Genomic DNA, 144,179 nt, shown 5'->3' on the forward strand with positions numbered 1-144,179 from the left:
ATCCACAGGACAGAGTTCCTGATGTATACATTTCATGGAACATTTCTGCTTATTAAAAACAGGTCAGATGGCAGGTATGCTTGACAGAAGGTAAAGCAGAAAGAGGATTGGGACAGGTGCCTGTTGAAAAAAGCCTGTGAGGCTTTCGTGGAAATGTTTAAACCACCGCATGGAAACTTCATATTGACAGTTCACCCCTACCCAGAATTTTGAAAGCCCTCTCCTGTGTACCTAACTAGCATACAAGAAGCACATATATCTTCTCCCTTTTACAATATTCACACATAAAAGAATACTCACATTTTGTAATAAAGGTGCCTGCCCACACATAACATAGACACATATGCATACACTCACACGCATGCACAAACACACACTTATCCACACTGATATACAGAAAAAAACATACACATTCATACATTCATGTAAAAAGGGTTTATATTCATGAACAGAAATATTTTTGAGGCATTGCCTATCAATTAATAGGTATTCAAACAAAAATGTCACTCATACATACATTCAAGAGTGCAGAAATATGCAAATACTCATTCCCTAAATAGAATACATATTGATATATATGCATGAAATCACATGAAAAGACATGTGGGAGCAAAAACACCCGTATGTGCACATATATTGTTATCATATATACACTCATCTCCACAAATTTTGAGTGGCAAATTCTTGTAACCAATCTTTTGTCACCTCACACAATCACAGTTCAAAGATTCAATCATTTTTCCAAAACACGTAAATGCAACCAATGATTAACTCTTGTCCCTTCATATACACACATATTCATCAGATGTTCACAAACATCCCCTCAATATGCAGCACATGTACATACATCTACATACATCAGAAAGGCAGGAGGTCATAAATATCACCTGATAATCACATCTCACATTGCTCAGGCCACTCTTATTTACATCAAATATCCAACAGGTTGCTACAAAAACAAGTAAGCTCACTTTTTCTCAAACTGAAATCTTGCTTTCTATTGATTCAATTCTATGATTCAAAACTGAAAGTGAGGACGTTGTCACCAAAAGACATTTATAAATACTGAAGGACTTTTTCTAGGAGAGGACAAAAGTTTCATCCATTACCAGATTAGTTCCCTGCCGTCTGAAAGACCAATGGCTGAGCTTACTAAAGGGGTGAAACATAGGATATTTGATTATCGGGGAGAGTTGCTGCTGGTGCTGCAGAGAGATCTGAGCAGCCACATACAGATGGCAGAATATAATGAACAAATTTGCTCACTTTACACTTGTATCCAGACCTAGTCTTGGCTGTTTGGGCCTTCACCACAATTATCCTTGCTACTTACTAGACTAGCATCAAAGAGTGCGTGTCAGACAGGGTCTTTGATGGCAGATGAATGCTGCAGGATTAGAATGGCTTCAAGAAGTGGCCAATGAGAGAGAATTTATAGCATTGACTCCTGTGGAGTTGCGCCACTGTGGGTTAACCAGAGTAGGAAGAAATGGCTAAGAGAGCGGACTTATCTCCAAGGCGATGATTACCCCTTCATATCCTAAGAGACCCCTTTTTGTCTGCACATTAACCCTGACTGTGCTGAAAGAGATATTTTCAGTACTGAGAACCAAGCAATGTGCTAGAGGCAGGTGATGCATCCTGTGGATAACTACCCAACAAAGTAAGAGACCAAAGAAGGTGCATTATGAAATATGGATGTGGTAAGAGACCTACACACACAGAGAGCAGAAAAAAAAAAAAAAAAAGCAGAGCATGTGGGGTTGAGGAATAAAACAACCTAAAGAAAAGAAACGATAAGGTAAGTTATAAAATCTAAATTTAAATTATAACCTCTCATATTCTTAGTCTCAAATCTTTGTGGTTAGTTGGAATAGGAGGCAATGATCAGCGTCTTCTGCTCTCTATATTCAGATTATTTCTTATGCTCTGTCTTCACTGGGGATACCTACGGAATTTAGCTTTGCCCTGAAGAAGGTGGAGACAATGACCCCAGCAGACTATTATTAGGACAAGGTAGGCAGAAAGCCAGCCCATATATAAAGGATAGAAGATACCACCACTGAATTTTTAAGGTTCCCGAGTTCCACTATCCAGAGGTTGTGGCCACCAGTAAACTTAGAACTGTACTGTACAACTTTAAGACATCCCTCAGCAATATGCTTGGTTAGCAAAGTCTGTTCCCAGTGAATTCCTAGCTCTAAAGTATGATGTTAAATGTTAAGAGTAGTTGTCTAAGACTTTCACCCAATTCCAAATACTGTGTGCTTGGTCATCTTCCTTGCCTTCGCACCTGCAGTTCCTTCTACCTCTTCTTCATTTTCCATCTCAGGAAACAATTTATCCTTACTAGAAGTCAGATGCCACCAGCTCCCATAGGCTTTCTAATAAATTAGCCCCTCCAGATGAATCACTTCTCCTTCTCCTACCTTTATGGATCCCTCTAGCATAGACTCATGCACTATGTAACTCTTCCAGGGCTTTCCTACTACTCCGTGAGCTATTTGAAGACAAAGACTATCTTTTATATTTTTCATTCCTATAATAACAGCATCTTTCCATTATATATAAAACATGTTTGTTGAATTCCATGAGCTGTTTTAAATTGTCTGCTTAGACAAAAATTTCTCTCACTGTCCAGATTCTGAACTTCATACATAGCTCCCAATATATGAAGGGCTCTGTGCTTTTCTGATTTCTCCACTTGCCCCATCCCAATTTCCCAACCCAATCTACCATTCAACTGTTCAAAAATTGAAGTAACCTTTTGAGAATGGTCAAATTTTTGGCTCCATCCCCTTTCTGTCCTTCCTGGCTCAGGAACAGTACCTCCACACCTATTTCCCCCTCCTCTTTCCTTTCTTTCTTGTTTCATCTCTCTACTTACTAGCCTCTCCCCATTTATTTATCATTCTCACCTTGAATCTTGTTGTCCTTTCCCACATCTGCTTCTCCCTTTGTGCAACTCACTCTCCACACTTGGTTCTCCCAGCCACCCTAATACACTTTGATGTTCTAGTGAACTGCCTCAGGTGTATTCTTTATGCTACTCCTGTTGTACCCCATCTGGGGGAGTGGGTGGATTGTGGGATACAGGAAAGGTGAGAACAGATGTCCAGCATCTTGTTACCAGAGCCCCATGGGGAGCCTCAATGAGAATGCTGTGGTTAGTTAAGGGCCTGATGTCCTGCCCAGAGGAAGCACCATGATGACCTTTGAACCATAGCAGGAATGGAAGAACCCTTCCATCCCTAGTGCCCGGTCCTGCTCTCATAGCCTGTGAAGACGTCCTCCTCCACCCCACACTAGTCCTACACTTATAGGCTCTAAAGGTCACAAAGTCCTGTCTCATCCTGGCCTGTCTGCTCTTAGGCCGTTACCACAAACTCTCCCCAGCCTTTTTTTCAGAGAGGAGATAATGAGCCCCAGCGAGTGCCCCAGGCTCAGTCCACAGGGACACCTTCTGGTTTTGTTGCTTGTCTTTGTTTTGACTAATTGCCATTAGTTCAGTTGAGTACCATATGTTGCTAATGGCTCTAAGGTCACAGGTTCCATCTCTGCAGAGATCACTTAGTCACTTTTCTTTGCATCCTCAGGCTAAGGCCTGAATCAATTCAAAGACTACCTGTGCTATAGAATGATCTCTTGTCTTTCTTATGGTTTGATCTCCATCCCTCACTACAAGCCCACTGCTATACACAAAGTCAGATCTCTCTGAAATACAGCAGCTAGTTTGACTAGACCCCCTCACTCCTCTGGCCCAGTCATTTTCTCACTCTTTTTCTCTGTCTTCCCATATTTTGCACTTTCTCATTCTCCCTGCCATTTCTTGTTCTTTATAGATGCCCTGTTTTCTGATGGATCAAGTATCATCAGACATCCCCCTGCTCATGAGAGCTTGTGGCTTTTATTTCACATTCTGGACATAATCAGCCCAAATCTCCATAAACAGCATGGGCGCTCATTGTGTTCCACTTGCCATCCACTGCTTCTCCCCTCCCTGAGACCTTTCAGGGGTGCTTTTGTTCCTGTAATCCCTGCAGCAGACCTGGGTAACCAGATCCCAGCTTGTGGGTTTATCCTGGCTCATCCCTGTCACTTCTACTCATTTTCAGGAGATGGGGTGTTAATCTCTCTATCCCCAGGGTACAGCTAACCCTCTCCTGGACTCAGGTTACTGCATCCCTCCTCTTACTTCCTTCCAGACAATTCCAGCAGGTATGATCTATTGGACTGAAGGCTGCCCTCAAACTCTCCAACTGAAATTTAACCCCGTGGTGAATGGAGCTGAGTACACTGACTAAGTTCATCTTAGCTTCTCAGAATACCACAGCCTCATATCCAGGTCCTGTTTTAGGCTCCCTGTTCAGTTCAATGTACCATTCCTTATCCTTTCATCACCCTGGGATGCAGGGCTGTCTCTCCTTTGATCTATAAACCACAGAAAGTACCCTATATCTATCTTTACTCTGGTCTCCTTGATGTTCAGGGTAGTCATTTAAATTTTTTTTTGAGGAAGATTAGCTCTGAGATAAAGTCCGCTGCCAATCCTCTTTTTCTTTCTTTTTTCTTTCTTTCTTTTTTTTTTTGCTGAAGAAGATTGGCCCTCAGCTAACATCCGTGACCATCTTCCTTTATTTTATATGTGGGGCACCTGCAGCAGCATGGCTTGGTAAGCTGTTTGTAGGTCTACACCTAGGATCCAAACTGGCGAACCCTGGACCACCAAAGTGGAGTGCTGTAAATTTAACTTCTGTGCCACCAGGTGGCCCCAGGATAGTCATTTATTAACGTAATAAACAAATCTGGCCTAATAGGTTGGAGGGAGTGATAGAATTAAGCCATCCCTGGGTCCCTCCTTTTCTTAGATCAACATGTATGTCATTTGATATTATGTTTCAGGAACCCACAGTATGGTGCTGTGGCTTTCAGATTTAGATTATCTAGGTAAAAATTCTCACTTTGCCACTTTCTAGCTATAAGACTGTGGACAAACTACTTCACATCTCTAAGCTTCAATTTTCTCATCAGTAAAAAGAGTTCAGATGTAATGTTAGTGAAGTGTTCAGAACAATGCCTAACTCCTACTATTTACTATATGTGCACATCAATCTCAGTTTTCTAATCTCCCTTCTTTGTTGTCTAAAATGGCTTTCACTCAATACTTAATTTTTGAGCACCTGATATATGCCAGGTATTATTCCATGCTATAGCAGTAAATAACGGTGATAGGTTCCCTTCTTTTATCAATCTTACCTTCTAGTAGGGAGTGATAGACTATAAATGATTAAACAATTATGATAATTCCAGATGGCTCTAAGGTCTATGAAACAAACAGAAAAGGATTGTGGGATAATAAATGGAGAATGGCTGAATACTATAAAAAGGGTGACATTTCTGAAGGTGATATTTTAAGCTGAGACCTAAATACTGAGAGTGAACTAGCAATGTAGAATTATTGAGGAAATGTGTTCCAGGCAAGTAATTCAGGCAGTGAGGCCAGACTAAGTTTGGCATTGCTTAGGAACAAGGTGGCCAGTATACTTGGAGTAGAAGGAATAAGGAGGCAATTAAAACAAGAAGAGGTCAGAGATGCTTACAGGGCTATGCTATATAGCGAAAGATCAGACATGGTTGGGAGTTTTTATTCTAAGTGCAAGGAAAGACCCTAGAGTGTTTTAAAAGAAGAGAAATGTGAAGATGTGATTGGTGATTTTAAAAAGTTACTTCCACCCACCATGTAGCGTAAGAAGGGACTTTCGTAGACAAAAAATGGAAGCGGGAAGACCACTTAAGTGAAACCTTTCAAAGCAGTTGAGAATAGAGGAAAAGTGACTCATTATGCTTCTCAAAATAACTATGTTTGTACATTTGTATGTAGAACTATACAGTTAAAAATGCATAAGATTCTTCTCTTCAGTCAGGAAAGAAATTACAAAATAATATTTTATTTCCTGCCCAATCACTGAACATTTATCAAGTTCTACTGTTTCTATTATGCTATACATATTGTAGCTTGTTCTTGTACCCTGTTCTCACCACTCTCATTAATGCCGCACCGCCTCTCATCTCCTGTCCCCCATTGTCTCCTCCTCCTGAAAATGATGTGATCTCTAGTCATGTCATTTTCTACTGGAGAATTTTTCCATTTTTTTCTCCACCCCTTGGATAAATTTCAAAGTTTTAAGGTATTCAAGGCCCCTAATAGTCTATTTCCAACATTTTCCACTCTTATCACTCTCGTCCCTCATCCAGCTCGCCTCCAGGTGGGGCTACTGCACTGTCTCCTGAAAATGCCTTGAACCTGCTCGCCTACAGGCTTTCGCATGTGCACTCCCTCTGTCTGAAGTATTCTCCCTAATAGCTCCTCAATCTAAAATCCTGATGCATCTCTAAGACCTAATTTAAATGTAACTTCATACACTACATTTCCTCAGTCTCGCCTGCCTCTCCACTGGCTAACATTGATCCTTATAATGTTAAACACCTGATCTCGGTCTGACCTTCTCAAACAGCCCATAAACACTTAACATTTCTTGTAGTTATTTTAATATTTGTTTTATTTTTCCCAAATCTTTCTATTATTGTGATAAGAAAACACATAACAAATAACCATTTTTAAGTGCACAGTTCAGAGGTGTTAAGTATATTTACATTGTGAAATGGATCTCCAAAACTTTTTCATCTTACAAATCTGAAACTCTGTACTCGTTAAACAACAACTGTCCTTTTCTCTGTTCTCACAGTCCTTGGTAGGCACTATCTAGGATTTGTCTCTATGATTTAGAGTACTTCAGAGACCTCATGAAAGGGGAATCTTACAGTATTAAAAGGGCATCACTCATACTGTTGACACTCTAATAGCAAATACTTTTTAGTAACCTTCATTTATTAACAATATATTGAAATGCTTCATTTTTTCTGCAAGATGAAAATTTGCAAACTCCCTCTGGTGATACTTGATACTATCCAGATATTGTTGAAGTTGATATTTGAATTTTAGCCACTAATTCAAGAAGAATTTTGTGACATATTCCATACAGAGACTCAAAGATAAAGTTTTTGTCATTAAGGAGATCAGCAGTTACTCTTTTTCAGCTTTTTTTCTATATATATATATGTTTTAAAAAAAGTCTTAATGAACAATTTGATGGATGAAGGGTTTTATTACACATGGTTATATAAACAGCTTTGAAAACAAAGTCCAACTCAATGTAATAAAAATATTGCCCATATATGTTAAATTAAAACCAAACTAAACAAACAAAAAGAACATGTGATACAGTGTCAAAAGACACAAATCTCTGTTCTTATTTCATTGGTGCCTACACAGTGGAGATGGTGTTAAGGAAAGAAAAAACATACTACAGTATATTCATACAGAGGATTATTATTTTTAATTGCTCAGTGCAATGAGACAGAGACTAGAGGCAAAAATAACTAGAGAACTTAAAGGTTTAATACATTTTATTGTTCACTGTATACTATATAGACCTGATTATGTAATGCAGCTAAGAAATCACTGATAAAAAGATTTACAAATATATAGCTAAAATTTATCATATGCATATTTTAAGCAAAATCCCTGCAAGTCATAAGAAAATCAATTTAATAACGAAGTATTCATAGAAGATCAAGTAGCTTAATATTTACTTTCTGAGAATGCATGCTCCTTTTTACTACAAAATAGCTCCTTTACAAACAACAAAGGCCAATCCAATTATGGAATTTGGCAAGGTCATTAAATATTTCCAGGTGAAAAAGCAGAAGAAAGGACATAAAGTACATTTCTGCTTTCTTGTTCTAGAATATTTAGCTCACCTTTTCTTTCAACTCTGTTTTTTGCTTTCTGGGAGGTATTAGGTGGCAAAGCAAGTCATGCTGTGGTTGGCATCAGGACCATGTTGGTCATATCACGTGGTCAGAAAAGAAAGTTGTGAACTGTAACAGAAGTTACAGTAAATGACACACTTTGCTTGTGAATGGTGACATACAGAACAAAACAGTTGAAAATTACTTTGTAAGAGCATTCATAGCTAGTTAACAAGTAAAGCTTATACCTTGTGTGTGCTAGGAGTGAAATACCCTCAAAAACAGGAAGAGGAGCCAAACTCAAAAGGAAAGGAGATGAAAAGCAAAGTTACAGTGACCATTCCTGGGAATTTACTCAGAGTCTGGCACGAGTATGTGTTCTCACTACTCTTATACAACATTTTACTGGAAGTCCTAGTCAGTGTAGTGAAGGAAAAAAAAATAGAAGACACACAGCTATAGATTGGAAAGGAAGAAAGAAAACTGTCTATTTAAAGATAACATGATAGTTTATAAAAGTTCCAAGAAATACACAAAAAAATTCCTAGAACTTAAAGGTAAGTTTGGCCAGATCACAGGATACAAGGTCAATATACAAAAATCAATGATATTTCCACCTCCTAGCAATGGATAATTAGAGATGGATTTTGTTTTAAAGTACCATTTGTAATAGCACCAAAATGACACACTTGGATATATAGCTAAGAAAATTTGTGCAGGATTATTATATTGAAAACTATAAAGCATTACTAAAAGAAATAACAAATGACCTAAATAAATGAAGAGTATGAGTTACAAGACTTATCCTTGTTTAAGATATCAGTTTTACCCCAATTTTTCTATAGATTTAATAAAATTCAGTGAAATCACAGCAATGTTTTTTGCAGATATAGACAAGCTGATTCTAAAACATATGAAAAGTCTAATATAGAAGAAACCAATATAGATAAAACAATTTTGAAAAAGAGGAGCAAAATTTGAAGGCCCACAATACTTGAATTCTAGACTTCCTGTAAAGCTACAGCAATCAGGGGAATAACGTCTTGGCAAAGGAATAGATACATAAATCAGTAAAATAGTATAGGGAATCTAGAAATAGACCTGTGGAAATATGGTCAGTTGATTTTTGAACAAAAAATAATAAATCTAAATGTAAATAATAATACTATGAAACTTCTATAAGAGAACATATGAGAAAAATCTTTGAAACTTTTTGTCACAAAAAAGAAAAAAGGATAAATTATATTTCATCAAAATTTTTGCAAAAGTGCTCAATGAAAGACACTGTTAAGAGAATGAAAAGGCAAGACACAAACTAGGGGGAAATATTCACAAATAACATAAACAACAAAGGCTTTTTATCCAGAATGTATATTAAAATAAAAACTCTATAAATCCAACAATAAGAAAGAAAAAAGTAACCCAATAAGAAACAATGTGCAAAAGATTGGAACAGCCACTTCACCAAAGAAGATATATGTACAACAAATAGATAAAAAGAGACTCAACATTACTAGTCATTAAAGAAATAGAAATTAAAATCGTCTTGATGAGATGCCACAATACACCTATTATGACAAAAAGGAGATAGTTTAAGGTTCTGGTTGGAACGTAAAGCAACTAGGACTCTCATACAATGGTGATGGAGTGCAAATGGATATCTGCATAATGGCACAACCACTTTGAAAAACAATTTGATATTTTCTTATAAAGTTAAATATATACTTAACATATGACTGGGGAATCCACTTCCAGGTATTTAACCAAGACAAATGAATATAGAAACCTACACTTGAATGCTTACAGCAGCTTTACTCATAACTAAAGTTCCCTCAACTGCTGGAAAGATAAACAGACTATCCCCTATATCCACATAGCAGATATCCATACAAAGGAACACAGTTCAGCAATAACCTGTATAAATCTCAAATTATGCTATGTTAAGTGGAACAACTCAAGTTTGAAAGATTACATACCACATAATGAACCAAAGTGTTAGGGTCAGACAGCAGATCAGTAGCTGCCAAGGGCTTGTGGTGGGTTGAAGGGTGGACCACGAAAGGGTATCGCAAGGGAATGTTTTGGATTGATGGAACTCTCCTGAATCTGGATTAGAATGGTGGTTACATGACTTTATGCATTTGTCAAAACTCATTGAATTGTACAACAGAAAGTAAATTTCAGTGGATATAAATTTTAAAAATATTTTAAAAATGTAAACTCTCATAAGAGCATTTGGCAGTTTCAGTTCTTTAAAATTTACCTTTCAAGGTTCAGCCATCTTTTTTTATGCCCTCCCTCTCTCTCTCCAATTTTCTCATTCCTTGCTTGGTTTCCAGCTTCTTTCCTCCCTCCCTTTCTTCTGTACTTCCATCCTGCCATTTTCTTATACAACAAATATTTTTTGGTCACTTTGATTGTATAATATATAGTAGATCTGGATTATGAATTGAAGCATCTATGTTTGACAAATTTTAGTAATCCAGTTTTTTAATGCCTCAGAAATGTATTAAGAATGAGTCAATAAGAAAGAATATGATTGGGGAGAAAAATATACTTTCATGAATGTTAAAAATTATCTTGATGTTATGAAAACTGCTTAAGGGTAGACAAGATATATTATATAGGCTTACAAATTATTTATAAATGCACTTTCAACTTCTCATAGTTATGATTTTACATGAGGCCTTCATAAAAATCAAATTTATGTGGCAATGAAATCCTTTAACTAGAAATGATAAGACATCTGTCTAATTCAAATTTAGTTAGTGCCTAATATTATTAGAGTAATATTTCTTAAAGAAATTGACAAGAAATAAAAGAAACCTCATTTCTCACTCATAAATAGGAGAAAGAAGACACAGGAAAAAACAAGAATAAGCAAAGCAATTTATTTTTGTATAAATAAAATGTTAGGATATTATTTAAGAAGTTCACATAGGAGTAAAAGAGGCTCTGAAATTGTATAACATTGTTAGATATACAATGAAAGGAACACCTTCAGATATATTTAAGAGATAAAATTGTCAGGATGCTATGTATTGAATGACTTATATATCTATTTTACAGGACGAGATGGGTTGAACTATCAACTAAGATATAAAATTTAAAGAAATAGCCAATTAAGGAATAGGGGGAAAAGCATAAAGTTGCTTTTCAAAGTTATGGACTTGTTGATTTTGATAAATATGTGTGACACAGAGCTGAAGATGACCATCAGGTAGATAAATATAACTCTGAAACTCAATACAGGATCAGTATCAGAGATCTAGATTTAGAAGCAATCTGCTTGTATGTGGAGTTGAATATATATATAATATATAAAATATATTAATAATTTATTTAATATATATTATGTTATATAAATGTATATATTATGTTATATTATATAAATATACATATATATATTATACAACAGGGGAAGAAGAAATATTCCTCTACTCTTTAGGTTCTTCTGGCTGGTCCGAGAATTAAATTGACAAGAGGCAGAATTACAAGAGAAAATCAAACGTATTAAATAACACGTATACATGGAAGGAATCCAGAAAGACTGAGTAACTCGCCTAAATGGTTTAAGCCACCACCTTAAATATCATCTTCAGCTAAAGATAAAGGAGGATATTGGGGGTAGTGATTTGTGACTTCAAAGAGGAGGAAGGCAATTCACCCAGAGATGGAAAAGCAAATGTTTGGTAAACAAGTATTTGCCATACATTGCAAAGACAATGAGAGATGGAGGGAAACTTGGTCAAATGGGCCTTGCTAGGTTCCTCCCTGTCTACCACACCTAGTTCGTATTATACTATGGTTATCTTATGTTATTAGTTCCTTCCTGGAATAGCCCTTCTATCTTAAATTATATTAGTCTGTTAGTGGGGATAGGTCAAAGTTTCTTTTTGAAACTTTGTTTGTTCTTAAAACAAACTTTGTTTGTTTGTTCTTAAAAATAATCAATCCAAAAAGACACATTTTGGGATGGTAAAATCTGATCTCCCAAAATACATACATATATAAATATGTAAATTCAGTTGCCAAGGGGGAAGGTGAAATGAGGAAAGCAAGTGGGCAAGGAGGAAACAGAGTCCAAGGTACTGGGAGTGGAGTGGGGTTACTATTGAAACTTCTCCTCAAGCAATCAATTCTCAAGAGCATTCTTGAGAATACTCTTTTGAAGAGGAAATTTACTTAAATTCTGGGAAGGAAAGAGTGGGTGTAAATGAATTTCAAGAAGTAGCTAAGAGAAGAGGGATATTGGGAAAGATTGGATCAAATCATCTCAACTTTTTTGAATGAGAAGGGGAAAAGTTGGAAATATGATGGATATTTTAAATTGCTTTTGATAAGAATGAGGTTAGTATCCAATCAAAGAAAAGTAAAATAATTAACTAAAGGTAGGTTCTCTAAATTTTCAGGGCCAGACAATCTGACCTGTTTCACAGTCTCCTCTGTCCATTTTCAGCTTTGAAGATGTTAAAATAAAAAGAGAGATGGTAACTTTTGCTTACGTTTTTATTTGTACTGGCAGTATGTGACAGAAAGTTAAGATAAAAGAAATCAGAATACATGTGAGGTACAAATGATCAAACTGTATAAGTAAAGATCAAAACAAAAGAAACCAACGTTGGCTGAGAGATTGGAATAAAATTGTAATAATTCAATTATTCAAAAATCCTAATTGTCAGTACAGAAGAAAAATATAATTAAGAGCATGACTGAGCTGAGAGATGACACATTTATAATAAGCAGTGGAATACAGAGTTTAGGATATTGCAATAGAGCAAGTCCACGTTTTAATTACTGCAAGCAATATTAAAGGAATGATTATATGATGTAGACATGGATTTTATTTGTGTTGAGGAACACAATGCTTTGAGAGACTATGGTATTGAGAAAGTAATCTGCATTAATATTAAATTACTCTAGGATTATCAAGGAGATAAATGGTCAATAAATAAGAGAACCTAGTATACGAGCCTCATTCTATATGAGCATTTCTTCCTTACCTAGTCATGGTGACCTTCAAGATCCAGGAAGCCCAGAACACACTTGGGGCAGGGAGGAGACCATGCTCTATTATTTCTATCCTAAGTAATTTCTGCAGTTAAATTCTTTCAATTACATCCAGAATCTAGGCCAATTCCCAATGTGATCCTCTTTTATCTTTGGAACAATGAAGATGATTATACTCACCATATCCACTTCATTGGACTATTAAAGTTATGAGGATTTAACTGATGAAAGTATAAAGTAAATGTGATAAATCACATAACTGATAAAGCTCAGAATTAATATTAGATATTATTATTGTTATTTTTAATGCTGCCACTGGTGGTATTATTATTCAGAGGGCAGGTAGGGTCAGTAGCATTATCTGAAGGTGATAATTGGATATTGTGGAATATTCCTTGTCCCTTGATTGATTGGTGCATTGATTAATGCCTCCCTGAAGGGCCTCTTGCTTTCTTTCTGCACAGAGCATGATTACACTTATTATCTTGACATTGAAAAACTGAAAAATGCAGGTGAAATGTCAGGAAAAATTCATTCATTAGGAATCATTTAAACTTTAGAATCCCTTTTGAATGGGAAAATCATAGTCACATGTGCTCAGGATATTTTTGTTAGATTTGTCGCATTTGGAGAAAAATAAAGGCAACCATAATTCATTTCAGGGCATGGAAAGCATAAGGTAGCTAAGATGGCCCTGAGAGACTGTGAATGAGCAGTAACCAGCCTCTGAAATTCCCAAACAACCCAAACACGCGCACACACACACATGCAAGGACACACGTGCACAAATGCCTTTTCTTAATTCCCTCATCAATATTATCTCATTTCCAAGACAAGAGAATCTAGCGGGTAATTTTACAGCCCTGGAGAGACCTCCTCAATCTTAGAAGCTCCAGGGAATAACCGTGTTCATTGATCTGTGAAACCCTCCATGGTATAGTATAGGGAGGAGTTTTGGAGTAGCTCAGGAAATAAAAGTCTTCAGATGGATAGAGGCATTGATTTGCCAAGCAAGTCTCAGGCTGCCTAAGAATCCTCTTCCAGCTAGGGATACACTCAGCAACAAGGTAAGTTTTAGGGCAAAATCAGAGGATAAAGTTGGCCTATCACAGACTATTTTAAGATGTCATCACTGAAGTTTCTAATTGCCCCCCAACTACTTCTTTCTGTGCCCCATCTCTCTTTCGTCCATCATTCTCCACTCAAGCACTCCATGTTCTTGCCAGATTTCTCATTTATATCTGCTTTAAGGGAAATATAGAGAGAGAACTTATTTAACCTCATGGTGAATAGGTCACCTTTTTCTAAGAGGCGAATAGAAATCTGATCCTCTATAGTGAATGCATTGCCTTAGAAAATAGGGAACTCTCAGTTGCTGGAACTAATGTAGGCAGAAGATAAGTATTCCCTGTAGAATATTGCATGAGTGTTTCTATATTGGTTAGATATTGGGCTTTTAAAATTCCTTTTATCTACAGCCCTAGAATGATTGAAGTTTGGGAAATTTCCCCTTGAGAAGGGAATCTGTGACTCTACCACCAGGTGAGGGCTGGTTAAAGTTAATCTCTAGACAGGAGGACTTTTCTTTGTTTCCTCAGGTCCTCCCTGCCTATCATGCATCTTGGTCTAGTGAAGAGTAAAGTTCTCCTTTTAAGGCCAGTCCCAATCTTATTCTATCATCCACAAATATCCTAGAATGCCTGGAAACCTGGAAGTTTCCCTGGTACTTAAAGCAAATGGAAGTGTGTTTTTAGTTTGTGTTTTTGTTGGCTGCTATTCACGTAATAGAGAAATTTTGTAATCTTATTTTGTTGTTCACCTTCTCCTTTAGTCTAGGATCTATAATGAGGCCACATAGCTTGTGGTATCCTAGGGTGCAGATAAAAAACACTTACAAAGTCTGTTTTTCCATAAATGTGGCAGTATGGACAGCAGAGTTTTAGGGCTAGATGAAAATTTCAAAGGAGGAAGTTGGGATCTATGACCCTAACCTTCAGGGGATTCAAGGGACTTGAATTCCACCTATTTTCTAGATACTGGGCAATGTAGATAAAGACCAAAATCTAAAGAATAAGCATCTTGGCCAAGAGATTCAATTTTGATTTGGTTTTCTCTAGTTGAACCCTCAAGCTCCCATTGCACTTAGTAGTAATTTTCCTCAACAAGGCTGTGCCTTCCCCCCACCTCCTTCTTATCTCTTTCACAGCTAACTAGGTGTTTGACTCAGGGAAGTTATTTTCTTTGACAGGTCTTCGATTTCTTTATTAGTAAAAGGTGAAGTAGATTAACTTTCACTTCTACTATTCTTTGCATCTCTGTTTTTCTCTTTTTATTCATTTTCTTTTCTCTCCTTCACTCCTCCCACCTTATCTTCTCTCCTTTCTCTCATTCATTTACCTCTTAAACTTTTCTTTTATTTCTACTCCTTATAACAATTATTTGAAAAAATTAATAAATTTTTGTCTCTCAAAAATCACTAAAACACACTAAAAACTAAAACAACAGTTTATTGGAAGGACAGAAATGTATACTGGCAATCTAATAGGCTATATATCTGAGCAAACAGCTAGCTATCTTTCTTAAGAGCAATAGGCAGAAATGGACATTTTATAGAAAAAGAGAAAATACCCTGGCTCAGGTTGGGGAAATCTGAATCAGAAATCTTTCTAAGAGGATCTTTTGGGATATTTCAAAAACAGTTATAATATTTTTTTTGATTCATCATGAGCATGGGTCAGCTAGAGATGTATACATAGCCTGGGGATGAGGTATTCAATATTTGCAGAGCTGGGGGTAAATTAGTCAAAAATTACAAGAGATACAAAAGTAAATATGATTCCTTGCTGACAGAGGAGAACCTATCAGTCTTCTCTTCCACCAACTGCAAAAAACTCTGTCCAAAAAATCCAAAACAAACAAACAAAAGAAAAATGAGAAAGAAAAAATGAAAAATTCAAGATCAATACCTAGAACATACGAAGAGAAGAACTTTTTATTCCAGGTGATCATAATAGAAAGCACAAATTTTGCTCTCTAAGGGCTTTATATTTTTAATCCTCACACTGCCCCTATGGAGTAGGTATTATCATTGTCTGTGTATTACATATGTAGGGCTATACTGAGGGGCAGGAGGAACTGGAATCTGATTACAAGATGTGTGGACCTAGAGTCTATGTTCTTAACACTGCATTGTTTCTTAATCAACTTGATTCCAATCAATTGATGAAGGCAACTAATGAGTGCCTTAAAGGTGAAAAGTTCTCAAAGAGAATATACTCTATCTCTGAGTGGCATTCATGTCTAAGGTTGAATGACCCCCATTAGGGGCACTTTGAAATAAATGTAGTTACCAATTGTGTCAATGACTTCTAAATCTCTACTAAGGTGTCTATACTGACTTTCAATCAGAGTGTAACATGCAATTATGAATGGCCACTATTCCTTTATAACAGGAGACTAACAGATAATCCTGATCCTGAAAAAGCTTCAGATGAGCACTGGGGGTCTCACTTACTTTTGGATAATAGGAGTTATTCTAAAAAACAAATTACTGTTGTTGCTTTCCTAAATGTACTCCCATTTCTACTAAGATTTCAGTAGATTAGAGATGACAAATCCATTTTATTTTCTATGATTAGAAGTGGCTGTCTGAGGTTCCAGGGTTGAGAATGATTTTGAGGCCACATTCAGAGAAAATGATGGCAGGTCATGCTCAAACAGAAGCATGGGCATGTACACGGGGCATTTCCATCTGTATCCTACATATAAGATCTATTTCCTTCATAAGAGTTTTGAGCATGAGGAGTGTGATGGGTGGGAAGGGTATCCTTTGTTGGAAATCAAATAATTCATATTTTGTATAGGTTCTCTGTTAGTTATTATGGCCTCAGCCTCTGACTCAACAGCTTAAAGATATTGATTAGAAAGAGGGAAGAATGGAGAGACAGAACATTTTACCTAATGCCTTGGCATTACAGTGTGTGCTTTAAACTGAATATGACTGATTAGTACTTGGCTGAGCCTTTTTTCCTTGGGCCAGTACAAGCTTCCTCAACAGGATACACCTTGGAGTAGTAATTTCAGGGATTTAGTCCTCTCTTACACTCTCCCCCACTCATGTGAAAATAAAATGGTTCCACTCCCAGGGAATTCAGATTCTGCTATCTTATTAATCTCTGTCAATATGTTTTTAGGAAGTCACCCATCAGGATCACACAAGCTCTCTTCCCATGCCTATGTCACATTGGCTTCATGGCAGATAATAACCACTCCCATTTCCAACACCTTTACTTTGTCTTAACTGGAATTCCAGGGCTTGAGCAAAAGTATTACTGGATGGCATTCCCCCTGGGTGCTATATATGCCATTGCCCTCTTTGGCAATGGTGTCATCATCTCTACCATCAAGTCTGAATTGTCCCTGCATATCCCTATGTACTACTTTCTGTGTATGCTGGCATTGGCAGACATGGGACTTTCCCTCTGTACTGCGCCCTCGATGCTAGGCATATTCTGGTTTAACTACAAGTTCATCACCTTTGATGCCTGCCTTGTTCAGATGTACTTCATCCACACCTTTTCAGCCATTGAGTCTGGCGTGCTGGTGGCCATGGCCTTTGATCGGGTTGTGGCAATCTGGAATCCCCTCAGGTACAGCACCATCCTAACCAATGGTGTGGTCTGCAGAACAGGGGCAGTCATCTTGATAAGGGCAGTCTGTGTGGTCTTCCCTGTACCTTTCCTCATCAAGCGGCTCCCCTTCTATGGCTCCAACATCCTCTCCCACTCCTTCTGCCTCCACCAAGATGTCATGCACCTTGCCTGTGCCAGCACCCGTGTCAACAGTCTCTATGGCCTCATTGCTGTCATCTTCACCAAGGGTTCTGATTCTCTCTCCATCCTCCTCTCCTATGTGTTCATACTCCGAACAGTAATGGCCATTGCCTCAAGGGAGGGCCGGCTGAAGGCACTCAACACCTGCGTTTCACACATTTGTGCTGTACTCATCTTCTATGTGCCACTCATTGGGGTGTCTGTCATTCATCGTTTTGGAAAGCACCTTTCACCATTGACTCGTGTTCTCATGGCTAATGCCTACCTTCTTGTACCCCCCGTGCTAAACCCCATAGTATATACTGCGAAGACCAAGGAGATACGAAGGAAGATCATCCAGATATTTGTTCAAACCAAGATCACTGCAGAGGGTTAGGGTCTGCCAGTTTGAGACAGACAGAATCTACTTTTCCAAAGCTCAATTGTGACTATGAGAAATAAAGGTTTATATTTTTGACATTTTCTGTGTGATTTGAATTGGTCAAAGAGATTTCTGTGTTCTCAGAGCACACTTTCCTATTCCTGTGCCAAACCATCTTTTGCCTAGAAAGAGTGGTATCTATAGGAACTGTTCAATGTATGGTTGTGTAGCCATAGCATTTATGAGTTGGAATATAACAGCTGAAGGCAGGAAATATTACTAATTCCATTTTGTAATAACTCTTTTTAACAGAAATAGGCCACAAGTTTGATGCCTTTTAAATTGATTTAATTTAACATTCTAGCTCAAAAGTTAGGAATGGCTTTCATTAGCTTAATAGGGGAGAAGTGAACTATGCTCATTAAATAATAAGAGAACACCTGGGGATACTACATTATTAAATAAAATATGAATCAGAAAAATGATCAAATTTTAGAATTAAGAATATAAAAGTATACAATGGAGCAGGGGTCCACTGTGTTGCATAACTTGGCATCAAAAGATTAAGGATGAGTTTCAGCTCTTCCATGTGTGACACTGGGTATTCTTTTAACTTCCCCTAACTGCGATGTCTTCATTTTGAAAATAGAAATAATATTACTCAGCATCCAGTGTTTTTATGAAATTAAATTTAACCACATAAGTGCAATTATTTATAAACTATGAAGTACTGTGCAACTATAAGAAGTGTTCAGGATACCTAATGCAAGAGGATAAGAGAACTTGTATTTATATACTATCCATCAAGTACAAGACACAGTACCAGAGCCTTTTACATCTTCTCTTATTTGATAATACAACATCTCTCCGAGGGAGAGTGTGATGCACTATTTTTACATGAAGATATCAAGTCAAAAAACAGTTCGTTTGTTGGCCAAGGTTCAGCCAGGCGGATTTCCTGGGGAATGTTGGACACAATCTGTATCTTGGGAGAGAGAGAGAAAATGAGTTAGACAGAGTGGGGAAGACACTCATAATAGAAGTATAAAGAATAACTATGGATTTTATTTGAAGACAAACTAAGTTTAGGAAGTAGAAAGAACAAAGATGTCTGTATACAGTGAGCTATCTGTATCCCTTTACATGGTTCAAATGACTTTTTCTAAAGTATTTACTGTTTGATTGTTAAAATCTAACACAAAAGATTCTTTGTGACTTGAGTGGTATCATTACCTATCACTCAAATCAGTAGCTCTTTTAGAAGTTTATTAGGGTAGATCCTGGCCTAGCTAAGATTAATTCAGTAAGACTGTATGTATAAGAAAAAAGTCTTTCCATTTAAATTCTGCTTTCAGTTTCACAGGGCCTTAGTGAATTAATGTTATACAGGTTCATAAAAAATACACTTTTTAAAAAAATTTTTTATAAGAAACACAAGCAAATTGCAGATACTTAATAAAATAATTTAAATATAAAATATTATAAATCTTCTGGATTTGTAGGGAGAGTTGAGCTCTATGATCCCAGGAAGGACTTGTTAAGAGTTCGCCACCCCATCACAGTCCTGAGTCCTGAGCAGAGAGCAGAGAATGCAGCCTGAGAGCTATTCATGTTGTCGTTAAGAGGTTGAGCCTCCATCTGGAACTCACCAACATGAGGGAAAGGTCCTGGAAGCAGAGTAAAGTGACTAATAACCTCAGGGGATGAACAAGTCTCTCTGAAGACTTTTAGGTCTTGAGTGTTTTCACATATGTGATACTTGAAATTTAGTGCACGGCAAAAAATTCTAAATTACACTCTACATTTTAGAGACAAATACAAATGCTCTCATAGCCATTGTCTTTGGTGTCTTAAGTAGCTAAATGCTGGCCTCTGAAACAAGGAGAGTGGTAAAGGAGTTTTTGGGTGTCCCTGTATCCTCTTTCTGTCTCCTTCACTTTTCTTCTTTCAAGGGTGACGATGATGAGAGCCGTAGTGGTGGCAGCATCGGCAGTGGTAGGTAATACTGCAATATCATCTACTAATTACTAACTGTAATAACTGGTGTTTTAGATACTGTCTCATTACAGAATTAACTCTGTGAGTGAATATATTGAAAGCAAGGGCTTAGGTGTCATACACCCCTGGTTTAAGTCCTGGCTGTGCCACTTAACCATCAGCGTAATCTGGGCAAGAAACCTAATTTCTTTAATGCTAATTGTTCTAACCTACAAAACCTGGATAGGAGTATTACTTATTTTATAGAGTTATAGAGATTAAGAGAATTAATACATGTAAGGTTTAGCCCAGGGCCTGAAAATAATAAGCATTCAATGAAAGTCAGTTGGTATTATTTTTATTATTCTCAATTGAAAAGAAACACACTGAGACACAGAGGGTTTATATAACTTGATCAAGTTCACACAGCAAGTAAGTGGGCACAGACACAATTTGAAACCACAGCATCACTCTCACCCTGAAGCCCATGCTGATCCCCACTGTGTCTCTTTTGCACTCGCTCCCTCTAGTAGCTTTCCTACCCTCTACCTGCTGTCATGAGCAAAGAACTGAGCAATCTTGTTAAAATGAGGAAGTATAATCTAGTCCATATCAATGGTGAAATTTTAATTCCAAAAGATCAATTTGGGAGAGAAAGCAAAGAAAGGAATGATTTAGTTCAGTGCTATTGAAAGTGAGGTCCACGTACCATTGCTGGTCTGGGAACTGTCCTTACCTATCTGTGATGGGGCAAGTACAGAAAGGAAGACTGTTTGAAAATTTTTGTAGCAATTTGACTTTGCCGTGACTCTAAAGCACACAATTTTGTATACAAACCAAATCTAGGGATTGACGGAGAAATGTGTGTAGAGGAAGCTTTCGGATCTCCTAGATTTGTCAATGTAAAAAGACCTACTGCAAGGCACATAGTAGTACAATTAGCAAGAAGGAAAGATAAAGAAAGAATACTCACAATCCACAGACTAAGGAGACCGATGGATAGAACCAGAACAGGATAGCAAATATTCAACTGTAGCATTAGGGTAAAGGTAAGGAAACTACCAAAAGCAAGGACGATCTTATAACTCTAACTACAAATTCATAACACGAGTTGCAATAAGAAATGAAAATAATTATTTAGGAGGGGAAGAGCAAAGGATCTAAATCAGTATTGGTCGAGTAAGTAAGAGACCACCAGAGAATAGACTATATTATACATGAGATTCTAAATACAAACTTCAGGGTAGACACTAAAATAAAATACAGAACAGAGTCACAAATAATAAATAAGGAAAAATCTAAGGAACCCAGCATAAGAAATTGCAGTATTAAATGGGTAGGCTAAAGCACACAGGAAAAGAAACGCAGGAAAACAAGATAATGAGCAACAGATTGACAGCATTAAGTCCACATGCATCAATAATCACTCTCATTTAAACTGATTGAACTCTCCAATAAAAAGACACAGAGTGACAAAATGGATTAGAGAACAACATCCAACATTTTGTTGCCTCCAAGAAACACACCTCAGCCCCAAGGACAAACACAGGCTCAGGGTGAAGGGGTGGAGGACAATTCAAGCTAATAGCAAGAAAAAAAAGGCAGATGTTGCAATTCTTTTTTTTCTGCTTTATTTCCCAAACCACCCCCCCCCCCCCATACATAGTTGTGTATCTTAGTTGCAGCTCCTTCTAGTTGTGGGATGTGGGATGCCACCTCAATGTGGCCTGACGAGCGGTGCCATGTCCGCGTCCAGGATCCAAACCCTGGGCCGCCGCAGCGGAGCACGCAAACTTAACCATGGGCCACAGAGCCGGCCCCAGGTGTTGCAATTCTCATATCAGACAAAGTGGATTTCAAAATAAGACAGGTAAAGAGGGACAATATATAATGATCAAAGGGACACTTCATCAAGAAGAAATAACACTTATAAATATCTATGCACCCAACACAGGAGCACCAAGATTCATAAAGCAACTATTAACAGACCTAAAGGAAGATGTTAAAAACAACACAATCATAATAGGGGACCTCAACACCCCACTCACATCAATTGACAGATCATCCAGACAGAAAATCAACAAGGAAATAGTGGAGCTAAATGAAAAACTAAAACAATTGGACTTAATAGACATATATAGATCACTTTACCCTAAAACAGCTGAATACACATTCTTCTCAAGTGCACATGGAACATTCTCAAGGATAGACCATATGCTGGGAAACAAGGCAAGCCTGATTGCTCTGGCCAGGACCTCCAGTACTATGTTGAATAAGAGTGGTGATAGAGGGCATCCTTGTCTCATTCCTGTTTTCAGGGGGATGGCATTCAGGTTTTGCCCATTGAGTATGATGTTGGCTGTGGGTTTGTCATATATGGCCTTTATTTTGTTGAGGTAGTTTCCTTCTATGCCCATTTTGTTCAGAGTTTTTATCATAAATGGCTGTTGGATCTTGTCAAATGCCTTCTCTGCATCTGTTGAGATGATCATGTGGTTTTTATTCCTCATTTTGTTAATGTGGTGTATCACATTGATTGATTTGCAGATGTTCAACCATCCCTGTGTCCCTGGTATGAATCCCACTTGACCATGATGTATTGTCTTTCTGATGTATTGCTGTATTCAGGTTGCCAATATTTTGTTGAAGATTTTTTGCATCTATATTCATCAGCGATATTGGCCTGTAGTTCTCCTTTTTTGTGTTGTCCTTGTCAGGCTTTGGTATCAGAGTGATATTGTCCTCGTAGAATGTGTTATGAAGTCTTTCATCTTCCCTAATGCTTTGGAATAGCTTGAGAAGGATAGGTATTAAATCCTCTCTGAAAGTTTGGTAGAATTCCCCAGGGAAACCACCTGGTCCTGGGCATTTATTCCCTGGGATGCTTTTGATTATTATTTCAATCTCTTTACTTGTGATTGTTCTATTCAGGTTATCTGTTTCTTCTTGATTCAGCTTTGGGAGGTGGTAAGAGTCTAGGAAGTTACCCATTTCCTCTAGATTGTCCATTTTATTGGCATATAATTTTTCATAGTATTCTCTAATAATCCATTGTATTTCTGTGATATCCATTGTTATTTCTCCTCTTTCATTTCTAATTTTATTTATCTGAGGTTTCTCTCTTTTTTTTCATTGTAAGTCTGGCTACAGGTTTGTAAATTTTATCTTCTCAAAGAAACAGCTGTTTGTTTCACTGATCCTTTCTACTGCCTTTTTTGTTTCAATAGCATTTATTTCTGGTTTGATTTTTATTATTTCTGCTTTGATTTTTATTATTTTTCTCCTTCTGCTGACTTTGGGCTTTGTTTGTTCTTCTTTTTCTAATTCAATCAGGTGTAGTTTGAGAGTGCTTATTTGAGATTTTTCTTGTTTGTGAAGGTGAGCCTGTATTGCAATGAATTTCCCTCTTAATACAGCTTTTGCTATATCCTGTATGAGATGGTATGGTATGTTTTCATTTTCATTTGTCTCCAGATATTTTTTGATTTCTCCTTTAATTTCTTCAATGATCCATTGCTTGTTCAACAGCATGTTATTTAGTCTCCACATCTTTGTCCCTTTTTCAGCTCTTTTCTTGTAATTAATTTCTAGCTTTATAGCATTGTGATCAGAAAAGATGCTTGTTATTATTTCAATCTTCTTAATTTTATTGAGGCTTCCCTTGTTTCCCAACATATGGTCTATCCTTGACAATGTTCCATGCACACTTGAGAAGAATGTTTATTCTGCTGTTTTTGGATGGAGTTTTTTATATATGTTTATTAAGTCCAATTGGTCTAGCTTTTCATTTAATTCCACTGTTTCTTTGTTAATTTTCTGTCTGGATGATCTATCCATCGATGGTTGTGGAGACGCCCCCTATTATTATTGTGTTATTATTAATACCTTCTTTCAGGTTTGTTAATAGTTGCTTTATGTACTTTGATGCTCCTGTGTTGGGTGCATAAATATTTATAAATGTTATTTCTTCTTGATGGAGTGTCCCTTTGAGCATTTTACACTGCCCCTTTATGTCTCTCTTTAGACCTGTCTTATCTTGAAGTCTACTTTGTCTGATGTAAGTATTGTGACACCTTTCTCTCTTTTTTGCCATTAGCTTGGAGTATCATCTTCCATCCCTTCACTCTGAGCCGGTGATTTTCATTGGAGCTCAGATGTGTCTCCTGGAGACAGCATATTGTTGGGTCTTGTTCTTTAATCCATCTCGCCACTCTGTGTCTTTTTATTGGAGAATTCAATCCATTTACATTTATGGTGATTATTGATATACGAGGGCTTAATGTTGCCTTTTTATCCCTCATTTTCCAGTTTTCTTGCGTTTCTTTTCTCCATCCTGTGTATTTTGGTTTACCAATCGAGTTATGTAGTTTTTGATGTTGTGTTTCTTTGTTTTCTTCTTATTTATTATTTGTGTCTCTGTTCTGCTTTTTTGTTTAGTGGTTACCATGAGGTTTGTATTAAAAATCTCTTGTATAAGACAGTCAATTTTCTGATGGCTTCTTATTTCCTTAGACTAAACCAATTCAGTCCCTTTCCTCTTCCCCTAATAAGTGATTTTTCTCATATCTTATTCAATCTTCTTTTGGGAGTTTGTGGTTAAAATGACGAGACTATATCTGTTTTTGTTGTTTTCCTTCCCTTTGTCTTTAATGCTATACTCCAGTGTTTCCTATCTTGCTCTGATTCTGTCTACCTATTTACTGTCTTACTCCATGCTTTGTAACACTTTCTCCCTCTTTTTTTTCAGGTTTGAGGGCCTTCTTGAGGATTTCTTGTGGGGGAGCGGTCTCATGACTTTGAACTCCCTTAGCGTATGTTTGTCTGGGAAAGTTTTATTTCTCCATCAGATCTGAAGGATATTTTCACTGGATAGCGTATTCTTGGCTGAACGTTTTTATTCTTCAAAGACTTGAATATGTCATTCCAGTCTCTCCTAGCATGTAAGGTTTCTGCAGAGAAATCTGCTGAAAGCCTGATAGGGTTCCTTTGTAGATTACTTTCTTCTGCCTTGCTGGCCTTAGTATTCTTTCTTTGTCATTCAGTTTTGTCAGTTTCACTACTATTTGCCTTGCAGTAGTTCTTTTTACATTGACATATTTAGGACCTCTGATAGGCTCTTCCACATGGATTTCCATTTCCTTCCCTAAGATTGGGAAGTTCTATGCTATTATTCCTTTGATCAGGCTTTCTGCTCCATTCTCCTTCTCTTCTCCTTCTCGAATACCTATACTTCTTATGTTGCATTTCCTAACTGAGTCAGATATTTCTGAGACTGTCTTCATTTCTTTTTAGTCTTACATCTCTCTCCTCCTCTATCTGGAGCATTTCAACATGTCTATCTTTGATTATGCTGATACGCTCCTCTGTGAAGTCTGCCCAAGTGTTCAGGCCATCCATATTTTGCTTTATTTCTTCCATTGTGTCTTTCATCTCTAATATTTCTGATTGATTCTTCTTTGTAGTTTCAATCTCTTTTGTGAAGTAGCTCCTGAACTTGTTGAATTGTTTCTCTACATTCTCTTTTAATTCATATAGTTTTTTGATGATAGCTATTTTGAATTCTTTGTCATTTGGATTACATATTTCTGTGTCCTCAGGACTGATTTCTGGGTCCGTGTCATTTTCTCTCTGGTCTGGAGATCTAATATAATGTTTGATATCGCCAGAGTGTGTGGCTCTGTTTTTTCACTCCCTGATGTTATTTGGTTGCAGTTAGTGCCTATTGCCACTCAGTGGGGTTCAGGAGCCATGTATTCTGAGCCCTCTGCCTTCAGTGGGGATCCCAGGTACTGGAGCTGGCACTGGGTGGGTGGGAGGAGGGGCACTTTCTCCTGTGTACTCTTGGGCTTTTCTCCCTCTGCTCTTGCTCTCTGCTCTCCTAGGGTATTGGCTTGATAAGGTCACCCCTGTTAAAGCTTTCGTGCCAGTAGAGGACTTCCCTCTAGGCTGCAAGTGTCCTCCAGGGTCCTTGTTATTCCAGTGAGCAAATGTCCCCTTCCCTGTTCCTTCTCTCTTGGAGGCTGCCCATGGTCCCAGATTGCAGTCTTTAGGCAAGGGAGCAACATTTTATTTTATCCTGTTCCACCTCCTCCAAATGGGGCTCCAGCCTCCCTGCCCTCCATTGCATGGCTGCATGGGTCTCTCCAACATTTTTTGTGTTGTGTTTGGATGTCCTCTGCTGGAGTATGAATATCTTTTTCATTGTAGGGTGGAGAAGAGAGATTACTGGGAAAGCTCACTCCACCATGATGCTGATGTCATTCCCAAGTAATCTGGGATACCAAGATTGATTTTTTACCATACATAGAAGGGAATATTTTCGGAGAAAGGAGGAAGAGGCAGCCCAATTTCTTATAAAGATATTTTCAGGCACAGACTAGCAGAAATCTCACATCCATTAATAAAACTGGGCTCTGAGACACTGGAAACAGATGAATTATGGACTTCTTGGTCTATCACTTTTCTTGTTATTTTTTTCATAGTTAATTTAAAAAGATCTATTGTATGTGTGTTTGAATTAGGCACACAACTACATAATAATGATGATGAAACTCACGAAGTCCAAGATTTCAAATAAAAAAGATGGTCTAATGGTGGAGACTGTTAACTAAACAGCAGGAATTCTTTCTAGGTGCCTATAATGTCACCTGGAAAGTAAGACATGCCATCTGCTTTCCCAGGTAAGGATGGCCCAAGGTCAGTATGCCTTTGGTAGTTTGCTGATGTGTGAACTTAATCCTTTTAGTGCCATGACTAGATCCTATAATCAGTCTGGAGGCTTCATTCATTGGGCCATGATGTAATTCCAATTTCTTTCTGTATACCCATCTCAGGAATCTAGATAGACTATGACTCTTATTTACAATATTCAACAACTTGAGTTTTGCTCTTTGAAATATTGGAAAACATCAGGGAGTAGCTCCAACATCATCTGAAGTCTTTCAACCTGGCTACTACCCTAGCTTCCTGATGCACACATTCTTCTCTTGAAGTCAAGGACTGTGGTAGACAGAATAATGGCTTCCCCCAAATTTCCACGACCAAATCCCTGGAACCTGGGAATATGTTATGTTACATGGCAATGGAGATTTAAGGTTGCAGATGGAATTGTTTGCTAATAAAATGACTTTAAGATAAGGTGGTTATCCTGGATTACTCTGGTGGCCACAGTGTAATCACAAGGGTCCTTTAAATGTGGAAGAGGGAGGCAGAGCATCAGTATAAGAGTGGCATAATGTAAGGATAACTTTACTTGCTGTTGTTAGCTTTGAAAGAAGCCACAAGTCAAAGAATGAGGCTGACCTCTAGAAACTGGAAAATTAAGAAAATGACTTTTCTCTAGAGCCTTCAAAAACACAGCCCTATAAACACCTTGATTTTAGCCCGGTGAAACCCATTTTAAACTTCTGACTTCCAGAAAGGTAAGATAATTTTTTGTGTTGTTTTAGGCCACTAAGTTTGTGGTAATTTGTTACAACAGCAATAGGAAACTAGTATAGTGGCTGACGATAAAGATGAAGAAATAAAGGTGGGATTTTGTGTACTGAAAGGCACGCTTCAAGTTCATCTCCTAATTCTTTGTATTTGAACTCATGCTTAGACTCTATACAGTAACTGCTGCAACAACACTATGCTTTTCAAAAAGCAGTGTCCACTGTCCTATTAAAAAGAGGCATAATTTTAGAAAACAGCTCTTAAGTAATCATTACTTAGAGGTAGAAAAAACTACATTCAATCCATCATAGCAGATGGTTCCAAATGTATTGCAACAGGCTTTGGGACATGATGTCATTGCATTTATTATCTCCATAATTTCATACATAAGTACCATACATCAGTGGGCATTTAAAAAATGCACACATAGAGATATGAACAAGAATGTGCATCCACTTTCAAGCGTGTGTGTATTTTCACATAACCATATACAAATAGACGTGTACCCACACAGACATGCACACACCCACACCTCTACACATCAATGGAAATAGAGTGACATATCTCTAAACACATGTACACACGTACTTTATTGCTCAAATATTGACACTTTTACTTATACAACTGGCATAAAACCAAGATGATTTTAAACACAGTTGAAACCTCATAGACGTACACATTCTTAAATCCACATAACTCCATCCACATATATGTATGTATATACACACACACACACGTAAGTACATATAGCGGCATATAAGCACCAATCATTCTTGGTTCATTCCACACCAGGGGTGATTCCTGGGCTGAGGCAAGGTTGCAAACTTGTTCTTCTAAAATGTAAGTGGGGTTACACTTACCTGTATCTATCCTCATCAGTGTCAGAGGTTTTTTTTGCCTAGATTGAGAGTAACCCTGAGAGAGTGTGAACCTTATTACTAAGCTTGGGGTATATACAGCTGTCTAGTTAATTTTGAGAATGAACAGCTTAGTAGAAAAGCTAGTTGATTAAAATTTGAAACTAGATATAATCCTTATTATCTTTTCTTAACAGTTGCAGTTTTAGGAACTGAGGGAAGACCTATATGTGAAAATGACAATAAACTTGCATCATTTCTTCTGTTCTTGGACAGTAACAACAAAAATAACAATAGGACTGATTGACATAATGCAAATCCTCATGTGATTCTCAAGCTAGTGAGTTTTGCTACCATGAGATGGATGGTGGCTCAGGTCCAAGAGCAAGCATCTCTAGGGACAGAACTTAGAAGCTTCTAGTTTCTTAAGGTTGAAGTCTAGAAACTTGCATGATATCACTTCTGCCATCTTCTGCAGGTCAAGCAGTTAGAGAACCCAGATTCAAGAGGAGCACACATAGACTTCATCTTTCAATAGGAGGCATGTCCAAAACTTTAGTGGCCATGTTTTACATCAGCACCATCTGCCTTCTAGTCAAAAATGATACACATTTTCCCAAATGCAAAATACATTCACCCCTTCTCGAGACCCCAAAAAAGTTTTCACACCATTTCAGCATCAGACTTGGGCTCCAGGCCAAGGAGTACATCTACATCAGGCACAGGTGTGATGAGTTTCCTCAGGTGTGCTTCCTCAGCTATAACTCCTCAAGTAGGATTCTTAAAGTGAACACCTATGTATTTGATAGGAAAATTACGAGCTGCACACGTGATCAACACAATGGCAGGATCACAAAACATTTGCTGTGGATACTCTTCTTCAAACAAGGCAAAGCGTTATGAGCCCATAGCAACTCTGAAATCCAGCAGAGTACATGTTGCTAGTTCCTCGAGACTAATTCTCCAGTGATTTTGGCTCTGCCATCCAGGTTCTTGTTTCCACCCTGTACATCAACTTTCCTATTTGTAAAAAGTTGTCTGTGCCTGCTTCTTCCCCAAAGACATTTGATGTTCCAAAGTCCTCTTTTTGTTTTTTAATGTCTCCGCCTCCTTCAGTATAACCTGAAAATATCCTTTAATAACTTTACGTGTTTCTTTGAATAATTTTGTAATCCTTTCCACTAGCCAAAAGCCACAATCACAATGCTTTTTGAAATCAGTCTTTCTCTGCCTTGAACTCCCAGTAAAACTGCTTTGGGACAATGTCGTTAAAATCCTTAGAGGTCCTACTGTTTAACAGTGGACATTTGTAACACATAACTTAAGATACATAGAGGGGTTTTATCTGTCTTAAAAAGTTCAATTAGGTGCCCTCTTATTCTCTCTAACAGTTAGCTAAAGGGTCTTTAAGTCCCATCCCAGAATTGATCTTTGCCTGGAAGCCGTTTTTTAAATTTGAGTATAGTTTACTAACTGGAGGGCTGAAAAAACAGATAGTTGTGCTGTCAAATCTACTACATTCTGGCTCATTTATATTTCCTCTAAATTTTCTTAAAAATTAATTTTTTTTTGTTTTTTAAGATCATCTTTTTCCTTTCACATTTTACTATAGGCAACTAGAAGAAGTCAGAAAATATCTTCAACATCTTCTCAGTCAAATCATCTATTCTGTTAGATGCATTTCCTATTTTCCACATAATTGCAGGTGATAATGTTACCAAATTTTCCACCACAGCATAACAAGAGTCTCCTTTTCTCCAAATTTCATGAACACTTTTCTTCTTTTTCTTTAAACTGTCACTGCCAGCCTCCTTGAGGTCCTTTAGACTTCTGTTAACACTGTCCTAAAATGACTTCAGTCTCACCAACACTCTTCCCCAGACCCTTAAAGCCTTTTATAACAATCTAACAATCTCATTGATGCCCTCCTATCTTTCATTCATTTTCTCCCCCAGAGCAGCACCCCACTTCTGGTTGCCACATCTGCTTCAGTTACCTATTACTGCATAACAAGTCACCCCAAAGTTATTGGCTTAAAAGAACAACACTCATTTATTTTGCTTACTAATCTACAATTTGGATAGGAAATAGCTCATCTCTGCTCCACGAGGCTTCAGCTGGGGCAGTTCAAATGCTGAACGTGGCCTGACTTCTGAGGGGTACAATCATCTGAAGAATTGCTCATGGACATGTTGGTTTTGTGGAAGATGTTGAGTTCAATGTTAGAGAAACTAAATTTGAGGAGTTCATGAGAGGTTCAAAGGCAGTTGAACTCATTGACTTGAATCTCAAGAGAGGAATCTAGACTGGGTATAATGATCTGAGAGTCAATGAAATATGGATGACCATTTAACCAGTGAAAGTGGATAAGGAGAACAGCGACAGAATTAAAAGAAATGTGTGGAGAGAACCTTAAAAATATTGACGTTTATGGGATTAAAAATAGAAAGAACTAAGTAGGAGGATGAAGGTAAGAAGAGAATTTGGATTGGTGACATTTCAGTGCCAAAAAGAGAAGAACAGTTAAGGAAGAGAGGGAACTTAACAGGGGCAGACAGGACATAAGGGCCCCTCAAAATTATACACAAATTGATGTCTTGGGGTATGTTAGTCAGAGAATGGTTAATGTTTTGATGAGGGTAGAAACTTGATACCAGCTAATAAAAATAGAAAGCTAATGAGTCAACAAACATACATTAAGTAACAAATATGTCCAGTACTGTTCTGAGTGCAGAGTGTTTGAGAGGTGGTAAAGTTGACGCTAAAAGTCCAGATGTTAAAAGAAGCTTGAGGATGAAGGAGATAGGTAATGAATAAAGAGGATTTGCTTATCTGTTTTATTTTAAGATTGTTTTGAAATGCTAATGTTTTTAAAGTGAGAAAAGGAAATCTTGAAGAGAAAAGATCTGGGTGAAAGGCTATGTTTTATTATCTTTACATATGAGGGATGTCTTTTGCCCAGACTCCACAGTGCTATGCATTCAGTGAGCTAGATCCCTAGCTCACATTACTGAAGAATAATTTAGGTGTTTACTGTAGTACATTACTCTTTCTTTAAAAGCGTGATGGAGGGGTTTTACATAGCAAAATACCTAACAATACTTCATAATAGTCTCTTTGAGCATTTTTTTCTGTGTTTATAGTTTTCTTCCCACGGCAGCTGCTAATAGTTTTCTTTTTTCTATCTTCTCTCTCCCCACAGTTCTCTCATCAAACCCAGCTCCCCTGTTCATTTCCTGCTTCCCAGCCAGATGCAGCTGTGCTAAGTGTAAGTGTATGAGGAAGAAAAATTTTGTCCCCAAACTGCAAATTAAACAAATTGTGTTCAGAGCACTTGCATGACAGAGAAACTTAAGAGTAAATGTCCGTGTTTCTGTCAATATGTCTATGTGCAACATGTTTTGTGAGTGTGTGTATGTGTGTGGATACAATCTTGTGGTTTTGTATGTTTGGTCAGTAGCCACAGATTAATTTGGTCATCATTTGATTTTCGAATTTATAGCATGTTATTTCTGTTTAACGGTTCATGTCTGAAGTTAGATTTAAATTGTGCCCTAAATGTTAACTGGTATGGCTGATGAACACATGGCAGTTTATGGCTATGACAAATTTACAGCTCTATGAAATAAACCAGGATATGAACCCAGAAGCTTAGGTGTTCATGTAAACATTCCCACATCTAGGATATATAAATCTATTCTTTCCAAACATTTTTGAACAGGCATGCTGCATCTGATAGATCCTTTATTAGTAAGTAATAAACTTAGTCATGTATGCAAGATAAATATTCCTAAGACATCCTGTTTTAAGATGCAGTTAAACCTGTAGTTTGACATCAAATATTGTCTCCTGTGCTGTTTTCTTCCCCCTCAGCAAGGTTCTCTCCTCATTCTATATCACTTCCATAATTCTGATACAAAAATGTATCTTATGTTTTCAAGAGGACCAAACTATAGAGTGATCACCATGGACATGTATGACAGAGGCAAATCCAGGGAAGAATCAAGGACTTAGTTTCTAGATATGTGTCAGGTTTTTGAATGCTGTGTGAGTGGAGAATGTTTATGCCTTTAAACAAAGATGTACAAAGTGATTACTGTGGGGAAAATCAAGAGTTAAATATGGATTGTGTGGTAACTGAGGTATATAAAAAACTCCACATAGAGATTATGCAAAGGCAACTAAAAATGAAGAATTAGGTCTTGAGAGAGACAAGAATGAGAGGGAGATCCGTATGGGATATACTTTAAAGCCATTAGCGTGAATGGCATCTTGGGGGAAGAAATTTACTAAGGTAACAGAGTGACAATGGGGAATCTTTGAGAAATATCCACATCATGTGTGAGAGGACGAAGTGAAGGCAGGTGAGAAAACAGAGAAGGAACAAGTAGGAGATGTGGTAGGGTGCCATGAAATCAGCTAGCAGATTAAAAAGCAGGCGACTGAAAATATTTGTAATTTGTCCAAATAAATCAAGCTGAAGGAAGATAATGGAAAAATATTTCATTTGTTAGTTAGAAAGAGATCTGAGTCATGGAAAACGCAGCCTTCACACAGCAATGGAGACAAGTCTGTTATCATCGTATGTGAATATTGTAAATATATTCCATGGTGGTTGTCTTTTATCCATAGTCTAGAGTGGTGGTTTTAAAGTTTTTGGTTATGCATCTGCACAAGGAAAAAATAAAAAAAGGACACTCCCTAATATATTTATATTTTATATTCATTCATTCAGAAATTGTATACAGACACTACTCTACTCATATGTATGTGGTAACACATTAAGAAAAATAAACATTTTTGAAGAATGAAATAAACTTCAATATAAATAAAAGTTTGATTATTTTCTCCTCGTAGGCCAATGTGTCCTGTTTGGGATTCATGTTTTCCATTTAGAAAGCATCAATATTGAGGCCGTAGCTGATATTTGCATTTTGCACAAACCAACAATTTTCAAGTAATTTCCACTGAAAATGTATCAGTCTTGCAAATTTAGTCTTAATCTGCCTCTCTGTCTAGTTTCATCTTGGCGAGCTGAACCTCTTACTGAAGGTTTCAACAATATTGATTCCTAGCCTATCTCCCATGCATCACTGGTTCCTTCTCTCTCCCTGGAATTTGCTTGCAAGGTTAGAAACGACTGAGGCACGGGTCAAGTCTCAATTCACAGGCTGTAGAACCAACAGATCTAAATTTGAATCCATTTCTGCCACTTAGAAACTGTATGACTTTCGGCAAGTTACTTAAGTGCTCTAAATCTCATTTCCTACGTCTGAAAAATGTTGATAACACCTAATCTCAAAGATTTTTGAGAGAATATTAATTGAGACATATAAACATAGATAGCTATTAATATTAACAAATTGTGTGATATTACAATATAATACGTACTTGACTTATAATCGTATACATCTTTCCTTACAGAGAAATATGCCAGGCATTGAACAGAAAATTGGTGCATTTTTCTCTGTATCTACAGGGTCTAGCATCATGACTGGCATTTCCTTAGTGTTAAACACATATTGATTGAATGAATAAATAACTCCCCTAGCAACTTGATTGTGTACTAATTAGAAAAATACTTAAAGTAGGTATTAGCATCAATGCAAAGGCACATTACATTTGACATCCTCATCCCCATACATATTCACTGCTTTCTTAAATCTTTTCCCAGTGCTGAAAGTTTTCACTTGTCCTCATACAAAGCCCAGCAGTAGTTTTTCTTTGGAAGTTTTGTTGACTCCACTAATATACAACAAAATAGTCTTCACCCATGCTGTGTCAAAAGAGCGAAGACAAAACACCTATTAGTCTACTATGTGGCAGGAAACTAAAACTATTATACGTGTAAAGAAGTGGTATCCCTTAAAAAGAGATATAAATTAAGTAACCACAGATGCATCTTTTAATTTTATTATAGGCATTCTTCACCCAATAACAATGAAACACAAAGATAAATGCTATTTGATTTTGTAACAGTTTTCTTTGCTCTGTTTTAAGGAACAAATAATATCTCAGAGACCCAAACCTTCAGCAGTGCTGCAGTGCTTCTAGAATCCTTCTTGATGTAATTATTATTTAATTGACAGTTAAAGAAAGAATATTACTTAACAGCATATGAATAAACACTCAAGCATTATCTGGATAAAAAGATAATTTATGTCATCATTGGTGTTCATCTCCAGTTTCAAAGAAGAAACATTATGTTAATGAAATTAGATTTTAAATGTGACACCAGATATCAAAATATATACATTCCAAAATGGAGTCTATATGAACAAGAAAGACCTGTGTTGCATCTTCACCCACAAGCCTTGCCCACCGTTGCATTTTACTAGATGTATATAATTTGACTGCATTTCAACTGTTGGAAATGTTACTTCTTCTGTATCTTACATTTGATTCCATTTCCCTAGGCCCTGTTCTTTCTTCTCTGAAAGACCTGGATGATCTGCCTTCATATCTGCTTTGTCTTCATGCTATAAACAACGGGGTTTACTACAGGGGTGAGAAACAAATAGATATTCGCCAGAAGCACGTGCATTACTGGTGATAAATGCTTCCCAAATCTGTGGATCATGGTGATGCCAATGAGAGGAACATAGAAAAGGAGCACAGAGCAGATGTGAGAGAGGCAGATGTTGAGGGCTTTGAGTCTTTCAGCTCTGGAAGCAATGCCCAGCACAGTCTTCAGGATGAGCACATAAAAGAGAATTATAAGGGCTTCCAGCCGCAATGTGAAGATGACGTGATGAAGCCATAGAGGTTGTTGATGCTGGTACTGGCACAGGCTAGTCGCATTGCATCTTGATGGAGACAGTATGAACGAGACAAGACATTGGAAAGGCAGAAGGATAGCTGCTTTATAAGGAAGGGCACAGGGAAGACCAAACAGACTTCCCCAGTGAGGAAAGCTATTCCAATCTTGCCAATGGTGCCATGAGTGAGGATGGAAGCATAGCATAGTAGGTCTTGTATGGCCACAAATGTGTTGAAGGCCATGGACACTAATACTCTTGATTCTACCCCTTCAAATCCATGGATGAAGAACATCTGTGTGATACATGCATCAAAGGGAATCTCAGGGGTATTAAACCAGAAAATGCTGAGCATGGAGGGCAATGAGAACATGGAGAGAGTAACATCTGACAGAGTCAAGATAGAGAGGAAGTAGTACATAGGCTCACGGAGACTTTGATCTAGCTTGATGACAGCTAAGATGGTACCATTTCCCAGGAGAGTCAGTGTGTAGAGAAACCCCAGGGGAAAGGCCATCCATGGACTTTTATCTGGCATCCCCGGGTTACCTGTCAAAATGAAACTATTCTGGTTGGCATGTGATGCATTAGAGTTCAGCATGGTGTTCTCACGATTGGGTAAGGCTGGACTCTCCCACGTAGCTCACAGCTCCTAAATTGAAAATACATTTTCATATAAGACAAGTAAATGGCTTTATGAATAGATAAGTGGAAGAGCAGAGGGGAGAATTATGTTAAAAACAGCACCTAAGAAGTTTTTGTATCACTTTGTCTTTTTGCTTCCTAGACAATCACTTGGGATGACCTCCTTTCCCCTGAATTTAATTTGCTCATCTGAACAATGGACATAAGATGTAAAACCTGTTGTTTAGACAATAGAAAACTTGGATCTCTCCTTCTTTAACATCTCTCAAGGTTTAGTAGAAAAGAAGCAGTAACACCCAAAGACTTAATAGAATAAACCATTTTGCTAAATAATCAAAAAACACTAAGCTCACAATACCATTACCACACACGTAGCTACGCACACATTTCCACTCCATGTCACCATACAAAGTTATGTGTGTGTGTGAATATATGTGTGTGGGTATATATGTATATTCTCATACACACACATATACATGCGTGTATATATTCTTTCACATGCCTAGATATCTATTTGACTGTAATTTGTAATGGCTTACATTACACTAGTGGATAAAACTGTTCAAATTAATATTTAATCTTCACAAATTTTAACAATTTATAATTTTCCATAACCTCATTTCAAAGTAGTGAAGGACAGAGAATAAAGGTTATTGGCACAGGAACAACCACACATAAGATATGAGAGTAGCCACTCATAGGATTTTCATTTGAGAGTCGCCTAAACACCTTGGGGCCATTCTTGAAATCTCTTCTTTGATCAAACCAGTAATTAATCAATTTTAAAACATGCCTCCAAAGCATACGAAATAATTATCCTCTTTCTTCCTTTTGTATAGCCAATAAATAGTATAGCCCATTTCTTTGAGGTTTCCTAACTTCCTCAATCCACTAGTGCCCTCTTCAATAATTCTTCATTCTGCAGTCAGAATAAGCTTTTAAATTTGGAATATGATTTATTCATCACAAGCAAACAAACATTCCTTTAAGGGATTCTGTTGTACTTAAAACAGAGTCCCAAATCCTTATCTTAGCCTTCAAGATAGAGCATGGTTCAGTCCTATTTACCTCTCTAGCACCAACTCACACCATTTACACTTCCCCTCGGTCTCTTCAATACAGCCAAATTTGCAGTGTTTAAATTCCTGGATCTCACTAAGATACTTCCTGATATAGGATTTCCACATGTGTTCTTCCCTGTTCTTTATGCATTTCTCCAATTCCTGTAAAATTCCTCTTTGCTGAATCTATCCTCCCCAAGTAAGCCTTTTTCAAATGTCTGTAATAGTTTGACTTGTTAGTATGCTGGTTTCACATTCTGGGCTTTTCTTTCTTATAGGTGAGTACAGTTAATTAAACATTTCACAAATATTTATTTAATGTCTATCTTTCCTACTAGAATTAAACTCTCTGATGGAAAGGAATATTTATCTTGGTAATCACGTAATAGACCACATGCTAAGCATATATTAGCTTTTCCATTTGTGATGAATGAAGGAATGAAATTATGAACAAATTAATATGGATGATTAAACCTCATTCTTCTTTCCAGAAGTCTTGCAAATCCTCAGATTCTCCCTGATCTTTTGCGTGGGTTGAAAGTCATTAACCAAGAGAAAACTTCTCTTTCTGAGAAGGACAGACGGAAAAACTTAAATGAGGAGTCTTCGTTCTAACCTAGGGACCTGTTGTGAGGAGGGGGAAAGGAGGGTCTCGAGAGCTGTTCTGGGAACTCTGAGTGTAGGTGGGGCAGGAGTGGTGGGGGTATGTGGTCAGGCGCACAAGAGACGTGGGCTTCCCTGTTTATTCTGTCTCCTGCTTCTCTCCTGGGAGATGAGGATTGGCTGTTTGGAGACCACACTACAAAGAAGTTATTTTGCAGATTCTGATCTTTTAGACGTGGGGGAATCCTTGAAAGATAGTATAGTTCAATTAGTAACGTTGTGCTGTGTCCTTGCAAACAGAATCCAGGTCTCTCTCCAAATAAATCACAATGCTCAGATCTAAACAAAGCACTTTGCGGTGCCTGGCTAACCCTCTGGAGCGCTTTGAGGACGGGCCTTTTTTACACTTTACGTGTTGAGTGAGAGACCTTCATTTGTTTGGGTCTGCTGATCCCTCATCTCCAACAATTCTGCTGGCTTTCACTTGGGAAAAAGCAGTTAGTTCATCCCTACTGGATGTTTTTCTTGGAAAGACTTGAAAAATCTCTGATATTCTCTGATGAAGTTCCCAGAGCCTGCTGAAGCATGGTTGTTCTATGGAAATAGTTGATTCTTATTTTCTCCTTCCTTTCTCATTGCTTTGACTTAGTTTTTCTTTATCCAAATATGTTTTACTCCATCCTCTCCTTTTTTCCTTCCATTCCTAGCTCTATACTCCATTTTTCTTTTCTTTTCCATTCTCCCTAAATTTTAAGCCCCCTCTTTCCTCTAGCTCCCAATTCAACTCTCGTTTACTCTTCCATTCAAGTCTTATTTCATTCTTCTCCATGGGCTTGATCCTCCCCCAGTATATGTCTCCTTTTATACCTAATCACAACATCTATGTTTTAGTTTTTTCCATCTTTTCTTTACTTTCCACTGCCCTATGACACCCTATAGACTCTTCTCATCTGTCCCCATCATTTCCCTCACTAGAATTTCTATGAGGATTTAATGAAATAATGTACGTAAATAGTACTACATAGAGTTTGCTATGTGGAGGGCATGTAAAAAAACCTTAAGATTAATTTATTACCTGTATCCATCTCTATGCTCCAGTTCAGAATTAATTTGGCTTCTTTGCTTCCCTGAAGCTAGCAAACAGAGCACTTATGAAGACTTCTCAAACCTTTAGTGGTGTATGGAGCCAACATGATTCTACATTTCACAACTCCTCTGGAGAAATCCCTTGAGGCGTGTTATGTCACGCCACCTGGGCCATTCCATCCGGATTTCCCTAAAAATGCCAAACCCTTCCTTTGCCTGTCAGACTGTCCTTTCTTTTGCCAACACTTACCTGAAATTTTCCTTCATTGTGATTTTCTTTGCATTCTCTCAGCCTAGTTGGAAACAGGAAGGATCTGCTTCTTCTCCCAGACACACACACATGTGCACATAGCACACATTTTACTATGTATATGTAGTGATTTGCCTCATGTTAAATCACTAAAAAAGTTTTGGGCTGCCAGCTCAATTTTGGCCCGAGTCTTCTGATTCCAAAGCCATTCTCAGTGTCAATGCTGACATAGTGTTATAATTTACCCTGAAATAGCACTGGGATCCACTGTTTTTTTGGATAGAGAGAAGGATTGTCTAAAATCTCTATCAGGGACACAGAGAACAAAGTTCTTTAAATTTGTTGGACTTCTTTGCTTTCCTGGGTTGTTATTCAAATATATCAAATATAATTTCTTTCATTCATTTTAATACATCCTTCCATAACAATATATATATTTTTTTACCAATGAGGTAATTCTTAAGACTATAGAAACTGCTGGTTACACTATCAGTGTGTGCCTTTGTGTGATCAGTCCTTAAATTGTCCATGGACCCTATCCACCACTTCTTCACACCCCTTTGGAGTCCATCTATAGGCATATTCACATTATAAACAGCAGAAAACAAAAGCCAGATATAAACAATTCTTATGATGATACTTCTTTTATCAGGCTTAATAGAGAATGTACGGCAGAAGTTTATTTATTTTTAATTTCTAAGCCCATTTCTTTCCAAGTATGTTTTACAACCCTACAGGAGACAACTTGAACCATAAACAGTAAGAGCTAGTACTTTATGATAAGTGTTTCTTTATATTTTTAACAAGAATTTGTTACCATGTCTAGAAATCTATGATTTTCTGTATATTTATGGTTTTACATGATCCTCTATAGAATATGTGTGTGTGTGTGTATATATATATATATATACACACACACACTGCATGCAATATATATTTAAAGACAAAGTCTTTGCCTTCAAGGCAAGTGCTCCCAATCTTTGAAATACTGTTAGAGACAGAAATAGACACACAATATGTTTGATGCAAACCTGTGAGTGCTTAACTGGTGGCTTGGACTCCTCTGAAGACATCAGGACTTGCTTCATCCTACAGAAACTGATGTCACCTTTAGCATAACCTCTTCCAGGAAGACTTCCAGATTATTCTAAAAATAAGAATTTCCTGTTATTTGGAGTGCTACTTCATCAACGATCTGCCTCTCCATATCCAAAATGACAAAGTTTAACAGAAAACATAAAGTCAGTGAAGTCTGATGGACTTTTCTTGAAATCACTGTTTTGATTTTTCAGCTGTTTGATTTTAGAGAAAATCATTAAACTTCTTATTTAACATTTCTTTGTTAGCTACTATTAAATGACAGCTATTCCCTCTTCTTTCCGTGTATGTTTATACAGCCCAATATACATACAACCATGTTGACTATTCTCACTTTAAATTTATTACCAAAGACCCCCTCAATGCTTCCAAACAATCACACTTTGTGACTCTTCTCCTACTATCTTACATCTTACCTAAATCCATATTCCTTGTTGATGACCTTGCTTCTTACTTCTCTAAAAAATTGAAAAAAATCAGAAAAAACAATACCTAGTGCCCCAGAACAGATTTACTCATCTACTAACACTGTCAAATATATGCTAATTTTTCTGTTTCATTATATAAATTAAGTGAAATATCCATGCTCCTTTCTAAAACAAATCATTCCATTTTTGCATTAGATCCTTTTCCTATTGTCTACTCAGGAACATTGTTTCAGCAATTCTTTCTTACCACTCTTTCTTATCGTGAAGTTTTTACCCTCTACTTCATTAGCATCAAACATGATGTCATGTTTTTCATCAAAAAGAAAGTTTTCTTCCAGTATTTCTCTCATTTCTTTGTTCCCTGTTAATGTAAACACCTTAAAGTAGAAAAAAATTGTTAGGAAAAGAGAGACTTCTCCCTACTTCAGATGAAGAGGTTGGTGAATACTCTCTGCAAAAGAAAAAAAAAACAAAAGAAAGAAAAGTAGAAACCTGAATTGAATAAATTACTTAAAGAATATAAGAACAGCAAAATATTCTAAGACTCTGGAAGTTGACCAAAGTAAGACAAAAGATTGATAAATATCTATTCTTGAAAAGCTTTTACAGGTTCAGGTAAGAACACCATTCTCTCACCACTCATTTAAAATTTTAAAAAATTAGTTTTACCATGCTGAGGCTGGCTCAAAGATCAGCAGCTTTGCTGCCAATGAAGCTGATTCAACTTGAGATGGAGGAGAAAAAAAAAATAAGATTCTGTTAGCTAAAATAGGCAACCTTTGTAGGAAATAAACAAAGTTTTGGTAGTCTGGGTTTGAAAGCAGAGCATCAGTGAGAAATTTAATATGGAGAATCTGGAAATTAGAGTCATAGAATGCCTACAAAAGCTCTCCATGCATACCTGACTTTCTGAGAAACTATACAAATGTGAGAGAAACCCAAGAAATCCTGGTGGACAGTGAAAGCAAAAGCAGATTTGAGCTCTTGTTGAATATTAAATATATTCCTCAAATAACACACAGATAAATCAGTAGTAGTGTTTTTGGCCTCCGGTTTATTGGTGTGTTACCAAGATGTGCAGACACATGGGCAACCCCTAGCAAGGCAGGCTAAAACATGAAATAAAAATAAAACTAGTCCAAGAAGACACATCAGTGACTGCACTTAGCAGGAGAGATTTATTATGGGAATATAGATCTCACAGTTTAAATTCAGGCAAGTTACTAAAAATAAACAAGAAAAGAAAAATAACAAAAACACAGCAACCCTTTGAAAAACAATTAAGAATCTAAGGTGTTTAGTCAGTTTTCAAAAAAAAAATACTGAGACTTTCAAAGAAATAGGAAAGCATCTACCATAATCAAGAAAAATAGTAATCAATAGACTCCAACTCTTAAAGGGCCCATGTATTGATGTTAGCAGATCAATGATTCAAAGAATCTGTTGTAAATGTGTTCAAAGCAGAAAACAAAACTATGCACAAGTATTTAAAGGAAATATGATGATAATGATTGAACAAATAGGTAACTCCATAAGAAATAGAAATTATAAAAAAGAACCAACTGGAAATTTAAGAATCAAAAATTAAAATATACTGAAGTAAAAAATAAATTATACGTGGCCTCACAACAGATATAAGATAGGATAAAGAAGAATCTGTGAACTTGAACATAGATGATAAAGTGTCAAATCCAAATAATATAGAGAAAAATATTGAAGAAAAATGAACAAAGTTTCATATATTTGTGGGACATCAAGATACAAACATATATGTAATGATAGATTCAGAAGGAGAGAGGAAAGTAGAAGAACTGATATTTGAAGATATAATGTTATAAGCTTTGTAAATTTAAAAACAAGAAACATTAGTCTGCATATCCAAGAAGCTCAAGAAAACTAAATGAGAATAAGTACAAAGATGTTAACACACAGAAACATCATAATCAAACTGCCAAAATGCCAACACTAATAACAGCAAAAGAAAAATGACTCATCAAGTGCAGGATAAAAAAGATTGAATTAATTCCTGACATTTCATCAAGAAGAAAACTGAAAGCTTCAGATCAATGGGATGACACATTCAAAGTTCTAAACAAAAAAGCAATCAAACAAGACTTTTATATCCAATGAAACTATCCTTCAAAGACAAAGTAAATTTATGCATATGATATACCAAGCAAAAAGAAATTTACGCCATAAACAGGTAAGGTTTATCCCAGCAATGTGAAGTTGGTTTCACATAAAAAATAATGTATCATAAAATATTAATAGAATACAGAAAAGCAAGTGAACAAAGTGATGATCTTATAAATAAAGACAGAAAAATCATTTCAAAATTCAATAGCCAATCATACTAAAAAGCAAAACAAAACAAAGACCTCCCAAGAAATCAGGAATAGAAGTGAAATTCTTCAACCCAATAAATCGCATTGTGTAAAACTTATTAACATTATACTTTATGGTGAAAAATGAAATGATTTTTTTCTAAGATGAGGAACAATATTAGAATGCCTGCTCTCAATACTTCTATAAAATAATGGTCTTGAGGCCCTAGTCAATGTAATAGTGCAAGAAAAACAAGTTAAAAGGAAAACTTTGGCAAATAAGAAGTAAAAGTGTTTTCAATCAGAGATGATATGGTATATGGAGAAAATCTTAAGGAACACACAAAAACCTACTTAATTAACAAGCAAGTTTAGCAAATTTAGTAAGGCCATAGGAAACAAGATGAGTAAGTAAAATCTATTAACTTCTATATTCTAGAAATGGTCTAGCAATTTGAAAATGAAATGAAGAAAACAATCCCTTAACAACAACAAAAATAATAAAATAGGAGGAAAAAATTAATGAAAGCAGTGCAAGATCTATGTATTCAATAATACAAAACATTGCTGAGAGAAATTAAATAAGATCTAAATATATGGAGTGATTTACCCATGTTCATAGATTTGAAGACAATATTGTTAAGATGGCATTTTTCCCAAGCTGACCTACAAATTTAATGCAACCTCTGTTAAAAACTTAGCAGATATTTTTGTCGATATTGACAAGCTGCTTCTAAAATTTATGTAGGAATGTAGAGGAATAAGAATACTCAAACAACCTTTGAAAAATAATGGAATTGGAGGATGGATAATCTCTAATTTCAAAATTTCCTATAAAGTTACAATAATCAAGACAATGCAGTGATGGCATAAAAAAATACAAATAGTTCAATGTAGACGTAAACCCTCATATTTATTTTCAGAAAAGATACCAAGACAATCCAAAAGGAGGAAGGAGAGTCTTCCAAAAATAATGCTGGAAAATATTGAATAAAAATATGCAATAATAAAGTCACTTTGCTTTTCAATTCTCATGATACACAATATTAACACAAAATTAACCATAGTCTTAAAACATAAAACTCAAAATCATAAAACATGATGATAAACATCTGATACGTTTATCATAAAACATAAAACAAAGGGCTGGGCTGGTGGCATAGTGGTTAAGTTTGCAGGCTCCACTTTGGCAGCCCAGGGTTCATGGGTTCATATCCCAGGCAAGGACCTATACACTGCTCATCAAGCCATGCTGTGGTGGCATCCCACGTGCAAAATGGAGGAAGGTTGGACAGATGTTAGTTCAGGGACAATCTTCCTCAAGCAAAAAGAGGAAGGTTGGCAATAGGTGTCAGTTTAGGGCCAATATTCCTCACCAAAAAAAAGGAAAAAAGAGAGATTTCATTTATAAAAAATTTAAAAACCCTACAAAATATAGAAAAAACACAGGAGAAAATCTTTTTGAACTTAGATTAGGCAATGATTTCTTAAATATGACACTAAACACACAATCCTTAAGATAATAAAATAAATTTGATTTTGTAGAAATTTTAAAAACTGGACTTATTAAAAAAACACCATGAAAATGTTTATGATTTTATGCCTGAGAATGGTTCAGCTATGTTGGTAAACAGTTTGACATTTTCTTCAGTTAGACAAACACCTATCACACTGCCCAGTAGTTCCCCTCCTGCATATTTTCCCAAACATGTCTGTTCAAAGACTATACACTAATGCTGGTAGCAGCATTATGCATAATTGTCAAAAGCTGCAAACTATCCAAATATATATAAACTAGTGAATGGATAAATCAGTGTGTTCTATCCATACAATAACATAATACTCAGCAAGGAAAAGGAACAGACTAGAAATACATTCAGCAACATGGATAAAACTCAAACCGTTATGGTAAATGAAAGACGTCAGACAAAAAAGACAATACATTGTACAATTTCATTTATATGAAATTACTAGTAAAGGTACACTATAAAACTAGAAAGCATATCAGCAGCTTCCTGGAGCAGGGGACAGGCACAGGGCTTACCTCCAACCACCATCAGGGAATCCTTGTATGTGATGGAAGTTTTAAAACTGGTTTGGGGTAGTAGTTTCACAATTGTATAAATTTACTAAAACTCTTTGAATTGTACACTTAAAATGGATAAATTTTATGATTTGTAAATTATACTATGACAAAATAAATAGCAAATTAAAAAAAATGAATAGGAGACTATTGCTACAGTCTAGCTGAGCAGTCAAGGTAAGTTTGCTAGTGTAGTAGAAGTGAAGATGAAGGTTTTTGAAGTAGGTGGAACGTATTTTGGTTTGGACTCAATAGGCCTTGGTAATGGATTGGATATAAGGAAGAGTGAAAGAAAAGTCTGGAATTTTGTTTTTTGTTTTACTTTTGAGGAATATTAGCCCTGAGCCAACATCTGCTGCCAATCCTCCTCTTTTTGCTGAGGAAGACTGGCCCTGAGCTCACAGGTGTGCCCATCTTCTTCCACTTTATATGTGGGATGCCTACCACAGCATGGCTTGTGAAGCAGTGCCATGTCTGCACTGGGGATCTGAACTGGGAAACCCTGGGAGGCCAAAGCGGAACGGGCCAGCCCCTGGAATTTTGGTTTTAGCAGCTGGGTGAATTGTGGTACTGTTAGTGTGATTTATTAAAGTTAACCATAAAGAGATAGGAAAAAAAAATTTGTGTTTGTTTTATTGTACTCATCATGCTAATTTTGAATTTCCTGTTTGATACCCAAGTAGAATTATCAAATAGGATGTTGATCTGAAGATGAAGGCAGAATTCAGGCCACAATATATACTTTTGGGGGTAATCAACATATAAATGATATTTAAAACAATGGGATTTGATACTATCACTCAGTGAAACAGTGAAATTAAATTATTGGGCAAAAGACCAAATAAGAGACACCCTAACGCTTAGTGATGTAGGAGAGAGATAAGTCATCAAAAGATATTGAGGAGTGGGAACTAAAGCAGAAAGAAAATATGGTATCACAAAAAAAAGAAAAAGCAAAGAAAAAACACAGAAGAAAGTAACTTAACGTTGAGGCAATTTTCCATTGTATTGAATCCAGCTGATAAGGAGAGTAAGATGAAGAATGTTCACTGGGTTTAGCAATAAGCAGGCATTGGTGACATAGGCAAAGACAGTTTCAGTGGAGTAGGAAAGAACTCTTAGTGAAGTGAATGCAAGAGGGGATAGGAAGTAAGTGGAACCAGAGATTACAGATCCCCAGTGTTGAAGGGCATTGCTGTGAAGCAGAGAAAAGGGTGAGAGAGTAACTAGAAGACTTGTGGAAACGAGTGAGCTTTTATTTTACTTTTTTCCTTCCTTCCTTCCTTCTTTTGTTTAGAGAGAATTATAAAGATTAGGCAGTAAAGTATATTTATATTTTGATGTGGCTAGTGAGGCACCATTCATATAGGACTGAGGTTGATTCTGCTTTATTTGGATGGTTGCCATCACAGTTTTGCATCAGGGAAAGCTAGGTCCTCTGAGATCAAGGCAAAGACGACCGATGTGCCCAGAAGCCTGAGTCTACAAAGACTTTGGCAATGGGGCATCTCCAGGAAGACTGATGCTTTTGTCCCCAGAGGATCACTCCAGTGGGAATTCTGGACTAGGGTGTGACTGGTTTTAAATTCCTGGCTGTACTGCTGTGGTTGTCAGCGTCAGAAATGACTCTCACCTCCTACACTAGGCTTTGGGTGAGATGGGGAACAACCTGAGATCTGGGTAGTACTTTCTCTGAGGATGCTGTCACAGAATGGAGGGGATTTTAGTGTGGACAGTGCATGGAAAAATCTTTAGACATCAGGATTGAGCGGTTGGAGTGAAGGAGGTCAGGTCTATTGAGCTCAGGCTACTGTTTGGTCTGGAATTTGAATTTGATGGCAGAAGTTGTCCCTGTGGCTAAAAGTTAATCCTCTCCTGTAGGGCTAAGGAGAACTTCAAAGCATAATCATCAGCACACCTGGATTTAAGTTTTAGTTTGGGATTTGGGTCAAGTTAATTAACTTCCCTGACCCTTGTTTTACTTGTGCATACCATGGCAACAATAAACATTACTTTTCTCATAAAGTTTTGTGATCATTAAATGAGATAGCATATGTAAAGGGCTGCAAACAGAATCTAGAGCATAAATAAGCACTCAATAAATATTTGACATTTTTATTATTAAAGGATTAAAATAATTTAAAAATGTCTGCCCATTGTCCTTTCCCTTGTCCATATTGGACATCTTATAAAGCTATTGCTTGTGACTTCTACATATCTATAACAGCTTAGAATCACCGAAGTCTCAGCCAGAATTATTTCTCCATTTCCTTCATTTTTTTCATTAAAATAGAAAAATAGTCTAATTGTAGATGTGAGAATTAAGTGCTAATTAGAGAAACAAGAGCCTTGCAAATTTTTGCCCTTCCCTCCTAAGTCCCAGTTCAAGGCAAAGAGCAAATATATTCCTTCCTCAGGTGAAAGACTAGTTCATGTCTCCTACAGAGGACCAATGCAAGGGGTCAGAACTATGTTGCAGTCTGTAGTTCAGATACTTTAAGAGTATAGTTTTCTCAGTCCTGTCCTTTAGGGAATAGCTCTTCCACCTGGCTGCCTGGGTGGAAAAGAGCATTGAATTCTAGTTCCATGGTAGATAGAAGAGAAAAACTCTCATTGCCACTTCTCCTCCACCTCCGTCCCCATAAACCTTTCTTAAGCCACAGAAGCTCCTGCCCTTCTGCTGTGAGGGAAGTCCAGGTTTGATCCTCTCCATAGTCTGCCACTAGTATAGCTGGAGAAAGAATTAAGCTGAGTCCACCTGATGATACAAGCTGGACATATTGGCCCATCTGTAAAGCATGTCTTTGTTCAAGCCCAGCCACACATTCCACTCCTGTATCTGATCTTGATTTTATGTGTTCTTTGCTAAGGGTCTTAGAAGGATAAAAGTTGCTCCTTTTGATCCTCTGATTATCATAACATGTCTAGTACTTAGCAGGCATTCAACAAATTTGTTAGTGCCTTCGAGTTGATTCTGACTCTTAGCAATCGCCAGGGCTGACTATTCAACACATAGGAAGTCATTAATCAATAAATTAATTAAACATGGAAAGATTTTCCTGCGTTCATGAGATCTTAAAGAATCAAGAGCCTCATTTGCCATCCTTATCTTGAATTCTGGAAGGGCTGTGCTGGTCTTTGGGATTAAGCTCCTCAGATGGTGAGTACGATGTTTCTTTTGTGGTCCTAGTCCTTCAGAATCAGTTTCCTTTACTCTTCTCTTCCTCTAACTGATTTTCACTACCCGTGACTCTTACTGGTACATTATTCTTTCATCTTTGATTTCTCTAGGACCCACTACCCCCTTCCAATAAATCCTTTCCAGCACGCATTCACAGTTAAGTGCAGAGTCACTGAGCTCAGATCCTAAGAATCCACCATCTTAAGCACTCAATGGCCACCACCTGCAAGCCACTGATATTTAGTGTTGGACTAAATTGGCTGAGGATGGAGACATTTAGGTAATATAGAATTTGATCAAAATATATAAATAATATGTGGATAGGTAGATACATCTAGCAGCATACAAGTAGATTTTATGGTTTATGAATATTTTGAGAGATCATTTTCACAGTTAACCAAACATTACAAAGTTTATAGATAATAGATGAACTTTGGTTATAGCTAAACTTTGTTGAGTGTTTATTATTTGCCTGGTGCTTATCTAAATTCCCTATCAATATTCCAAATGTTTACTTTTAACCATCCCATGGTAGGTGTATATTATTCTGACTTTAATTTTAAAGAAATAAGGAATGAAGCACAGAGATTATTAAGTAACTTGTCTGACATATTAGAGCCGGATGCAAACCCAGGTGGTCTCTCTCCAGTCTTTAGTTTTAAAGCATTTTCCCATTCAAAATTCCAGAAAAGAAACAAAGACAGGGAGACACATGTGAAGACAGACATGTTATGCAGTATATAAGTGAAAGACCCTCAAATCCAATTGTATCTAAGATTTGTCAAGAGATCAGCTAGAATGTTGGTATCCTTTAAATCTGCAGTCTGTAGGACCAGTTTTGCAAATTTCAATAGAGTTCTCTGCAATGATGGAAATGTTCTAAATCTATACTATCCAGTACAGTTGAGTTTTCAGTTCCAGGGAAACTGACAACCAATCTGAACAATGTTTGAACTTGTCTTTTGGGAGATTCTCCATGGATGGATTTCATCTGACCGAATCAACTGTTAGTTGTAAAACTCTTTGCAAGTACTAGAGGGAATTCTATTCCCTCAGGAGTAACACAGAGATGGATCTCACAATTCCTTTGCACATGCACCTTAGGACAGAGAAGTCTAATTGCAATGAAGAATATACTGCAGAAAAAGACAGGGCTTGAGTAAATAAGACTGGATGGGAAGACTTGGAATGTTTCTGAAAAGGGACTACAGCCACTCCTCTCTCACTCCTCTGAGTTTAGTTTTCTACTTCTGCCATAATAAATTACCACAAATGCAGCGGCTTAAAATATTTGTATTTATTATCTTACAATTCTGTAGGTCAGAAATCCAACATGTCTCTCTCATGGCTAAAATCAAGGTGGCAGCAAGTCTGCCTCCCTTTCTGAAGACTCTAGGGAAAATTCTGTTCCCTTTTCTTTTCCAACTTCTAGAGGCTACTCACATTTCCTGGCTCCTGGTCCCCTTCCTTCATCTTCATAAGTCATGTCGAGTCCTTCTCATACTGCTTTCTCTCTAGTTCTCTGCAGCTGGGAAAGTTTCCTCACTTTTAAGGACTCATATGATTGATTGGACCTACCTGGGTAATCCAGGGTAAACTCACAATCTTAAGATCCTTAAATGACATCTGCAGTCTTTCTTGCCATGCAAGCTAACATAGGCACAGGTTTCAAGAATTAGGATGTAAACGTCCTTGAAGACCATTATTCTGCCTGCATTGTGGTTCCTTCTAAAGGCTGCCTTGGGAGCCAAAGTAACTTTTCCCTCCATCACCTGCTGCAAACGCAGGTCCTGTTAGTGTCCATACACTCCTAGGAATGTAGGTGGTCAGAGCTTTAAAGTCCTTAAAGAGTTTCCGTTTTCCTCTGTCCCACATCATGCAGGTGGAGAAATTGAGCCCCCAAGGGGATCATGTCTAAATCACAACAATTTCAGATCGCAATCAAGATACACACACATACACAAATATCTGCATATCTGTGTTTATGGACAGTCATTATGTCATGTTTCTGCTTGCTAATATTTCCATTCTGGTTACTGGCATCGGTGTTCATCACCCACATAAATGTACCAGACCAAATTCTTCCTTAGCAAGGAAGCAAGTTAGCTAAGTCCTTGATGTTTCCAGATGAATTCTATCCCTACTGAGTGCAGGGGTTGATGGAGGGATTTTTTTTTCTTTCTCTGAGTTATTTTAGCATATAGTCAGTAATGGAATTATTGCCTCATCGGGCAAGGCCATCAGTATCAGTTTCTGTATCAGACTGTAAACAAAAGTGTGTTAAAATATTTGTCATTCCCTCTTATGGCTACCTTCTCAATACTTATTGCCACTGATTCTAATTGAAGCGGTTTGACTTAATGAGTTCTCTTTTTGTCTAGTCAAACATCCATTCCAGTATGTCACCATTCAATCAAACTACTCATAAACACAAGACTTCCACCCTGACTGAGATTCCAGAGAAAGACTTTTGGATAGTCTCGCTTGTCTGTTTTCTTTACAGTAACATATTCCTGGGTAATATCCTCACCCTTGTTGTCATCAAATTTGAGCAGTCTCCGTGAGGCCATGCATTATTCTCAGGCTATGCTAGCTGCCACGGACCTCAGCCTTTCACTATCTTCCATGCCCACCATGATCGGTGTTCACTGTTTCAACTGGCATTCAGTAACCTTTGACTCCTGAATCACTCAGCTGTTCTTTATCTATACCTTTGGGGAAGTGGAATCAGGTGTTCTGGTGGCTGTCGCCTTTGATCACTTTGTGGCTATTCACTTCCCTTTGCACAGTGCTAGCATTCTCACTCATGGAGCCATTGGCAAGATTGGAGCTGTAGTCCTGCTGCAGAGTGTGGGGGCTGTGCTCCCTGTGACATTCGTCACCGAAAGTCTAACTTTCTGCCACTCCAACATCCTCTCCCATGTATACTGCCTCCACCAGGATGCCGTGAAGCTTGCCTGCACTGATACCCGTGTCAATAGCATCTATGGCCTGCTGGCTGTGATCCTCATTATTGTACTAGATGCCTTGATCCTTTTGGTTTCTTACTTTCTAATCCTCTAGGCAGTGCTGGGCAATGCTCCCCAGGAAGAGAGACTCAAAGATCTCAACACCTGCCTCTCTCATATCTGTGCAGTGCTGCTCTTCTATGTGCCTCTCATTCGCATGGCTGTGATTCACCACTTTGGGAAGCATTTGTCACCAGTAATACACATGCCTATGGCCAATATCTACCTACTGCTCCCTCCTGTGCTCAGTCCTGTTGTGTAGAGTGTCAGGACCAAGCAGATCTGGCAGCGGCTTGTCTGAGTGTTCTCTGGGGGCAAGATTGGCCCTTAATGTTGTCCATGACTTCTGTGCAAATGCAATCCAGTCAGAGAAGAATATCAAATGCAACACGGTCCAGTAGAAATTCCTGCAGTGAGGAAAACGTTCTAAATCTCTGTTGTTTAACACAAAAACCGCTAGCCACATGTAGCTATTGAGCATTTGAAACTTTGTTAGTGCAACCAACGAACTGGATTTTTAAATTTTGTTTAATTTTAATTAATTGGAACATAAATGTAAATAGTCACATGTAGCTAGTAGCTACTGTATTGAGCTGTATAAAGCTAGTGGGTTTGATGTGCCGTTGCATAGTGATTTTGATGAAAGCAAGAATTTATCACAGATAACTTAAGTAAAAATGTGAACTTTTCTTTCTTGAAATGGTGTATAACAACTTTTCAACATTTATATACAATAACATTTACTCTTTTTGGTATATAGTTCTATTAAGTTTTGACAAATGCATAGAATCATGTAACCACCACTGACACAAAGATGCAGACAAATCACGTCACTCCCTGAAATTCCCTCATGGTGCCTGTTTATAGTGAACCCCTCCCTCCCTACCCAATCCCTGACAGGAACTGATTTGTTCTCCATGCCTGTAACTCTTCATAGTAGTCTTCCACGTCTGGCTTCTTAGCATAATGCATTTGAGATTCACTCACACTGTTTTGTGTTTTGTATTTTGTTCCTTTTTGTTGCTGAGTAGTATTTCTTTGTATGCCATTCTTTAACAACATTTTCAAGAAAAATTCTCAGACTGTTTGTGCTCCATGATAATCACTCCAATATTCAATGCTGAACATTTATTTTCTTTTGTTTTTTGTCCTACTTTCATGTTCTTAGAGTATTTTTTATAAAAATAAGTTATGTGTGTGCAATTGGTTGGAAGCAGGAGAGAAAAATATTAAAAAGAAAATAGCAGGTGAAAAGTATGAGAGCACAGTGCATTCAGTGAGCTGGAAGAATAGGGAACTCTATATACACTTTAGATTTTAATTTTCAACCTCGTTTCTGTCCAGAAGCTTTTCTGACATGACTTTTATTATGTTAGAGTTTCTCACACTGTACTATTATTACCTAACAGCATATCTTCCCTGCTATTCTACAGACTTCAGAAGAATAGGAACGCTTTTTATTTCACTTAAGTCTATCTCAAGTACTTAATGTAGCTCACCATATGGTGAACACTCAATATGTGTTTTTTAAATTAATAAATGAATTAAAACTATGCTTTATCAAGAGCTATTTCAGGGCCGGCCCCATGGCCAAGTGATTAAGTTCGTGCGCTCAGCTTCAGCAGCCCAGGGTTTCTCCAGTTCGGATTCTGGGCGCGGACATGGCACTGCTCATCAAGCCATGCTGAGGCAGCATCCCACATGCCACAACTAGAAGGACCCACAACTAAAAATATACTACTATGTACCAGGCGGCTTTGGGGAGAAAAAGGAAAAATAATAAAATCTTAATTAAAAAAATGAGAGTTATTTCATGCTTCCTAACCTCTCTGTCTCATTTAATATTAGTAAGTCTAATTTGAAATTTCCAGAGTCACTCATTTTTGCTGATGAGAACCAATGTACAGGGGTGATGTTTACATGTGAGTCTGAACATTACTTGCTGCATAACTTTATGGAGTTACTTAATCTCTCTAGATAATTACTGGGATAGACATTTTTGCTCAGTGTGCCTGATAAAGATATAATAAGAATGTAGATGGGAAAATGTTTCAAGGAGGATAAAAAGTTGGGGATTATTAGATATGATTAGAATTATTAATTCATTGCATACTATGGAGAAGTGAATTCTGGTCTAAATGAGGCTTAAACTAGATGTGGGCATGCAGTTTGGAATCAAGCAATCTACAGGATGGACAGATTGAGGACCATGTATTACAACCACAGTTTCTGAAGAGATGAATGGAAGCTGTTGACCACAGAAGGCAGTATAGCATATTGGTTAAAATTAAGAGATTTGATGTAAGATAGACATAGGCTTAAATACCAGCTCTGTAACTTCCTAACTTTTAGGTGGGTAAAGTTATTTAAAACCTCTCTGAGTTTCAATCTTCTCATCTATAAAATAATGGAGAATAATACTTAATTCTTAATGAATTTTGTAACTTACTGATAATGAATAAATATGACACGTTTAAAGGGTATAGTGCAATTTTTGACGTCTTATGAGTTCATCAAATGCTAGGTTAATTATGCTTAGAAAAGTAGATGGGCTACAGATGTGACTCAGTTAATAGGATGACTTCTTAGGAGGGGTTCTTGGGTAGAAGAGGAACCTGGGAAAGGCCAGGGGGACAACAAGACCAGTTAGGAAGAGTACATATTGGAGCAGAGAACAGACCGATGACTTTGCACTCTCCTGATCCTACTCTGGCTCCCTGGCTGAGAATCTGTAGCCTAAGGCGGGGTGAAGAAGAATGGTTATAGTTATCTGACCCAGGCAGGAAGATTTTGAAGACACCCATTATTGTCAGCCCCCAGGGCTAGGGCTCTGCTTACAGCCCCTGATGTATGGCGTTTGCTTGGGGCTGGGAGCAGGGTTTGAAGCTGTGTCAGGGAGATGTGTCTGTGCTGCTACAGAGGAATATGTTCCTATGGGTCCCATAACTCTTGCTTCAACAAGTTCGCTCACTAATGAAGATAGCTCTCTGTTTCCTGGTGACTCTACTGAGCTTCCTATAAAGCCCTCACCCTTGGGAGCTGGTTTAGTTCCTGCTTTGTGAGGAGATTGAAGAGAAGTTGATGGTGTCTCTTGCTGATGTAAGCAGGTAAGAAGAGTGCATGGATGGATGGAAGGGGAAGAGATTAAAGAGTGAGGAACCCTAGGAGAAGGAGGAAAGGGAGAAGAGCAATTAAATGATGGGAGCTACAAGGAATGTGGGATGAAGAAATGGAGGGGTGTAATGGAGCCTAGAACAAACTGAGAAATGGAGATGGAGGATAAGAAGGAACAGAAAGAGAAATAAAAAAGGAGATATGACTTTGAACTCTCTCCTCATGGCCATGACCTTTCAGCAATAGTCAGAATTACTTATTGAAGCTTTCTGTTATTCCAGATCCTACTTCAGCAGCTAGCATTGAGAGAAGAAAAGCAGGTATCCACCACAAACTTTTAAGGAACTCACACTCCAGGCAGATAAGAGATGACACTTGCATATACGAACTACCAATATCAGTCATACTTCATTATTAACAGTCAAATGAAAAGTCCAAGCATGAAGAGGTGTAGAGATTTAGAAGCAGGGCTGGGGGTTTAGGGTAACATGGCCTGGAGCTGTCAGGGTAGGTTCCACATTATGGAGAGAATAGATTTCAGTGTTGAGAAATGAATGGAAGGTGGGGATTGGTAAGTGAAGAGGATGGGTCTACACCATTGTTGATACCAGAAAGCAGGGAGGTTGACCTTTGGATCACCAACTTACTGAATTAGGTAGATCTTATCCAAGTGATTTAATCTAGCCTTCTGTATATAAATTGGTAGATGTGAGTTTCTTTCTGGCTAGTCATATGGAGAACTGAAGATAGAAAGCACTAGCATATTCTTTTGTTTAGTGAACAGTGCAGAGAAAATCTTAATAAGTTGAGGCACTGAATTTTGTCCTACAGCTGGTTCCAGAGTGTATCAGCTTACTGGATTTGGAGAGAAAGCTCTCAGCTTTCTCAACTTTTCTCTCATCCTTCTCCTGTCAACATATTTGCATTCCCTAGGAAACAAGTTCTTCAGCAGCAAGATGAGCCATTGTCTCCTTTCCTCCTACCCCTTTAAATCATCCAGTGTCATATTTTTGTCCTTTATGAGATACAGTTCAAAAAAGAAAAGATAACTGGTGTCTGCTTTATAGTTATCTTATCTCTTGATTACTCTTCCATTCCTAAACTCCTCTCTAGATACATCTGTATATACAATACAAACGTATGTGAGCATTCACATGCATCTTTAAAACACATGGACTGACTTCACAAATATTCTTCCTTAAATAATCCAGGAGTACAATGTTCTCTCCGTTATTTATTTCTTATCCTTATCCCTCCACTAAATTATATAGATATACAATAGAATATAAACAATTCTTGTATTTTAAAAGAAGAAAATTAGACTGTCCTAATGTTCAACTTCTCTCATAAGCCTGGCTTCTCTAATGGCCTATAGGTTAACGGCATATAGTAGACTATGGAGTTGGTGAATCTGGTTTTGAATTTTGAATCTGTATCTATTTTACCTTTGATATACTATTTTTACCTTGCCGGGTCCATTTCCTTTCTTTAAAATAGGAGAGAAACATCTATATCATTTTTTCCTGGGATTATATAAAATTTTATGTAAGATGGCAAGCAAATATGGACATATACAAGAAATCTTAATTCTTTTCTTTTTCCCTTAACCTACCCTCCTTCTTCCCCTAATCTGCGAGGGGAGGTTTACTCTCCTTAGGTCCCCTGGTGTCTAGGGAAATGATTTCCCTCTGACTTATCCTTCCTCCAAAACTTCCAGGCTCTATTTATATTTCTCATCTAGTCTTTATCCATCTCTCTATCACCTATCATTTATTTCTCCATCCATCAATACATCTAATGTAAATTAGATTTTTGAGTTTTTAAGGTACCAATCACTTGTGCTTGTCTCTGGAGAAAATAAAAGGTGAACACATATATTTTATATTCCCAGGGAGCCAGTAATCTAGAGGGAGAAAGAAACGTGATCAAGCAAGAGAATTTTAGTGCTATAAAAAGCATTTTACTAAAGCACTGTTGAAGGAGAGTCAATAGATTGATTTCCTGCTGAAGAGAGATTTTTGGATGGTTATCACAGAGAAGGAGATTCACTCCCTAATATTCATGTTTGTCAGATTGAGAAGAAGAAGAATGAATCAGAAATCTCAACAGCTTTTGGTTTTCTTATCTGGCTAGTCTTCCCTCATTTCCCCATAGTATAATACCCTTTCATTAGTATTTTGCCTTGGCTTTTCACATTATTCGTTCCACTAGGCTGAGAGAGTTTTGAATGCAGAAACTGTTCTTTACTCATTTCTTTCTCTGTGGATGTCATCACAGTAAATGGCACTAAAATAGTCCTTCAGAGTCTGAGTAGTTGATTTAACTCAGCATGTTCATAATCCGTATTTCATTTGGCACTAGTTTTCCTGATTCTTAGTGTTCTTTCTCAACCACATATAATAATATTAATTATTATAGCAGAAAAATCAACTAGCTTTTTTTTTCCCCTTTGGAGTAACAAGTGATTATTTCTATCCCTATCCTCAGTAGACTAGAGAAGGGGGAGACAATAACTAACAACTCTTCATGTTTATCCTTATATAGCAACTGCAGAGTCTGGTACTGGAAAATCCTTTGTATCCACTCTGTCACCAGTGCAGAAAGGCTAGATTACTAAAAAATAAGAATACTCATGGCTGATCATATACACATGACAACTGGGATAGGTATATCATCCCTCATTAGTTCTTTTGATGACTAAATGTCCTAAGTAAAAATTTAAAAATCAACAATGATGACATCAGCACTCAGTGAAAAAGTCCTGAATAGAATTGTAATGGTCCTTTTAAATTTAGATTCCAGATTCTGCCTCCCATATGACACCATCTCTGTTTTCTTTGCAGTGCCATTCTATGGACTTTCTCACGCAGTGAAGTACCTGATATTCCAATTTGTGATGTCACCTCAATGTGCCTGTCCCTGAGTGATTCTCTTTTAGCTGTTAGTCTCTATTTCTATCTTGTTCATGCTTTTTACAAAAATGATTTATCAAATGCCGCTGACTGCTTCCCAAGCCTTTCACATGGCTGTTTTGTCAAGTCTTATCTACTATGCCTAGATTAGGATGCCTAACATCCTGAATTTCAGAATATTGTTTGGATTTTTTTCATAAGATTCATTAGGGCACTCTACTCACAGTGAGTTAGTTCAAAGTCACATGCAAGATATCCATGGGAAGGACGAGAAACAAGTACCCCAACGTGTAAGATGGAGAAAAGGAGAACAAGACCCAGTTATTTCAGTAGACCTGGAAAAGTACACAGAGAAATAGAATTAGAGCACAAGATGAATCTAAGTCCCATACACATGTGGAGTGGGGAATGGAGGAATTATAGGAACTATTCCCTTATAGAAAAAGGAATAAAGAAACCCTGATACCAAAAGGAGACTCCTAACAATCTGCTAGAAGAGGGTGGCTAATGATTTGGGTACAAGAATAACTCTGAATACGATATCCCAGACCAACTTCTAGAAAGGACATCATGGAGTATGCCACCACAGGTGCCCAGTGGCTCTCAGATGTGTCTCCATTATTTCTGGAGAAACTTATATAGCTTGGAGACTTAATACAAAGACTCATTGGTTGTAATTATGATTGCTGTTGTTTTGTTGGTGTGGGTGCATGCATGTGACATAAGTCTATAAGCATTTCCTACTTCAAATCAGGATGAATCTGGGCAATAGGGTGGGGATGAGCCTAGAGAGATTGATGGTTATAATAGAGAGAGGGAGAAAAATGGGGCCAGATTCTGACAAGAAAAATTCAAGATCCTGTAGAATTATGTGATAGGTACTATAATTACATTGGGGGTTTGGAATACAGAGAAAGAATTGTGTACTTTGGGAAGAGTTTATAAAAGAATTACGGCTTGAAAACAGGATCAAAATGACAATCACTATCGTTATTGTTTCTCTTTTCAGGGCTTGTCCCCAACCGACCATGGTAATTTACAATAACACCACCTCCTCCTCCTCAAACTTCCTCCTCACTGCGTTCCCTGGGCTGGAACTTGCTCATGTCTGGATCTCCATCCCTGTCTGCTGTCTCTACACTGTCGCCCTCTTGGGAAACAGCATGATCCTGTTTGTCATCATTGTTGAGCGGAGTCTCCACAAGCCCATGTACTATTTCCTCTCCATGCTGTCAGCTGTTGATCTATGTCTGACCGTCTCGACCCTCCCCACTGTGCTTGGGGTTCTCTGGTTTCATGCCAGGGAGATCAGTTTTAAAGCTTGCCTCATTCAAATGTTTTTTGTACATAGCTTCTCCTTCCTGGAGTCCTCAGTGCTGGTAGCCATGGCCTTTGACCGTTTCATGGCTATTTGTAACCCACTGAAGTATGCCACTGTCCTCACAGATAAGATAATCATGATGATTGGATTGGTCATCTGCATGCGACAAGTAATTTTCATCTTTCCCATGACTCTAGCCTTGAAGAGTGTATCGTTTCATGGAGGCCAGGAACTTTCCCACCCATTTTGCTACCATTCAGATGTGATCAAATACACATATTCCAACCCCTGGATCAGTAGCTTTTTAGGCATGTTTCTTCAGCTCTACCTGACTGGCACTGACTTATTGTTCATTCTTTTTTCCTATGTCCTGATTCTGCGTACTGTCCTGAGCATTGTGGCCCCTAAGAAGCAACAAAAAGCTCTCAATACTTGTGTGTGTCATATCTGTGCTGTCACTGTTTTCTACGTGCCGATGATCAGCCTGTCCTTTACACACCGCCTCCTCAGCTCCACCCCAAGGGTGATCTGTAGTGTTTTGGCCAATATTTATTTGCTCTTACCGCCTGTACTGAACCCTATCATTTATAGTTTGAAGACCAGGACAATCCGCCGGGCTGTGCTCCGGCTGTTCCAGTCTAAGTGTTCACGGGGCCCCAATGTGAAGAGATCTCAGAGGAGAGTGGGATGGAAGTGGAGAACTTGCTAGTACATAAATTGTATTTGAGTAGGAAAGGGATTTGAGTCCATGTCATCCTTAGGCATTTTGGTTACTGAGGCAATTTCCATTAAATTGTAGGACAGGAAGAAGAGATTAATTTTTCCCCTAAGCTTGCCAAAGAATTTAAAAGAAACCCTACAATTCAAAACCAAATTAATTGTGTATATGTCCCTCAAAAATTTAAAACAATTACATGGACTTCTGCATGTACTGAAAGCACAATAAGATCATTTTATTCCAATTTAATCATCTGCTTAAAAACAATAATTCTTAGACCAAAAATAAATGACAATAATTTTGTTTTTGCATTCAGCTGAACAAAATCATTTGTTTCTGTGGTCAAATTTCCCAGGGTGCAATGAAGATTTTTCCTTGAGCTGGTAAATGGAAAAGTTGCACGTGTACGTAAAGGCATGCACATAGAAATTTGTAATTTAAACCGGGAAATTCTTGCACACTGGTTTCAGTTCCTATAGTCACCTCTAGAGAGCCCCGTGTCCTTACAGATGCACTCTCAGAACCTCTATCTTTTCTTTAATCCCTTTTCTCCTTAGCAAAAGTGAAACTTTCACAATTCCAATTGTGAATTTCACAATTCTATTAGTTATACCTCCAATGAGTCCAATATACAAATTCACATGCCACCTTTCATTATTTTTCCCATTTCCTAGATATTCTAATACAGTTCTGATTCTCATTCCATAGCCCCTCTTTAGTGTCTGCTCTGTCTTAGGACTGCACCTTTTTTCTTTTTGCCCTCTTTTCTTGGATTGTTAATTTTCTACCTAGCTGTTAGGCAACACAACCTTTTGGTATACTTCTCACTGTAGAAATGCACAGTGACTTTGACACTTTTTAATAAGGAACCTTTGGATTACCTTGATTAACAATATTAGTTTTGTGAAGTAACCTCAGTATAAGGTTGATAGGATGTTGGGAGAATTCTCCTAACTTTTTTTTCACACGCAGAGTTATGAAACTTTTCTTCCACTTAGGATAATTGTTGTCCGAGTACAGTGGACCAGGAAGATATTCTGACCTGAGCCACATGTCTCCTCCCTCTACATCGACTTTCTACTGCTGGCAGACAAGGAATACCGCTCCCAAACTCTGGTTTGTTTGCCTCAGCTTTCTGTTCAGCTCAAGCACTGACAACTTTATGACTCTGCTTTACCTGAAACCCATCCCATTTTCTCTAATCATTAACACTGATTTCCATTTATCATCTATAGTTACAATTATTTGTACAACTTCTTTTTTATGCAGGATATTCAAGTGCTTTTGATATCTCCCTCGTGTTGCTTAAACATCACGCAAGAGGGTGTCGAAATCAGTATTTTAAGAGGTAAAAAACCAGTGTGGGACTATCCAGAAAATAGTGCAATTGGAAATAAAGTTCAGTTTTTCAGACTCGGAGGCCAGTGTTAAAGCAAGAACCTCTCTTGGCCTTATGCATTTTGTGGGAAGTCTTTGTATTCCATTATACCACCGTTCAGTATTTCAAATTTCAATTGTCCATCCTCATGTTGCTACCAAATAAATGTCCCTTTGATTCTATCCTTTTCAACGGGACAAAATATGGCTAACATACAAAAGTTTGAGTCCCAAGTGCACCTAGTTTCTAGATATCTTGTTTCAGAACAAGGATTAAGAATAGAAGACTTTTTCTTAGACAGACAGCATCTTAGTAAACCCAGAATAAAACAACCTTAAGGAAAGAGACTTAAGTAAGAGAATTTGTGAATTTAGGCAAAGATTTTAGATATCTTAATTTAGATAAGAATTGGAGGAATAGGAGTGGGGCAGAGAAAATTGTCAGACTTGAGTATATTAGAAGTGCCCGGTAAGGTTACATGGTAATCTCTGGTGACTATGGGGAATGATATAAAATGCCAAACAATATTTTTCAATATTTATGTTTTTGAGCCCAGACGTTGCTGTGCCTAGTGATGGAAGAGAGCTTGTAGACAGCTAAGAAAGGCCAGTGGGGATGAAGAACCATAAAATAGGAGAAAGAAAAGGGAATTTTCCTTAGAGAGCGTCACACTACAACAGAGACTCTGACCCCGAAATCAACCTGTGGCAGAGTAGACATCCCAGACCACGTCCTAATCTGGCCATTCAAACTTTTCCTCGTTAGCTTTTACCAATATCAATGGCTCTTTCGTTGCTTCATTGGAAGATCTTTCTAAAAGTTTTCCTTTGCAGCTCCACAACTCTATGCATAATCCATGAATTTAAAAACATCTGGAAACAGAGTTTTTTGTTTCTTTTTTTTAATTTGATAAGTTCATTGCCAAAACTTATTGGCAACAAAAGCTAACCTGAACTAACGTGAATATATTTATGGTCGTTATTTATCGCACACTGAATGAATATTCACACATTTCACTTCAGAAATATAACTTTACTTGAAGACAGTGTAATGCCTCAAGGGTTGTGGGGCTTTTATAAAGTATTAAAAATTTTCAATTCTAAAGATTTTAGATGAACAATTGTAGAAATGTGCAATCATTCTTCCAGTTTTATGATCATCAGTATCTAAAGCAGTCAGCCATATGTGCATTAATCTTTTATTACTCCAAACGTACTTTTCATATCTGGTTTAAAATGCCACTTGCCTTCTCAATACCAAACACATTTTCATCAGTGTACCTCATCCCTATGGTAATTGTTAATAGGACGTGAATTTCTGTTTTGTTGTTATTTCAAGGAATGTATTTAATTATAATTACATAATTAATTATAAATGTCACACATGTATATATACTATATATAATTACAATTTTTCAAATATATTGAGACATTTGGAAAGTATTAAAAGGATAACAAAAATCATTCACAATCCTACTAATGAGAGATTTTATGATATATGACCTAGTCTTTTTTAATAAGCTAACTTGCACGCACACACACATATATTTGTGAACTAAGATAATAATGTACACTCTATTATCATATATACTATTATTACAATTTGTTTGATATTATTCATTATTTTCTATTAAATTATATTTTATACTATAATTTACTTCCTCTAGGAAGCTCACCTTTGATTCGTTGCTAAAATGGGCAAGCTGCCATTCTTTTGTTTGTCCTTTCTCACACTCAAGCTTAAACTTACCACACTTTACTCAGTGGATTTAATTATTCATTTACTTGTTCTTCCATCAGCAGCCTGTAAGCTCCTTGTTTTATGTTTCATTTAATCCTTAACACCTAATACAGCACTTAGCAAATATCACCAAGTTGTTGATGCTGTGTTGCATAGGTGAATAATATTTAATAATATTTGTATATCACGGTTTATGTTACCATTTCCTGTTACTTGACATTTCAGTAGTTTCCAGTATTTTTATCATAGAAAATAACTCTTGATATGTAGTTTGATAAGGACGTACTTGATCACAACTCTGATTATGTTCTTAGTTTCCTAGAATATGAGTTATTAAATTTAGAAGGAAGCAAAATTATAGTCTAGTGTAGTGGATGGGGCTGTAGGCCCTGGAAACATATCGCCCAGATTTAGATTAAAGCTTGTAACACCTTATAGTTCTGTGTCCTTGAAAAAGTGGTTTAACTTCTAAAAGCTTTAACTTAATTCACAAAACAGAGGCATGTAATAAAATCTACCTTCCCATGTTCTTGCAAAAGTTAGTGAAGTTAGTATAGATAAATATCTAGCCCGATATCTGGTACCCGGTAAGCACTGAATATACCTTATTGTTATTATCTTCTAAATTATAACTATTTAAATATTATTCGTATACCTAATAGCTTTTTAGTAAAACAATGTAACACTTTTCCTTTCTGTTTTTAATATTTGTTATTTTCCTTGAAAATTGTTCCCATCTAGTGATGATTTAATTTATTTACTTATATTTAAATAGAATTTTAACTTATCTTTGAACTTAGTTCTTATTTTAGTTTATTTTTGTGTCTGATAACACATGATACACAAACATGGTTTTCTAAATAGGTAGTAATTTTTTCTACTAGTATTATTTATGTAATCTATTTTCAAAAATTTTGTAACCATGTATGATGACAGATGTTAACTAGACTTACCGTGGTAATCATTTTGCAATATATACACATATGGAATCATCATGCTGTAAAACTGAAATTAATATAACATTATATGTAGGTTGTACCTCAATAAAAGAAAGCAAAATAAAAAATGATATTTTAATGTTCCTTCATTATATATTGTTTTATGCAATATACCATGGATGGTATATTGCAGTATGTTTATTATTTCTTCATTCTTCCCATTGATTTGTTGACCAGACTATACACAATTTTATAGCTATTTAATAAAAGTCAGTATCACATGGAGCTCATTATAGTTTCTATATATTTTTATCTTATATTTTCCAGTTTACTCTCATAAATCTATTTTTAGAATTATTTCAGTAAATTCTCAAAGAAATATTACTGGAAGCTTAATCGGCAATGCATTAAACCTGTATGATAATTGAGGAAAACAGAAAACTTTTAGCCTAGTCACTCTTATGATCCAGAAATGACATTTATTGACATCTTAGACCTTGAACAGCTTCTTTCTGTGAAAGATTTAAATTTCTAAGTTGAGGGCAAATACTAAAAGGAGGATGAGTGTTTTTCTTGGTTCTTTCTTGACAACCTGTTTGCTTTTTTTTGTTAAATAAGATATGAGCTGTTTTCTCAGGACAGGTTCTTTGACTTAAAATTTCTGTTAATCCTTACCGATTTGGGCAATAGATTTTCTTTCATTCTAGATGTGTTGTGTGCTTGTAGTTTATCTTCATATCCTGAGTTATGAAAGGATTTTTTATTGTTGTTATGATTGTTTGTTTATTTTTCAAAATGAGTTAAGAAAGGTGTCAGATTACTATCAAGATGTCATTTATATGCATTGTGTAAGTACTGGAGATATGCCAATAAATTTGATGGATGCAATTATTTTAAGGAAACAAAATATAAGCAAGAGAGACAGACATGTGAACTCATAATTATAATATAATTGGAAACAACCTGGGAAGAGTCATGAAAGGTTGTTCCCCCCTCCCTGATGAAGCTATGGCAGATAAATGGGGTCAGCCATTGAACAACAAAAACTCAGTTCAATTCACCTGGGGACAGAATATCTATAAGAATATTTAATATTCAGAGAATAACTCCTTCAAAATGGCTTTTTGAAACAGAAATAATAGTAATTATCTGTGAGTTCAACTCAGGCAGGATAACATTGAAGTTTATTAATAATAGTTTTCTCCCAATTCATAGTAAAAAATTGTTAAAGTTTGGTTGACTTATTCTAAATTTTATGTTTTATACCTTTGCTGCTAAGTACTCACAGATAAAAAATGAACATGAAACAAATGAATTTTACAGAAAATAATTTAAGATAGCCAATCATCTTTAGTTGCCTATTTATGTTTTCTAAACTTTTAGCTGAACTACATACACACGAATATGATTTTATGTTGCTTAATATATGGTCATTTTTCTGCTACTTTAAAATTATCTCTAGGTTATTTAGTGCAATTGAACATATCATAGTTCAAAATACTAAGCACCTATACAAGCAGGAGAGCCATTATTTTAGAACCAATATTTTAGAACAGTTAATCAAGAATATCAGTGCTTTAAAAATTACTGTACTACTAGCTTTCCTATTTCTTACCAATAGCAGAATTGTCCCTCTGTTCTCCTTTTATTAACTATGACTTCTTGGAACCCTGTTGTAACATAAAGAGAAAATTTGGTCGGTCTAAAGAACATTATGTGAGAGTTTATTGTCATGATTCAAAGCTATGAGAGCTCTAAGGTAAGCAAAAATCACTGGCTGTCCTTATTTGATTGTTAAGGAAAGAGCAAACAGAGAAAATCTTTAACCAATTCACACTTGACAATAGACTCCTTTCACCTAAATTGAAAATCAAGAATTTGCATTAAATAGACTGAAGGCCCCTCAACAAATACAACATGTCTGAAGGCTGCCTGAAAGAAAATCAATAACTGCATTGGGGTAACATCCTTTAACCTCCAGCTTCTTTAGTATGCATTCTCTATAAGGGGGCACAATCTCTACATTCATGTGTATTTATTTGTATGCTATAAACAGTGTAACTAGAATTGCGTATTAGCATATTGATTCATGATTTTAGTAATGCAAAATTGTCCCATACACACCTCTCAATGCCCCTGTCTGTCCTAAGTTCATAGACCTCAGTGTCCAGCCCATACGTTGTACTAATTATAAGGATGATTAAGAAATATAATAATGAAAATTCCCTAACACTTTGCTTAGAAAGATATTATTTTATTCTCTGATCCTGGCTGATACTGCCTCACTTTTTCCAAAATATTTATTTTAGACCCGGTTTCCCCAGAACCTTCTCACGGATTTGTCACGTCTTCACATAGTACACAATGGGGTTCATCAGAGGTGGCACTAGCAAGAAAATGTCAGCAATGAGAATCATGGCCATTGGGGACTTGTGCTTGCCAAAGCGATGCATGGAGGCCAAAGCAATAATGGGCACATAGAAGATGAGCACAGCACAGATGTGTGAGACACAGGTATTGAGACCTTTGAGCCTCTCCTTATTGGATCCAATTCCCATCACAGTCTTCAGGATGAATACATAGGACACAGCAATGAATCCACTGTCTGACATCATACAGAGGGCAACAAAGAAACCATAGAAAAAGTTCACTGTGTTGTCAGAGCAGGCCAGCTTCATGACATCCTGATGGAGACAATAGGAGTGAGAAAGTAGGCTTTTCCTACAATACGTCAATCTTTTGAGGGTGAAAGGAAATGGGAGCACTAAAAGCACACTTTTAATGAGAAACACCAGGCCCATTTTGGCAACTCTGACATTGGTGAGGATAGAGCTGTACCTCAGAGGGTTGCGTATGGCCAAAAAGCGGTCAAAAGACATGACCAGGAGCACTGAGGACTCCCTATCTGTGAAGCCATGGATAAAGAATTCTTGAGCAAAACAGGCATTTGGGGAAATTCCTGTAGCATTGAAAATAAAGATCCTCAGCATAGTGGGGAGGGATGAGAAGGACAGGCCCACGTCAGAGACAGCCAACATGCAAAGAAAATAGTACATAGGTGCATGGAGTGAGGGCTCCACCCTGATCACAAAGAGGATGGTGCAATTGCCGAGGATGGCCACTAAATACATGAGACAGATGGGGACAGAGATCCATATGTGAACATGCTCCAGTCCTGGGATTTCAATCAGGAAGAAGGTGGTGATTTCAATTTTAGAGGAATTGAGAGTGTGCATGATAAATCAGTTGGAAAGTATTTACTCCCAGACCTGAAATGACATTTTCAACATAGGTCTATTATTCTCATCTCCCTCCTTTTAACAATTTTGTCTGAGACATAAACAAAGAAAATACAACTCTGAAAAACTTCTTATATCAAGGAATAAAAGAATGAGGAATTTGTTCCAAACAGACTATTGATAATAGAGTCAGATGTATTAATTGACAAGGAGAACTAGGAATATAGGTACTATCTTCACAATCCCATTACTCCATAAGGTCCCCAGGAAAAAGTACCCACATAAAGAGCAGTGACCTGCAAATAAATTCCCCTTTTACTATCAGGCTTTGCCCCTTTCCATCCCTAGTCCAGTGAAAACCTTTGTACAGTCAGGCTGAACTACAAGATAACTCTTTTTGCGTGGTCCAGAGTGAACCCAGAACTAAAAGAAAAAGAAACAAAGAAAAAGGCAGGATTTAGATTTTGAGAGAGCAGATAAGTAGTTTCTCCAATTTCTAGTCTTTTACTTCAAACATTTTCAGACCAGGCCTTGAGCTTCTAAAGCTGATTCTACTCACAAGTTCTCTACAGGAAGCAATATGAAAAAAGGACAGAAAATAAGTCATATGTGCTTGACTGTTAACCCTCTCTTATAGTTCAGTGAAAAATCCTATCTTGTATGGAAGCAGAAAAATGCAATCTTCTTGTACAGAGCATACTATGTCTGTAACTTTGCCACCTGCCATGGCTGGCCCGTAGTCCAGTTGACTAGGCCATTTTATATCTATGAGAGTCTGTGTTGGCATGTATAGGAAGTGCAAGAATCCTTTCTCTCTTACCATGCTGAAATATGGAGAGCACTCCTATGGATTATTCATTTTTAAGGTGTTGGTGTTGTCTGGATCCATTTTTTTTCTGATACTGTAAGATAAACAGCTGTCCTACGAATATAGAATTTTTTCACAGACAACTGAGTTAACTTGGTACATTTGAGAGTTTTCTCTTTCTTTATGGAATTAAGTTCATCAGTGGCAATGCAGTTCCAAGATTCATAGAGCAAATCAATTTCTCCTCTTTTTGCTTAGAGAAATTTAGGGAGAAGCTTGGGCTTTGTCAGAAGACTCTCTAGACTATTAGGAATCAGAAACACAAACTTTCCAACTAGTCCATCCTCCAGAATGACACACTAATGTGTTGTCATTAAGGACAAATCCTCTTCTAGGAGACCTGAGCTGCCTTCCTAAAAGGATAAAGCATTGGTTATGTCATGATCTGGGTATTGGCCACTCTCTCACTTCCAAAATCCCTAGGGTGACAGTATGCAAGGGTTCTTTAAGACAGTATTATTAGCTCTTTGTCAACTCTAATTAGGTCATCTCATGAGCATCTTCTCCTTGAAGTCTTCCCTCCTGATGACTTCAAGCAGAGTCTATGTTCCTCTACTATAACTTGCATTATAATTCTGTGATAGTACCGCAATGGTCCTATGATTTGTTGTTTACTTGTCTGCCTTCCACAGTAGGCAGTAAGTTCATTAAGATCACAGATCACGTCTCATGATCTTGACATTGTCAGCACCACACATAGTTCCCGGCAAATAGTACACATCCAAACATTATTAATCAGATCTCATTAAACTGAATTGATTTCCATTTAACTGAACTGATCTTGGGAATTATTTCCTCCCTCTGAGTAGGTATTTGAAGATTCTCTCCTTCTTTCAGAGCAGGCATTATCCATAAATTCTATGTGAAGATTTTCTCTGATTTGAGGATGTGGAAAGGTAAGTTTTTCACTTTGGCTGTCTCTGTCATTTCCCTGTAATCTAAGGATCACAATTAATTGTATATTTGCATTCTTACCGATATTAAAAACTATAACGAATACATAGTTACTCCACAGTTTTGATCCATTTCAATGTGAATCTTATGTTTATTAGTTGTTGATATAATTTTAGAAACTATTTCAATACATTATGACTAAAAGAGTTCTGAGACTCAGTTGCAACATGTGTATGTGGGGGCTTCCCGCACAACACCAAGCAATTTTCAGGACACTAGCAGGGTGTCCTAAAATTATCCAGCTCAATTCTGATACTATCTAACCAGAGATAGCATCAGATCCCTCAGGTTAAGGGCTCGGTCCTGAGACTGCCACTGCCCCTTCTTCAGATGCCAATCACAAGTCCAGGATGTCTCTTGTGTTTCTGACCAACTAGCCACAGATGGGAGGGCCCCACAACCCCCTCCTTGGACTTTGGGAGCCAGTCACTAATCTGGGTTGTTACCTGTACTTCTGACTTCTGGCCATATATCAGAAGTTCCCACAACCCGCTCTGTGAGTTTGATGAATTTGCTACAGTGGCTCACAGAACCATATGATCGTGCTATTCCACTTCTGGGTATTTATTCACGGAACACAAAAACACTAAATCAATGAGATTTATGCATCCCTATGTTCTTTGCAGCATTATTCACAATAGCCAAGACTTGGAAACAGCCTAAGTGCCCATGAATGGATGAAAGAATAAAAAAGATGTAGTATGTATGTATATATATATATATATATATATGTATATATATATATACACAATGGAATACTACTCAGCTGTAAAAAAGTATGAAATCTTGTCATTTACAACAATGTGGATGGCATTATGCTAAGTGAAATAAGTCAGACAGAGAAAGTCAAATAATGCATGATTTCACTTGTATGTAGGAAATAAAAATAGCAACAACAAATAAACGCATATACACAAGGAATAAATTGGTGGTTACAAAAGGGGAAGGTAGAGGGGGAGGGAAAAAGGGGTAAAATAGCACTTTTATGGTGATGGATGGCAATTAGACTTTGAGTGGTGAGCACAATGTAGTCATCACAGAAATCAAAATATAACGATATACACCTGAAATTTATATAATGTTGTAAACCAATGTTATCTCTATAAAAAATAAATAAAGTCTCAGTAAGCAAAAAAAAAAAGAAAATGAAAAAAGATGGTGCTTAAGCTGAGAGGAGAAAAAAAGGAGGGGTAGACATTTAAAAAAAGGGATAAAAGAGAACATTGGGAACTATTACTAAGTGATAGACATTGTGTCAGACAAGTTTTACATGCAGATAGCTTTGCCTTAAAAATGTTTGCTCCAATTTTTTGTGAACTTCAAGATAAATATTTATCTGTGAAGTCTCATAGCATTACTGATGGACAGGAGACACTAAAATAATAGACTTACTCTGAGGATAAGAGACATAGTTGACAAAGCCCTGATCAGTCTGAAACATAATAATCCTCCTACTAGCAACAGTTATCCTCAAGAACCTCCCAATGCATTTGTTTCCCAAGTATAGTGGCTTATGTAGAGAAATCGCTCAAATATTTCTGAAGTAAATTGTCTTCAGAGAAAGTCCTAAATTTGATTACTAATAAGAACTAAGGGGGCCAGCCCGGCGGCCCAGCAGTTAAGTTCGCACATTCTGCTTCTCGGCTGCCTGGGGTTCGCCGTTTTGGATCCTGGGCGCAGACATGGCATCGCTTGGCAAAAGCCATGCTGTGGTAGGCGTCCCATGTATAAAGGAGAGGAAGATGGGCATGGATGTTAGCTCAGGGCCAGTCTTCCTCAGCAAAAAGAGGAGGATTGGCAGCAGTTAGCTCAGGGCTAATCTTCCTCAAAGAAAAAAAAAAAGAACTAAAATGCAGGGATACTTTCTTTTCAGATGAATGATATTTTAAAATCTTTTTTTTTTTTTTGTGGGAGGGGGTTGGTGAGGAATACCACCCCTGAGCTAACATCTGTGCCAGTCTGCCTCTATTTTATATGTGGGACACTGCCACATCATGGCTTGATGAGCAGTGTGCAAGTCCATGTCCAGCATCTGAACCTGCAAACCCCGGGTTGCCAAAGCCGAGTGCACAAGCTTAACCGTTATGCCACTGGGTCAGCTCCTTAAAATCTTTATACATATCATTATATTTAATTATTAGAGCAACTCTATGAAGCAGGTACTATTATTCTTTCTGTTTTATAAATTAGGAAAGAAAGAAACAGCTAGTAAGAGATAGCAGTGGAATTCAAACTTCCATGTGTCTTATCCTCCTGCTGAATGCCAAGCATTACCTTACGCTCTTCTGTTTGTCACTTCCTTTCCAATCGCATATGATGCATTCGTCATAACTACATAGTTCTCTGATCTCTGTTCCAATGTTCTTCCGATAACTCAAGACCATAATTCATCTTCCAAGGCTCTTTCTTCCAAGGCTAAAGCCCTCTCCTGATTCTGGTCTACTGGCTAAGACTGTGATATCCATGAGCTGACTTTTGGACCTGGGGTGTCTGCCTTCCTGTTCTTTGCTTAGACAGAGAGGTTTTACCATTTCATCAGACTCGTTTTCCTATTTCTCAGTCTCTGTCTCACATAGAGTTCTGACTCTATCTAGCAATTTGTCTAACTGTGGGTTAACAACTGCATGCTTTCTGAGATGAACCATAGGCAGGTGAAGTGAACAGTGCTAATGGATGACTAAAAGGGGATTTAGTGCATTTTTAATTTTCATAGCTTCTCCAAATTTGTTAAACTCTCTTCTTGTCAGACAAACATAGGTCGAATAAAAACTCCTTCCATTCCTCATTCCTCCATTGCAATCTTTTTTTTTTTTTACCTCTAAGCCTCTCCTACATCAAAATTCCGGAGCTTCTCTACAGTCACCCTCATTCATAGTTCTCTCTAAGTCCTAATTCTTAGAGTATTCATGTTTCAAACACACTTCAGGATACAAAGCCACGTTATTGCACAATATTATGTTAGGGCCCTATTGCACTTACCATTTAACCACAGCCTTGTCAGACTCAGTGTACCATCTGTTGACCAAGACCTTTACCTATAGATCACAGACTCTTTGAGCTGTCTTCTGAGTTTTTCACTCATGGGACATCAATTCTTCCAGCTCTGCTACCCTCTGTAAACAAATGATTTCCCTGAGAAAGTTTTAAAAAATTCTCAGAGGAGGGCCTGGTTCAGGACCATGGTTTTAACTCATTGGTTTCCACAAGGCCATGAAAAGTTCAGTCTGGAATGTTCCATAGATTTTAGAGACCCAATTATATCAAGAGAGCCTGCCCTGGGGATTAGAGAAAGCAGTTGAGGCTACCAAGCAATCATTTAATTCCAAATTAGTTGATATATTGTTCTAGGTTCACCTTTTCTTTGTTTCCTCTTTTTTTCTGATAGTCAATGAAGGTGTTTTCCCTTTCTTTATTATCGAAATGTAATTTACATGTAGTAAGATGCAGAAATCTGAAATGTACGACTATCTCCACGTACACCCAAGTAACACTCAGAGAAGTGCTAAAATTCCCAGATCTGATTGTGAATTTATTTTTCTTTTGAGTTTCTTTGTGTACTTTGAAGCTTTTCTATCACATGTATAAATATTAAGGTTGTTATGACTTCTTGATGAATTGACCCTTTTATCATTGCAAAATATCTTCTTCTTTCTTAGTTATAACTTGTTTTAAAGTACATGTGCTCTGATAATAATAATAATATGGCCTCATTCACCTATATTGGTATACATAACATATCTTTTCTATCTTTTTATTCTTAAGCTATCTGTGTCTTTATATTTCAAGTTCAACTCTTGTAATTAGCATATTTTTTAATCCAGGGTGACAATTGCTGTTTTGTAATTGGGGCCTTTAAGCAATTATATTTAATGTAATTATTAATACATTTATCTATAATTGTTTTATTTGTTCCCTCAATGTCCCGTCTGCTTTCTCTTCTCTATTTTACAGTTACTTACTTATTTGAATCTTTAAATCAAATCAATTCAAATATGTTTCAGTATTCCATTTTATTTCTTCAACTGGCTCTTTGGCTAAACCTTTAGGTTTTGCTTTTTGTAGTCACTCCTTGAATGATGGCATACAACTTTAACTTATCAGAGTCCACCATAAATTAATATTATACTTTTGCATAGGTAACATAAGAAACTTTAACAGTATATTTCCATTTATCTCTTTCTTAATCTGTATGCAATTATTGCCAAGTACATATTTCTACCTATGTTATGAATCTCTCAATTGTAATGCTTTTAAAAGTAAATTATCCTTTCCAGCAATTAAGAAAAAATAAAAAATACTTTGCATTTACTCACATGTTCACCCATTTTAGCATTCTTCATTCTTTTTTTTTTATCTGAGTTCACCTTGTATTATTTTACATTAGTCCAGAAAACTTCCTTTAGCAGGTCTCATGGTTATGAATTTTTTAAGATTTTGTGTATCTGTAAATGTACATATTTTTCTTCTGTTTTGAAACATAATTTTGGCAAATACTGAATGCTAGGTTGACAAATTTTCTTTTCAGTACTTTTAAAATGTAATTCCATAGTCTTCAGTCTTACCACTGTTCACCATTTTCCTCTATATGTATTGCCTTTTGTTCTCTGTCTGCCTTTAACGGATCTCTCATTTTCTTCAGGACTTGATCATGATACATCTGAGTTTGATTTTCTTTGTATTTATTCTGCTTTGTATTTGCTGCTGTGGGTCTCATCTCAAAGATGAAGGGCCCATTCCTCTCAGGATTTCAGGTTATTACGACTCTTTTGCACCTACTCTTTTATTACCATTGGAAAATTATGACTTTTATTACGTCCAGGACTTCCTCTTTTTCATGGAAATTAATGTATTTCATATTTTTCCACATTCTAGTTAGGGAGAGAAGTCTTTGAATTGTATTATTAAAAATAAAGAGAAAATAGATATTTCTGTTATTATTACTATTCGTTATTTATCTGCCTCAAAAATGTCTATGGGCGTGTTCTCTAACATATAAAAGACACTTGCTTATCTCTTCTATAAAGAAGAAACTCCAAAACCTATCTCTCCCAGACATTATTAGTTTGAATCTGCTATTTAAGGAAAGATTTATTAAAGGATGGACTTTAGATGAAGATCCGCCTGAAAGATGTCTTTTTTTGTTCTTTCTGTGTGTGTGTGTGTGTGTGTACACTTTCAGTAAAAACACCTGTAAAGGTGTGGAGGAATCTTGGTTGCTTAGAAGGATAGTTTGACATTCAAAGCAGTTGCAATGGAGGCCTCTGTTAATCCTACAGAAAACTCTGACATTAGAATAGCCCTTCAGAGTTATCTCAAACTGAGTCAAAGAGGCAAATTCCATGTACCCCTGCATCAGCCAGTCACTAAATGAGGTCCCCCCACCAACCAGGGGCATAACTTGAGTGAGGCAGCTTCATTTGGATCAGAAAAATTCCAGAAGGACTCAGCTATATTCCAATAGCATCCAACGCTCCTGGAAGCACGGGAATGACTATCTCAGCTCTGAAATAGGGCTGGGGAGATTCACTGCAGCACTTATGATAGCCCACCCTAGCTCCACTCATATCAAGTGTTACAAGTAGAAAATTCACCCAATCTGGGAATAACTCCTCCAGTGTTTGGTGTGATTCATTTGCCTGAGGAAACATGTATATAGAAAGTTAGTGAATAAACGACAACAGACGCTACTCACTGCAGGTGTTCTTGAAGCCTCAACTGTTCTTATCATCTCCTACCTCTACCACCCATTCTAAATTCCCCTCCCTCCCAGCTAGCACCTTTACTGTCTAAGTGTATTTCATGATAGGGTGACCCAGATTCTTATTTCTAAAGGGTATGAACCTGTGGACACCATTCCCTTCTCAGCATAAGGCTGCTACACTTTTTCATTTATCACCAAAATTTGGCAGGGCAGTACCAAGAGACAACCAGTCAACCACTTGGGTACTGAACATTTTCTTCCATCCCCCCATTGTTTGGTAACATCTTTATTTTTCCCTGATAACCAGGGGTTGATTACCCTGGCAGTTTAGTGACTTCTTTCCTTACCTGCCAGTCTTTGGGCTTGAGGAGATCAAAGTTACTTGGCAGACGCTATAACTTAATTTTTTTTTTTTTTTTAGGAAGATTAGCCCTGAGCTAACATCTGCTGCCAATCCTCCTGTTTTTGCTGAGGATGACTGGCCCTAAGCTAACATCCATGCCCATCTTCCTCTACTTTGTATGTGGGACACCTACCACAGCATGGCTTGCCAAGTGGTGCCCTGTCCACACCTGGGATCCAAACCCGCAAACCCCAGGCCGCAGAAGCAGAACGTGCGCACTTAACTGCTGCGCCACCATGCCAGCCCTTATCACTTAAATTTTAATTGGACCCTTACTATATCCCTTACCCTGGCAATAAGGACCTGTAGCTCAACAAAACCTAAATTATAAGACTGGAAGAAAAGTTTCCAAGTAGGTCACTGGAAGTGATGGTAAGTGGGTCCACTCTGGTTTTTCACATCTTTGTTCCCAGATACATGTATGCTAATTATAGGGGCACAGCTCCGTATAATGATTGTTGATGTAGTGTGTAAACTACATCTGGAATATGTTGTCCTATTCTCACAGAAGATCATCTATAAGGTGGTGACTCAGCGGCACCTGTTCTATTTCTGTACCAGCTTGAAAGCTTTTGGATGGTGTAGTATGTATTAGGATCATGGTCATGTGTCTACTTTTATAATCATTTGCTCTAAAAATGTATCTCTTTGTATGAAGTAATGTTATATGAGACCCTGTGCTGGTGGTTCAAACACTGCAAGCCATAGGATACTAGGCTGGCCATAGTCTTGCAAGAAAAAGGGCAAATTCATACCCATTATATGTATCAATTCCTGTCAAGTTGATTTGCTGCCCCTTCCAGGGTATCACGTTCCATCATTGGCTTATTTCTATTCAAGGGATGATGCTACATTAAGTGCTTAACATTGTGCTTTATGACTGCCAGGTTTATATTTAATAGAAACTGAAGTTTGATCAGCCTTGTAGAGTAGAAGCCTATGCTGTGCATCCATGAACAGTATCTAATTCTGACACTATAGCTACCTCATTTAGGATCCCATTGTTCCAACACTGGGGTTGCTTATGTTAGAAGCTAGCTGCTATTACTTGTCAGATCCATTCTGTGTACTTGGTTGTTTAGGTCACCTTCCATGATGTAAAGACCCAGATGAGCATTGATCTGTAGCATTTAGAGATACAGAACATTTTCATCATGACAAAATCTTCTTCATCACAGTTGCAGTTAATCACTGATTTACTTTCTGTCATTATAGATTATATTTGAGATTTCGAAAGTTCATACAAATTGAGTTATACACTGTGTAATCTTCGGTGTCTGACTACTTCCACTCAGCATCAGATTTTGACAATTCATCCATGTTGCTGCGTGCATTAGCAAGTCATTCTTCTATGTTATTGCATAATATTTCATTATATTGTATATACTAACTTTTTCACAAATAAGACTTTTTATTTGTCACCTTTGAAAGTATGAATTTTAAACAAAGTTTTGGATCGGTGAGTAATATCCATCAGCTCATTCAACTTTAGCTCTTGTCTCCTTCCCTATGGCTTTTCCAGAACTATTAGCTTCACCGTGAAGCTCCATGAGTTTTCCCATTCAAATTTGGGTTTCTTCAGCACTTTACTTTTCTAATGAATATATCATAAAAAGATAAATAGATTGACAAGTCTTTTCTCTGTCCTTCCTGGTTTTATCTGAAATAAATTTCTTTCAAGTAATTTGTCTTTACCTCTTGGGTCATGATTTCCATCATCTACTTCTAGATTTGGTGGATCTGTTAGTGCTGAAAGTAAGTCTTGAATCAGATTGTTACATTTTTTGGTAAAATCAACACAGAACAGATTAGCAAATAACTATCAGTAGACTTGACATGAGCATCAGCTTCAATCAACGTCTGTTATTTTTGTCTAGAGAGCACATTTTGTCACAGGTAAGATCTACGCCATGGAAGCTAGTCAGGAAATTTTTTCCCTGAACATCCTCATAATTAGCTTTATATTTCTTAGAAAATGGGTTAACTGATTTCTTCTTGGCTCCTTTTTTGACATATTTTGTAAGGTGCTTGTTCTTGCCAACTGCCATGATACTGCTCAGGAGGCCTGTCACATTTTTTATATTCGCCAATTAAAGGACTTGAGTAGTTTCAAGTTTTTTGCTATTATTCCTAGAGTTGCTATGAATGTTCATGCAGAAATAATTGTGTACACAGTAGTTGCGTTTTCTTTTGACTAAATACCTCAAAATTGTATTTTGAGTCTAAATGCTGGGTAAAATAGTAAGTTGATATTTACTTGATACATTTCGTGGTTCTACATTTAGGTTTATATAACAGAAGAGAAAAATTATTTTTCTAGTTTTCCTTTACTAGCATCTATTGTCATTATCTGTCAGTTATTATGTATTTTGTGTTAAATGTCTTTTGTATGATATTAAGATGATTTCTCCTTTGATTTTATTTTTGCCTCATAAATCATTTTTCTTCCTTTTTTTCCATTTTTTCCATATATTTTTGTTTTAATGTATCTTTTGCAAGCAGCATGTTACCAGGTTTTTTTAAAGTCCAGTACCTACCTCTCTGTCTCTTAATTGTGAAGTTTAATCCATTTTAACTTATTGTAGTTACTTCCTTATTTAGAATTCTTTTTGCCATTTTGTTTCATATCTTCTATTTTATTGTACTTTCTTCTATTTTCCCCTCTTTACTTGTTTTCATTTGAGTAGATCAAATCATGCTCTGCTCTTTAAAAAATTGTCTATTTTTTATTCTTGTAGACATTCCACTAAATTCAGATCCAAATTCAAGTTAATTTTTCCTCATTAATTTGTTGTTACTATTTACATTTTCCCTAACAAGTCCTGTAAGATGCCAATAGAGAATTAGGTTTTCATTTTAGTTCAGAGTTTCTTCTTGGTGCTGTTGTTGAGATTTACTGATTGTCACAAATCTAGACAGTAACCATCTTGTGGCTTGGTTCAAGTTCAGGAAACAAATTTGTTTATTTTATTAACCAGTTAAAGTTGGTAGGGTCTGTAAGCAACATGATGACTCATTTTTCAGCCTTCTTTTTTGAACTGGTTGCCTATAATTTTGAATCCTCTGAAAGCAGAAACTGTGAAAAGAATTTGAGAACAAGTTGGTTATTTAGTAGCTGAGCCCCCAAAACCAGGGGAGTGGAATAGTTATTTGGTGAAAGGAAAGTGGCCAATAAATGTTATTTTATCAAGCAAGAGACCACTGTGTCTTACTCCTTCTGGGTGACTCTAGGAGCCAGTTCAGAACATGTGCCTCAAAGATAACCCTTTTAAGGGGTAAGGAAGTTGGGATATTTATAGATTTGCATGTGTTATTAGTGGTTTAAAGCTGTTTCAGGTGCATTTCAGTTCTGAAGCACTTTTGAAATGTTGTGTATAGGTAGAGACTACCATGAAGGCCTAACTTAAAGAGATGCAGATATTGACTGTCGGAAGTCAGGCTGCCTTGTAATAAAATGTTAAGTCACAAGAAGGTAGGATGGGCACCAAAAATATCCTCTAGAATGGCCCATTTTGATATGTAGGAAGTCAGTTTGGTTCAGATGCCGTCATCTCACACTGAGAATGTTTACTCTCATTTATCAGATGGTAGTTGATGATCTTCCCCAAACATGGAACCCAGCAATGAGTGGACTTATCCCTGCTCATTGTTTTGAATTTCTGTTCCTCTTCTTATTCACAGAGATGTGTTTCTTGTATTTGAGACTGGTTGCATCTTTTTTTGTTATATTTCTTTTGAATTGTATCAATTATCATTCTGTTTGTTATTAACGGACAACCTGACTGCATTATTTAGATCAAACTCTGTCTAAAGCAAATATATGTGTATTATATTACGTAATTATATTATATATCTTCTTTTTCTTAAATTATCATCAAATTTTCATATTGCTTCATAGCCTTGAATAACTATTATTTAATTTAGGAATTAAACCACTATAGGACTTACATAAAAATTAGAAATATATAAGTGAAATGCAAAAGCTAACATTCAAAAAGCTTCCAATGAATGCAACATATAATGTAGAGAGTGTGTAATTTTGGACTATCTGGTTGGAAATCTAACAGGGAGTTGCAGGATATGTCTATTTTGATGTTCATCTAATGACATTTGCCAAAATGGATCAAAGAAATAAATGGAATAACTCACAAAACAACTAATAATTTGTAAAGTACTCTCATAAATATTTGATATTTGTGTATTATTATCTCCATTTTTTGGATGATTAAACTGAGGTGATAAAAGTAAAGTGGTGTAGTCTCAGATTGGAACTAACATGTTTTGATTACAAATAACCTGTTCTTTTAACTATATTGCCTAATCTATATGAATGCCACACATCAAACTTCCTCTATCAAGGTCATTTCTAGTGTTTACCTCTCACTTAAGTAGTTTTCCAACTGTTTTGCCTCACAAGTTGTCTGTAGCTCCTGTTGGGGTTCCTGGGTACCAAAGAGTTAACCTACTGGGCCCAACCCTTTCTACATAAGTTACTGGGAGATCCCAGAGAGCAGGCTGTTTTTCTATTCCTCTCAAGGGTCTACACTCCTGAGGGAAATAGAAGTAGGTACATCTAGATAAAGTGGAGGTCAAAGTTGAGAGTTCTTGCTCTTATCTTTCAAGGACATATTGCACATCCAGTTTTGGTAAGTGCAAGTAGTTACAAATCCCTCTGGAAATCTAAAGCTAGGGATTTGTTAAACAGTTTATATCTGAAGAAATGACTATGAGGAGAAAGAGGCAGTGGCTCCTGTGTGTATGTGTAAATGGAGTGTGGATGGAATTGTGTGAGCTGAAGGTTAAAAACGATTTTATTAACTCTGATAGTATTAGAATCCCATTTACTTGATAATATGACAAATAAAAGTAAGCCTTATTGTCAATGAATGAAAAAACGAAAAAAATCCTCTTTGGCCAATCTAGGACTTGATGTGTGGAAGAAATGGTTATAGGGAATTTTTGTTGAAATAATTATTAGTAGCTGGTATTTACTGACTATCCTTATTATGTTAAAGACTATAGTAGACTGTCTAAAATAACTTTTTGGATAGATGCTGTTGTTTACAAGATTTAACAGAAGAGTAAACATCTGCTTGGAGATCTAAGCAGCTTACCCAAATTCACACAAATGGTAAGTTGCCAAGCTGAAATTCATACCCAGATGTCTTGAAATCAGACTTGAGTGCTGATTTCTTACCTTAAAGAATGGAAGTTCTAAGAGGTCTGGACAATGTTTGATCTGAAGATTATCCTTGAAATGCTCCTTTTTTGGTACCCACTATATCCCTCTCTCCTAGTTTTTCTCCTATATCTCTGGATATTCATGTGGAAGATGCTCTCAACACTCTTGCTGCTCCTCAGGGTTCTATCTGAGATTTAAATGTCATACTTGTACATTTTTCCCAAATGACTTCATCTCCTCTCATAATGTCAGATACCAACTATTGTGTCAATATTTCTGAAGTGACAGCTCTGTTGACCTATTTCTTTTAAAGTTCAGACTCCACATCCAAAATCATACTCTGTAAGAACAAGTTTACCATTAATAACGTAAGTGAGTGAAGTGAGCATAAATATCCCTTGGTTACTATTACAGAAAAGTGAGAGAAGGGACTAGGAAATGATTCTACATGTCTTCCACTTTTTCCGCTCACATTCATTCTTTGCACATTTGCTGAGAGCCTTTTTATGTTTCAGAAACGATGTTGATGACAGATATAACAAGAGATATAAAATCTCATCTATGGCTTTCAGTATTCAGTGGTCAGTGTATATGTTGGTGGTGGGGTTGGATTGGGTAGGAATACGTGAAAACAGTACATTATAAAACAATGAGGAAACTACCAGAATATAAAATGCACACCAGAAGTATTCCCTGAAAGACCTAAGTCAATACCCCTCAGCCAAAGAGGAAAAGAGAAGGGAATAAAAGTTAGGTATTTTTGGAAATGAGAACTTTTCTATGATTCCTGGGGAGGGATCAGGATAAAATTTGCTAAATAGGCACAATCTGACTGATGACATAGAGAATAATTTTCATGGCATTTGAAAATCTACTACCATCTCCAACATATAGTTTCTCTTGGCTTGGCAATAGGCTTGCTGCAATGGTGGGCGACAAATAAGACAGTCAAACTGTTCAGAGGCTTCCAGTCTAGTAGATGTGGCTCTTTTTACAAGCTGACAAAACAGATTTATGTAGATAGTATTCAGAAAACATCAATATATTGGTCGAGGGCTGTGTGTTATTTTTATGTTTTCTTACTTATCCTCTAAAGAATTACAAAATACAACATCAGTTCACAATCAAGCTTCAATCTAGAGAAGCCCAATAATTTTGAGCGTGCATTTAGGATTGATAATTTTTGTTCTATTGCAATTTGAACTTAAAAAAACATTCTGGAGCGAAGTTAACATCTCATGTGAACTCTAGCCTTCCATCGGCTCTCCTTTCATTTTTGAATCTTTGCCAATTTGTTTGCAATTGAAATTGTTAATTTAATAATTTTCCTTTATTTAGGCATGTATTTGTCAGACTTACTAAATATAGACGGGATTTATGATGGTTATCTTAGATATGTGTATTTCTCTAGTAATTTGTGCCAGTTATTAACATTGGGATATCTTCAATCTCAAAAAATTGATAATAAGTTGAAGATTGCATATTTTACCTTTGAAAATAAAATTTGTGAACTCTTTAATAGACACTCTAACAGTAAAGTCAGGGTTTAGTTTACTGTGTAGGTGGATTTAAAATTTTCACATTACAAAGAGAAATTGAGTGATTTGTATTCTTTTCATTTAGAATTTCTTTGACTAATACAATCACAGAGATAAAATGTAAGATGATTTGATCAAGAGGGATAAGATGAACATGCACATGATACTACTGTGTGTCTTCAACACTTTCCCTTGAAATAATGAAGTGATAACCTGAAGTATGGCCCATGGGTGCCTGATCTAGGAACCACCGTATTTCATGTAGGAGTACAAATATGAAAACAATAAGGAGACATAACTCCCAAGGGGGTATCTATGCTCCATATCTCCCACTTCTTCTTTTGGAAGCCATTGTATAAACAATATTAACATTTTACATGATACTTGTTCATGTTTTTTTGCACCTAGATTGGTGTTTATACTCATGTATAGAATGTGGCTAATAAGTACTTACCTCATAAGTTTAAGACAAATTAGTCTATACATTTACTTTCTAGAATTTAATATTTACCATAGTGTAGCTATGTTCGGGGATCCCTGATTATTTTCTTGGACTATGATTTTTAAACCTCCTTCTATGAAGTTCATGGATCTTGTTATGAAGCCAACAAGAAGGATTACTGAAGACCATGTGGGAAAGCAGTGGGGAAGATTCTGAGTGCCTATCACTGACTCAATCAAAGCAGCTCTGCTTTGATGTGATTTTCATATTTGGCTAAAAATGTTGGAAAACTACCACCTCAGGATAAATTGTTGTAAGTAAAATTCCCATGTTGGAGGACGTGAATATGTTTAAGGCCTTTTGATTAATATTAAAAATTACATTTTATTAATATTACACCAAATATGCTTCTGCAAGTAGTATACAAAAGAACTGCTTATCCCCACTACACTGAATTTTATCCAAAAGTGCTACTGTTTTTGTTTATGTGATTTCAGATCTGGCTAAGGAGCTCATATTCTCACTCATTATGTCTGTTCTCAATAACTCTGAGGTCCAGCTTTTTCTTCTGATTGGAATCCCAGGACTGGAAGATGCTCACATCTGGATCTCCATTCCCATTTGCCTCATGTACCTGGTTGCCATCATGGGCAACAGCACCATTCTTTTTATCATAAAGACAGAACCCTCACTTCATGAGCCCATGTATTATTTCCTTGCTATGTTGGCCTTCTCTGACCTGGGCCTGTCCTTGTCCTCCCTTCCCACCATGCTGAGAATTTTCTTGTTCAATGCCATGGGGATTTCACCCAATGCCTGCTTTGCTCAAGAATTCTTCATCCATGGATTCACTGTCATGGAGTCCTCAGTGCTTCTAGTTATGTCTTTGGATCGTTTTCTTGCCATTCACAGTCCTCTGAGATATAGCTCTCTCCTCACTAGCAACAGAGTTGCAAAAATGGGACTGACCTTAGCCATCAGGAGCATTCTCTTAGTGCTTCCATTCCCCTTCACTCTAAGGAGATTAAAATATTGTCAGAAGAATCTCCTTTCTCACTCATTCTGTCTTCATCAGGATACCATGAAGCTAGCCTGCTCTGACAACAAGATCAATGTTATCTATGGCTTCTTTGTTGCTCTCTGTACTGTGCTGGACTTGGCATTAATTGTTCTGTCTTACACGCTGATCTTGAAGACTGTACTCAGCGTTGCATCTCTGGCAGAGAGGCTCAACGTTCTCAATACCTGTGTTTCCCACATCTGTGCTGTGCTCATTTTCTACGTACCCATCATTACCCTGGCTGCCATGCACCGATTTGCCAAGTACAAAAGCCACCTTGTTGTGATCCTTATTGCCGATGTATTCTTGTTGTTGCCGCCCCTAATGAACCCCATTGCGTATTGTGTGAAAACTCGACAAATTCGGGAGAAGGTCTTGGGGAAGTTGTTTAACATATGGAGGAGATGAGAACATGAATATTGAAGTAATAAACTACCACTCAGTAAGTATTTATTGGTACCTACTATGTGTTCAGTGCCACAGAAGTCACTATCCAGTGGAGGTCTGGGAGGAGAATGCAATGCTGTGCAGTACAAGATTTATAATAAAGTCAGGAATACGATATTAAACAGAAAAGATGAAATAATCAGGTGATATATGACATGATTCACAGAGTTTAATTAACATTTTAAGAGCAGTTTAAACACTATGTAACTGAGCAGTTGGATTTCAGTCAGCCCTTAAAGAATGGAAAAAGTTTGAAGAGACTATTATGCAAGTACATTTATTAATTTATGATACTGTGTACACTCACTATACTATCAAGGAGTAGTAAACTAGCAGGGCACTTAGTAGCTGTGAAGGATGTTAGTGTGGCTGGAATAGATAGTATAATTTGGCAAACAGTGCGGGATAACTTTTAATAGCATGAGTGAACCAGATTTTGGAGTACTTAGAAAAACCTTGAAAAGTCTAAATTCAGGAGGTACTGGAGAGACAAGTTAATCTCTACAACAAACACCTAACATTATTAATCAAATTTTAAGAACAGCGTGTCCGATAACATGAGTAAGATGGACTGAATTTGAGAGATGAAGAAGGGAGATCAACAGGAGACCGCTGCAATGATTCCGCTATGAAGTGATGACTCTGGCAACGGGCAGAGACAGAGAATAATATCATTTAGGGTTTTTGTTATTTTTATAAAGTAAACATAATTTATAGGAAATTCACAAATTCTACTAAGCAACTAATGTACAAACATGCATGACTGAATATTCAAAGACAGACATGCTGAAGAGAGTTTGAAATAGGAAGCTGGTATGGTACTTATTTGTCTTGACTAGAAAAGTATCATTTTCCTCATTTGCAACACAATAATACTTGGGTGTAGATGCGGAAGTAAATACATATTTTAAATAAGGTTAAGTCATCAAACTGTGAAGATCCTCCCCTACTAAGATAACTCCAATATTCTTTTTCACCCATGGATTCCCACTGAAGCTATCTTAGCTCAGATTTAAAATTTCCATGAATTATCCTATCATACCTACATTGACATTAACTGTTTGGAAGATCTTTTTAAAACATATATGTAACCACATTTAAAACCCTTCAGTAGCTGTCCCATAAGTTACAAGACAATGGCAAGGCTGTATTAATGCTCCAAGGCCTTCCATCGCTCAATACCTGCTTTATAATGAATTGTATAAACTTATTTAAATTTATATATAAATATAAAAATTTATTATATATAAAATTGTATATAAATTATAGAGGAGAATCTGTTTCCTTGACTTTTCCAGCTTCTGAGGCCACTTGCATTTCTTGACTCATGGCTCCCTTCCTCCATATTCAAGGCCAGCAACATTACATCTCCACCTGCCTTTCTTCTATAGTCACATATCCTTCTGACCATAATCAAGAAAGATTCTCTATCCTTAATGATTCATTTTGCTGTATTGAACCCACCGGGATAATCTAGGATAATCTCCTTATTTAAAGATCACTGACCTTAATTACATCTGCAAAGTATCTTTTGCCACCTAAGGTAATATATTCACAAAATTCAGGGATTAAGACATTGCAGTCTTTGTTGGGGGCATTATTCTGCCTAAGACAAATCTTCTTCTTTTCAAATCTTCTTTCTCCCATTTAACTCTTTCGCAGGATTCAGTTTAAACATATTTCCTCTATTAATACTTCACTGACATCCTCTGGCTCCAAGTGCGACAAATTTACATCTGAATTCTGTTCCCTTTCACAGTGTACTGATTTCTACAGCATAATTCAACAATCACTAACTTTTGAATTTTTTTTTTTGAGGAAGATTAGCCCTGAGCTAACATCTGACAATCCTCCTCTTTTTGCTGAGGAAGCCTGGCCCTGAGCTAACATCCATGCCCATCTTCCTCTACTTTATATGTGGGATGCCTACCACAGCATGGCTTGCCAAGTAGTGCCATGTCCGCACCCGGGATCTGAACCGGTGAACCCTGGGCTGCCAAAGCAGAACAGGTGCACTTAACCACTGCGCCAGTGGGTCGGCCCCTAACTTTTAATTTTTTTAAAGTTGTTTGCCTTTGCCAAGTTGTAAATCCCATGATCTATGTATATCTGCACATCTTATTTATTTTTGCATTTCTATTGCTTAACACAATCTTGCACAAGGAAGGGTTCAATGTTTGTTGATCACTTTGTGAATTCATGAGTGACTATCACTGAATAGAAGTACTGCTCATTTTCTGTGCTTAAAATCTTGAGCATCTCTCTAGACAGAGGCCTGAAACTGTAGTGTGTTAATCACCTCAGATGAGAGCACGTGATCACTCTCTCAAGCAGCTCCTTTCCTACCGCTATAGTCATGCCGAATCTGAAGCAAAGGCTGTAGTGTCTTCCAGAACTTTGATAAGGCCAGAGAACTTACCTCCTCTTTTTTACAGCTTCGTAAGGTGGCCCCTTGCTTCAAACTCACCCTCCAATTTGTTCTCCACTTTACAGCCAGAGTGACATTTAGTAAAAGCAAAACAGGTTACGTTATCCACTCACTTCAGGCACCCTTATGCTTCCCTACTATGATCGAGGTAAAGAACAAAGTCCGTGGACCTGAAGAAACCTCACGATCTGGCTGCTGTATCTTTCTCTGCCTTATCTCAGGCCGAGAGTCTGAAAACAGCTGGAACTCTTACACTGCAGGCGTGAAAACTCAGGCCAGAATAAACAGTCAATAGCCAGAGGAATAAAGACTCTTATAAGAGGGAAGGAGCCATAGAATTAGTTGATTACAAGCCCTTCATTGGCAGGTAAAGGAACCAGAGCCTAGAAAAATGCAGTGACTTTCTTGAGGCCACACAAGAGATAACTGAAATAGTCAAAAAATGGAGCTCAGAGAGTTTCCATACATTTATGTATTTTGACTCTTAACATCAACCAATTAAAGTAGATATTATTACAAGCCCCCCAAAAATCTGAGACAAAAACCCAATGTTTAAAAGGAATGGAGAAATTGGAAGAAAGGAGAACTTTTCCAAGGTCAGAGAAAGTGTGAGTCTTACACTTGTTTTCTAGTCCTTCCCAAGGCGAGGGCATTGTGGGATTGCTCCTGGCTATGACAGCTGGAAGAACTGAAGCCATAAACAATGAAAGAAGGGAGGTATCGGTATTTGACCCTCATTTTCCTTTGTGTTAAGATTGGTGGAAAGAAGTAAAATCTTAGATGGATAAACTTAGTGCTCTGGAGAGATAAGGTTGTATAACAGAGAAGCAAACATATGGAATGCACTTAAATGACAATGTATCATTTGTTCATATTTTACCAAATATATTATTCCACAGCATCTCATTTAATCCTTACGCTAATTATCTGAAGCAGATATTACTTTCAACCAAAATTTACAGCTTAGAGAAACTGAGTAATTCCTAAAACTGCAGACTTGAGAACTGTGCTCAGGTCTTTTTGGGGCCACTGCCTTTGTTCTAAAGCCTTATGCTACATGGCCTTTCAAGATGTAAAGGAAAAAGAACAAATGAAAGAAATTGGCTCTTTGGGGGAATGCTGATAGGCCAGAAGTGCAAACTGGTGGTCCCCAGGACAAAGCTTGATAATGCTTTATTTGGTACATAGAACTGTGGATTGTTAAAACATTTAATTAGGTTCCAACCTTTAAAAATCATTAAATTATACACAAGAATCTGGACTTTTGTTTCCTTTTCAAAAATCAGGACCTCTCATAATGTCAGCCTAGCATTCTGGAGCTGAGTAGTCACGCCCCTTAAGATAGTTTGCCACAGCTCATATACCACCACTTGCTATTTGTCTTTCACCATTTTGCTTTGCTTGTTTTCCTTACTGCACAGCCTCTGCAGGAATTTGAGTTTATCACTCAAGTTCTAGGCTTTCTTTGAGAGGGTAAAAGTGAGAGTGTTCTTGCCTTACTATAGGTTTAATATAGGATCCCTGGTCATAAATTTATTTCTGTACCTTGCCCTTCTCTTCCAAGCTCTAGGACCATAGATCCAAATGCCTAATTGACTCCACTTTTTTTTTTTTTTTTTTTGAGGAAGATTAGCCCTGAGCTAACATCTGCCACCAATCCTCCTCTTTTTGCTGAGGAAGACTGGCCCTGAGCTAATACCCGTGCCCATCTTCCTCTACTTTTAGTATGTGGGATGCCTGCCACAGCATGGCTTGACAAGCAGTGTGTAGGTGCACACCCAGGATCTGAACCTGCGAACCCCAGGCCACTGAACTGGAATGTGTGCACTTAACCACTGAGCCACAGGGCCAGCCCTTAATTGACTCCACTTTTTAGTGAGAATGATAATAATCATAATATCTCACAATTATTGGTTATTTATTAAGTACCATATTTATTGTACCAAATGCTTTACACAATACATGATAACTTTTCTCATTTATTCCTCATATTAACCTATTAGGAGGTATTATTATTTATCCGTATTTCACAAATGAGGAAGTTGGAGCTTACAGGGGTAGAAAACTATCCTGGGACACACAACTAATAAGTGGCATGATCTGGATTCAGCTCAGGTTGACGTATTCCTGAGCCTGAGTTCTTAACCGCTACACATACCCTGTGTTACGTAGGCATCTGGAGCTCAATATCTTCAAAGTGCAGTTAATTAATTCTTCCCTGTAAGCCTGTTCCTTATAAAGTATTCTTTATCTCATTAAGTAGAACTCTCATACTTAATTCCTCAAAACTCAAACCAGAGGATAATCTTCATTCATTCTTTCCTGTTATTCAATCCACACATTCAATAAATAGCCAATTTATGGAAATTTCAGGACATGAAATATCTTTCTTCTAAATGTCTCATGATACTCTTCACTTTTCTCGCTGATTCTATCATGGTACTTTTTGTGATGATTTCTCGTCTGGATTTCTGTAACAGCTCCCTACTTGCTCTTCCTTTCTCAACTCTTCTTACCCCCTTCCTTAATCCATTCTCTGTATTATAGCCAGACTGAACATTTTAAAATGCAAATGCAATTATGTTACTCCCTTGGGGAAATATGTCACTGGTGTCCTCTTACTCTAAAGGCACAGTTTCTATCCTTTGGCTTGGCTTATACACCCTATCTGTTAGCTTTATGCCTAACTCACAGTCTAGTTTTCCGCCACACTTTTTGTTCTTTCTGCTACCACTATCTGGAACTTATTTCAATTCTATAAATTGCTATAAAGGCATACCTCAAATACATTGTGGATTCAGTTCCAGACCACCACAATAAAGCTAATATCACGATAACAAGTCATAGTAATTTTTTTGGTTTTCCAGTGCATATAAAATTATGTTTTCACTATACTGCAGTCTGTTAAGTGTGCAACAGCATTATGTCTAAAAGAAAATGTACATTCCTTAATTAAAAATATTTTATTGCTAACAAATGCTAACTATCATAGGAGCCTTCAGCGAGGCAAAATCTTTTTGCTGGTGGAAGGTCTTGCCAATGCCACCCCTGGTTCTCTTACATTGTACCCGGCATATATGGGGTTAAAACCAAAACACTTGTTCCCTGCTTACTCCCTGGTTTCCTGGCTCCAGAATCCACTGTCTGCCCTGGAGACACAAGCAAGGTTGCCCACCTGAAAATTTCCTTATCATCCTCCTCCCTGTAAGCAGCTTCCCAAGGCTGAACACAGGCTGGCGGGAAAGTGCCCAAGGCCACAGGCTCCCACACATCTAAAAGCAGCCACATTTCTCACAAACTTTTAAAACCCCTGGCCTCCCATCTTTCTGGGAGACAAGACGAAACAAAACAAATTTGAGGGCTCCCTCTTGTCTCCTGGGTGATGTCACCTGAAATAAAAACCCTTTCCTTGCCATAAGCCTGATGCTCCAGTTTTTATTTGGCCCCTCTTGTGTGGTGGGTAAAGAACCTATGTTTGTAGGTGCTAACATTGCCTTGATGTTGATGGCTGCCAAATGATCAGGCTGGTGGTTGCTTAAGGTTGGGGCGACTGTGGCAATCTCTCCAAAGAAGATAACAATGAAGTTTACCTCACTGATTGACTCTTGCTTTCACAAATGATTTCTCTGTAGCATGCAATGCTGCTTGATAGCATTTTATCCACAGTAGAACTTCTTTCAAAATTGGAGTCAATCGTCTCAAACCCTGCCACTGCTTTGTCAACTAAGTTGATGTTGTCAAAATTGACTTTGATGGAGCCATTTTAAAATAGTCAGTGCTGCCTTGCCAGAGAAACTATTACAAAAACTAAAGTAGATTTGCCTCCTGGTGAGTTAAATCAGACTTTTCACCAGAACTAGTTGTCTCACAAAGTAAGATATATTTGCAGCAAATAGGAGACCATGTGGAATCATTTCCAAAGTCACGGAACCCCTGAACAAAGAGAGGGAGGGATATTTATTTCAGATGGGGAATGAATATTCAAAGGGGAGAGGTGGATATTCGCTTGCACAGGCTCAGTTGGAAAACATGCTTCCACATCTACTGCAGGTTATGATAATAAGGTCTGAGCTCCTCCTGGAGAGATTTTAGAGTTAAAAATGAAGACAAGGCCTTGGGTGTTGCTCTTGCAGTGAGTCTTGGTCTGGTTCAGGGTGGTTGGTGATTGCCTCTCCTTAACATAAGGGAAAAAAAAACAATTTGGAAAAACAGTTAAATGCTTCCAAACCCACCCTTGAGTTCCTTGAGGCAATTAGCCAGTGACAAAGCTGCTTTGCTGTCTTGAGCCTTGGACTAGGACACACTTTTGGGCTGGGCCAAAACAGCAATTGTTTAACAAACAATTGTTTGAGAAATCAGCAGGAGAATGGACATTTTGATCACAAAGACAGGATTGTGGACTTTCTGAAGATAGAATCAATAGTCAGTCAATGTTTAGCCAAGACTGTCTCTCTGCCTCCAACTCCAATTATTATTATTTTATTGAGGTAACATGGTTTATAACATTATATAAATTTCAGGTGTACATCATTATGTTTCAATTTTTGTGTAGACAACATCGTGTTCACCACCCAAAGTCTAATTACCATCCAGCCAACTCTGATTGAAATTCTTTATAATACAATTCTCCCTTCTAAGCCTTTAAAAAACCCCTGACTTTTACTCCATAGTGGGATATTGTTTGGGTTTCTACCTGAATCTGTGCTCCCAAAATTGCAACTCTTGAGACTGCAAATAAACTTTTTGCTTCTCTTGAAGTTTGTGCTTCTTATTGGTTGACAATGTAATATTCTAAATCATTTGCTGTCATTTCAACTGTCATTTCACAGCATCTTCACCAGGAGTAGATTCCATCTCAAGACACTGCTGTTTTTACTCATCCATAAGAAGCAGCTTCTCATCTGCTAAAGTTTTATTCTGAGATTGCAGCAGTTCAGTCACATCTTCAGGTTCCACTTCTAATTCTAGTTCTCTTGCTGTTTCCACCACATCTGCAGTTACTTCCTCCACTGAGGTCTTGAGCCCCTCAAAGTCACCCAGGAGGGTTTGAATCAACTTCGTCCAAACCCCTGTTAATGTTGATATTTTGACCTCCTCCCATGAATTGCGAATATTCTTAATGGCATATATAATGGTGAATCCTTCCCAGAAGGTTTTCAATGTACTTTGCCTAAATCCATCAGAGGAATCACTGTCTATGGCAGCCATATCCTTACAAAATATATTTCTTAAATAATACAACTTGAAAGTTGAAATTTCTCCTTGATCTATGGGCTACAGAATGGATGTTGTGTCAGCAGACATGAAAACAACATTAATCTCATTGTACATCTCCATCAGAGCTCTTGTGTGACCAAGTGCGTTGTCAATGAGCAGTAATATTTTGAAAGGAAGCTTCTTTTCTGAGCAGTAGGTCTCAACAGTGGGTGTAAAATATTCAGTAAACCATATTGTAAACAGATGTGCTATCATCCAGGCTTTGCTGTTCACTTTATAGAGCATAGACAGAGTAGATTTAGCATCATTCTTAAGGGCTCTAGGATCTTTGGAATGGTAAATGAGCATTGGCTTCAATTTAAAGTCACCAGCTGCATTCACCTCAACAAGAGAGTCAGCCTGTCCTTTGCAGCTTTGAAGCCAGGCATTGACTATTCCTCTCTAGCTATGAAGGTCATGGGTGGCATCTTCTTCCACTATAAGGCTGTTTCAACTACATTGAAAATCTGTTGTTTATTGTATCCACCTTCATTAATTATCTTAACTAGATCTTCTGGACAGCTTGCTGCAGTTTCCACCCCAGCACTTTCTGCTTCACTTTGCACTTTCATGTTGTGGAGATGGCTTTTTTCCTTAAACCTCATGAACCAACCTCTGCTAGCTTCAAACTGTTCTTCTGCGGCTCCCTCACCCATCTCAACCTTCATAGAACTGAAGAGAGTTAAGACCTTGCTTTGGATTAGGCTTTGGCGTAAGGGAATGTTGTGGCTGGTTTGATCTATCTGGACCACTAAAAACCTCTCCACAGCAGCAATAAGGCTGTTTTGTTTTTTTGTCATTCATGTGTTCACTGGAGTAGCACTTTTAATTTCTCTCAAGAAGTATTCCTTTGCATTCACAACTTGGCTAACTGTTTGGCACAAGAGGCCTAGCTTTTAGCCTGTCTCAGCTTTTGACGTGCCTTCCTTACTAAGCTTAATCATTTCTAGCTTTTGACTTAAAGTGAGAGACATGCAACTCTTCCTTTCACTTGAACACTTAGAGGCTATTATACAGTTATTAATTGGCCTAATTTCAACATTATCATGTCTTTGGGAATACAGAAGCCCAAGAAGAGGGAGAGAGACGGGGAAATAGCCAGTCATGGGAGCAGTCAGAACAGGTACAACATTTTCCTATTAAGTTCGCTGTCATATACGGGCGTGGTTCATGGTACCCCAAATCAATCACTATAGTAACATCAAAGATTACTGATCACAGCTCATCACGAAAAATATAACAATAATGAAAAAGTTTGAAATATTGTGAGAATTACCAAAATGTGACAGAGACATGAAGTTGGAAAAATTGCGCCGATAGACTTGCTTGACACAGGATTGTCACAAACCTTCAATGTGTAAAGAGTGCTGTATCTGTGAAGTGCAATGAAGGGAAGCACAATAAAATGAGGTATGTCTGTATTCTTCATCCATCCATCCACTCATTTGTTCAGTGCAGTAGAGAGGAAGAAAAATAAAGTGCAAGAGCATCTGGTAAATAAGTAAAGGCCAAAACATATAGGCCCTGTAAAATAGCATTAATTTTTCTAATAACAACAGAAGGTTACTGAGGGTATAAACAGAATGATAAATCAGATTTACATTTAAAAAACAGTAGTAAAGAGTGTAAGAGAGAACTAAGAGAAACAGACAGAAAGCTGCTGCATTAATCTAGGTGAATATGGCAAGCAATGGAGAGAAAGGAGTCACGGATTAACAACTAGATGAATGATAGTGCCATTCATTTGAGGTGGAAAAGTCATAAGTTCAGTTTGAATTCAGTTGGATTAGGGTGTCTAGTATCTTTATTTGAGGATCTCTGCATGTGGTTTTCTCTCTGCCTAGAAGGTCTCACCCCCAAATCCACGCTATATAGGTAGGATAGAATGAACAGGGTCTATGCCTTGTATAGAACAATAGAAAGTACGCGTTATATTTGTGTTATGAGAACAGATAAAAGAATAATAATATTATTTTTATTTTTTAATAAATAATGTATGTGCTTATTACTGGTGTCTGAAAATCAGTGCTTAATAAAAATTCTGTAATGTATGTGTGAATTTCTAGGGAAACATCTACTCCTTTCTGGAAAACTTCAAAATACCAAGAACTGATTTTTATTAATAGGGTATGGGAGGATAACCTGTATCCTTTGTTACTTCATTATTTTTGTACCTTGATAAAAAGTGTATCTGTCACAGCAGTTCTAAAATATTTTGGCCTTGGGGCCGGCCCAGTGGTGCAGCGGTTAAGTTCACACGTTCGCTTCTTGCCTACCTGGGGTTCACCGGTTCAGATCCCGGGTGCAGACATGGCACCACTTGGCAAACCATGCTGTGGTAGGCGTCCCACATATAAAAATAGAGGAAGATGGGTATGGATGTTAGCTCAGGGCCAGGCTTCCTCAGCAAAAGGAGGAGGACTGGCAGTAGTTAGCTCAGGGCTAATCTTCCTCAAAAAAAAAAAAAAAAAAGAAAAGAAAAGAAAGAAAGTATTTTGGCCTTAAGATCCCTTTAAATTCTTAAAAATCATTGAGAGGCCCACAGATCATCTGTTTATGAGCATTATATCTATTGATATTTACCATATTAAAAATTGAAACTGAGTAACATTAAATACTTTTTTATTAATGTGTTAAAATGATGATAATAAGCCCATTACATAATAACATAAATAGCACATTTTTAAAAAATAACAGAATGAAACAAATCTCCAAGAATTTAGTGAGAAGAGAAGCATTAGATCTCCAGGACTTGTTCATCCCACATAACTGAACCTTTGTACCCTCTGGAGATCTAAAATACAGCATGGTGACTATAGTTAATAACATGATACTGTGTACTTAAACTTTGCTAAGAGAGTTGACCTAAGTTTTCTCATCACAAAAAAAAGTAACTATGTAAAGTGATGGATATGTTCATTAGCTTCATTGCATAATCATTTCACAATTCATACATATATCCAAACATCACATTGCATACTTTAAATACATAGAAGTTTTATTTGTTAAGAATACCTCAATAAAGCCGAAAAAAAGAGTAGCAGTGTTTAAAATTTTTGCAAATTGCGTTAATGTCGGGCTTAATAGAGGGCAACTGGATTTGCATTCAATTTGTTTGGCTCTTCCATGTTACATAGCCTTTAGAAAACCTCCATGCACGCTTGTGAGAGAACGTGAATGGTAATAAAAACTGAAAACAGACACAAAAAGTAAAAGCCATCTTAATACTACTATGAAATTAGTTTTGACCTCAGAAATTCCTGGAAATACCTCAGGAACCACCTAGAGAATTCAGGAAACCCTTTGAGAATTACTGATTTGTTAAATAAATACAAAGTCTAAGTTAGAAATGGCAGAGAATCAGTCACAGTGATACAGAAACATAAAAGACATGGTCTCTGCCCTGAAAAGAACCCACATCCTCATGTCAGGGGCTAGAAGTGTGCATCCACGATATGAGAATCCTGAGCTTTACTGTTGGTCCCATGAGGAGAGCTGATGTTTTGGGTTAGGGTCTTGACGGTGATTCTGAGACACAGGCAACAATTTGAACTCCAACAACTTCCGAGTATGTCCATGACTTTAAGCAAGACCTGATTGCGTGCAACATTATGAGGCTGAGAGTGTCACTCTATTTGTCCCAATGAACTAAGACGTATTTACTTTTTCAATTGTGCAGACATTTGTTCTCATCCATGCTATAACATTACATTAGAATATTCAGAAACAAATTCTGTTGCATTAAAAGAAGAAATTCAAGAGTTTTAGAGACAATTGTTGACTCCAGGTCCTTCAATCTTAAACAATCTTAAACATGAGCCATAAATTACATGAGATTGTTTTTCTGTTTATACTTCCTCAGTAAAATTCTCTCTCTCTCCTAAAATGCCCATTCTATAGCTTTCCCTAACCCCACATGCGACTTCTCCAAATTAAATTTCTAGGCTTATCCTTTCTCATAGTGTTCTATATCCATTCACTGAAAACGTGCTATCAACTTTACCTTTTAAAGGCATCCCCAATTTGTCCATCTCTCTCCATCTCCTTTGATACTACCTGAAGTCTAACAATATTATCTCTTGCTTAAACTCTTGTAGTCTCTTCCAGCTGTTCTCCTACCCTCCAGTCATGCTTTCTTTGAGTGTTTTTTTAAATCCAGGAAGAAGAGTGATGACTGTAGATACACAATCTCATATCTTTCCTGAGTAAATTACACTTGGCCTTCATAATAATGCATAAGCTCCTTAAAATCTCTCATTCAATCCTTCATCAAGTCTCATTATTTCTACCTTCAAAATATAATCCCCTACCTCCACTTCCATTATCACCCTCTGTTCCAAATCAGTATCCTGTCTTACCTGGATTATTATTATTATATTTAACAAGTACATTATTATTACCTCGAACGCTTAGTTTTACTCCCTGCTGCCTCCCTTGCCTCCTGAAGAGTGAACCTGTTAAATACAAAACATATCATGTTATAATCCTGCTCGCAATACTTCAATGACTTCTCATCTTATTCTGAATTTAAATTCCAAATGTCTATTAATGGCTTACATGATATGGCCACCACTACCTCTTTTTCTTCTTTTCTTACTATGCTCTCCTGGCACAGTGACCTTAGCATGCCATTTTCCTGTTTTGGACTTCTGCACATGCTGTTCTCTATGTATGAAATCCTTTTCCCAAGATAGCCTTGTGATGCTTCCTCACTTCCTTCAAATATCACCTTCTTAGTGAAGTTTTTCTTGATCATCAAAAATTATAACCTTCCTAAACACAGCTTATACCCTTTCCTACTTTAATTTTTCTCTGTAGCATTTTTCACCATCTAACATACTATGCCTTTTATTTATTTCTCATGTTTGTTGCTTGCCTATACCTACTAATATCTAAGGCTCCTGTGAGCAGTGTTTTTGCCTATTCTGTTCACTGCTCTATTTCTAAAACCAAGAACATTGTCTGGTATAAAGTAGGTACTCAATAGATATTGGTTGAATGAGTTAGTAAATCTACAGTCACTGTAAGTTCTGATCCTTGTGCTTTACTGGTTGCATCTCAAGACACCCACCTCCCCTCACTCTGCCACTTGGGTACTTCTCAACAAGAATTATTTATAATTTCTAAACAAATAATGCTCTTTGCTATCTCTTGACTCTTTGACGAAATACTTGCTATGTTTTGAAAGCTATTTTTTCCCTCATTTTCATCTAGATAACTCCAAACTGAACTTCAGGACTCAATTTGTAGATCATTCTAAACAATAAATTATTTCAGATACTTCCTCTAGACAATATACACACTCTTTGAGGGTGGGAAATGTGTTTTGGTCACTGATTTATTCCCAGTAACTTTCACAAAAGTTGATCATTCAGTGTTCAATAACGATTAAATGAATGAGCAAATAAATGAGGTTGGTTCCATATTCCATGCATAAACGCAGTTATCCATGCTTGACTGGGGCCCCGTAGGCTGCTACAATCCTTGCCTCTCTTTTCAAAGACTCAGCAGAGCATTTGGGGCCTCCGGATTCTCATGGAAAGGTACAATTCATCCCCTCCCTACTCCCACCAGTTCTGGGTTAGAAATGCTGCGAAGTTTAAACAATTATCATCTTAGACGTAGAAGGCTTGATCCCAGGCTTCTCAGACTACTTCTAATGATTTCTCGTGGTCACAGCTGGTCAGTTATGTTTCTACTTCCTAAATCAAGGAGTCTTTTCTCTTCTGATAGTGACCTTGAAATATCAGCTTTGCCTAACACTTCCTTCTCCTATGTTTAATATGAAAGGATTACTTGCTAATATTTCATCAATTAATGTAGCCTTTTGCTGGCTTAATTCTAGCCACCCTGGTCCTTTTGTTATTTCTGGAACATTCAAGTTTATTTCCACCTCAAGCCTTTAACACCTGCTCTGTCGTTTTGGAATGCTCTGCTTTTTAAGTCTTCTCATATCTTACTCCATCACATAACAAAATCTTGCTTGAAAATTCCCTCTTTACCGAGGGTTTTTCTGCTCACACATTGCTGCATTACTCTCACTTAGCACTGTCTGAAATGATTAATCATTTACTTGTCTATTGTCTGTCTCTCCAACCAAAACGTAAGTCAAGAGCACAGTCTTTTGTTATTCTTTTGCCCACTATATTCCTAGACTGTAGACTCCGCCTGGAAAATAGCACACTCGACAACTCTTAGTGAATGAGCTAATACTCCTCCGCTCAAACATTTTTGCCCTTCTAACTGCTGCTTGTTCTTTAAGACTCAGTTAAGGCAGCTCCTCTGCAAAATTATCCATGGTTCTTTTTTCCCCTCAAGGCTATTTCAGGGCTTCCTCTTTCATTTATCACACATGCTTCTTAATATGCTTCACTATGTGTTATTAGGTTTTATTTTAGGAATGAAAGTACTGAAATTTACTGTGAGCTGAAAAACATGCTAAGAGTTTACTTTGAAACTTTCATATATACATATTTAAATTGTGTAGAGATCCTTGTGGAATAGACGTTGCTAGATTCATTTTAATAGAAAATTGAGCTCATATAAGTAAAATAATTTTCCTAAGTCACACAATTAGAAAGTAGAACTTTCCAAACCTGATTTCAGGTATAGTATACTTTCTAGTGTCTCCTGGTAACTCTTTAACTCATTATAAGATATCAGATAACATGAATCCCATATGAGGACTGAAATTGCAAGTACACAACACACGTATGGATTTCAAATGGAGTTTTATGCGTACTTCGGAATTTGCAGTGGCTTTAGGGTTTTTCTCAATTTTATGTGTCCACAAGCACACAAGACATGAACTACCCATGACACTCACACATGTATTCTATTATATTTTATTTTTTGTGTATAAGAAATCTTAGATATTCCACAGGATGACACCCGAGTTTCACATATACCCATTATTGCAGAAACAGCTTTCTCATCATGACAGAAAAAGCTTTCTCACTCCAGACAAGATGAATCACTGGTGTGGGGCAGGGTCATGGCCTGTCAAGAGTTAAATGTCAACTGTGGCTAGATACCTTGGATGAGACCAGCCTCAAGAGAGAACTGCAGCCACGTAAGCCTCATAGTACAGAATTTTGTCTTTGGCCCTCTGCTGCTCCCTTTCTGGATCCTGAGCTAAAAGTGTGCAGGAACATGACATCCTCAGTCTTCCTTCCAGGCGTTCAGAGCTCTCCTTGGTAGCATCTTATCCAGGCCTACTTTCCTCAGAGATACTTCAAAGCCAAAATTACAAATACTATATCGAAATGTATTACTCAAAGGATAATTTTTTTATCTGGAGTGACATGGGTATACAATTGTAATGCACAGATAAGAGGGGATAAGGAATTATCTCTTCTTGGTTCATTGGCTTATGACCTTTCTGACATGGTCAGTACCTCAATCTCTTTGCGTTTACTCCCCGCTACCACCATGTTCTCTACTCTTCCCTGAGACACTAGAGAACAACAATGACAATAAAACAACTTCAGATATTTCCTTAAATACATTGTCCCTTCTCTCTCTCCTTTGCCTCAGCTTTGCACATGCTGGTCCTTCAGACTGGACCATAATTTTCTTGTTTGATTGACTAACTTGCATGTGTCCCTTTAGGCTGGCTACTGGGTCAATTCAGGAAAATCCTTCTTGACCCTCTCTTCTCCCAGCTGGAGGAAGATCTCTCTCTTTTTGTTCCTATGTAAACTTCTTTTTACTTTGAGGCACACAATCAACATATGGCTGTATAAGAAATCATCCCAAAATTTAGTGTCTTAAAAAACAAACATTTATTTAGCTTAAAAATCTGCAATTTGGTCTGGTTCAGAGTAGGATTGATTGTCTGTTTCACTGGGTGCCAGCCGGAGAGGTGGGAAGGATGGGGCCTGGAATAATTTGAAGATTTCTTCACTCACTAGCAGTCAATAATGATCCAGCTAAGGTTGAGACCTTAGCTAGTCTATTGGCTGGAACATCTACATGTGGCCTCTCCATGCCATCTGGGCTTCCTCTCAACATGGTGGCTGGGTTTGAAAAGCAAGCATTGAGTGAGATATACAGAAATATAGAAGAATAAGAAATAGAGATAGAAAAAGAGGGAGAGAGAGGGTACCAATAAAAAACATATCACCTTTTATGACCCAGCTTTGGAAGACTTACAGGGTCACTGCCACAATGTTCAATTGATTGAGGCAGTTACAAAGTCCTACCCAGTTACAAGAGGAGAAGAAGTAGACTCCATCTCTTGATGGAGGAGAGACAAGTTTCTGGAAAAGAATGTGGGGTTAGAAATATTCCTGTGCCATTTTTGGAAAATACAGTCTGCCACATCCTACTGTATTGTGTATTCCCCCACCAGAATGACAGGTCTGTGAGAGCTATGACTTCCTGTTTATCCCTGTGTATATTTGAGTAAATAAATGTCTCCTTTATTACAGATATATTGGATATTATCAAGGATAGAGGAGTAAGGGTCTATTTAAGGAAATAATGCCTCAAGACTAGACCCATCTAGCGACAAAAGGCATGGGTCACACGATCTCGGATCTGTTTGGTCTTCACACTGTAGACAATTGGGTTCATCAGGGGAGGGAATAGAAGATATACAAAGCCCATGATCACCTGGACCAAATGAGGTGCCTGCTTCCCAAAGCGGTGGATGATGGACAAACCAATCATGGGAGTATAGAAGAGGAGCACAGCACAGATGTGGGAAACACAGGTGTTAAGAGCTTTGAGCCTCTCAGCCCTGGATGCAATGGACAGCACGGTACGCAGGATCAGGGCATAGGAGAAGAGAATGAGCAGTGAGTCTACACCCACTGTGGAAACAATGACAAACATGCCATAGATGCTGTTGGCTTTGATGTCTGCACAGGCCAGTTTCATCACTTCCTGGTGGAGACAGTAGGAATGTGAGAGGACTGGGGAGCCACAATAGGGGAATCTTTTGAGCATAAAGGGCAATGGGAAAATGAGCGCTACACTACGGCCCAGGGAAGCCAGGCCAATCCTGCTGATGACTGTGTTGGTGAGAATGGAAGAATAGTGCAAAGGGCGGCAAATGGCCATGAAGCGGTCAAAGGCCATAGACAGTAGTACAGAGGACTCCAGGAAGGACAAGCAATGAATGAAAAAGAGCTGAGCAAAGCAGGCATCATGACCAATATCTCGTGACCCCATCCAAAAGATGCCCAGCACTGTAGGGAAAGTGCAGAGAGACAGACCCAGGTCAGTCAGAGCCAGCATGGACAGGAAGAGGTACATAGGTTCATGAAGCGAGGGCTCTGTTTTAATGACAAAAAGAATTGTACAATTACCCAGGATGGAAACCAGGTACATGAAGCACAGTGGGATAGAAATCCACATGTGCATGTGCTCCAGCCCAGGAATGCCACTCAGCAGGAAAGTAGAGGAAATGCTGCTCTTGTTTTCCAGGGATCCCAATGTCATTGTGTGTGGATGGAAGGGGAGAGTTGGATTCCTTTCAAACTCCTGAAATGAATTGAGAAAAAGCTAGCAATTTTACTTGGAAAGAAGAAGAAGAAAAAAGATTAGAATCAACTACACCTAGAACTGTACAGCTCCTCCAGTGGTCATTTCCTTCTGGTCCCTGGTTCCCTCTAAACATTTTTTTTAGGGAAATTTTTTCTTTGAAGTTTTTTTCTCTTTAGTCCTTCACGCTAAGAGGTGTGAGCAGCTTCCTTCCTCCTGTTGATTATACTTAATTTTGTCTACATCTTAAGAGTAGACCTTTAATTAAACACTTCTCACATGCCTCTTTTCTGCCAGGACTCTACTAACCTTCTAACCTTCCTCCCAACTTCTTTTCCTTTCCTTTCTCTTACCTTATTTCCTTTGCTATTGCTCTTTTATCTTCTTTCCTGCCTTGCTTTCTTCCTTCCTTCTTTCTTCCTTTCTTTCTTTTCCACCTTCTCCTCTGGTCTTTCTGTTATGGAAGCCCAGCTTGATCCAGAGAGCTCGTAGATGCTACTCAGCTCACACAATTCCAGAAAGAACTGGAAAGTGGGTGAATGGCTGTCTATAAAATTATTCTTGACTGTTGGAGTAAGAAATCAAAGCTCTGATCCTCACATCAGTCCATAACTGTCACTCCCTATAAGTCTAGGTATTCTATTCTGTGAACATAGTCGGGAGGAGAAACTGAAGCAGCATCAACCATGGTCACTCCCCCAGTCACAAGTCAGAGTCCATGAGAGTCCACAGAACAAAAGGCAATGATGCTCATAAGGCTCATTTTTCTATAGATGAAGAAATGATGACTCAGGAGAGGACAGTCATTGGGCAGAGGCCATCTGACAATTTAAGCCTCCTGAATTCCAGAGCAGTGATCGTCTCACTTCCAAATAATAATCCCATAGAGGGGCCAGCCTGGTGGCTCAACTGTTAAGTGTGCACTTTCCGCTTTGGGATTCACCAGTTCGGATCCCAGGTGCGGACATGGTACTGCTTGGCAAGCCATGCTGTGGTAGGCGTCCCACATATAAAGTAGAGGAAGATGGGCACGGACATTAGCTCAGGGCCAGTCTTCCTCAGCAATAAAAGAAGGATTGGCAGCAGATGTTAGCTCAAGGATAATCTTCCTCAAAAAATAAAATAAAATAAAATAAAATAAAAAAATAATCCCAGTAGAATGTGAGCTCAGAGAAACCAGAGGCGTTGCTTTGTTTAATTCTGTAAAGAATGTGCCCCAGTATACAGTAGGTGCTCAACAATGTTTTTATGCATGAATGAGAGTTAAATTTTATTTAGTTAGCTGTTACTAACTTGGTGCATGTTTTATCTCCTTAAAAAAATCCTGTGAATACAATTCTGTTAATAATACTATGGTATAAACGAGGAAACAGAGGCTTAGAGAAAATGAACATTTAAGACCAAAGACATAGCAAATGGCCCAAAATAGGATTTGAACTGAGATCTGATTTTTCTCTAGATTCCAGATTGTAAACAACTGTTATATTTTCTTCCCACATAAAGGACAATTCACCGTCAACTAGCAACAGCTAGCATAAAAATCAAGAGCTTAACAGGCCTTCAAAAAAAAGTGCTGACTCTTTAGCTGAATTAATAAATAAACTTACTGGAGAAATACACACAATATATGCTTAGACATTTTCTTTCTCGTTCCAAATACCAGTGAAATTAACAGACAGTGTCGTTAACTCACTGTCTACTTGAAGGTCAGATTGACTCGTGTGCAATGTTCCTCAGCTTCTGCTTTGACCATAGTCAGTGGTCCCTACATTATTCATCAAAGTGAATCAGAAGAGTCATAATAAACTTACCTGTCAGAAACAGGCTAGGTACATGGTGAGTAACAATATAGGGGCCAGCCCCATGGCTGAGTGGTTAAGTTCACACGCTTCGCTTTGGCAGCCCAGGGTTTTGCTGGTTGAGATCCTGGGCGCAGACATGGCACCATTCATCAGGCCATGCTGAGGCGGCATCCCACCTGGCACAACCAGAGGGACCTGCAGCTAGAGTATACAACTATGTACTGGGGGACTTTGGGGAGAAGAAGAAGGAAAAAAAAAAGGAAGATTGGCAACAGATGTTAGCTCAGGTGCCAACCTTTAAAAAAGAAATAAAAATATAACATGAAACCTAAAGTAGAAAAATTTTTTGATATGAAAATGAAGTAGGATTATGAAAAAGAAAGAACTGTAATACCTAATGTACATCTGCTATTTGTCATTCACTGTACCTGGAATATTGCAAAAGAAAAAGCATTTAGACCTCAGAAAAGCCTTGCAACTTAACATTATTACCTCAAATTGCAAATGAGGAGAGAGAGCCTGAGAGAATGTGCTAATGTGCCTTAAGTAATACTGCCAATCACTGGCAGAGCTAGAATTCAAACTTACATCTCTGGAGCTCCAAGACACATCGGAAAATTTGGAAACATTTAGGTTAACAAATCCAGGCAGTTTTTTTAAGTTGGAACAGCCTAAATGGGGTAGAGATTCAATGACAAATGATGGAGAGAAATATCAGAAAGTCTTTGGTCCCCATTTTTTTGTAGCTATCAGCTTAAGAGAGATTCTCTTTGGAATCAGAGCTTGAACTTCACATTTTAAGGGAGCAGGGGAGAATGGAAATTGGAGAGAGACAATTATCAGGATAAGTTGAAGGAGGGGACATGGACATAATAGAAAATCCAGAATAGTAAAGCCAGGAGAATCTGCTTGGGAATGATCACCTTAACCTGTTGGCCAGAGAGATCTTAGTCAGAAAACTATTCTAAAGGCTTGTTATTTAAAAGTCTTCAGAGTGTCCATTGTCAGGTTTGGAGAGGATTTCACTGTTCCTGACCAGCACAAAACACAGTTATCCAGGATAGAGTGGAGTGGGAGGTTTAACAAATGGCCTTTCTGCCACGAGTTGCTGTGCTTAGAGAACACTTCTTACAGAGACCTGAGCGACTTCAATGACTGCTTCCAATTCTGTTACTCATACTTTGTAGTCACTCAGGAAAATGTCCTTTTATGTCACAGACAAGATTTTCTCCCAGAGGATCGTATTACTTCCTACCCTTCTATGTTTTTTTCTTAAAAATAACTCCTGATTCTGCTAACTGTGTCTGAGGCTAAGGGGTAGAAACTGAGCCTATAATAGCTGAGCTCATCGCATCCCTGCACCTCAATTTTTCCTGCCTAACTTGCCTGTGTCCCTGGGTCTCAGCAACATTCCTACTGTTATCATGTAGGAAGAAACTCTCTGACCAGGAAACTGAGGAAGTTAACAGATGTGAGAAAGCTCTTGTCTCCTTTCTGAGCTAGTTCTACCTAGATCAGGGATCCCATGAAGTAAGCAAGATCTGACGGCAGGGGTCACCACTTTCAGGAGGCACTCTCTGCAGGCTTTCTTGTATCTCAAAGTCCCTTCTCTCCTTCTCCAAAGCTCGGGCTAAGCTTTCTGGGACATCTTCTTGGCTCCACATCTTAGCACCAAACACCTGCCCACCAAATTGACTCCTCACCCACCATGGTTAGATCCAGAGGCTCCAGTCTTTACAATGAGCGATAAGGAAGGCTAAAACAAGAGGCTCTGAAGGGTTCGTAGAGACTGGAAGGTGGATGTTTAACTGCCTGATTTTTATGAAACTACCTGAGGTCCACACTGTACTGTACCAGGACTGGTTCCCTGGACCTTATTATCTCAGACCCTGGGGAGAAGAGAGTGATCCTGTGAGATGTCTACATGGGAAGCAGAGAATGACATGCACTGTAGCAACTTTTTAAAGATCTGAGGAAAGCTTTGAACAACCCCCACACCTTCAGGAAAGCGGAGTGGGTGTTGTTAATAGTGTTTCATGTATTATGTATCACAACTGTATAGTTTGTGCACACAGGATGTGACAGTGTGCATGTTGGGTATATATAATCATATGTAACATTAAAAGGGGCTTTTTAATTAAATGCATTTCCCATCACTAAAGGGGAAGAAAGAAGTCAGGCCAAGTTCTTGTGAATATTGTAATAGTGTGGTTGCTTACTCTTGGTGACCCAGGTAGTCCTATATGCTCCTGACTCCTGTCTACACTCAGGGACTCCGTCTCCTTGTCCTGTCTTTGATCCACTCAGAATTCAGCCCTTTGTTTTCAGATCTCAAGGAGCTAATTGGATAAACTAATCTGTTTTTATAACTTTGTGGGCAACATGAGCCTCTGCAAAGTCTCCTTAAACCTGACAAGGTGTTTCATATGTTAATACAGGGATATGAAGAGTTAATCATCCATTTTGGGTCTCATAAAGCTGATAGAGAAGCACTTTAGAGATAGCAATGGAGGCCCATTTCAGTTTTCATTACCTACCTAATTAGTACCCAGCTATTTGGATCTCTTTTGGGAGTATAAATGTATAGATATTAAAGAATGTTTCAGAATTCCCAAACCAATCATAAGAGGTTATTCCAGTTCCTTGGCCTGACTGATTCCTGTGAATGTGGTGGGCTTCTTCACGTGTCCACAATCCATTAATTTTTGGTCAAACACATTGTAGACACGTTTGAGTGTTATGAAGCAGTGTTTTTCAAATGATAGTCCCCAGATAATCAGGATCAGAATCAGCTGTAATATTTGTTAATGCAGATTTCTGGGCTTGACCTGTCGTGCAGAATCAGAAACTGATCATTTGTGACAACCACAAAGGTTTAGGAATTTTCATATATCCTTGTCTTTATCATTTGTTTTCAACTCTGTTTCCAGAATTTTTTATTCCCTCTATAATTAAAAATGCGTCTTTACTTTTAACATGGATTTCATTCCAAAACACAATCATCTCTTCTATTAGTTTTCCAGGGCTACCATAACAAAAGACCAGATTGGGTGGCTTTCACAACAGAAATTTATTTTCTCCCAGTTCCGGAAGCTAGCAAAGTCCAAGATCAAGGGGTTGACAGGTATGGTTTCTTCTGAGACCTCTCCCCTTGGCTTGTAGATGGCCATTTTCTTGCTGTGTCCTACATGGCCTTTCCTCTGTATGTGAGTATACTTGGTGTCTCCTCCTCGTCTTATAAGGATGCCAGTCCTATTGGATTAAGGCCCACACTAAAGGCCTCACTTTAACTTAATTACCTCTTTAAAGACCTTATTTCCAAATACAATTACATTCTGAGGTATTGGTGTTTGGGCCTTCAACATAACAATTGGGGTCAGGAGGACCCATTCAGCCCATAATATCCGTTTATACATACATTCTGTCACCCAGTTTTTCATCTATTTAACAAATATTTTATAACAGAAATAGTATCCCCCTCAACAGACACACAAGTAAAGTTATTCACAGTCTCTGAGTCCAAGCACTGGGAAGAGAGAGGTACTATTAGATATGTTCTTGCAGAAGTTAGATCTGAATCTCAGATGTTACAGAGAGAAAGAAAGAGCGAGAGAGACTGGATGACTGGATTAATTTTTCAACAGCTTTGATTAGAAGGAACATAAAGTTTGATCGTATTATAGGGAAGATAATCCTGTCATCTTTAATCTTAGCTATTCACCTTGTGTAAGGGAAAACAGGATATGATGCAGGCAGAGACAGAACAAAACTCCATATCTTCTAGCCCAGAAACAGGTGGGGAAGAGAAACAAGGAACAGAGAGAAAAGGCAGGATGCAAGGGAATGTCTCGTACACAAAGATGGTGCCTTGAGAAGAGACAGAACTGGGAAAGAATGAAAAGACCCTAAAGGGAATATTACTGGACTGAACTGAGACAAACTGAGGCTAAGACGAGTGTTTTTAAAATTTCAGTATTGTTTTTTATTTCTTGTTATTTCAACTTTTTTATGAAAATTAGTTGGTAGAAATTTGAGGAAGACAAATGACTTAGAAAGAAAACAAGTAACATTTTTTCCCCTGCACGTTCTCGTTGTAGAGTGAGTAAAGTTGTTGCCCATCTATGTTCACCTAATGCCTGAAGTGCGTAGTTCCCAGCAACACGCCATGCTGTCTTACTTCTCTTCATCTCTACATCTCTATTACTGCAGTAATAGATGCCCATTAATCCAAAATGTTAGCATATGTGGGAAACTAGAGTTCAGAAATTCTCAACAGCTCAAGGTCAAAAGTTCAGGTTTTGAGATCAGACAGATCTGACTGTGGCTCCAGGCTTTTCATTAGTCAGGCATGTGATATTGGTTATAGTAACTTATCTCATTGAACCTCCTATCTAAAAAGGTTACATGAGAATTGAAGAGGAAATTGACTATTTTATGATAGTAAGATGACAGTGAATAAAAATAGTTTAAGAACGTTTAAATTTTAACAAAATGACTGATGTTCGATGTCGTACAAACATTTGACTATTTAAAAATGTATGTTATAATCACACTTTTCAATTAACATTCCAAAGTTTTTATAAGGCATATCTTTTTAATTCCTGCATGGTTTCCCTACCCTACTTAAGTAGGCCTTTCTCAGAGGCCTTTCTCTACAAATAAGCACAGGCAATTTTTAGACTGGATTCTAGGTTATAGTTCTATATAAGAGAAAGCTTATAACTTTGATGTACCAAGTCTTAAGTAATCATGGTATGGCAGTCACCTAGCTGCTAGCTGGAGAACACATTTTCGTAACTGGCAAAAATCTTATTTTAAAACTTTGACTCTGCTATCTTAATTTCCAAAGGAGAGTAAAATTGAATATTTCATGTAAGTGTTTTGAGACATTTTGTAGCATATAATAAATGCTCAATAATTGTTAGGTGTTATTGCCACTATCATCACTGTTATTTTTTATTGTTATTTCCCAGCTAATCAGTAAGAAATATGGAGGTGGGGAGGGGGAGATACAGGATCTTGTATTTCTTTTGGAAGTTAAAATGCATAAATATTGGAGAATGCTCCCAAACCCCCAAACCCTCCAATGTCCTTTGACACAATTTGACAGACAGTAAAAGAGTTATTTTCTATCCATTCTGGTTGAAAGTTACCCCCATGCTGCCTTCTGAAACTTAATTTTGTAAGAACTCTTCAATGGTTGTTAGTTCAAGTGTGGTGTAAGTCTCAGATTCTGGAAGAACATCTTCAATTTCAACTGGCTGAGGTTTAGAAGAGGACGAATCTGAGGTCCAGAGAGTGTGAGTTTCACACAGAAATAGGCTTCATTTGACGTCACAGTTCCTACTTGCTAATTGGTTCCTTGAAGGTACTAGATCAAAATGTGGGGTAGATTTGATAAAACAAAAAACTTGCTTTGAGTAGTGTGTTAGTTGGGATCCAATTAGGCGACGGAAACCATATAGTAATTTTTACAGAGAAGTTTAATAGAAAGATTTATTAACAAGAGATTATAGTAACAGGGAACCAAGTAAAAGTGGGAAAGAAAGAACTCTAAGTGATACCGCAGGGCTGAGAGGGAGTCTCCAAGGAAGGAACAACTTTTCAGGAGGAGAATCCTCCCAAGGCTGGCATTTGGATGTTGTTGGAGAGAGTGTGGTTGAAGCCCACTGAATGGCAGAGTTTACTACGTGCTTCTGGGTCAAAGCTGGTCCACAATTAGTAGGTTAAAGCTGGTGGGTAGAGAACCACTTGCTGGAAGACTGATGAACTTTTCCACGAAGATGCCCATGGCCGGTTGCTGTTGACTTTCTAGAGAGCTGGTTGGGCACAAGCTGGAATCATCAGAAAGTTTCCAGAAGATGCTTGAGGAGTGGGTCTGCTGTTGACTCATTGGAATGTCATCACTGAGAAACCTCCTGGGAATGAGCTGGGGCACCCCCAGTAGTCATTAGTTGCCCTTGGGAGTGCAGCTGAAACTGGGGCCTAAAGAAATACATGTGAGGTGTTGTTTGCTGCTGGCCACCAGTCACTGCTGGAAAGATCCATGTACGCTGCAGGAACACAATTAGATGAACATAGTGGAACCAGGAAGAGAACACACCATCCTCTTCCAGTGTTCCTCCAGTGCCCTTTACTGAAGACTTATCATGCAGGCTGGCAAGAAAGAAATATTTCCAAGGCTCAGTTCTATTATACAGATCAGCAAAAATAAATTTGGAGGTAAGAGGCAATAAACTGATAGCTGGTGCAGGTAATGTGGATCAAATATTTAGACTTGCTTCAATTAAGTGTGATAGAGGCTCACACATTTACACGGAAATGTTATTTTATCATAAAATAGGAAAAATATAGGGGATAGCCCTGTGGCCGAGTGGTTAAGTTTGTGCGCTCCGCTGCAGGTGGCCCAGTGTTTCATTGGTTCGAATCTGGGCACGGACATGGCACTGCTCATCAAGCCACACTGAGGCAGCCTCCCACATGCCACGACTAGAAGGATTCTCAACGAAGAATATACAACTATGTAGTGGGGGGCTTTGGGAAGAAAAAGGAAAAAAGAAAAGAAAAGAAAAGAAAAATATAAATAAGTTAATGGTGTTTTAAAATTGATTAGGCTAGTCAGAGAAATAAAGTGTAGCAATAGTCAATAAATGCAGAACCTAATCATGATGAACTATCTTTCTTTCTAAAATTTTTTTTAATCAGAACATACTTGCATCTCTATTATCTCAGACTATATTATAACATAAGCCTGAATTTTATTTAAGATCCTAGATAAAATGGATGACAGTATTGGCTTGAGTTTTGGTGCGCTTTGAGAAGCCCATATTTTAATGTTTTCTAAATGAGTTTTAGAAAAAAGAATCTCAACGTTTTTCTCTTAATAGTCACAATCCACTCCCATGAGAAAAATAATAATTATTTGTAAAGCTTCTCTGATGATCAGTTACAGGAAGTGGTTCCTCCAAATGGGAATGTTTCTGACTATCTGCATACCTGGGGTTGTAGGATGGGCAGGCGTGCTTTATCTCTGTGGGAAATATTTCCTTCACCTTTGAGATTCAGTGTTCCTAAAATACTCTTAAATTTCCAAAATCTGCATAGTTAACTGATCTTTCCTACTGAGACATTGACCAAAGAATTGATACCTTGCTAACACATTTTTATAATTATTTATTTATTTATTTATTTATTTATTTATTTATTTATTTTTGCTGAGGAAGATTCGCCCTGAGCTAATATCTGTGCTAATTTTCCTCTATTTTGCATGTGGGTCACTGCCACAGCATGGCTGCAGTTGAGTGGTGTAGGTCTGCACCTGGGAACTGAACCTGGGCTGTTGAAACAGAGTGTGCTGAACTTCACAACTAGGCCTTGGGACCAACTCCTGAGGAACTTATTTTTAGTGTAATATAATATAATCCTTTGGTTAATGTTCAGTAGTAACATATCTAATATATGATGTGTTTCTATTATTTTATTGTGTATTATATACTGTAATTATGAATATTAATTTATCTTAACTTATACATATTACTGCTATTATTTTGTCCTAATGATTATCACCGATATTGTTGGTATTAATTAACTGACCTTTTATTTACTTTGGGACTTTCACATTGTTTACAAAAGAAACAATGAATCTGGCATATGCTGAGTTTATAAAGAAATATATCATAAAGAGATGATTGTCTCTAACAGTTTAAAATGCATTTAATCATCAGCATGGATGTGGAACTTCTTCACAACTGAATCAGTGACTTTAATGTTTTTAGTGGGACTATTCCTACCAAAAGGTGGAGAATTAGAGCCACTGCTAACACAATCTGGTTCATAATTCACTGGTTTGAGTTATCCTTACCATGCTTGGGCAGAAATGCTTCTTTGAGATGCATTGGATTAGTCAGGGACATATAGAATGCACGCCAGGTCCCTAGATTGAAAATTCAGGTAAAAACTGACACTTTTAAAAAAAATGATTATACCAGTAATGAGTCAGTGGAATTGAAATTTAAAAAGGACCCATAATAGTCAACATAATATTGAAGGAGAAGAACAAATCTTGTATAAAACATTTTGTTACTATAAAGCTACAGTAATCAAGACAGTGTGGTATTGGTGAAAGAATAGACAAATAGATCAATGAAACTGAATAGAAAGCCCAAAAATAGACCCAAATAAATTTAGTCAGTTGAATTTTGACAAAGGAATAAAGACAACATAATGGAGCCAAGGCAGTCTTTCCAACAAATAACGCTAGAACAACTGAACATATGCATACAAAAAAACAAACAGGATCTAGACACAGGCTTTATACTCTTCAAAAAATTGACTTGAAATGGATCGTAGAACAAAATGCAAAATTAGAAAACTCCTAGAAGATAACGAAGAGAAAACTTAGATAACCTTGGGTATGGCATTGGTTTTCTTTTGATACAATACCAAAGTCATGATCCATTAAATAAATAATTGATACACTGGAGTTCATTAAAATTGAAAACTTCTGCTCTATGAAAGATATTAAGAGAATTAGAAGACAAGCCATAGACTGGGAGACAACATTTTCAAAAGACACATCTGATAAGAAAGACACATCATTCAATATATATCAAAGAACTCTAAAACTCAACAATGAGAAAACAATCAGAATAAAAAATGTCCCAAAGATCTTAACAGACACTTCACCAAAGAACACATACAGACAAGTAGATGACAAAATGCTCCACATCATGTATCATCAGGGAAATTCAAATTAAAACAATGACATACCACTATATACCTATTTCAACGGCCAAAAGCAGAAACACTGGCAACACTAAATTCTGGTGAGGATGGGTAGCAATAGGAACTCTCATACAGTGCTGGTAGGAATATGAAATGGTACAAAGATTTTGGAACCTAGTTTGTCATTTCTTGCAACACTAAACATACTCTTAACATAAGATCTAGCCATTGAGCTCCTTGGTATTTACCCAAAGGAGTTGAAGAGTTATGTTTACACAAAAATCTGCACACAAATGTTTACAGCAGCTTTATTCATAATTGCCAAAACTTGGAAGCAACCAAGATGTTTTCCAGTAGGTAAATGGACAAATAAAATATGGCACATCCAGAAAATTTAATGTTATTTAACATTAAAAATAAATGAGCTATTAAGCCATGAAGAAAAAAATGGAGGAAACTTAAATGCACATTACTAAGTGAAAGAAGCCAATCTGAAAAGACTACGCACTGTATGATTCCGAATATATGACACTCTGGCAAAGGCAAAACTAGAAACAGTAAAAAGATCAGTGGTTTCCAGAGGTTGGGATTGAGGGGAGGGATGAATAGGCAGAACACAGAGGAATTTTAGAACAGTGAAAATACACTGAAGGATACAAGAATAGTGGATACATGCAGTTACACATTTGTCCAAACTCATAAAATGCACAACACAAGAATGGACCCTTAGGTAAGCTATGGTCTTTGGGTGATTATGATGCGTTAGAGCAGATTCATCAGATGTAAGAAATATACCACTCTGGGGGATGTTGATAATGGGGAGGCCAAGCATGTGTGGAGCTAGAGGGTGTATGGAAAATCTCAGTAGCTTTCTTTCATTTGTGTAAACCTAAACCTGTTCTGAAAAAACTTCTTATAAATAAAAACAGAGCCATTTAAAACAAATTTGCATGTGTTGTGGTGAAGGCATTAATGAATCAGGTTATTCGAGGAATGAAAAGAGATTTTCTGATGAGGACAAGCCTTACCTCCCACTTCCCATAATAGTCAGGCAAACTCTCTAGATGCAGACAAGCAGCATCTACTTTTGACACATGCTTTTAGCAGAGACAGGGTTGGTGAGCTAAGATGAGGGAGATATTGAGGAATAGACAAGTCAGATTGTGGAGTCAGAGAATGTGGAAATCAAAGATGACCCCAAAAGACCAGGATAGGCTTTGGAATGCATCATTAGATCCGAAGAATGACAGACCTTGCTAAAGAATCAAGTTAAAAAAGGAATAGTGCTACTTTTTGGCAGTAGAACCCTTTTTTCTTTGAAATATCACATAAAATATGGATACAGTGATCTAATTAAAGAGAGCTCCAAAGCCCCATTAATTGTAACATCGATCACACTCACCTCCCCACCCACTATTGCTGTTAAAACCCTTCCCTGTGGTCCCAGAATATCCTGGAAAAGAGTTTTAAAAATCAATGGGCTAGGGAAACAGTTTCACTGAGGTTGGGATGGCTAAAAGTTATGGGACCTCCTTTATGAAGTAAACAATGAGGAGGACCAGGGGAAGCAAAATAAATGGTTGAAAATTTTCAGTGAGTGACTCTATAATCAAACCAGTGAGGATGTTCCTCCCACAGGGACATTTAATTCAGAATGAGAACTGGACAGGTACATCATACGGAACGGTTACTCAGTAAATGTTTTCAGATTTGATTTTGTTATCATAAAATGCAAAAAATGGAAGAATTTTCGCTTCATACTCTTGCACTCAGAATAACCCAGTATGGGGGGAGACAATCAAGATATGCTGTGCCTGGGGTGGCACCAAGGATCAGAGGGTGTACACAGGTAGCATTATCTGATTTGGAGGCCACTGGCTGACTGACCCTTGAGTGAAGGAACATAGATTCAGTGTCTAGGAATGGAGTCTACAAACACAATGGCTTCAATTTCAGTGGAAGGACTCCTGTGTATGATGTGGATAGGTGAAAGTGAGAAGAAACAGGGCAAGTCAAGCTCTATAGGAACAGAAAAACTGTGTTACTTTTCCCCTTTATGGCACTCATATTCAATGAAAGATTACGTTCAAATGGAGAAATAGTCGTTCCATGGAAAATCTGTCTGATAAAGAGGTTGCTCTGGAAAGGTTTCAGAAATGCAAAAGATCTGTCTAGATCAATCTGTCTAGAACCAATCAGCACATTCAAATGCATTTTTTGGTAACAACAAGCATTGGTGAGATGCAGAGTAACTGAACCATCATACATTGTTGGCGAGAATGTAGAATGGAATGTGATGTGGAGTCTACTGCACATGCGCACACACACAGATAAACAGACAAATGAGAACAAGTAAAAGTGGAAAAATCTGAAAAAGATTGGTAGATGTATCAATGTCAGTATTCTGGTTGTGATAGTATACTATGGTTTTGTAAAATGTTCCCACTGGGGAGAAACTGGAAAAAGCATGCAAAGGATCTCTCTGCATTATGTCTTATAATGGCATCTCAATTTCTACAATTATCTAATAAAAGTTTAAATAAAAATGTATTTTTGTGAAGTCTAGTGACAGAATCAGCTTTCTTTGATGTTACTTTTAAAAACCATATTATTTATGAATTTAATTCCAGTAGCTTTTCTATGACAGCTACAAAATCAATACGCATTGAGAAAAAAGGCAATTATGGGAAATATCTACTTTCTCAGGAACTGCGTTCCCTCTTCATGGAATAATATTGTACCTTTTCCTAGGAATTCTTCATTTTCACTCAGGAGCTTATCTACACTGCTTGCAAATAGCATTGGTCTATTGCATCCTTTTAAGATTCAGGCTGATGTGATACTATAAACTATGGGATTGAACAGAGGAACCACCCGGCAGCCACATACCCCAGAACCAGGTGCATTACAAGAGACACCATTCTTCCAAATAGTGCAGAGCTGACAGTCCCTCTAGGAGATACAGAAGATAAGAACAGTGCAGAGGTGAGAAACACGTGCCCAGTGCCCATAGTCAGCTCCCAGGTACTCTCAGGCAGGCCACTGAATGCAAGATAAGGGCGTAAGCGGTGAGAATGAGGATAGTATCCATGTCTAAGCATGAAACCAGTTTCATTAGGCCATAAATGTAATTGATAATTATACCAGAACAGGCCAGGTTCATTTTATTCTGATTCAGACAGAAGGATGGGTCAGAGTCTTAACCCACAATAAACAAACCATCTTAGGAGGAAGGGTAGGGGTAGGATGAGAGTCAGGTTCCTGGCCCCAAACAGCAGTTCTACCTGTTGGGCTCTGGAGACACTGAACCATGAGGTGTATCTCAGTGAGAAAGAAATGACATCCTAGTGGCCAAGGCCATGGTAAGAACTGAAGGCTCCAAGAAGGAGAAGGTATAGAGGAAGAAGAGCTGATCAAATGAGTAGGTGTAGCAACATTACAGTGATTGAACCATAAGACAGTCAAGACACCAAGGAGGGTGGAAGAGGTCAAACCCAACTCAGGGGAAGCCAACAGGGCCAATAGTTGGTACATGGGCTCACATAGGTGACAGTCATACCTAATAATGTATACTATCATTGAGTTGCCCATGGAAGAGAGAAGATAGGGCTGACAAGACAGGCATACAACTTATCTGGACTTCCCACTAGAATGCAAATTGTGAGTTATGTACTGCCATTCATGGAGGACTCCATGATTTTGGCTCTGGAGAGAAATCTCAGAACTATTAGCTCAGCAGATGGAAGCATTGTCTGGATTTCTCCACTGGAGCATTATAATGAACAAATGGGAAATTGAACGAAATGAAAAAACAGTCTGGAAAAAAAGTTATACATATGTAATATTCTGTCATTACAATCATGAACATTGTTAGCTCCTCCTTCAGAACAGATTTCCTGCCCACTTCTGACCACCCTAATCACTCTGCTCTTTGTTTTCCTCATCAGTTCTGGGTGTTTGTTACTATGACATTCTTATTTCCTTTATAGTACTAGAATTTATACTGTCTTAGCCCATTCAGGCTGCTATAGCAGAACACCATAGACTGAGTGGCTTAAAGAACATTTATTTCTCACAGTTCAGAAGGTCGAGAAGTCCAACTTAGGTTCCAGCTGATTGGCTTCTTGGTGAGGGCTCTCTTTCTGGTTTGCAGACAGCTATCTTCTCTCTGTGTCCTCACATGTTGAAGAGAGAGAGATCATCTCTCTTGTGGTTCTTCTTATAAGGACACTAATCCTATTCATGAGAGCTCTACCTTCATTAATTATCTCCAAAGTCTTCACTTCAACATACCATCACACTGGAGATTAGACTTCAATATATGAATTTTGGGGGTTCACCTTCAGTCCATAGCATGGACTTTTATTTTTCTTCCGTGTTCTGGCAGTTGCTTGTCCTACATCTTGCTTGATGTTGTAGGAAAGAGACAATAATGAAGAGAAGAACACAAAATGAAGAGAAACTATCTCTTCTCTTCAAGGAAAAATCTTAGCTAGGAAGATAAGACTGTATCCATTAATTTATCCATTGGTTCCCAAATGTGTTGATTTATTCAAACTATTTATGTTAAACCACTTTAAGCAAATCTCTCTCTGTATGTATTCCTTTACATGTGTGTATGTATGCGTGTGTGTTGTTCAATGTGGCTGGACACAGATATGAGAGAAACATCTTGCAAAAAATATAAAATATGCATGCTTTTCTCTCTCTTTTTTAACCTAGTAATATACAGAATAACCAAAGAAAGAAATTAACTCCCTTGACTAGTTACTCAGATGGCGAGTGATTACTCTAAACCTCAATTACCTCTTTTGAGGCTTAGCTATGATTATTGTTGTGAAGTTTTTCCAACTGAATACCTTCCCTCAAACTTCTGGGGCATCTTCTCCTTTTCTTAACTTTGTAGCTATGTGCTTAGGAAGCACTCTCATGAAAAGTCATTAACTGGGGTGTGGGTGTGTGTAAATCTAGAAAAATGATAATTATAATAAAGTAACATAAAATAAATACATTTAAAAAATGTAAATCACTGATCAGATTCCACTGCCCAGAGGAATGAAAGATGAAACTTGTGTACTCTTGAATTTTTTCAAATAATAATAGTTAATATTTGTTGAGAATTGTTATGAGTCAAGCACTGTGTAAGAGATTTACATGAATTATCTCATTTAATCTTCACAATATCCCTATGAGGAAGGTGTTTTAATTATTTCCATACTCGTTCTGCAATTGAGGAAACTAAAGAACAGAGAAGTAGGTAATTTTTACCAAGGTCACACATGAAATATGTTGCATAGTTAATTGCCTTTTTGTTGATAGTTGGGAGTTTATTATTTTGCACAGCATGGCTGAAACCAAAAATATCTATGGACTTTATGCCCAAAACTTCCTCCCTTCACCTTAAACTAATCCTGCCAAAAACACGTAAGTGATTTTATAAACTCAAACTTCTTAACGATGCATTGGCGGATTTGCTTGGTCTTGATGCTGTAGACAATGGGGTTCATGAGAGGTGGTACCAGCAGATACACATAAGACATGAGGATGTGTACAATGCGGGGCAGATGTTCACCAAAACGGTGCACAAGAGACAAGCCAATAATGGGGATGTAGAAGAGTAACACAGCACAAATGTGGGAGACATAGGTGTTGAGGGCCCAAAGTCGCTCCTGGCGGGAGGCAATGCTTACTATGGTGCGGAGGATAAGAGCATAGGAGAGGAAGATGAGCAGTGAGTCCACACCTACAGTGCAGGCCACAACAGAGAGCCCATAGATGTGATTGACAATGATGCTAGAGCAGGCCAGCTTCATGATCTCTAGGTGCAGACAATATGCGTGGGCCAGCACATGGGAGCGGCAGTACCGAAAACGCTTAAGAAGGAATGGCAGGGGGAGGATGAGCAGGGCACTTCTAAGCACTGAACTCAGTCCCATCTTGACAACACGTGTAGGTGTCAAGACAGTGGAGTAACGCAGTGGGTTGCAGATGGCCACATAGCAGTCAATGGACATGGACAATAGAACTGAAGACTCCACTAGAGACAAGGTATGGATGAAGAAGAGCTGAGTGAAGCAGGCAGGGATGCCAATCTCTCTGGCATCAAACCAGAAGATGCCTAGCACGGTGGGCAGTGTAGAAAGGCAAAGGCCCAAATCTGTGAGGGCCAACATGGCCAAGAAATAGTACATGGGTTCATGGAGGGTGACATCAGTACGGATGAAGTGAAGGATAGTAAGATTTCCTACAATAACTGTCAAGTAGATGGAGCAGAAGGGGATAGAGATCCAGCCATGGAGATCTTGAAGACCTTGAAAGCCCGTCAGGAAGAAAGTAGCTTTGTGGAGGCTGCTATTATAGAGGATTATCATAGTTTTACAATCTTGGATTCGCCAATCTGCAATATACAATGGTATTCCTGGAGAGTGACAGGACTGAATTCTCACTCTTCTTCTATGTGTCCTGGGACCAGTGGAGTCATGAAGGCTCAGCAGATGAAACAAGAAAGAATCTGGGGACGTGATCTATTAGCGTTTTCTGGATGGTCTAAGAAAAGGATTTTTATAGGTGATTTCTGTCATCCGTGGATGCCACGTGATTGAGCCTTATGGTGCTATGTCCACTAGTGTTGGTCTCTCAGTGGTTTAACGAGGTAACCTCAGATGGCGCGTTTTTCACGTGTTCATTCCTGAAAAATAAATCTCCAAGTCAATCACCAAAGCATTCAGAATACATATCATATAAATGGGGAGTCAGTACTGAACACCATTTTCCTTAATTATCTACTAGGATCAGGTGCATATCATGTGCATTCAAATGTATTTGTAGGTTGGCTAGGGATTGTGTTTCATTACCCAATGCCTAGCCTGCAGGAGAATGCAGAAGAAGCATTGAGTAAATATTTGTTGAATTCCTTGAACCTGTAACTTGTGATCAGAGTGATGTCTTTCTTGAATCTACATAAAAGCTTTTGGTGGCTGAGGAGGCAGATGGTGGTGTGCAAATCTGAAGTCTGGAGCTGAGAATGTCTGAGAAGAAGCAGGGTCTTCAGAAAACAAATGATTCTGGAAAAGGGTGCTTTTAGGCTTAGTTCTGAGAGATACCAGGAGAGATGCGTGTTTCCAACATCAAGGTGGTTAAGCTGGGGCTAGATGTAGAGATGGGGATGCATAAGAGGTATTCATCAGATCTGAAACAGGAATGAGAAAGAGAAACCTAAAACGGCCAGGAAAATCCCCTAATCTTTAGTTTACAATGAGGAAATTATTCTTAAGGCTTTCAGAATGAGCTGTGCCTCTGGGACTTGGATCAATATGACACACAACAGTAGGTCTGTCCCTATAAAACCTGAACTGGGCTCTCCTTTTCTTCTGCCTTTGGAATTTTTATTCAATTACGTTTATTGCAAGCCACACTCTAATGGATTCTATGTATATTAATATGGTGTGACTAGTATAGTGTTTATCACATGCATACAAAGCTTAATACAGCCAATACTTATTTTAAATGTTATGTGCCTGTCATCTTCCTAAGTGTCTAATGTATCTTATGTCATTCAACTCTCACAATAATCAAATGAGATAGGTTCTATTCTAAGGAGCATATTACGGATGAGAAAACTGTGGCACAGAGATATTTCAGAGCAAGTAATGGTTGAAGATGGAATTCAAACCCTGGAAGCATACTCCAAAGTCTATATTATTGTCCTATGTAGTATTTCTTCCTTTTACTACATAGCATTTTAGCTCTTACAAAAGTCAGACAATTAAAAATTAATCAATTAAAAGACAAAACAAAACTGTAATTCTCATATGTTGGCACAGTTATGGATAGTTATTTCCATTATATTCATAAAAGATGGACCAGGATGGATAACAATAGAAAGAAAACGCATTTTGGGGACTGAGTTCAGTTTGGGGCATGCTGAATGTAAGCATAAAATGGGACTCCTGGGGAGAGTGTCTAGAGGATATTCTGTGTAGTGAGCTCTGGTTTGAGTGAGGGCTTGAAGTACAGGATGGCTCCCATGAATATGGAGAAACTTGCTAGTAGATGCTGTGTGACAAGGAAAGACAAGAGCTCAGTTCATCACACTGGAGAATATTTTAAATAATAGTAGAACATAAAATTAGAGCTAGAAGAGAGACAGAGAGCAGAGAATCAGAGAAACAGTATGAAAATGTAGTGTATAATATCACTAAATTCAAGTCATTAATGTTGACTACAAAAAAGAGATAAAGGAGGATGAGAGTTTATAAAAAGGCATTGCACTTATGATGCTGAGGTCATCATTGATTTTTCAAGGGACATTTTAATAGATTGGAGAAAGATTATGAAGGCTTAAATGATCAGTGGGTGAGGAGGAAAAAGAGTGTACTTTATTTGTAATTTTTCTCCAAGAGAAAATCTATATGATGAACAAGGATATCAAACAATTTTAAGGACGAGAGACGGGAAGTTGAGGGTACTTTTTCAAAAGGCTTTTTTTTTCTCAGTAAGGTACAGGGACATTGAAGGACTGAGGATAAAGAAAGAAGAAAAGTCCATACCCAGCTTTTGCCATTCACACTTCAAATCAAAACAAGTAAAAATAAGAAAAGAATGCAATAATTACTATAATAATAAATTCTCTCTTGTTTTATGATTCCAAAGGAGAAAGAGAAAGAGAATATAAAGAGTTGCAGAAAGAAAAGAGGGAAAATGAAGAAGAGAGGTGAAGACTTGGAAAGAAGATGGGCTGTGAAGGAAAAAAGGACTATCATAGGATTTGGAGATGCACTGTGGGTGGAATAGGCAACAGTGCAATCTTGCTCTGATATTGAGAGAGAATGGCAAGAGAACTTTGAAAAGGAATGATAACAAAAAAGGGGAAAAAAATCCATTGATTAAGAGGAAATGTAATCAAGAGTTTAAGTACATGTGTGGCTTCTCAGCCAGCAGACTCACAGTGAATCTGGTTTCCATCCACAGCACACTGAGCCATTTCAGAGAGATTGCAGAACAGAAGAAACACTTTGAGGTCATCTATTTCACTAATCTACCTCCAGATAGGGAAGGATCATTCTTCCTGCTTAGTGGGAATTTTCATCCATAGTACCCTATCCCAGTTATTAGCTCTCCTTCCAAGTATATTCCTCGAATATTATATTTTGGGTAGGGGTAAGAGGCAAGTGTGCCAGGTATGGAGATGCAAAAAAAAGACCAAAGCAAATTATAACTAGCACTGCAGAGATGAGATTTCTGTGTCACTAGAGCCTTGCAACTCTGGCACAGATTTGGAATCTAATAAAGTTTGCTGAACAAATGCATGAATGAAAGGATTAAAAAAAAGATGAGAAGCAGTAGAGATTAAATAAAATAATATTTAGTGCAGCAGCTCCACATTTTCTTCTCAAAGGCACTCACCTCCCGATTAATGGATCAGAGAGGTGTCGGCTGATTCCTCCACTAGACTAGGTCATACACCCTTGATCCTCCCTTCAGCTCTAATTTATTAGGATAATGGGATGTCATCCAGGTGTCTATGGCAGAAACAGAGGAGAGATGTGCTGAGCAGTGATTTCAATGACTCCCTCTGATCCTTATTCCTCATATAATTGCACACAAAGGTGCTTTAATATCCTTCACATCTACGTAGGTGACAGTCAGCAAAATTACTCCCAAGGACAATTGTGACCTTATATTAGCATAAAGCTTGATTGTTCCAAAGCACTGTTAAATCCATTTTAACATTTAATTATCATAATACAATTTAAGGCAAAAAAGGTAAAGATTACAATTTCAATTTTAAAGATAAAGAAACTAATGCTCCGAATATGAGAAAAGAGATGAGAGGCAGCAAGAATTAAACCAAGTGATTAAATTAACTTTTACAACATCACACACGGTGAAAAAGCTAGGACTAAAACCCCAGGCCTCCCATCCCCAGTGCATCTGCCTCTCAAAACTTCCTTAACTAATTTGAAGTGGGGATTTAGCAAGTCGCTAAGACTGAGAGCTCGGTGCGTGGTCCTGGTTATATGTACCCCAGTTATTTCTGTGTTCCTGGCTGTTTCTATGATTCTCCTTATATTGCATACCTGAGCACCAATGGCTGGAGAGAAAAGGACTTGGAGTGCATACTTCCAGTCAGAACTCAGAATAGTTGATAGCTCGGCTACAAGAATATTCCCTGCTTAAAACACAGGGTCCTTTTGAAGAGCCCAACAGCTTATCTCCAGAGGCCTCTGCTGAGGCTGAGAATTCCCTGAAGAGTTCTCAAGACTCTGAGCTGAGGAAGGAGCCCATGAGAGGCTGAGAAACCCCAATCCTGTATGTGGGCAAGGGATATCTTCAAGATATTAGGATGTTTCTAGTTAAGGATTTCATTTTCTGAAACTGTACGAGAAAGGCATAGCTAGGCCTGGAAAGCAGTATTGCAAGAGAGTGTTTTGCTTCAGATTCAGATAAAAGACAAAATTGATTTCAACCTTATCTCTGATACTTTCTAACCATGTGATCATGCCAACCTAGGACGAATTACTTAATCTCTAAGAGAGATTATTTCCTTATATTTCAAAAATGGAATATCTCGACTCTATTTTTATACAAACCCTAGTACTATCAGGCATTCTCACAGGTTTGAGTCAACTGCTAGTGTAACTTGGTTTGAGTTTAGGGAGAAGGAAGGTCCTCCTTGGCCTTCAGTCTTAAACTATAGGTTTCTCAATTACTTTTAGCCATTCCTTGTGTTTTCTCCCTCGTACATATGTGGTTGGGTCATAATTCAGAAACTTGTACCCAATGCCAGTTTAATACTTTCAAATAGTTCATCAACCCATTTTAACTATCAACATCTCTATCAAGAGTTCTTCCAGAATTGGTTTAAACAACTGGAGGAGACACCTGAACCGCATAGCTGATATTTAATGGATTCTCAGTAAATAACATTATTCAAATAATTAACTGAGTGACCATGATTCTAGTTTGTCAAGAAAGGGCCTAATTTACACTTATTGTCTTGGTTTACCAACCAGTTTGGAATTGGGAACCAGTCCCCTATTTTTTGTTTTATCACAAAGTGTTGTAAACAACTATAGTACAATGGCTGGGATGGGTTGCTGGATCTTCACTTTGTACTTCAAGTTTCTGCTACAATTTCACCCAATGGTCTGTGTGATACATGTGTAGTGATCACAATTCCTACTTTAACACATTTCTAAATCTGAAAGATGGCCAGTAGTGTCCATCTTTCTTTTCTTGACTTTTTCCAATGCAATATTAGCAAAGTTGCAAAGATAGCAGGCAGGGTCATCACTGATAAAATTAAATTCACTGGTGTACAAGCATGTAGATAGAGCTACCTCCCTCCAGGTTCTCTTGGTCTGGGAGGTGTATTTGATGATGCTACTCCTTCCAGATACTTCTTTTTTTAACCAATCACTTAGGTTTCTTCTTGTGCCAAAGCCTGTGAAGTAAAAATGAAACCACTGGCCTGCCAGTAGCCTGTGTCAATAGGAAATAATTTGATTAAGTGAACCACCCCAAAATGTTCAGGAAATAAAGACAGATGCATGCTTAGTGTTTATCATTTCTTATAATGGTATAATTTACTTCATTGTTTGATAGCCTTATTTTTAATAAGCCCATTGGCAGCAAAGACTCTAAAAAGTGAAATTTCACAGTTTAATTTTAAATTCTCTATTTCTCTTTCTCAGGAAATTTGATAATGTATTTATAACTTGAAAAAAAATTTATCAATATACGCCATCCACAGGGTTGTCAAATTGATGTAATTGATCACATGACAACCAGAAGAAAAAACAATATCATTCACTTCAAAATGCTAAAAGTTGTGTGAATTCTCCTAAAAACACTGCATCTAACTGTGGTAATTTACCATACACAGCTCTTGAAGATAGATTTCAAACTATATATTCATGATTTTTCATATAGATTAAATAACTGTTCATTCAAATTGTTTGTATTCCCTTTTTATTAGAAGTTGTCCAGTCATTGTGAAAAGGGAAGGGATAGCTGTGACAGTTTTGGGTCCATTAGTAGAAGGTAAATTATGTTCCTTTCAAATCACTAATCAGATGTGTCAGACAAAATAATCAATATGCTTCCAACTTTTTGACTTTTATTTATTTTTTCCAGCTTTACTGAGATATAACTGACATAGAACATTGTGTAAGCTTCAGGTATGCAGTGTGTTGATTTGACACACTTATGTATTGCAAAATGATTACCACCACAGCGTTAGCTAATACTTTCATTATGTCACATAATTACAATTACTTTTTTGTGGTGAGAACATTTAAGATCCTCAAAAATGTTAAGATCCTTAAATGATCCTCTCTTAAGAGCATTCAAGTTCTGATACATAATTGTTAACTATAGTCACAGTACTGTACATTAGATCCTCAGAAATTATTCCTCTTCTAACTGGAGGTTTGTACCCTTTGACCAACATCTCCCCATTTCCCCACCCCCTACTCTAGCTCCTGGTAACCACCATTCTACTCTGTTTCTGTGAGTTCAGTTTTTTCAGATTCCACACGTATGTAATATCACACAGTATTTGCCCTTCTCTGTCTGGCTTATCTCACTTAGCATAATGCCCTCAACGTCCATCCATGTTGTCACAAGTTGCAGGGTTTCCTTCTTTCTCCTGGAAGAATAATATTCCACATCTTTATCCATTCATCCATTGATGGACACTTAAGTTGCTTCCATATCTTGGCTATTGTGACTAATACTGCAATAAACATGGAAGTAGAGATGTCTCTTTGATATCCTGAAGCGGCATGCTGGATCACATGGAGTTCTATTTTTAACTATTTGAAGAAGCTCCGCACTATTTTCCATAGTGGCTGTACCAATTTACATTCTTACCAACAGTGCACAAAGGTTCCCTTTTCTTCATATCCTCACCAGCACTTATTAGCTCTTGTCTTTTTGATGATAGCCATCCTAACAGGTGTGAGGTAATATCTCACGGTGGTTCTGATTGTATTTCCCTGACAATTAGTGATGCTGAGAACCTTTTCATGTACCTGTTGGACATTTGTATGTCTTCTTGGAAAAATGTTCATTCAGTTCCTCTGCCTAGTTTTTAATAAGGTTGTTTGTTTTTGTTATTGAGTTATGTGGGTTCTTTACACATTTTGGATATTAATCACTTATCAGACATATGGTTTGAAAATATTTTCTCACGTTGTGCTGGTTGCCTCTCATTTGTTGATTGTCTCTTTTGCTGTGCAGAAGCTTTTTAACTTGATGTAGTCCCACTTCTTGACTTTGTTTTGTTGCCATTTGGGGGAATCTGCAGTGATGCTTTCCCATCAGCACGTGGGCAGACTTCCTGATGGTGTTCACAATGCTGTCAGCAGGGACCGTGTCCCTTTAATGCTCTCCCAGGATTTTATCTGCCGCTTTCCTGATCTCTTCTCTCTCTCCAGTCACAGGCCTCCTTTTTCAATTTTTTAAATTTTATTTATTTATTTTATTTAGTACTCCAGATGCTATGAGAGGAATGAGTCTCTTTGGCGGAGTCCTGCACATCTGGGGAAGCTGGGCACTCACTCACCTGCTCTCCCTTCCCCCGTCAGGAGAAATCAAGAACTGAGAAGGTCTCTCTTAGCCCTAAACTTTGCTGCCATGGGGAGGAGTGATGAGGATAAAGTCAAGCTGTTCCTCTTACATACTCCAGTGCTTCTAAACTCCCATTTTTTTGATGCAACAGAGTGCTGCAACTTCTCCTCTTTAAATCTACCATAAAGGCTCTTTCATCCGTGAGTGACTACCCAGTCAATGTTTTCTTAGTACTACCAGGCCAAGGCTGGGAGGGGCTGGTACTTGTTCATAGGTTCTTGCAGAGACCACAGCCAGTATCGAGGTCTGTCTACCTATTACCCGATGCACAGGTGGGCGCGACTTCTCCCATCTTCCTTGGCACATGGTGCTGGATGCCACACCTCCCACAGAGGCACTTTTGTTCATGGATGGATACTTAATTTTTGTTGTGTGTGTCGGGGGAGGGGGAAGGGTGAGAAAAAAAAGACATCTTATGCTGCCGTAATGTTGATGTCACTCCAAAAAATCAATCATCTGTATAAGTTGTTTAATTATATTATTTAAATGCATGATTCAAAATAAAGTTTTTGAACATTTATTCTGTCCAAATTTTATTCTGTAAAACTCCTGATCTTACTGTGAATGTTATTTTGACATCAGTTAAGAAGCTTAACATTAGAGATACATTTTTTTAATGCAGAGATGATATACATTCATACTTTGTTACAAGACAGCAGTGTGGTAAAAACAATGTTCTTGTGAAATTAAGGAACTTTTTGTTCAGAAATGTACTTGGAATGATTGTGGTACAAACATTACTCATGATTCCATCCAGGCAATTCTTCCTGTCTATTTTCTTTTTCCATACACATTTAGAGTAACTGAATTGGGAAATTTTTGAGACAAAGTTGATGTTTAAGTAAAAAACTAAAACTTCAGGACTGTAGTGTGCGCTTTCTCTCCTGCTGATCTTCTTCAATCAAGTTTTAAAAATAAGTAAGCCTCTAAAGGAGTGCTTAGTAAACCAGCTTAATTTGGTATAGCAGATGTGAATATACACTTTTCAGAGCTCACTTGAAGAAGTAATTTATTCCCCAGCTGCAAGAAGTGTGGTTAGCTGAAGAGCACTTCAGGGCCTATGTCCAATTTCCAGCAAAAGTCACAATCTTCTTGGGGTGACCCAATAGTGAAGAAGTGGTGGTATAAGTACTTGGCCCTTTCTGATGGATGAAGAACTCCTCTATCGAGCAGATTTTGCTCTGGAGCTCCCATTTGGCCTGACAGGGATCTATGAATCATGAATCATGGTCAAATGACTCCCCTTACCCAATCCTGGTGTTGCCCCTTCTCCTTCACACATTCAAACTCTTTGTATACTAAATCTGTTTTAGCATCTGCTTCCCAGAGAACCCAAACTATATTTTTTTAACGTATCTTGTTCAAAGTAGGTTAGATATCTTTAATAAAAGTATTGAAAAATTGGAATATAAAAAAATTCAGCTTTAGGGGCTGGCCCAGTGGTGTAGTGGTTAAGTTCACATGCTCTGCTTTGGGAGCCCAGAGTTCATGGATTCAGATTCTAGGCACTCATCTACACACCGCTCATCAAGCCATGCTATGGCAGTGCCCCACATATAAAATAGAGGGAGCTTGGCAACAGATGTTAGCTCAGGACCAATCTTCCTCACACACAAGCAAAAAATTATCTTTGATGTGGAAACGGAAATTATTTGCTATCCAAAGCTGGCAAATAGAGCTTGTGCATGGATCTAGATTACTTCAGTGTTTGAAAATAGTTTTTGCTTAAAACTATTTTACTGGCCAATCAATATACTAAAACCATTTGCCAATTAATATATATTTCTTATGCATATGAAATATGTATATATCAGTATGAAACATGTATGTAATTATGTATATAATTATGAAATATGGATATATAATGGCATTTATTTTTGCAGTTCTGTTTATCCTCAAAAGTGTCTAATTATTAACTTTAAATGTTTTAATTTAAATAAAAGTTAATGTGTCTAAGTTAATAAATTAGACAAACTAACACAAAGTATGTTTAGACAAAATTAGAAATAATAAAGTGTAAGCTGAGAAATATTATCAAAAAAACACGTAGTATAAAGATAAATGGATACATATTTGCCAAAGAGAGAGAGACTATTGTATGCCTGAGTTATGTGAGAAATGTAAATGTTGTTCAATAGCAGGTATTCTATCAACATATATGTCAGTATGACTGTATGAGTGTGGAGAGAATATGAGACGGGGTTTGAAAAGGGTTCCCAACCATTGCTGAGAGCCTGTGTGAACTATTGGCATTTAGTTTCTGGATTGTTAAAAATCCTGCAGTCAGCAGCCATTCCCATCTGGTGTTTTCCTGACTCAAATGCAGGTAGCGCATCTTTTCAGGAACACTGTTGGCTGTTGATACTAGTTGCCTGAAGGGCTAGAGGATTTACTCATGTCTGAGGAGACAACAGAGGAAGAGGAAAAGAAGATACAACAAACAAAAGAAAAAAAAAAGTAACACGCATTCATGTTAAATGCATATGTGGGCTATATCACTATATGTAAGGAAATTAAATACATTATTATAATAAATCCATTAGACTGAGAAAGTTGAGGCAGCAAAGTTATGCAGCTGTTAAAATGCTTCTCTTTTAAAACAAGCACATTTACAGGCTGAGAACGGGTAGCTATTAGTATGAAGATTGAAAAAAACAGGAAAAATATAGAAGGTGCAGCAAGGTCTCTGAAAAGGCAGAAAGACATGGGATTTACTTTTTAGAGTTTGGGTTAAATTTTGATAGAGATGAGTGGCATTCTTCTTAGGTAGAGGAAGGGATAAGTTGGTAGAATATGTATAGAAGGCTTCAGGTCAGACGGTAAAAAAGGGAGTAATTCATGTTTCATTGTCTTTAAATGAAGAAACATCAAATATAGAGTAGAGCAGGAATACTAAAGAATTTGACAAATTCTTGGTATTGCCCCTGCATGGAATGAATGTGAGGGCTGAACAGGAACGTAAAACAGTAACAGCAATCCAAGAGATATTGAATGATTAGCTGAGATAGTAGTTGTTGTGGCACCAGTTTGAAGACCCTCATGATTGTCATCAGTGCTCAGTAGCAAGAATACACAGATCTATATGTGAAGGTATACACTGTCTCATGATTTGCCATTAATGAAACTGATCTTTAAACTAAGGAAACAGTAATTTTAGTCTGTGGTAGGTTGAAGGCAGCTTCAAATAATTGATCACTTCTCCCATCAAGATGTGGGGTTTATTTCCCTTTCTTTGAATCTGAGTATGCTCCATGAATGTATAACTAATAGATGCCGTGGAAGTGGCCCTGTACCTACCTGTTCCAGATATACTCCTTAACAGACTAGAAGATCCTGTCCTGCTTCCTGGAATACTCTCTTTTGCTGCTCCTTCTTGTAATCTAGCTATCACGTTTTTAGAATCCCAAGCCACGTGGAAAGGCATATGAAGGAGTTTAGCTAAGCTCACTGCTGACAACCAGCATCAACTGCCAGGGATGAGAGTGAACCATCTTCGAAGTGTATCCTCCAGCCCTGTTGAAGGTTCCCAGGTTGGTGCCACGTGGAGCGGAGACAGGTTGTCGCTGCTGAACTCTGCACAAATTGCAAAACTATGAAGAAATAAACGATTGCTCTTGTTTTAAGTTAGTAGTTTTGGAGTGGTTTGTTATTCAGCTATACCTGGGACATGGTCCCTTGTCAAGAAACCTTATCTTCCTTGAAGTTGACTTATTCTCAATCTGAATAGAGTCTCCAAAGTATCAACCTTTCTTACCTCTTAACTTTACCCACTATATATACATACATATATATATGTGTGTATATATATATAAAACAAAGTAATACATAAGACATATGAGATGATTAATAAATACAGAAAGATTGATGTTCAGGGGAAGTTAAAATATCTAAGCTGAAAATGGTCAGGGAAGGTTTGCAGATGAAAGTAAGACCTTATCTGGATAAAAGATTGAGTGAAATAGTAACGTCTTCATTAAATTTCCTCTAAATCATAAAATGATGCTTCTAGATAAACGGTTAGAATAAGCTGATTCTAAGAAGTGGTGTAAGATATACACGGGGACAAAGTTTAAAAAGGAATTGCCAGAGCTGAGCATGCACAAATAAGAGGAGAATTTTATGATTTTGTTTGTTTGTTTTTATTTTTTACAACCTCCTCTAAAATAAATATATAGTGAGATATGGTCATTTTTTTTACTGCCCTTAGTAATAAAGTCTTTGACAAACATGACTCTAGAATAGTAACATTTACATTTTGAATTTGTATCCAAATATCCTGTTGATATACAGATTTTAAAATCAGTGAATGTGTAGAGGCAGATTTGATATTCAGGAATTAGACCTATCAATCAACCACCGCATCATCATGAGTCTTAGTTAAAACAGGGGAAGCATTTTAGCCTTTCTCTTAATAAGCTTTTATTTGCCATGAAAGTATGGAAACTATCTTTTTTTAAATATAGGCATAGATAGAGGTAGTTTTCTCATATTATTTTAGTGGTTTATGTTCTAAAAAGCAGGAAGCAGAAGCTTAGAGTCTTCATTGAAGTCTCAAATTTTTAGATGTTCAATCTGAGAGTCAGAGAGCTCAAGTAATTTTCTCAAGATCTCAGGGATGCTAAGGATACTAAGGATAGTGAGTATCAAAAGCCATTCACTCTATAAGCTCTGCCTGACTATAAAACCCAAAGCCATTCTACTATAGCATGCTTTCTTCCTGCTACCCATTCAAAGTTTATTTAGTTCTCACTTATTAATGTATTCCCTTTCTCATCCCTTTGATCAACTTCTTTTTGGACAAAGTTTCCTCACAACCTTTTCTCAGATTTGATGGGTCTTCACACAGTGCACAATGGGGTTTATCAGGGGTAGCACCAGCAGGAAAACATCTGCCATGAGGATGTGGATCATAGGAGACAAATCCCTGGCAAAAAGGTGGAGCATTGCTGCACTCAACATGGGCACACAGAAGAGAAGCACAGCACAGATATGAGAGATGCAGGTGTTGAGGGCCTTAAGCTGCTCTCTGGGAGTTGCAATGCCCAGTACCATCTTTAAGATCATTATGTAGGAGAAAGTAATAAACAATGAATCCAGAATAGTAGAAAGAGCAGCACAGAGTCCATAGACAACATTGACTCTGTTGTCAGAGCATGCCAGCTTCATGACATCCTGGTGGAGACAGTAGGAGTGTGAGAGGAGGTTTTGATGACAATATGTCAGCCATTGCAACAGAAAGGGCAGTGGGAGGATCAAAATAATATTTTTGGAAGTCAATAAGACCCCTGTTTTGATGACTCTGGAGGTGGTTAAGATCGTGCTGTATCTCAGAGGGTTGTGGATGGCCATGTATCGGTCAAATGCCATTACAGAGAGCACGGAGGCTTCGGTGACTGTGAATAGATGGATAAAAAACTCCTGGGCAAAGCAAGCAGCTGCACAAATTTCATTGATACCAAACAGGAATAGTCCCAAAGTGGTGGGTAAGGAAGAGAGGGATAACCCTACGTCAGAGATAGAGAGCATCAAAAGGAAATAGTACATGGGTTCATGGAGGTTTGGCTCTGTCTTGATAAAGAAGAGGACAGTAAAATTACCCAGGAGAGAAAGAAGGTACACTGTTGAGAAAGGAATAGATACCCAGATGTGACGCTTCTCCAGTCCAGGGATCCCGATAAGGAGGAATCTAAGAACTTCAATGTTTGTGTCATTAAGACGAGACATGACACATGAAAAGATACTTAACCAGATGCTTACCTCAGCACAGTTGGAATCCTCTAAGTGAAGATGTGGCAGAAGCTGTCCTTTTCTGGTATAATGTGGGTCATAGATACTAAGAGGACTATCAGAGATTTCCTAAGGTAAATAGTCTATGTTTCTAGTGTCAGTTCAGGCTGTAAGAAAAGTCAAACACAGAAATCAATGAGAAAAATCTGACTTGCTTCTTCATCCAGGCATCTGTTTCAATTTTGTTAAAGTGTCAATTATTTGAACTTTGCACATTTAACAATCCCAGACAATCCTTTGACCACGTGCAGCTCCCCACAGCCCAATCTCAGAAATCCAGGTCTTCAATTTTATGGTTCTCTTATCTCAGTTGTATAAAAACAAAATCTTCAAGGGAAAAGAAAAGTCTACTATGGATTGGAGGGGTGGTTCATAAATTATTCCATATCTATATTCAAACCTGTATATCTCTAACAGGGTAAACATTTGAAGTAATGGCAAACTGGAAGTTCATAATTATACAGTCTTGGAGTTAAAAAGGCCTTTAGAAAATAGTAGTCTTATTCTCCTGCCTTTACAGAACTGCCCTGAATGAACAGGTCATCATCAGCCAACATGTCCTAGCTTGATCCCAGTATTAGTATATGAACCACTACCTAAACCTTTCTAGTTCTTGGTTGAATACTCAGACTGCTTTTCTTCCTTGGATTGAGTTGATAAATGTTTATAAAAGTTTGCATATTCTTTTCTCTATAGACACAGAATCTAGTTCCATTTACACAAAATACCTTCTTTATTATTTCCCTTATCATTGCTTGACTGGTGTCTGCCCTCTCCCACTGCTAGAATTTAAGAGTAGGAAGTCACAGTCACTCTATTCACTACTGCATCTCCAGTGCCTGGCATAGTAAGTGGAATATAGTTTTTGTAGCTTCATAATTATTTATTTAATTGAATATAATTTCCCCAAACTGAAGACAGTAATGATTTCCTCTGTAAGCCATCTCTTTTTCAGACTAACCTTCATCTATTCTATCAAACAGCGTTGTATGTGAATTTTTACTGTTTGTTTTGCTTTAGATTCCTCATTTGTTGCTCTGCAAACAACAAAAAATATTGCGCTTCTTAACACATGAAAACACAATTCCTTGGCTGTTTCTCCAAAAGGGTGTCTATCTTCTCCAAAGTCATTACCTTTGTATGTTCTTTTTTTCCATTTTCTTAATGATCTAGGAATTATTGACTCTCCGTTCAATCATTCACACAATCCCCCTTATTTTTAATTACCTGTCAGGGTTAACTCTTAGACTTTTATAGGAATATTGAGAGTATGGGAGAACCTTAGCTTTTAAGAAAGTATAATCACTTAGTGTTTCTATATCATACTGGCTGCTTCTTTGCTGGGTTTTGATCTTCTTGCCAATCTTTAGGAGGGTGAACACCCAGAGTTTCCTTTGGAATCTATGGCTTATTAAGGACAAGTGTTTGGAACTTAAGAGAAAGGCCCAGGCTGCAGATAACACATGATATCCATTATCTTACGAATTTACTCATCTTCTGAAACTCCTTATCTGAGGTATATAACTTGTTTTCTAACTGTGCTAGAAAGGGTTAAAGTTATCTTATGTCGATAGACTGAGGATATTTGTGTTCTGGCCTTTGTCTCACCATTGTCTTGAAGACTGCATTGTTTTTTAGAGGTAGCCACTATTGAGATTTAATTTAAATGTGCAGGATAAGTACCCATAAATTTAACTATTTTATTATATATTTGTTATTATTTTAACACATATAGTAATATGATACTCGCTAAATGATTTATATAGATTTTTCTCATTTATGTTTTTATGCTATTGCATTATTCATGTTATAAATAAGAAAACAAGTCTTAGAGAGGTATAATAATTTGCCTAAGGTCAGGTATCTATCTACTAGGAGACATAAAATAAAGAATCATGTGATATTTGGGATCTAACCCTTCCTACACGTATCATCGAGACTGGGCATTTCTAAAACTTCACTGGACATATACTCTCACCAACGTACATTCTGTCTTTCCTTGGTAGTGCTATAAGATTCTCAATCTCATTGGGCAAATTCTCATTTGCTCTCATTTAACATCTCTTCAGGATCCAAAGAGATAAAAAATGAAATGCAAATTATGTCAAATATTCTGAAAGAGTAGAATTATATCTTACCTCTTTCGTGTTTTTTTTTTTTTATACCAGTGTGACACTTCACCCAAAAGTCAATGGCAAGAAAGAGATTAAAAGCAGAGAAGAATCCTTTAGACTCCTTTTGTCTGCTTTGTAAGCACCATCGTATGAAGCCCAGAGAGCCCTTGGGGAGTACTACAAGCAAGGGCTGTTTGGAGAATCACACCATACTTCATGGAAAATCTTCTAAGAGGTTAACTCAAGGGACACAGATGGAGGACTGAACTCATAATGAAGGTTCAGACTGAAGAAATTGAGTCTGATAAGATCTTGGGAGCCATATTCAAATTCAATAGCTAATCGTCAACTCTTGCTCTTGGCTCATTTGCCGGCACATCCTGGGATGAGTCACCTAGGTGTTCTAGAACCTCAAGTTCTGAAAGAGATCAGGCCATCAATATTGTATATTCATTTTCTTCCAACTTAAAATTATATTCCTCTTCATATGTTTATAGGTCATTTGTATTTCTTCTTTTGAAGTATCTGTTCAAGTATTTTTTCTAATTTTTATTGGATTATCTGTCTTTCTGTAATTGATTCGTGTTTTTTTATAAACATAGGCAAAGCCATTTCTTGGTTACATATAGCACATATGTCTTCCACTTTATTGCTTGCCTCTGTAGTCTCTTAGTCAATCATGGTTATCCAATCAATGGAGTCAGCCATGTTAGACTATGTAGATTTATACTATACTGACTTTGTGGCAGGAGATTCTTTTTGGAACAAATATGAGCAAACCATAGACCAGCAATCATGTGCAGACAGCCTTCCTTTGTAGTATAAATCATATCTACTTTATCTGATGTAACAATCTCGTGACCTAATTAAAGGTACGAAAATTAGAGAGAGACAAATTCACTATGGCTTGTCATTTTTTGTCTGTAATCCTCCTAACTCTCTAACCTCCATTATTATACAATCACATATATTTGGCAATAAAAAAGGGCTTTAGTGTTTCTCTTTTTTTCTTTTATTTTTTATTGCAGTAACATTGGATTATAATATTATATAGCTTTCAGGTGTACATCATAATATATTTCGAATTCTGTGTGGATTACATCATGTTCACCACCCAAAAACTATTATAGTCCATTACCACACATGTGAGCCTAATCACCCCTTTTGCCTTCCCCTGCTTCCCCCTTCCCCTTTGGTAACCACCAATCCAATCTCAGTTACTATGTGTTTGTTTGTCCTTGTTTTTATCTTCTGCTTATGAATGAGATCATATGGTATTTGACTTTCTCCCTCTGACTTATTTCACTTAGCGTAATATCCTCAAGGTCCATACATGTTGTCACAAATGGTCAGATTTCATCATTTCTTATGGCTGAGTAGTATTCCGTTGTGTATATATACTACATCTTCTCTATCCGTTTGTCCCTTGAGGGGCACCTAGCTTGTTTCCTAGTCTTGGCTATTGTGAATAATGCTGCAGTGAACATAGGAGCGCATGTATCTTTATGCATTTGTGTTTTCAAGTTCATTGGATAAATACCCAGCATGGAATAGCTGGATCATATGGTAGATCTATTCTTAATTTTCTGAGGATACTCCATACTGCTTTCCATAGTGGCTGCACCAGTTTGCACTCCCACTAGCAGTGTATGAGGGTTCCCTTCTCTCCAAATCCTCTCCAACACTTGCTGTTTCCTGTCTTGTTAATTATAGCCATTCTGACTGGAGTGAGGTGATATCTCATTGTAGTGTTTCTTAAACTTTAATATGCAGAAAAATCACTGGACAATTTTATTCAAATGAATATTTTGATTCAATATATGTTGAGTGGATCATAAGTTGCTGTATTTTTAACAAGTTCCCAGGTGATGTTTATATTGTGGGTCTGAGGAGCACACTTGGAGATGTGCTGCTCCAGTCTCGTACTGCGTGGTCTTGCTGGATGGAAGCAAATTGACCAATTACATTGGATTTGCTTAGGAGTGATTAGTTTTATCTAGGGAAAAGAAAAACACATAAAGATAATATTCAACTTTTTTTGCTAATTTGAAAGCAAAAGTCTAATACAATTGTGCCCAGTAGAGCAACATGACTGACGAAGATCGTCTATCTCCAAGTTGACTAAGGAGTGCTTCTGTTGTGTGAAAATGACAGTGTAGTTTGTCTCATATTTCAAAAATTATTGGTATTTTCCTTTTCAATTATACCACATTTATTCTTTCCTTTTTTTAAAATCCTGGATTCTATTCAGGAATTCTTATATGTTTGCTCTATCTTTAAATCCTGTTATTTTCTCTCTCATCTTTGTGGGCTAAGGCCTGAATCAAAATTGAGTAGAAATGATGATTACAGCATGTATTTGTCTCTTTGTAAATTTTGAGGAGATATTTTGATATTTTGTCTGGGGTTTGATTTTCACTTTCTAACACTAAGGGAGTTATCTTCTCCTTGGTTTCTAAGAATCTTTTAAAATCATGAATGATTATTATATTATATTGAACTATTTTTTTATTTTTATTGCAATGATATATTTTTAGTTTCTCCATGTTGTAAAGTATTTTAGTGTGTATTTTTTAAAAATCTGGTACAGTTTAAGAATGACAATGATCTTACAAAAACAAAAAAGAGAAATCTTTAATTTTAATATGTGATACGTATGGGATTTCAAATTACTGAGAAATAACAATCCATTCAATTAAATGTACTGGGTTGATTATACTCCATTAATTGAAATATATTATAGAGTATTTTCTCATGACATTAATCATTTTTTTCATAACCGTTTAGTAAAGTGACTGGAACAAAGAAGGTATTTAACAAATGGCTTTTGAATAAACTAATGCCATATAATTAAATATGGATGCCCTCAATGAGCACTCTAGCAAGCACTTATGATGAGAATCTCTGCACAGCTTCTGTGAGTAAAAATTTAGCAAACAGCTTGAGATGACAAAAGGGAAATTGTAGGAAAACATTGCCAACCAAAAAATGAGAATCTCAAAAAAAATTTGAATGAGAAATAGTCATACAGACATAGAAACACAGTGTGTGTGAGAGGGAAAAAAGATATAGAAAGATTGAGAAACCGAGTACAGTGCAAAGAAACTATTCTCTAAATGTGTGCAAGAAATGGAGGCATTTATTTCTCAGTCTCCTGTCATTCATGAAGTTAAGATTCATAAGACCCTCATATTTCTGAAAATATCTTTAGTCAAAATGACCAGGAACAACTTCCGTATATAAAGAATACTTTATTTTATGTTTTCTCAAATGCACATTCTTCACGTTTTAACAGCTCTGACATTGGAATGTAAGTTACAATCAATGGTGTCTTTGATTTGATGCAATATGGACTTGCTTCTGTATATTAGAATTGGATGGAAGTCTAGAAACCAGCAGGCTTCCAACTTACCTGAGGTCCTATGCTTATGAGATCATCTTTGTGGGAAATATGCTAAAGAAACGGCCTTATTAAAACTAAGATACTTAGGTTATTCAGGCAAGTAGGTATCTAATTTGAAAATAACATGAATGTGCTATGTAACTTATGTATCACAAAGGCATATTCTCTCTGCCTAATTCTCTCACATTCTATATGTAAAAAATGACAGTCTTTTTTTGTCCTTTAATTTTATACAGTGCACCATCCCTTGCAATGTTTTCCTGTAAACCTCTCACAAATGGCCAATGTCCAATGGAAAAACAAAACAAACAAAACAATAATAACAAAAAAATCCATCATAATTTAAAATTTGTAGGCATTCCCATATGTTTTGCTGTTTTTTGCTTGTAATGAAAAACTGTTTTTAACATCTTTTAAGCGAATTCTTTCACTTTTCTGGACGTTTTCTATCAGTCTTCACTGGATGTCTTTCTGAGGGACTTCTCTGGTAGCAGACTATCCCTAGGTACTATGTTGTCTAGTTCAAGGCAATCTGGGTAACCATGGAGTTTATTTCTTGTTTGACAATTACATTTAGACCAGGGTTTCTAATCATTGACACTACTGACATTTTGGGTTGGATAATTGTTTTTGAAGGGGACTTTCTGTGCATTGTAGAATGTGTCCTGTAGGATGGTTAGCAGCATCACTATTCGTTACCCAGTAGATGTCAATAACACATCTCACTTTCTGGGTCCCAACAACCAAAAATGTTTCTAGATATTGCCAAATTGATGGCAAAATTTTTTCCTAGTTGGGAATCATTGTTTTAGGAGGCTCAGAGTTGGAGTTTCAGTACTCTGGGAACTATGATCTGCACTTCAGGAACATATGGAAATAATCATGATGACCATAAAGTTTCCCTGCCCCCACTGGCATTTTTGTGGCTTTATCTTGCTTTTCATTTTATTTTATTAAGGAGGTCAAAACAACCTAAAATTCAGGGGCTGGCCCAGTGGCACAGCAGTTAAGTGTGCACGTTCTGTTTCAGCAGCTTGGGTTAGCCAGGTCGGATCCCAGGTGTGGACATGGCACTGCTTGGCAAACCATGCTGTGGCAGGCATCCTACATATAAAGTAGAGGAAATGGGCACGGATGTTAGCTCAGGGCCAGTCTTCCTCGGCAAAAAGAGGAGGATTGGCAGCAGATGTTAGCTCAGGGCTAATCTTCCTTAAAAAAAAAAGACCTAAAATGCAGATTTTCTTTGAGAGTGCTGAACATGCATCTCTGTACAAGGTCCTATGAGAATTAGATACCCATCAAATCCATTTAATTATCCCTCCTCTTATTAATGGAGACTGTGGAAGCTTGCACTTTGTGCTGCCTATCCTCACACTAGGAAAATATGAGTTTCCATTTCTTTCATTTGTAAAATATGTTGTCTAGTGCTTGGTTGTGCTACAGCAATCAATGCCCATGGCTACATCTGTGAGGTTATGGAAAAGGCAGAAGGACATGGTCACGCATCTCAGACGCAGTAACACTTTACTGCCCTGATCTGATGATAAAATTTCCTATACTAACAAAGCATTGTGGAAACAGATGCAATCCTGCATGTGAAAGCTGAAATTTAGCCAAGAGAGTACTATCCTTGGGTATAAAAGATAAGATTTGAATCCCAGCTTTTGATTCCTCTGTGTGTGAAATTCATTGTCAATCTCTCAGAGCCTCAATCACTTCAACTGAAAAAATAGGAAGAATGCTTTATAAAGTATTGGTTTACTATGAAAATCAAAAGAGAAAAATATGTCTAAAAAGGCATAGACGCATATCTTCCATATATTAGAGATTCAAAAACGATGCTTATATCTGTGAAAAATTTTGATTAACTGTGAAATACTATTGATTCATGGGATATTTTATTATTCTTTAAGCATTTGACACTGCTGGAAGTTGTCTCTTGATTTACCCGAAAATAATAGTATAGTACGTTAGAATTGGTGTAGTTTTTACAAGCGACTTAGGTCAAGCAGTGGGCACAAGAAAAGGCTAAAAATTTGTTCTGTGATCTACAGGGTTTTTAGATCATACTAGGAAGGGAAATTAGACTATTTGTCACCATAAAAATCAAGACAGTTTATTCCTCCCTAACCCCATATTATTTTTTCCTACTTTCAAAATTTTTGAGCATCTGTGATATACCTCCCCTTGAAATAAACAGCTTAAGAAAATTATGTCCCAAGTGGATGGTGTATTACTGAACTCTTCAGGAAAAACTTTCCTTTATCCAAGCATGGCCTCATTTTCACATTCGTTTGTTAACAATTATTTATTGGAGATCTACTCTGCATTAGAAACATCCTAGATATTAGGCACACAGACATAAAGAAAATAGATATGGTCTCTCCCTTCATTGATAACACACTCTTTTCAGGAAGTAGAAAGAAAAGAAATAAACATAAAATATATTTGTAATTGTGAATCATCATAATAAGTATAATAAAGAATAAAAAATAAGCAAACAATAAAAGAGGTTTAAAAAGGGACAGATGCAAATTGACCCTCCACCATGCAGAATTTATTTACAAGTCTATCAACATAAATTACTTTGATTGCTATTAGTATCCACAATGTTCAGCATTGGAAAATAGCTCAAAGATTGAAAATACAAAGCTCCCAAATAATCAGAATCAAACAACTCATAAGGGAGTGCTTAGACAATGCAGAGTTTTCCACTGAAGTACATATTTTCCATATACTCTCCCTCATTTTAATAGAATCTAATTTCAAAGAGAGATTGCTCTTGATTGAAAAATACGGCTCTCCTCATTAGATTTGGTCATTTTTTTCTTAACATTTAAGTCTCTTTTTTTTTCCTTAAGATTGGCACCTGAGCTAACATCTCTTGCCAATATTTTTCATTCTTTGCCATATGAGATGAGATCTTTAGTGAATGTTCATTTTATGTCTTTGTGAGAGCTGTAATTTTGCTTTTTTTGAAAGTTAGTCTTTTTCAGGATTGACCTTTTTGCATGGGGGAGAGAGAAATATGTTATATAGAGTATAATGACTTGTGGAATTAAGTAGAAGTCCCATAGAAACCTGAAAGACAGGAAACTTTCTAGCCTGTGCAACTTAGAAGGTGATATTGTAATGCTTAGAAAGGAAATATTGAAACAAATGAAAGAACGAAATTCTTCTTATGTTTTGTAAGCTCTGCATATATGAATATTTGTATGTTTGCTGGTTGTGTGTGTGTCATTGCCCATCTCAGTTTCCGTTCCTGAGTGCACAGATATATCTCATAAAAGCAAAAACTATATATTGAAGAGGGATAATTTAAATGAAGAGGCAATCCTTTGTCCTTTACACTATCCAGTTGTTCTATATGTGTATACTGTAAATTCTCAAATGAACACATGGACTATTCCTTTAAGCATGATGAAAATCACAAGCATATGTTGTGTTCATAAGGCTGATAAAGCAAGCTGGGTGAAAGCCAAACCTTAAAATACATTTTATGTTTATTCTACACAAGGACCTCAGCCTAAATCCCAAAGCAACAAATTTGCAGGCTGCTTCTTCAATCTTAACAAACGTGTTGAGACATGATATTATAAAGTAATTAATATATGGTGAGATTCCTTATCGATTCATTCTGCTTGTTCAATGTTGTTTACTGATTGGGTTTTCATTGTGGTTAACCATCCTTGTCAGCCTTGCTTCTGACATAGTTTCCCTAAAACCATGTTTCTTATCTGCTGGCTCTTCACACAGTATACAATGGGGTTCATCAGTGGAGGTACCAGCAGGAAAACATCAGCCATGAGGATCCTAATGATTGGGGAACTGTGTTTGGCAAACCGGTAGATGGCAGCTAAGGAGATAATGGGAACATAGAAAATGAGTACAGCACAGATGTGGGAAACACACGTATTGAGGACCTTGAGCCTTTCCCTCTGTGATGCTATGCTCAACACTGCTTTCAATATCATCATGTAGGATGTGAAAATAAATGTTAAGTCTAGGACGCCTGTGAGTGCCACAAATAAGCCATAGATGACATTGACCTTGTTGTCAGAGCAGGCCAGCTTCATGACATCCTGATGGAGGCAGTATGAGTGGGAAAGGAGGTTCTTCTTACAGTATTTTAGATGTTTTAGAGTGAAAGGGAAAGGAAGGATCAACAAAACATTTTTGAGAGAAAAAGCAAGCCCAATTTTGGTGACTTTAGCACTTGTCAGGATGGAGGTGTATCTCAGAGGATTACAGATGGCAATAAAGCGATCAAAGGACATGAGGAGAAGTACTGATGACTCCATAGCTGAGAATCCATGAATGAAAAACTCTTGGGCAATGCAGGCATCCGGGGAAATTCCTGGAGCATTGAACAAGAATATCCTTAGCATGGTAGGGAGAGAGGAGAGGGACAATCCCAGGTCAGAGACAGCCAACATGGAGAGAAAATAGTACATGGGTTCATGCAAAGAAGGCTCTGTTTTTATAAAAAATAGGATGGTGCAGTTCCCCAGTAGGGCAACAAGGTACATGAGGCAAATGGGGATGGAGACCCAAATTTTATCAGACTCCATCCCTGGGATCCCAATGAGGAAGAAGTTAGAGATTTCAGTTTCAGAGGTGTTGACGGTGGACATGCCAGGTATACGAAGAAGTCAAGATCAGAGGCTTCCTGCAGTAGTGCAAATAGATTGGCTCAAATAGCCTACTCTATCTTAAGGCAATCATTGAAGAATGTGAATACACACAATTCGTAGATTCAAACCTAAATGGATAAAAATAGATAGATAGAGAAGTAAATATTATTATTCAACTAAAATGAAAACAGAGAAAAGTAAAACAGATATCAAAATTGAATTTACAACAGATGCAGATTATAACACGCAAGCTCCTTACAAGGACTGACTGGTCAAGTAATTATACAGATGCCTATTTCCCCATTCAGGGACTTAAGACTTTTGTCTTTTTTATGTAAATATTTTAGTCTAGGTACTGTTAAGAATTTCTTTAAAATTTCAATGAATTTACATAAATTTCAGAGAAAAGTAACGTATTTTTGTGCAACATCTTCTACTGTAAACATGGGTTTCATTTTCTTTTCCTCATGTCTTCTTTTATGTCTCTCAAAAATATGTGGCCATTTTCTCCACAGAGAGTTTTACACATTTTGTAAAATTTATTTCTAGAATCTTTGTGATGTTAATGCTATTACTTATAGGATCATTTATTCTGTATTATTTTTCTTAATGATTACTAGTCATACAGAAGAGTATTACAGATTTTTGTTGTAGAAGCCTGTTATCAGTCCATGTGGGTCTTTTCGTCTCCTCTCTTCCTCCCATAGATTCCTGAGTGCGTCTTCATCTTCTTTTGTCTCCTTAACCATGTAAAGAAATCCTTCAATAAACACTGATCAATTGACTCTTCATGTGCATCTATTTCTTACTGGCACATGGTCTTCATTCCTTTTAGTTAAGATTGTCTTTCCCCTGTCTAGTCTTTAGGATGTTCTCTTTATCATTGTTGTTCTGCAATTCAAAATGTGGTACACAGGTGGAGATTTACAATGAACTTATCTTACTTGGAACTTAGTATTTCAATCTGAAAAGTCATGTATTTCTTCAATTTTGAATATCCTCTATCATTATGACTTTCAACACTTTCTGTTCAGCAGTATATGAGTTCAACAATAAAGGTTCAATATTGAACCTTCTCAGTCTAACTTCCTAGTTAGATTGCTTCATATTTTCAAGCTTTTCATTTATTTTTGTTCCATTTTAGTGCATTCTTTAGCACTACCTTCAATTTACTAATTCTGTCTTGATTTGTTTCTGGTCTCAAATGTATTTCAACTACTGAGTTCTATTTTAATTACTTTATTGTTATTTTCTAATGAGGTTATTTTAATAACTTGCAATTTCAATTTATACCTGCCAATTACCCCACAATTTTTCATTTATTTTATTGTTATTATATTGCCTTTAAGTTTTGAGGATCTTAAGTATACTTAGTTCAAAATTCATTTTAAGTTGTTTTTCTTTTCTCATGAGTGCCTTTTTTTTTTAAAATTTATATTATAAGGTTTCTTTTGCAGTGTTAGGCTTCATATTTGTTTTGGAATTTTGCTTGTAATCTCATCTTGAGTGGAAATTTCCTTGTTTGTTCGATGAATTATTTTGTTCATGGCCCATGACTGGATGTGGTACTTGGCTCTTCCTCACTTCCTGAAGTTTGTCAATTGTGGTAATTTTTTTTTTTATAATGGAAGGCAATGTTGTTTCAAAGGAGAGCTGAGTACAGTTTTTCCCATTTTTTCTCAGCTATCTCAAGACCTATCTTGTTATAAGGAGCAGACTTGGGCTATGACAACAGCTATTTTCACCTTTCCTGTGGGTTAACAGCTTCAGGTTCCAAGTCGGAACTGGTGCCTTGTCAAACATGGAGCACTATCGTGCAGAGTCCCATATCGGTGCTGAACTGCCAACTACCAACATGTCTCTAGATCAGGAGCCAAGTGCATTGTGGATTTAACTTCAACACACAACACAATTATGATTTTTTACACTGCATCTCATATCTATCTATCTATTATGTATTTTCTATCTGTCTAAGAAGCATGGTAATGTCTTTTTATCATTTTTATATTGTATCTATTATTGCTACATGTTTGGTCTGGAGTAGAAATTAATATATCTGATTTGGCTTACTCCACCATATTGAATGAAATTCTCCATCAAAACTTAGGTGTAGTTCTAGAAATATAACCTATTAGACCTTATGTTCAAGAAAAGTTGATTTTGTTGAGAATTGTTTGATCATATGCTCTTTGTAAAATAATGAATTAATATAACAATTTATTCAATAATTCACTGGAGCTAATTGCAGGTTTCATCATCCATCCTGGTCATGAGGGATTTGATAATATCTCTCAGATCGGAAGTATTTAGGCAGTTTCTTACTATTACTATTTTTATCTTTAGTTACATATTCAACAAGTTTGTAACTATGATCCTGTTGTCATGACAGAGAATTCTCAAAAGCTCATGTTCCCTTCTTTATTAACTATTTCATTTCTGCAATGTTTCTCTCTTACAATCTTAAACTTTAATCACCACAATCTACCCTTAATTGTTTCTGAGCTGTTGCTGTTGCTTCCTGAACTTTCTTTGCCTTCCGAACGAGTTTTCTGGGCTGAATCTCACCTCAAACCCCCTATACTCATTTTCCTCTTCCCAAACTTCCATTTCTGACTTGTCTGTAAACATCTTAGAGACATTTATTCCCCTTAAAAAGGAGAAAATTAGAAAGAAATGCCTAGAAAATCCTCAATTATATATGAGATTATATGCAAAAAAGGAAAAGAAAACAAGGAAAAATGCATGGCAGGTGTTTGGATAATGTTCACCTTAGAGGTTGGAAGACTCTCATACAAATTCATAGGAAGGCAATGAATAAACTGTTGCTGCTGTGACTAGTACCACTGGGATATCTGTCTGCCTAAACACTAATCTAGTTGTGTCAAGAAATACAACTACCAATAGAGGTCTATCTGCTGGACATTGTGTCTTCCAAATTCCAAAACTTGCTTCTGATACTAATCAGAAATGAGTGAAATAGGTTTTCAATGGAAAATTGAAGTTTAACTCCAACAGGGATTGTGCAAGAGTTTTGTTTGTTTGGTCTGTGTAGCTATACAGTTAAACAGAATTATTGGAAGTTCTATTCTTCCAGAACAGATGGCGTCAAATTGTGTTTAATGTTAAATTTGTTTAGCTAACTGAGATGTTTGAGAAAATGCTGCCTGTGATCTCTTTTCTGCCTGGCTTGTCTGTTGAACTTACCCTGTTCAGGCTTCACTTCACCAGCTTTCCTTGACAATGTCTCCACCCCCACTCCAAGCAATTCCTCCTTGGCTTTGCAGAGACTCTGCACCTCTTTCCATTTTCTCTCAGATGTTATCTAGCAAACTTTTTTCGAAACTTCATAGGTTGCCAATAGCTTGCTCTTGTTTTTGACATACAGTAATCTCTTTAATAGTTAACCTTTTAATCAATTTAAACATTTTGAGATCTGAGTTATAAGTCCCTCCTTTCTAAATCTTATTAATGACTTTGTATTTATATCAGTTCTCTAAATAGAATAAAAAATTACTTGTTTACTGACCAATCAAGAAAAATGGAGTAATGAGAAAATGTTCAACCAGTACATTATTTACTCTTCACTATAAACCTCTAGTTCTCCTGAACTACAATATACGTATACAACATCTTTCTTTAGAAAATGCTATATCTCTCCAGAAGAGCTATTTCATTTGCTTTAAAGTATGACATTTTTAGAGTCTAGAGGAAAGCAGAACACTGTACAGAAAACTTTCCAGTATGTTGTTTTCATCTTAGAAGGGCCTATCCAACCCAATTCTCTAGTTCATGAAAATGTAAAAAATGCAGTTTGTGTAATAGATACATGTCTTTTTAAAGGATGAAGTTAGAATAAAGTTTACTATTTATAAGGAAGTTGTTAAATGAGGTTATTAATCATGTTCTTTATATTAAAAGGAGAGTGATGTTTAATGTAGTCAGGATGGTGTTATCAGGACTGTTTCAGATCTTGAGTATATCCTGAGATTGAAGTAGATATTAAACAGTAAAATCATGCCTGCTTATCTTAATGTTTTTGATTGATGAGATCCACAATTACAGCATGAGAGTTTTCAGGTACTTACCCAGGTGTTGGTCACTGTATTTACATTTCATAGTCAAAAAAGTAATGAACTCACGATGA

The 144,179-nt window shown here is 37.3% G+C and overlaps 9 protein-coding genes and 2 pseudogenes across 9 annotated transcripts; 4 read left to right on the top strand and 7 right to left on the bottom strand.

Annotated features, from left to right (window-relative positions):
- The first annotated feature begins 17,073 nt into the window (after positions 1 to 17,073).
- Positions 17,074 to 18,030, top strand: LOC103553252 (olfactory receptor 51H1-like). The gene has a single exon (XM_008523736.2). It carries the CDS (start codon positions 17,074 to 17,076, stop codon positions 18,028 to 18,030), a length of 957 nt encoding a protein of 318 aa, XP_008521958.2.
- Positions 18,031 to 34,706: 16,676 nt separating this feature from the next.
- Positions 34,707 to 94,906, bottom strand: LOC103553912 (olfactory receptor 51H1-like). The gene is given in 5 exon segments (XM_008524675.2): positions 34,707 to 35,033; positions 35,036 to 35,693; positions 39,718 to 39,833; positions 64,545 to 64,599; positions 94,848 to 94,906. Coding segments are annotated over 2 exon segments (900 nt in total). The 5' UTR covers positions 35,643 to 35,693; positions 39,718 to 39,833; positions 64,545 to 64,599; positions 94,848 to 94,906; the 3' UTR covers positions 34,707 to 34,740.
- On the top strand, positions 50,200 to 51,139 carry LOC103553921 (olfactory receptor 51H1-like; annotated as a pseudogene).
- On the top strand, positions 57,863 to 58,871 carry OR51T1 (olfactory receptor family 51 subfamily T member 1). Its single transcript, XM_008524695.2, is given in 2 exon segments — positions 57,863 to 58,819; positions 58,821 to 58,871. Coding segments are annotated over 2 exon segments (1,008 nt in total).
- On the bottom strand, positions 65,272 to 66,165 carry LOC103553262 (olfactory receptor 51A7-like). Its single transcript, XM_008523745.2, has one exon. It carries the CDS (start codon positions 66,163 to 66,165, stop codon positions 65,272 to 65,274), a length of 894 nt encoding a protein of 297 aa, XP_008521967.1.
- LOC103553934 (40S ribosomal protein S3a-like) lies at positions 75,534 to 76,142 on the bottom strand (annotated as a pseudogene).
- Positions 81,774 to 82,724, top strand: LOC103553940 (olfactory receptor 51A7). The gene has a single exon (XM_008524721.2). The coding sequence runs from the start codon at positions 81,786 to 81,788 to the stop codon at positions 82,722 to 82,724; it is 939 nt and encodes a 312-aa protein (XP_008522943.2). The 5' UTR covers positions 81,774 to 81,785.
- A 4,046-nt stretch (positions 94,907 to 98,952) lies between the features above and the next one.
- OR51G2 (olfactory receptor family 51 subfamily G member 2) lies at positions 98,953 to 99,894 on the bottom strand. Its single transcript, XM_008524728.1, has one exon. It carries the CDS (start codon positions 99,892 to 99,894, stop codon positions 98,953 to 98,955), a length of 942 nt encoding a protein of 313 aa, XP_008522950.1.
- Positions 99,895 to 115,867: 15,973 nt separating this feature from the next.
- Positions 115,868 to 116,833, bottom strand: OR51G1 (olfactory receptor family 51 subfamily G member 1). The gene has a single exon (XM_008523755.2). It carries the CDS (start codon positions 116,831 to 116,833, stop codon positions 115,868 to 115,870), a length of 966 nt encoding a protein of 321 aa, XP_008521977.2.
- A 12,085-nt stretch (positions 116,834 to 128,918) lies between these two features.
- Positions 128,919 to 129,821, bottom strand: LOC103553277 (olfactory receptor 51A4-like). The gene has a single exon (XM_008523768.1). It carries the CDS (start codon positions 129,819 to 129,821, stop codon positions 128,919 to 128,921), a length of 903 nt encoding a protein of 300 aa, XP_008521990.1.
- Positions 129,822 to 139,093: 9,272 nt separating this feature from the next.
- On the bottom strand, positions 139,094 to 140,035 carry LOC103553958 (olfactory receptor 51A7-like). Its single transcript, XM_008524741.1, has one exon. It carries the CDS (start codon positions 140,033 to 140,035, stop codon positions 139,094 to 139,096), a length of 942 nt encoding a protein of 313 aa, XP_008522963.1.
- Positions 140,036 to 144,179: the final 4,144 nt, after the last annotated feature.

This window comes from Equus przewalskii, chromosome 6 (assembly GCF_037783145.1).
Source record: "Equus przewalskii isolate Varuska chromosome 6, EquPr2, whole genome shotgun sequence".
Taxonomy (NCBI): Eukaryota; Metazoa; Chordata; class Mammalia; order Perissodactyla; family Equidae; genus Equus; species Equus przewalskii.

Bases quoted from the DNA above. Each gene is read 5' to 3' on its own strand.
- LOC103553940 (XM_008524721.2), top strand. From the start codon at position 81,786: ATGTCTGTTCTCAATAACTCTGAGGTCCAGCTTTTTCTTCTGATTGGA.
- LOC103553262 (XM_008523745.2), bottom strand. From the start codon at position 66,165: ATGCACACTCTCAATTCCTCTAAAATTGAAATCACCACCTTCTTCCTG.
- LOC103553277 (XM_008523768.1), bottom strand. From the start codon at position 129,821: ATGTCTCGTCTTAATGACACAAACATTGAAGTTCTTAGATTCCTCCTT.
- OR51G2 (XM_008524728.1), bottom strand. From the start codon at position 99,894: ATGACATTGGGATCCCTGGAAAACAAGAGCAGCATTTCCTCTACTTTC.
- OR51G1 (XM_008523755.2), bottom strand. From the start codon at position 116,833: ATGATAATCCTCTATAATAGCAGCCTCCACAAAGCTACTTTCTTCCTG.
- LOC103553958 (XM_008524741.1), bottom strand. From the start codon at position 140,035: ATGTCCACCGTCAACACCTCTGAAACTGAAATCTCTAACTTCTTCCTC.
- LOC103553252 (XM_008523736.2), top strand. From the start codon at position 17,074: ATGGCAGATAATAACCACTCCCATTTCCAACACCTTTACTTTGTCTTA.